At 38.7% G+C, this 144179-nt stretch overlaps 2 protein-coding genes across 9 annotated transcripts in view; one reads left to right on the forward strand and one right to left on the reverse strand.

Annotated features, from left to right (window-relative positions):
* The first annotated feature begins 244 nt into the window (after window positions 1–244).
* On the forward strand, window positions 245–89006 carry CFTR (CF transmembrane conductance regulator). Of its 2 annotated transcripts, none has more exons than XM_057412180.1 (27): window positions 245–498; window positions 14590–14700; window positions 16099–16210; window positions 22578–22793; window positions 23716–23805; window positions 25193–25356; window positions 25829–25954; window positions 29606–29852; window positions 31362–31454; window positions 31974–32150; window positions 34430–34621; window positions 44718–44812; window positions 47509–47595; window positions 48463–49198; window positions 49774–49902; window positions 53158–53195; window positions 54354–54607; window positions 55675–55754; window positions 60493–60643; window positions 61689–61916; window positions 63285–63385; window positions 70802–71044; window positions 74574–74729; window positions 82566–82655; window positions 85681–85853; window positions 86206–86311; window positions 87631–89006. In XM_057412180.1, exons 1-27 carry the CDS (start codon window positions 290–292, stop codon window positions 87835–87837), a joined length of 4611 nt encoding a protein of 1536 aa, XP_057268163.1. In that variant the 5' UTR covers window positions 245–289; the 3' UTR covers window positions 87838–89006. The 2 variants fall into 2 exon arrangements, with proteins under 2 accessions (XP_057268163.1, XP_057268164.1); XM_057412181.1 differs by lacking the exon at window positions 245–498 and adding an exon at window positions 1763–1913 and having other exon boundaries at window positions 87631–89005.
* A 6377-nt stretch (window positions 89007–95383) lies between these two features.
* The window catches only part of CTTNBP2 (cortactin binding protein 2), an 84185-nt gene continuing 35389 nt past the window's right edge, over window positions 95384–144179 (reverse strand). For 3 of the 7 annotated variants that reach the window (XM_057412143.1, XM_057412144.1, XM_057412145.1), the window contains exons 4-23: window positions 141336–142986; window positions 135396–135599; window positions 129909–130008; window positions 126380–126530; window positions 125021–125275; window positions 121809–121926; window positions 119483–119758; window positions 118594–118689; window positions 118098–118177; window positions 116929–117015; window positions 116746–116845; window positions 112966–113118; window positions 112511–112698; window positions 109384–109562; window positions 105271–105476; window positions 104858–105043; window positions 103027–103087; window positions 102062–102194; window positions 100020–100121; window positions 95384–96977 (exon numbers count right to left, since the gene is read on the reverse strand). In XM_057412143.1, coding sequence (XP_057268126.1) covers window positions 96732–96977; window positions 100020–100121; window positions 102062–102194; window positions 103027–103087; window positions 104858–105043; window positions 105271–105476; window positions 109384–109562; window positions 112511–112698; window positions 112966–113118; window positions 116746–116845; window positions 116929–117015; window positions 118098–118177; window positions 118594–118689; window positions 119483–119758; window positions 121809–121926; window positions 125021–125275; window positions 126380–126530; window positions 129909–130008; window positions 135396–135599; window positions 141336–142986 — 4572 coding nt within the window. In that variant the 3' untranslated portion in view covers window positions 95384–96731. Of the gene's footprint in view, window positions 97946–98341; window positions 98577–100019; window positions 100122–102061; window positions 102195–103026; window positions 103088–104857; window positions 105044–105270; window positions 105477–109383; window positions 109563–112510; window positions 112699–112965; window positions 113119–116745; window positions 116846–116928; window positions 117016–118097; window positions 118178–118593; window positions 118690–119482; window positions 119759–121808; window positions 121927–125020; window positions 125276–126379; window positions 126531–129908; window positions 130009–135395; window positions 135600–141335; window positions 142987–144179 lie in introns of those variants that run through there. The other 4 variants (XM_057412147.1, XM_057412146.1, XM_057412148.1 and 1 more) reach the window with 4 other exon arrangements.

Raw genomic sequence — 144179 nt, forward strand, 5'->3', positions numbered from 1 at the left:
CCTACCGCCAGAGAGCTAGCTTCTTTCAGAGGTGGATAGAGCATGTGGGATCACGACCTTGCCCCAGTTCTAGCATAAGGAGGGGTCAGAATCCTGATCCGAGCTCCTTCTTGAGCATCCTGAGCACCAACCAGCAGCGTCAGGGAACGGCGGGAGGTGCCTTCTTGGCGGGACCGGCACCAAACGCCCGAAGGGACTGCTCCCGGCTTCTCCTGAAGGCCAGCGTGCGGTGCGGTGCGCGGTGCGGTGCGGTGCGGGGTGCTCCAGGCCGGGCTCCGCTAGGTGGCGGATGCGGAAGGGCTGCACGCCGCTGCGGTGGAGCGCGGCCGGACTCGGCCCTGCCTCTCCGCGCTGTATTGTCGGAGGGCACGATAGAGCGCGGACAGTTTCCTGGAGTCCTGCCTGCCCCCGTCTCTTGCTGGTTTTGTCATTAATAAAGCAGAATCGGGAAGGATCCGAGGGAGGTCTGAGACACAAAGGACCCGGTGCGGTGACAGGGTAAGAGGGCACTTCTTGGCTATCCACAGTCAGTGAGGGAGGATTGCCAAGGCAGAGAAATTCTTGAGGAAAACACAGCGGGGTGTAGCGGGAGGTGGAGAAATAAAAAACGTCTGCGAAGTTTGCAGAGGACCAGCTGGTTAAATTGTAGCGTGGTCTCTAAGCCCGTAGAGAAGCGCTTTTGCCCCTTTACAGACCAGCTGAGAGGGGACGGCTGCGTGCCCGGGAGACCGTGGCCTTTTCCATCCGTGTTTTTTTTAGGTTGCAAAAGTGAAAGGAAACTGGAGTCTGTAAATATCACAATAAAGCATTAAATAAAATTGTCTTATACAGAATTAAATCACAAGTTCTTTTTCCGGCTTATTGTCGTCTTTGTCTTAAGCATGCTTTCTGCTGTGCGCTCCGAAAGCAGTGATTTTGTTTCTGCAGAGTGTGTATAATGCTTCAGAAACAGCTTTAGTGTTAAACCTGGGTGTTTGGGCTAAACTTCTTAAGGATGCACCTCCAGTCCCAATTTCCCTCGGCCCAGGTAGCTGTGTCTGACAGAAAACTCGCAAAACTGAGGCGGGTGCATTTTGCAGTGAGTATGATGGCCCTTGCCGTGCACATGTGCTCTCCCCCGGGCTCACCGCCCGCCCCTGCCCCGAGGGGCTGCGCACAGGTGTAGGGGCAGCCGGGGAGCATGTGGGGTTCTGGGGCCTCCTGGCTTGGTCCTAGGTGGCCGTTAAATCCGGCTCCGGGCCCCGGAGGTTGCGAGCTGGCTGCCGGTGAACCGGGGGGGGCTCGGCCGTAGGTAACTGCGCGCTCGAGGGGCCGAGGGTGCTCCGTGCCCCAGCGGGGCTCCTCGGCTCTCGGCGCTGCGCTGTCCCCTTGCCCCGCAGCGGTGGCGGGTGGCGCGTCTGGAGCGGCGGCTTCTGCCCCACGGCCCCCGTTCGGGCGAGGGGCTCAGTGCTGGGGGCACGCTGGGGGCACGCTGGTGACCCACCGCGAGGTGCCTCGCTGAGCGGAGTCGGCAGGTGGAGTTAACGGGCTGGCCGAGAGCCGGCGGGGAGCTAGGGCGGAGAGGGCGGCAGCGAGGGGAAGCGGGGGGAGCCACGGGGCGCGCCCGGGGCGCGGTGCCGGGGGTGCAGCGGCGGAGGCGGCAGCGCGCGGCCGGGTCCCCAGCCCTCCCGCTTTTGAACCTGGGCAACGCAGAGGCGTGGAGAGGGGCAGGGGCAGCGGCAGGCGGGGACAGCGGAGCGGGCCGAGCGGATAAGGTGGGAGAGCCGCGGGAGCGGAGCGGGTGAACGAGCAAGGTGTCAGCGACTAGCGGCTGCCGCTGGTCCCCTGCGCTCCGCACCGCCCCGCACCGCACCAGGCACCATGCAGAGGTCCCCCCTGGAGAAGGCGAACATCTTCTCCAAACTTTTCTTCAGGTGGGAGCCCCGGCCACGGCGGGACACGTGCTGCCTGGGGCAGCGGGCAGGGCGGGCAGCGGCCGGGCAGGGGGTTCTGTCGGGCTTTGGGGGCCTGGCGCTGGGCGCCAGTCAGCTCTGGGAAGGTCCGAGGGCAGCGCGGTGCCGAATGAGGAGATCTCGCTTCTTTTGTTGTTGTTGTTGCTGGCTTTTCAGCACCCGGATTGGGCTCTGTCTGTCAGGTGTCATAAACCCTCGCTGGACCTGGACAGATGTGTTTATGACAGAATTTGAGCAACCTTTGGTAAATTGCTCAAGTAGTTAATCTGTTATTTCACTGTAAACTGAGAAAACACAGCGGGGTGGTGGGGAGCTGAGGGGAAATGCTCTCGGAGCAAGGATTCTTTCTGTTTGGCTTTTTGGGTGTTCAGCATTTGCTCAGTGTGTGAGTGTACTGGAAACAGTTCCTTGTAAGCCTTTCCTAACAAGCAAAGTCTCTGTCGCTTTTTCTTTCTCACAACTTCAAATAAAAAGGGAAGAAGGAGCCAATACCAACGCCTGGGCACAGTGTGCTCTATTAGACAATATAGAAGCCTGAACATGTTTTATGTGACAATGCTAGACATAACACTGCCACCTGGAAAGAGCAAATAATTTTTCTGGCTTTGGCTCACATGCCACAGGTTTTTCCTGGGTGCTGGTTCCCCTCTTTGTTGCTGGAGGGTCTTTTGCATTGCAGGGAGGGGAGGAAACCTGTGAGTAGTGAACATAGTGACTGAAATGGGAGCAGGTGATGTAAAACCATAACATTGGCACGAGGTCTCTGCCTGAACAACTGGGGGCTTTTAGCTCACTTCAGTCCATTTGGGATAGCTTCCCTTTCCAGGTTGGCCTGGACCCTTTTTTAAAGTTTCTTAAGGAAGTGGGTCTGCATGGATCGCTCTCTGCCTGCCTCTCCCACTTGGGCTCATTTTAGCCAGATGTGATAGTGGAGAATGATCCCAAATGTAACCTGTTCCTAAAGTTTTATAAACATCCAGGTAAAGGTGAGGTCCCTCGAGGTGTCCCCCAGTGGTGCTGCAGTGGGAAAGAAGCTGCAACTGCTCTCAAATGCTGCTAGAGCCAGGGAGTGTGGATGATGGGAGTGCAAGCCTTCACAGATTCTCCGCAGAAGTTTCAGTCAGTGCTTTTCTCAAGTACAAGACACAAATCTGTAGAAAATAAGTCTGTATATTAGCCCCTTAATATTACATAAGGCTGTATATTAGCCCCTTTTTCTATTTAATTTTATTTATTTGTAAAGCTTCTATCAGAGTAGTGCTCCCTTAGAACCTGTGATGCTGAAGGTGTCAAGAAAAACACCCCTGTAAGATAAAGCAAATATACTTCTGATTCCTGCCTTACTTAAACTTCCTGTGGCTGAAACCAGATGTGGTTCATGCTTATTAAGTACATACTTAACCATCCTTGGGCCTGACTAACCTGGTCTTTTAAAATCGTAGTCTTTAGGTCAATTAAGTGATGTTTGAATCATCTTATCATGCATGATACATTATATTTTACCAGGTATCTGAGTGTATATAAAAAGAGGTTTATGATGAATATTGACTAGAGCAGAGAAATTTCTTTACAAAACTTTACAGAAACATTGTTTTGTAGAAGAATCAGGCTGTTAAAGTAAACCTTCAGTTCACAGGGTAAGAACAACCAAAATTACATGTGTACATCTGTGAAGTATCTAATGTGGTTCTAATACCTTTGCAATGATGTTTCTGTGAATGACAAAGTCTCTGTTTACATGCGTACTACCACATACACTGTGAATGTCTTTGTTTCTTCACAAATATTATATGAAATAAAAAGGTCACAAAAGTGAAAGCCCCAAAAGAATAACATGAATTACATCCAGTTTGGCAGCAAAGTTGTCTTTCTCTTATAAACAAACAAATAAATAAACAAACATTTGGAAAACATACATTACAGTGATGAAACACGTTAGCTTGTTTTAAAATATATCTCTTCAGTCTTCAAGGACTCCATCAGTTTCTGTCTCATCAAAAGTAGATCAGGATCAGTGCTAAAGATTATTAAAAGGTATGTTATCACATTGTAAATATTCTTCAAGGTATAATTTTTCATGACACTGAAGTATATTATTTGTGATGAGCTTTACAAAGCTGGAAGCACTTGCTATGTATCAGTAGCAAGAGATCTGTCCACTCAACTGGAAACATCCACAAAGTAGTGATTAATGACTGAGATTGGAACAAGGTTTTCTAAGATGTCAGAATATTCTGTTAGTGTTTTAACTGAATCTGTACACATCATTGGTTTCTGATACTGATTGTTTTCAGTAAGGTACTCCAGGACATGCCTACATTTAGTTCTATGAAAAGGGTGTGAGGCAGAACTCAAGGGCATTATATCTGAAACAAGTAGTCAATTCTTTCTTAAAACAAAACAAAACAAAACAAAAAAAGCCCCAAAAGGCATGTATGGAAAAAGGTTGGTTTTTTCCAGTGATGATGAAATAGTTGCTTTCAAGTGCAACATTGCAGAATGCTGCAGTGAAGTAACTTTTATAGAAGGCTCCTGTGCAATTATGTGTGAAGTGCCTATCTGAATATAGGGCAATAAGCTGAAGGTCATGTTAGCAGAAGTGATACTGAAGTATTAGTTGTTATTATTCAGGAACCTTTGCTGACATCAACTGTCATCCTAAAATTTCAACAATTTCTTCTTAGAAATGGAGTTTTGGTGGTTATGAAATGAGGTGTGGAGACACGTGGTGTGAGATCTTTGATTAGGATGCCAATTGGAAAACACTAGTTACTAAGTGTTTGGGGTTTCAGGGTTTCTTTTGTGTTTTGTTGTAATTTCCTTATTACATTTTCAGAGTTGATGTCTTTTGTTCCAAACCACAAGCAAGGCATTTAGCTGTGCACTGGCAACTTTCTGTCTCATTTAAAGGAAATAGAGTTTTATGCAGAAGCAGTAGTTTGCTTAATTTTGTGTTCATTGTGAAACTTCACTTCTGTCTTTACAACAGTTACTTACATTCTTGGAGTTTTGTAGGGTCAAGGCCATACCTTTTGCGACAAACAACATCAGAGTGCTTTGCAATCAGCTAGTTTTTATTGTAGATTAACTGAGATAAGGAAGTATCATTAATTAATCAATTTTTAACTGGGTACCGGAACACAGAGTTAATGCTGGAGTTTCAGAAACAGCTGCAACTTCGTGAAAATCCTGGTGGTGGTTTTTTAGTTTGTTTTTTTTTTTTTTGTTTTGTTTTTTTTTTTGTTGTTGTTGTTGTTTTTTTTTTTTTTTGGTCTTTGCTTTTTTGATTTTGTAATGTGCAAATTTAGATATTTAAATACAAGTTCAGAAAAGGCAATTCTTGTGCTCCTGTCCAACTCTCTAAGCATATAGAATCATAGAATGGTTTGAGTTAGAAGGGACCTTAAAGATCATCTGGTTCCAACTCCCCTGCCACGGGCAGAGACACCTTCCACTAGACCAGGTTGCTCAAAGCCCCATCCAGCCTGGCCTTGGACGCTGCCAGGGATGGGACAGCCACAGCTTCTCTGGGCATATGCTTTTGCTTTGGTATATAACAAATGTGACATCTCTTTTGGCAGGACTGAGTAGTTTAGTGCCTGATTCATCTAAATTCAAATGAAAAATGCAAACTAAGTCAGCTTTTGTGTCATGTTTTTTATGGGCTCAGTCAGACTTGCTCTAGTTGCTTCTGTTTTTACAAACCAGAAAAATAGTAACCTGCCGCCTTTTTATACAGCTGTCCAGTGGTTCCAAGAACAATTTAGCATGTAGGGGATAAATGTTGGATTCCTTCCTTTGCTATGTGTGTGTTGGGAGGGGTAGGAAAAGGAATTCAATTCTCCACCTCACCTCTTCTGGGAAGTAGGATCAGTGTTACCAGTGTATGGTAGTGCAGGTGTTTTAATTCTCTATCTCTGGCTCAGCTATTCTTTTTAAGCATAAGAGTGGCAATGTAGTCCAGTGGATAAGAAACCTGTTTGCAAGTCCAACTTGTTTTCTGTTCTGAGTGCACTTGTTGCGAAGTCTGTTAATAGTCTTCAGGGTAGATAACAGAATTCAGGACTTAAGTTTTGAAAGTACCTAGCCCATGAGCTACAGTCACGGCTATTCTTTCTCTTTTTCTAAATTAATTCAGTTGTAATTGTAGGTTTGAGAGTGCCTTGACCAAGACAGTTCCTGGTCTGAAAAGGCATTCTCATGATAATTAGTTTGAATCTCTTTGGAGAAACAAACTAAAGCCAGACCTGCCCTAGCCAGTCCTTGCTCTATCCTTGAACTATGCACCTAAAGGTTTAATACCAAGAAGGTACTTAGTATTTTGATTCCTGAATAAAGAAGGTCTTATGTGTCTATTTTCCTGGAGAACTTTGGGATTTAATGTGTACATTTGTAGTCAGAACTTCCTGTGAACCTGTCTCAAGTTCCTAGAAATCCTGGGTATTTTATAGGAAGCTTAAGGGCCTAAATCATGTCTATACATTTCACTCCAGAGGGCAGTTGTCTGGAAATTATCATATCCAACATGTATTTGGAGCATCCCCTGTCAATACCTAGCTGTAGCATCTTGCTTGTCTTTCCTATCTGAGTAGGGAGACTCTGTGTATATTGCCAGTGATGAGCAGGTACATTTAATTGCACGGTGTGATGGCTCAGTTGCTGGGACAGCTGGCTTAGATACTTACATAAGGCAAATTTCTCACAGTATTTTCTTAAGGCCCTTTATGGGTCTAGTCCTGAGGACCCGTCTTCCTGTGATCCCAGATAATGATAAATCCTGGCTGTTAGTGATAACCAAGCACAGTTGCAGCTGCAGCACAGATTATGTCCTCATTAGACTGCCTGGTCAATTTATCTGTTGCCGCAAATGGTCCTTGGAGACCTGCTGGTCTACCAGCACCTCAGACGTGTTTGAAACAGCAAGCTTTCTGTACTTTTGAAAGTCAGCCCCCAGATGGTTCAGAGATGTGTGTGCAAGTTTTGGACTCCTTTTGAAATTTGACTTCTATTAATATTTTCAAAGTAAAATATGAAACTTGAAGTGAGCCAGAGAAATGATGCCGAGTCTCCTACTCTGAAATAATTTTAGCCGCAGCCACTCTAATAGTGAGACCTAATTGTCTCCTGATACTGCATCTTTGGTCTAATGAGCAGAAGTGTAAACCCTGCATAGCACAATGACCTTCTCTGGCTGCTCTGTATCTCTAAAGCACAGTTGCCTGTATTACGTTGCATCTGAGTTTCAGAAATACATGTAAAGCTGCTTTTCCTCCTGCAGGAGGAAGACCTACCATCTTGATATTCAAAATTAAATGATTAAGCATTTAAAATATTTGTAGACCTTTTTATTCTCCTCCATGCTTATTTGATTTTGGTGGGATAGAAAATAATCCATCCCATTCTTGAATTCTTTTCTAAACACTGTAGGCAATGACAGGGAAAGTAGTATTATCTGTATTATAGAGCCTTCTAAATGCCCTAGCAGAAATTTGAAGTCTGTTGTACTAAGCACTGGAAAACATTTGATAAGGAAGTCTGTTTTGAAGGTCTTAAAGTCTAAGTAGATAGCTCAAAGGATGGGCTAAAAAGAATTTTACTAATTGTGTAGAGAAGAAAGTGGGGTGGTACAAGGATCCTGGGGACATGTGGTGGGCTCAGTGCAGACTGCCTGAGATCTACTGTCTAGGACACTAATAGCACGGGTATTTCTGGTGTGAGGGAATTACTTCAGCATGTTTCTACTGTGAACAATTATCACCTCTTCCACACAGAAGAGTCTCAGTTTCTGAATATCTGAATGTTTTTAATATGCTAATTGTCAAACTGGTGAGAATAGCAAGAGTTACTGCAGAGGAGTTCTGCAGGTTGCTGTTATCTTGTTTGTTTGTTTTCAATTCACACTCCTTTCCCTCCCTTCTGTTCTGCAGCATGTATGTACAGGTATATTGGTTGTGGGGGCAGGATGGTACCTGACATCTAGGTAATAACATGTCCCATTATGTCCTCTAAAATAAATGTCAAAAGTCAAATTAAGCTGTAGCATATAAGAAGACTTCAGTGATACATGTTGCAAAATTTTGCTGTGTAAACTTTCAGATGCAGTTCAACTGCCTTCCATGAGAGAGAGGGTATGCCTGGGCGAGATTAGCAAGAACTCACAGGCTGTGTTTGTGTATCACTCCCTCTCATACAAGCAAAAGGATCTGCATGAACATTTTTACAGTTGGCAAGTAACTAAAGAAAGGCTGCATTTTCATGAAACTCCCAAAAGGAGGAAAGAAGTAGGCTTTTAGGACATATTTTGAAGCAGCATTGTTTTCCCCTTGAAACTAGAACCCTCCTGGCTGTCAGATATGGGTAAACATCCTTCCTTCAGGAGAGGGTAGGCAGGAGAGGGGATTGATCCTAGAAAGGCAGTGCTTGGCATGGCCTGCTACAATACTAATGCCTTGACTCTATGGGCAAGGGCGTGCCATAGGAGAAAATCTTAAGTGACAGCTTGGAAAGGACCTTGATTTCTGGTATATCCCAATGTTTTAATGTTGGCACTTTTCTTTTTATACCCTGTTTTCTTTCTTTCTTTATTTTTTTAACTTTTAAATAAAGGACGTGAACCTTTATTGTATTGGAGTCAATCTGATATTTCACTTTTATCTTGTTTTGGCTTAAGTCAGTTTAAGGTTAATCTGTAAAATCTGGAATGCTTTTATTTCTCTAGAGGTAACAAATACAAAGAAAAGAGAACAAACAATCAAAAAAAACCCAACATATCAGTCACTGGGGCTGGAACAAATTACAGATTTGTAGAGGGCCATTGCACCTGATGTGCAACTGTATGCTAACCTGTTATGAAACGTAGCTATAAATGCATGGCTAAGTCAGTGGAGTACTAAATTGGGTGAAATTTGTTGCTGTCACTTTAGTGACAATCTGGGAGATTTTAAAATTCAGTTTAATCATGAATAGCACAGCTCTGCAATTGTGTTGCTGATGCAAACTTTCTGCAATGTTCCTTGGTCTTGCAAAGGACTAGGAAAAAGAAATCTCTCTTATTCTTGCTATAGGATATATAAATGAGAAAAAAAGTGAAGATGAAGAAACATCCTCTCCTAGCCAGTCTCACTGTAGGTATGTGCTGGAACAGCCTTGCAAACCCTGTTCATAGCACATCATCACTACTATGTTATTTTGATAGCTTTGTTAAAGAAATATTTGAGGCATATATTACACTTGACTTGCGTATCTAAACAGCTGACAGATTTTAATACATTGAATGTATTCTGTCTTTGTATCTTACCCAAATATCTTTGTACCCCTAATATGTTTTGTTTTCTCTCAAAAAGAGCTCTTGGTACTTCTGCAAACCAAAATACTTCGACGATCTTACTAACTGTAAGGAGAAAGTATTGAATTTCTGCTAAAAATCTAATCTCAAAAAGTATTTAGAGATTAGATAATAATCTAAGGAGTGCCACTTTGCAAAAACTAGACAGAAAAAGGCAAGCCTTCCTGAAGAATTGCTGTGGTGTAATCCTAATTAAGATTCGCTATTGAAATCCTGGGGTTTCAGCAGAACATTGATTATTCTTAAAATGGTGCTGCTCACAGCTAGTGGCAGAGTCAATGATATTGCAGCTAAATATTTTCCATGTTAAATAACAGCTCATGTGGAAGAATTATTAGTGAAGAAATTTACATTTTAATTTTTGTGATCTGAGAAAAAGCAACAAACAAGCAGACATTAGTAGGGTCTGCATTTACCTTCCATTGTTGAAGCCCTGTAATAAGTATGTGTAAAATATAAGCTCAGAGTGTTGCATTTGCTTTTAAAGGGGAAAATACTAAGGGTTTGATATAATTTTCAGAATATAGGGCATGCTATTTCAGCAGGTTACAATTCGAAACACAGTACCTCCAATACTACTCAAGGGTAACCAAGGTGCAGGAATTAGGCTGTAGTGCCTGGCAGTTGTGCTCTGTGGGTGCGATGGCTTGTCCCGTCTATTAGCAAGGATCATGCAGAGTTAGTGTCACCCGTTACAGCTGCATTGCAGGATGCTCAGAGGGCTGGTAGTGCAGAGAGTCTCCTGGAGGTACATTTCTGAGTGTAGTAGAGCTGCCACTTCCAGTACAAAGTAAGCAACAATTTACAGTTTGTTCTGCCAGCAGAGTGATGGGTATCTTTTGGGAGAGCATGAGAATGCAGAGCCTCTGACAGAAGCTGGTTTGACCCTTTGAGTGTCTACTTAGTACCTCAGTCTTTGCCTGCAGTCAGTAGGCTTTTGTGGCTCTACAACACCTTGTAAAACAGGCAAATCATGGGTTGATTATGTTCCCCCAAACTGTTAAAAGAAGTGATAAGATAAAGCCAGAGGCATCTTTCTTGCTCTGTCTCCTTCAAGATTTAGGTCCAGTTCCTTAGTTGCTGCAGGCACTATGCCTAACTATATTGAGCGCAGGTATCAGTGCTTTGTAAGAGAAGGACGTGAAGTCAATAGTCACCTTCACACCTCTCAGTATATATTGCTATGTTGTGCACAGGACACATGCTGAAATGGGACCAGCCTGATCAGGGACCCTTGTGGGAGAGCTGCTCTGCTTTGCAGGTCTTGGATAGTCCAGCCTTGCTGCTCTGTCATGGTCCCAACACCTCATGCTTCTTGACCTGACAGGCCTATTTGAGCTGGGGAATCCCTGTGCCCAGGAGGAAGATCTGCGCAGTTGGCTTAGCAGCACAGAGGCTCTTTCTCTCTTCAGTGGTATGCAAAGTAGCCTTAAGGGAGAGTCAAATCCCATTGACAAGCTGACAGTTTGTGTTAATACTCCCTGGAAAGGCAAAGACATCTGTCATAGCGGTACAATTTGTTTGAGTGAAATGAGATTGAATGTGCTGGAGAAAAAGATATCTGTAGTAAGAAATCTATTACATACTGCTAAAGTGAATGACAAAGAAATGGTCATTAGAAATCTGCCAAAAGAGAAGTTAAAACAGTATGTTATGGAAATGAAAGTTACCCACTAAGCTCATAAGGTATTTTTTGCTAGAGACAATCAATAATAGAGGTGCAACTTGTTTTCCTTCTTTTCTTTCCTACTGTATACCCTTGAAACTTGTCTCCTGCTGGGTTTCATGTGTGTGTACCCATAGTAACATTCCTAGTTAGTGGCAAAACTGACAGCACTACAGGTTTCTCTGTGAAAGAGTTCATTAAATGCCAGCCAGTAATCCGGTGGCATTTGCTAACGTAATGCTGTAAAGCCAATCTGTTTCCTTTCCTTCTTGCTCTCTTTCTTTCAAAATAAATTTCTCATTTTCAGTGACCACAAGAAGAAAAAAATCAGAATTAATGCTGACAAATTGTTTCTATTAAGCCAAAAAAGAGAAGAGCCATATTCACTGACAAACTCTGACTGAGCTGTGTTACCTGGTGATAAGGAAACATCCATAACTACAGATGATCTTGACAGTTTAATGTATAACCATTTTGCACTTCAAAACTTTGCAAAGAATCCCGAGCATAATGCTAAACTGGATGCTATTGGAATCTGGCAAAAGGTTCATTTTAGGAGATATTTATGTATTCTAGGTCTAATACATTCCTTTTAATAAAATACATACTGTTTACCGCAGTTCTTGACAACACAACCCAAGCAGGTGTTGAAAATGTCCCTTGAGACAAGCAGCATGTGACAGGCCAGCTCCTCCCACCATTACCACTCCAACCCAAAGCCACTTGGCACAGCTCACAAATTGGCCAGATCTAGTTAGGGTGCGACTTCTGAGCAAGGCCAGGGCAGCTGGGAGGTGAACATCTTTGTGCAAGCCCTGCCAGCATCCTGTGGTAGGAACCTGACTGCAGAACAGAAGGACCCTGGGCGAAGGTGTCAGCACCACTCCTGAGATGGCTGGAGGAGTCATCTACCATAGTTGCAGCTACTTGCTGAGCAGAGAGATGAGGACAAGGGCTGCACTAGCTTTGTGTCAAATTTGTTGACTTGGGAGAGGACAATAGCTTAGGGACCACATAATTTAGGTGGCACTAAGGAGTGCACCTGGTTAAGCACCAAGTAGAACAAGAGACATTTCTACGAGTACAGTAGATCTGCTAAGAATGATGCCTTTCCCAAATAATAAAAGAGCTACTCTGCTTACTTTCTAAATGCAGTCATGTTTTGTTACTTCTAACAGTGGCAAAATGCCAGGGTAAGTGCTAATCAGAAGTATAAATAAAATCAAATGTGTAGTGGAAACATGTTTTCCAAAAACATACGAAGTCTGAAACTGTAAAGCATTTCTCTTTTGTCAAGACAAGCTGGGGATTACTTGTTGCAGTCTCAAAGCATTATTAAGAGGCTCAGCAAGGTTATTACTTAGCTATGGTATTGGGGATTAAAGAGGTTGCTTAGGAAGTCCTGTTACTTATTTGCATTTGCTGCAGTAGTTGTTTAGTGTCTCATAACTTGTATTCATTTTATCATTGCCAGAATATCTGTTTACAGAACTTTTGTTGAAGTCAGTCCATGAAAGTTTCTGTTCTCGAAAGACAAGGATTAGCTATTTCTCCCCAAGATGTGCACAAAGCCAATAGCAATTGGTCCTTTCTGCCATCAGGAGCTGGGAAAATAGAAATCAGTGTTTTATCATTTGCAGTGGCCATGAAAAACTTTCACATAACAGTATTATCTTAAATTAAACAGTTTTCTCCTAATCCATCTTGTTACAGACCTGAAAACATTGGCCCTTCCTGGAAGTAAAGTTTATGGATACTTTGCCAATGACTCTCCAAAGTAGACTCTCTTGGCTTGTTGTTTGCCTTGTTGTAGCATACTGCGAAGCATGTATTACTTCTCAGCCACTGGAGTGTCAAAGACTGTGCTAAAGCCCATATGGTTCGTCTGAAGCCGTAGTATGATTGCAGAAATGAAGGATAATGTTCTAATTTCGAAGAACATGATCTGTTTGCAGTGGGTGTGATGTAACTGCTCACTTGGGAAATATCCTTGTGCTTTACTGAATTACAGGGGTTATAGACTGATGTCTCGTATGATTCATAACTTCATTAAAGTAAGTGTTAGCGTGTGTGTGTATGTGTGCACAGTTGCACACAGGCTTTGACTGTTGTGCTAAGGTCTTTTTGCACTCATGTAGTGTCTAATTTCAGAGGCAGTTGAGCAACTGAGAATATGGATTACTTTGTGTGCGATACATGTTCTTATCGGTGTATGGGTAAGCATCTCTAATTAGATGTTTGCATTTTTTAGTGACCATGTGAAACATTATTGCACTTCTTTTTCAGTTTTGTTAACTTTTGTCTATGTTGACACTTTAAAACAATAAATTCTGAAATGATTGAGGTTTTGCAGATCATAACTTTTATCATAAACGTAAATAATGTGTTTGGGTTCTTTTACAAACTGTTTACATATGGAAGTATGACAGCAATCAACCACAAGCTACTTCATTTGCAGATTTTTCATTCTTTTAAGGAAATATTTTTGACAATGGCAGTAAAACAGAAACTCCAATAGTTTTAAAATATTCCGTTAGTTCTTTAGTTGCTTGTTTGTGTTTTGTTTTAGTCCTGTGCTTTCAAAATGATTTTCAAACAGAAGCTGCTGCAAAACTTCGTACAAGTTGGCAGCTGGGGATTCATAGGGCTTTCAGGAGCTGAATTGTTTGATAAAATTGAGGAGGAAGATTTGGGGGTGTTGGTTGCCGAGAAGCTCAACGTGACCCAGCAGTGTGTCCTTCTAGCCCAGAAAGCCAACTGTGTGCTGGGCTGCATCAAAAAGAGTGTGACCAGCAGGTCAAAGGAGGTGATCCTGCCCCTCTACTCTGCTCTCGAGAGACCCCACCTGGAGTACTGCTTTTAGCTCTGGGGCCCCCAACACAATGGGAAATTGTCCCTGCCTGTGGCACTGCAGGTGGAATTAGATGATCTTTAAGGTCTCTTCCAACCCAAATTGTTCTATGATTCAATGAAAATTAGTAATAGCTTATAAATATTTTTTCTACAGAGTAGCCATTCTAGAGGTTTTTTCCTGCTCTGGTTTAGTTCAGCATGCTCTTTAAATTTGCATTAATTTTTTAAACACGAAATTTGAAAAAAGAAATGTGAAATGTGAATATGATGGATGAAATGAAGATTTTGCGAGGAGTCCCGTGAAAGTCCTGGTGTGTTGTTAAGCGTATACTGCAATGTAAGCTGTCAAAGGAACAGTCAAGCTATATTGAGATTTTCTATCTTACAGGAATGAAACTTCTACATGCAATTTACTATAGTTCTTGTATATTATTCATTTATATGGACATAGCACCTATTCATAAATACAGTACAAAGGTTGCAATCCCCTGTTCGTTTGCCTGCTGCTGACTGAACAGAAAGTCTGGGGCATGATCCTGCTCCAAAACTGATGAAATGCAACAGTTTTGCAATTACTGCTTTAATGTTATGTTTGTCAATATGGTTTTGTAAATGTAATGCAGAGCTGCAGTGTATTATGCCATATTCTGTGTGTATGTGTGTGTGTGCACATAGACATACTTGGGTGCTGTGGACAAAATATTCAGTCTGAGACAATGAAACTCCAGAATTAACCTCAAAAAATGGTGATTTTTTTTTCTTTTCCCCCTTAGATGGACAAAACCAATTTTGAAAAAGGGTTACAGACGACGGTTAGAGCTGTCAGATATTTACCAAATCCCGTCTGCGGACTCTGCTGATAATCTTTCTGAAAAACTAGAAAGGTATGACAGCTTTAGTGAAATAACTTTGTTTCAGGAATCACTGCAATTTTCATTAAAAAGATGTTGGAAAAAAGGTTTAAATAGCATTGGGTACATGCACTGAGCAGCTTAAATATGTTCTCATTCAGCACACAGTTGTCATTTGGAGCTGGTTGGGATCACTGGTGTAGATGTAACACCTGGATTCTCTAAATTGCTATATACTGGTACCTGTCTCTTCCAGACACAGGTGGCTGAATCCAGTCCCTCTCCCTAGCCACTGGTGTTGCTTTCCCTGGTGTTCTGGGTCAGCTTATGTCTGCCCTGCTGTGCCAAGCCCCCCACTCCCCACCCTGCCCCCACTTCTTCCTTCTGCTCCTAGAGAGATGGGGAGGAGAATCAAAAGAATGTAACTCCCATGGGTTGAGATAAGAACAGTCCAGTAACTAAGGTATAACACAAACCACTACTGCTACCACCAATAATAATAATGATAAGGGAAATAACAAGGGAAGAGAATACAACCACTCATCACCCGCCGACCGATACCCAGCCTGACCTGAGCAGTGATCTTGCCCTTCTGGGTAACTGCCCCCAGTTTATACACTGGGCAGACATGCTGTGGTATGGAATACCCCTTTGGTCAGTTTGGGTCAGGTGTCCTGTCTCTGCTTCCTCCTGGCTTCCCCTCCTCCCTGGCAGAGCATGAGACTCACAAAGTCCTTGGTCAGAGTAAACATTACTGAGCAGTAACTAAAACCATTGGTATTATGAGCGCTGTTCCCAGGCCGAAAGTCAAAACCACAGCACTGCACCAGCTACTAAGAAGGAGGACTGCTACTGCTGAGCCCAGGACAGTATGCTTAATGTATTTTGATAGTTTATAAATTGAACATTCTGATGGTTTAGCATTCTGTTGAAAAATGAAGAAGAGAGCTGTATGAAACACTGCTTCTGGTCAGCAATTTATTATTGAATAGAAAATGGTGGTCACAGCAACACAGATTAAAAATAATGCTGTGCAGTAGAAGAGTCACATATTTGATGCTTTGTTGGTGGTTTCTTTTTTACAGACTGGAAGAGCTCCAAAACGTTTATTTGCCTATTATTTGTGCTTTGGTCTTAAGTACAGCAGGTTTCTTTAAAACATACAATGTGGCCTTTTCATGAATTAATTCCCTGCAGGGTGATGTATGGCTGAGTATTTAAAACTGCCAAATATGTGACTGAACTAGGTTTGAACTTCTATTGATCTACCAAGTCAATGAAGGCCAGGTCTTTGGGGTCTCTGCAAAGCTTTCTTTCATTAGTCACCTTAGCTAAATCTCCTTGGATATACTTGAGTGAAGTATGTCAGAGCCATAGACCCATGTATTTGCTCATGCAACTTAATGGTCTTATTTTCTGGTTCCTTTTCAGAGAGTGGGACAGAGAACTAGCAACTTCAAAGAAAAAACCCAAACTTATTAATGCTCTTCGACGATGCTTTTTCTGGAAATTTATGTTCTATGGAATTATGTTATATTTAGGGGTAAGATTTGATCTTCTCTTTAGTAAACTTTTAGTGTTCCATAAATAGATCCAAGTCTTAGGGACTGCTGAATTAATTACAGAATCCTGTGAATAGCTACAAATTTTGCTCTAGGTATTGGTTATAAAGATAATAAATACAGAGATATTCAGGGACCTTCATTAAAAAACAAGTATGTTCTGCTAATGTCTTATCATCTTTAAAACATACATATTAATGATTCTGAAATGTATGTAGTGCCAGGTGCTGGCATATGCCTCTCCAAGTACAGGTAAGAGCACTTGAATTTTTGTATCACTGCTGAACTAAAGTAATTATTTTCTTCTGTTATGGGTTAAGAAGTTTCTAAATCTTTTTCAACACTTACATTAAAAAAATTACAGTGCAGTTTCACACAATTAGGTCAATTTTATCAAAGTGACTATCAGCAACTTCATAGCTAAATGATTTATTCAGATGTATGCAATAAACAAGTCTTCCTCAGTGGTAACAATTCTGCATAAATAACCATGTGAAATATGTGATCTTGCTGCTGTTAGTGCTGCAATGTTTATGATCAGGAACTTCATGTGAAAGTCTGAGCTGATTGTATAATCACCTTTCCAACATATTAGTTAGGATTACCCTGACTTAAAAATGCCACCAATTTGACAATCCTAGCTCTAGGGTTAGGAGCTGTGAAAATAGTTTATTATTAATGGTGTCTCATTAGGTGTGTTGGATAGCCAGCCTGTAAATCTGAAAATTGCTGTTTGATAATACGCACACTAAATATCGGTGTTATTTTCAAGTTTCTGCAATTTAGTATTAAAAGTGGAAGATTACCCTCCGCACTTCTTTGTTCAAAATGCTGCAGTCTTTTTATTTTGAATCCGTGAAGCAGCCTGACATACTGAGATATATCCTAAAATTTTTATAGACTAAAAAGAATGTGAATGCTGCATTTTAAGGGAAGCAGTTTCCTTAAAATGGCCTGAAGTGATCTGATGCACTCAGTGTTTTCAGTGTGAGACAGATCTCTAGGCCAGATTTTTAATTTCAGAAGGTTGTTGCAGAAAGGAGCTAATTCCACTGGCATTAGTGTTAAATGTGAGTGTAGCTGTACTTTCAAGACCATGTATTGGGCAGAGCATAAGGGGAATTTAAGGCAAATAGCCCACAGATGTCTATGAAGTTCATATTGCTTGCTATAAAACCAGACTTCTCTTTTCTGCTGGCTTTTTATTGAGTACCCAAGGAACTAGTGTAAGAGAATAGGAGCATTATAAAAAGCCAAACCTTCATCCCCATTAGAATGACTCCCCCCTCCCAGGTAGGAAGGGGAGAATAGTGTTGAGAGTTCTTATCACACCCATAAACTTGTTAGTGACTCCTCTGTAGAAGAGGAATGTCAAGCTGGATAGATCTAGTAGGCAGATGAAGAAGGATTGTAATCTGCTGTATGGCAGCCATGACATATATATGCTAAGTGAAAGCACACCAGCACCTGTATCCTCAAGTGTTAATAATTTTGTATACAACACTTCAAACATAAATAAGAATATCCTGAGAACTAAAATGCAAGTCCTTGACGCAGACTTTTCAGCATTCAAAGGAAACTTTTTAAGGGTGAAAATTTTTAGTGCATCAGGCAATGTTTCAGGTGAAAGAGCATTTTTTGGGTTAAGCATCGAATTTGGAGACTGACGTCAGTTTTGTGCTGGAATGGTTCCACCCCAATAAACTTCCATGGAGTTCCTCCTGTTTACATGGCTGTGTGAAAGAGAGGCTGATCTTGCACGTTACAGAATAAGTTTATTTAGGGTCCTGGGATGAAAGTCCTGTAAAATATTTGCAAGTGTATTAATTAGGACTGCTAGTGATGCAAATCTTCAGGTTTGGATCACTGTTGATTTGATTTGCTTAGTTAATAACGAAATATCTTTTCACTTCAGATTGGACTTTCCCCTACGTATTATGAAAAACCGACTGCTGCTTTCTCTTCTAACACCATGTCCAGGGAAAATGAGTTTCAGTAATAAAATCAGAAAGTCACAAAGTAAAATGGTCTAAAGAAAAAGGAAAAAGTTATTTAAAAAAAAATGGAAATTGCTTCCCTTTAAAGTGCAGCATTCACATTCTTTTTAGTCTTTAAAAAAATTAGGATGTACCTCAGCATGTCATGCTGCTTTATGGATTTAGAATGAAAAGATCCTTGTAGGCCTTAATCTTTTGCGATCACGTTTAGACTGTCCCCCAGATGTGGCTCATAAAGAGCAATTCTGCAATTTCTCAGCAGCAAGGTTTGATTTTGGAAATAAAACTTAAGAGTGAAAAAGTTCTTTACATTTTATCTTTTTGCTTCATTCTCATGGATAGCTACAGTCATGTGTGTGCACACAGATTCTGATTAAAAATAGAGGAATTAAGAAATTAGCTCCCAAGCCAAATTTATTCTCTCCCGGTGTTTATCTCTCCAACTTGCTGGACTTTTGTCACTAGCGAAGACCTTCAGATCTCCTCTCACTGCCATTCACCTCAGTATAAAGTCACCACTGCTGCAGATCTGTTTCGAAGAGATATGACATGCTCGCCTTCTCCACACACAAGGGCTGTGAATGGAGCAGGGGGAGGAGATGATGGTTACAGTCATGTCTGTGCTCATTTGGAGGGCTTTTCTGCGTCAAACCCTGGGTTGCCTTCTGGCTGTTGTGCAGGGCTGGCAGGAGGCAGTGTGGCTGGAATGGAAGTTGATGAGTCACTTTTTGTCTTTGTGCAGGAAGGGCAGTTAACCATACAGGACAGGACCTCTTGCTATCTAAGGGGCTGTAATAATCCTTCTTTCTATACTCTTTTACCTTGGTTGGTGACTCTTCTCTGGGATGAGACCCTTTTATTGTGACCTCCTACCCAACTCTGTCTCTTATGTGCTCCTGCGATCTTACTGCTGCCTTTATTTTTTTAGCCTTCTTCCTCACCAAGCCAGCAACTCCTTATTCATGTCAGGTTTGCATTTAACACCCCCTCCCCTTACCAGCAGTTCTACAAATTTAGCCTACTATACACTGTAACAGGTGCTCCTGTAGAGTCTGCCAGCCAAAACTTTCTCAGTAATTCACTCCTGTTAAAAGTTAAGCAGTGTCTGAGGGCTCTTGCAGGCAGTTTTGAAGATAACTTCATTTCCAAGACTACAGGCAAGTGAAGTCTGTGTGGGCATGCACGTGTGGAACTGTGCTGGGTTGATTTCTCTGTGAGGACTTTTTAAATGGAGCACAATTTTAGACCAGGTGAGGACAGAAAGGGACTGCAGGATTTTTGAGTCATATTCTTTGTTTGTTTGTGTTTTTTTCCCATTTCTTTAAGAAATCTCAGACATGTGCAATTCAGCACATAGGAAACAAAACCTGCGCCTTTCACAATGAATATGGAAAGAGTAAGTCTCAGTTTAAATTTGTTTGATGATTCAATTATTATTCATCTTCATTTTGTTGAAAGCTGTAAGAGGAAGAAATCACTGCCTAAGCTGCTGGTGTTCTTTTCAGGCCCTGCTCACGGAAATTAATGGGAGCTTTGCCATTGATTTGAATGGGGACAGGATGTTGTGCCGTATTGGCATAGGTGCAATCAAGTTGCGTGTGCTTTTGAACTTCACTTTCCTTTCAGCTCTTCTCTTGTCTGATCCCTGAGCTGTTTTCACAGCACCTTTCTTGAAGTGTGGTTTAAACTCTGCTGACATTCCTGCTGTCTGTGTAGTTGTCATTGCAACTGGCATCACAGCTTTGCTCTCATTAGGTCTAGTAGTTTTTCCATTTCTCTCTTTCCCCTCACGCGCTGTAGGTAATGATGTTGTTGCAGGGTGGACACATGCGCTCTGGCCCCCTAGAGTACTACAGCTCCCCCTCATAAACCGTGTTGTGTTAAGCACGTTGAGTTACTGCATTTAATGTATCTGCTCCCCTGCTGTTTGAAACAGCTTCCACACTTCATCTCATCAGCAGACGTGTCTTGCAATTTAAAGCAAAGGTGGTATTCTGGTAAAACAAAGATCTTGCTTCTTAGCATGATACTGGCTACCAAACCAGATGCTTTGCTGTGAGGATCAGTTTGATTCTACCTATATTTTTCTCTTATATTCATCTCTGTGAAATATATATTTCCACTCAGGCACAGCTGCTGCTAACATTAACTTAGAAGTAGTTTTAGTGTCATATCCCTAATGAGGATTTCCTGAAGTTCTTCCATATAGGTCACGGGTGTAAGTGAGGAGGCAGAGAGGGATATGAAAGTCCTGAAGCACTTCTTGGACACATGCCAAACCAGAGATATGCATTATTGTCTTCAAATCCAGAGTGATAGAGCATATGGGGGAATACACGTAATGTGAAAGTTCTCCTTGCGTAAGAGTAGCCATACCAGGTCAGATTAGCACCATATCCTGTGTCAAACTCTCCTTTCACTTTGGATCTTTGCTCTTTTAATTAAGATTTCTGTGAGAGGGATGTTTCTGAGTTTCTTAATGGCCTGTGGCAAATGCAGAGGGAAGAGCAAGGACAGAAGAAGATAAAACATGACTCTTGAAAACTGGATTTTATGATAGGTACCCAGATCTCACTGCTTTTTTTTGTCAGGTCATTCTAATCAGTTTATTTATCCATATTTATATCTGTGCTTAATTTTGAGGTTACAAGAGGAAAAATAAAACCCAGGTAGTTCTGCTTTCATTTGTATATAGACAAAATAATAATATCTTTGGTAAGTAAGATGATAAATCTCCACTGTAAACTAGTAGATTTTTATGCCCCATGAGATAGCAAATGATTTGGCTTATTGCCAGCTATTATTCTACCCTTAGTCTGTAAATCACTTTTTTTTCCAGTGAGCTAGGCATGTATGCAATACCTTTATAGTCACAACAAACACAGCAGCAGAGCATGGCATTTTCACTGGAATAAGAGTAAATACAGAAAAAAGAAATCTTGCTATTTTAAGCCTATATATAAAAGCTTATCTTGGAATCTCTTAGAGTATGAAAGCACCTCATTGTCCTTGAGAGGTGACTGTTTGTATTTTGTGAGTTTTGGGGAGTTTTGGTTTGCCTCTTCGGGATGCATATGGTCTAAGCACAGCTGCCTTGGGTCATGTGTGTTTTAATAAACACTCCTCCCTTTGCCTGCTAATAACACCAAGTCTTTGACAAAGTTGGCTCCAGATTTACAGTATTTGTGTTGGGGCAGAGAGGTGTTTTAATTTGGAAAATGTAGTGAGCAGAACAGGTATGCTATTTGAGATGTAAAATTTCATTTCTTCTGTGAAAGAAGTGACTGGTTACTATCCGTTCCACTAAGAGTGATGTTCAAAAGGGGTTACAGTAAAGACTATTGCTCTTATATAAGAGACTAAAAGGAACCAAAAGGAGAAGGAAACAAATTAAAGGGGATCTTCCCATCTATTTATCACCGTAAAGTATTAATTACAGCTGAACTTCACTAGTTCTCTCTGCATCTCTGTATGGGGTTTAATTGCAACAGCGCAGGAGGCTGAGGACAAATGTAATATTGGGCTAAGGTAAAGTCAGGGCTATAGCAGATAACTTGGATGCCTTGCCATTTAGCAGTTTAATATTGCCTCTTTTTCCTCTCCTGCTCTGGTTCTCTACTAGGTTGCTCATCTCAGGATGGGAAGTGCTGAGGCTTATAATGCAGAAAGGGTGGTTTCCCTCTGCAACTTCTATTGAACTTGCTGCCTCCTCTACTATTTAGACCCTCTCATCCTGCTTTTGCTACAATCCTAAATACAGTGTCTAGAACTGAGTAGGATGATACAAATTGTTTGGTTTGGTGGTTTTTTTTTGGTTGTTGTTTTTTTTTTTGTGTTTGTTTTTTGTTGTTTGGTTTTTTTGTGTGTCTGTTGCCATTTCTATTTACTTTCTGGTTTAGCTGCATCCTCATTGTGTTCTACAGGTGCTCATTTCAGGAGCTCTGGGTCTTCGTGTGTCCTATAAGTCTGGTAAAGTGCAGTGAGAACTGTTCCCTAAGGGCCAAAACAGAGATCCAGCCTGCTAAACTGGATTCAGTTGTGTGTCTAATCCATCAGAACTCCAGAAAGTAAATGTGGAAGCTGATCTCAGTTGTCACTTTCATAGGAAATGTTCAAACAAAATTTACAAACTAGATTTGCTCTGATGGAGTTGCAGGAGCATCCCAGATAAGAGCAGTGAGTTGTCTGTTCTTCTGTGTAATTACTGCAGCTTTTCATGGTATGCACAGCAAACAGACCTGGCTTCCACATTTAAACTGTAAATCTCAGTTGGCTGAAATAAAAATGTTAACCATTTTGAAAAAGTGAACAAACTACTGACAAAAAACATCTTTCTCATTTCCATCTGCAGGAAGTCACCAAATCTGTGCAACCCCTTCTGCTGGGACGAATAATAGCTTCCTATGATCCAGATAACTCCAGTGAAAGATCCATCGCATACTACCTGGGCATTGGCTTGTGCCTTCTCTTCCTTGTGAGAACACTACTCATCCACCCTGCTATATTTGGTCTTCATCATATAGGAATGCAAATGAGGATAGCTATGTTTAGCTTGATCTATAAGAAGGTAATTGTTTCATTTACACTCAAAGCCAAACCTCTGACTGTAGCCTATGTAACTTTTAGGCCAGTTTGTTGAAAGAAAGATTGATGGGTTTGCTAGTCAAGGTACACAAAGTACACGAAAGAATAATGTGACTAACAGCAGTTTCTGACAGCTCTCCATTTCCTAAGTCCAAAGAATTAAATACTTGTCTACAGCTGGTTTGACTGAAGTCAGCCTCTGTGTGAGTTCAGACTTGCTGGATATGTGGTAAGATGCCTTAATTGTTATACCACTGTGCTCCTGTTATGCACGTGTATTGCAAAGGAGGAATAACATACTTTGTGGTGGCCAACGAATATTTTCAAAAGAGGATTAGAGGTGAAGATTTAAACAGTAAATATTACATAGAAGGAATTGGGTTTGAATGATACTGTGTGAGATCTCTATAGCGTGAAGAATCAACAGATATTGATGGATCACATGTCACAAATCCAAATATTTAAAAAGGTATTTGGTTTTATCAATACCAAAAGCAGATAATTTAGACAAACATATTAGTTACTCTAGTATAAAGCTTACTGTGAAAACATCTTTCAAAGGTAATTGTCAAGATAGGCACAGTAGGAGATTTTTGAGGATGCACAGCAGCACACAGCATGCATGCTTAATTAAAACTTGCATTTGCATATATATCTGTATGCATAAAATATTCAACAGAAAGCAAGGACTAAGTCGATAGATCAATGTTTGTAAAAGAATTTAATAGCTATATTAAATCTAAGTGACATAAATAACAAGTTTAATGAGACTTTCTTTACAGCATAAGTAGATAAGTGAATTGTTATTTATACTACTGTACCACTGCTTATCATTTTTATCTGTATTCTGTTTTATGGGGACAAGTTACATGGCCATTTTTCTATGGTTTTGTTTTCTTTTACAGATCTTAAAACTGTCAAGCAGAGTTCTAGATAAAATAAGTACTGGACAATTGGTCAGTCTTCTTTCCAACAATCTGAACAAATTTGATGAGGTACGTCATTGGTTGTTTAATCCGCTTGATGAGCCATCAAATAAATACAAATTCAATACTTCAAGTTGTTCATGGCAAATATTAAGGAAGGAAGGAGCATAAATGACAAACTGCACTGAGTACTTATTGTAGATATAAAATGAATCACTACCTTAACCTTAAAAAAATATGTTGGCATGTGGTCCTGGAAGTGCTCGTTCTCATACTTACGATGTCCTTTACCTCCTATGCTGATTAGTAGAGGAAACCTAAAAAACAGATATACCTTAAAAAAATGCTTGTTCTACAGTCTAGTGGGAACCTCACAGGGAAACTCTTGGTTATGCATTTGATTTCATAGAGGTCATCACTTGCTGGTTCAATCCTTCCATTCTCTTTTCTTGATGACTGTGCCTTTTTACTAAGGTGATCCAGTCCATTCCTGCTGTTGAACAAGTGATGATGTTCAGCATCCTGTTGCTACTATTACTCACTCTTCTAAAAGTGATTAACCGTTGATGTAAGATCTTATTAGGAATCATTCCCAACACATCCATGTTCGACAATACTCCAAGAGTTTCCTGTAGAAGTTCTCTTTTGTTAAAAGACACAGAGGTAGATCCTGGCTAATGGCTTTTGGAACTGGAAACTCTGTCTCGTTCGGCATGTGGGTTTGATTGGCCCATTGGTAGTACAAGGTTTGCTTCCTATTAAAAGAATCAAGATCAGAGAGACTGTAGACTCATGGCTGAAAATGCAGGGTGCATTTACTTTACGCATCATATTCCTATATAGAGCAATGTCAGCTAGCACTGAACAAGCTAGGACAGCAGTGTAGCTGCAGTAACACGGACGCCTCTGCAGCCTGATCACAGGATTCAGTCCAAAATCTCCCCAGTGTGAAGGAATATGACTGAAGTGGGCAGCAATCTATTTTGGATTAGTTGTGTTCACATGACAGTCATCACTTCTCCAAAGTAATATTCACCTCCTATGTCAGATGAAATAACTCTCAGAAGATTCTTCTGTGTATTTTTCTCATCGTTCAGTGGTTGAAAAAGGCGGCATCGATGGCAAATTCTGTTTACTTTTACAAAGCTGGGATTTTTCCTTGTGCATATGCATAGCTCAGAGACAATTGCAGACTGAACTTTGCCTTACAAAAATCAAAGTTTAGGTGTGGCATGTGTATGTATTGCTGCACTGTCATCATAATTAACACCCAGAATGCTATGTGCTCAGGATCACAAATCTTCCTTTATAAACTTGTTTTACTACTGGAAATATTTGTACCATACTTTGTTACATTTTTTTAAGTGTCACCTTAATGACTTCTTCCTTTTCATCTAGTTTTGAGGGCACATCTGTAACTTGTATTGTTATTATTTTCTGCTGTGGGCTTCCACAGGGTCTTGCTCTAGCTCATTTTGTATGGATTGCACCTTTACAAGTGGCACTGCTGATGGGACTGCTCTGGGATATGTTAGAAGCTTCTGCATTTTCTGGACTTGCTTTTCTAATAGTCGTGGCCTTTTTCCAAGCCTGGCTGGGACAAATGATGATGAAATACAGGTGACAAGACTGTTTTAAAATATTTCAGTATATTTTTCTGAACCACATTGGTTTAAGAAGTTTATACCACTTGATTAAGTCTCTAGGTATGCCATTGTTACAAAAGAGGAGTCCAAAGAATGTTTGCTGTGTCGGGAAAGTCATGGACAAGCAGTTACTTATTTAGCTGTAGTTGTCTAAACTTAGCAAAATGAAAGGTCTAACATGTAATAAACAGTGATAATGCTTTGTAGAATTAAAACTCCTTGTTAGTGATTTGATTTATTCTTTTTAGAGCTTTTGTTTTCTCCTTAGTAAAACAATTACTAGATTTCTGATAATTCCTTTCACATTCTTCATAATAATTCTGTTAAAATGAACATTTTAAGCATAGGCATATAGGGAAAGTGTTTCCGTAAGATATAATGGGATATGAACTAAGTATACAGCATGAAAAAGATGAAGATTAACGTACTGCCTTTTTACATTGTAGGAATAAGAGAGCAGGAAAGATCAATGAGAGACTTGTCATCACCTCAGAAATAATTGAAAACATACAATCAGTTAAAGCCTATTGTTGGGAAGATGCAATGGAAAAAATGATTGAAAGTATCCGTGAGTAAGTGTTCTCATTTGTTAGTCAAATTTTTTATGTGCTTGGAAAAAAATAAAAGGTGGCTATTAACATCATCTGTGGTCTTGTTAGTTAAGAAGGAAAGCACACAAACATTAATCCTCCATAAGCTAACTGTGAATTCCCACACTGCAGCCTGGGTTTTTTTCACAATTCATCAAGCTCACTATGGAGGTGAGATTTTTATTATTTTTTTTTGTTTTGTTTACTTCCTCGTTTGTTATAATGATATTTCAATGATTAGTTTGCGGACGTAAAACAATTGTGGCATCTGTGTTTGTTTCTGGCCAACCCCAGCTTCATCTTACAATAAAAAGACCTTTTGTGGTGGTTACCTAAGGCTTTACAGACCTTCCTATTCTGCGGTGAAGGAAACAGTATGAGTCCTCTGCAGCCAGTTTTCTGAGAAATGCAATAAAGCTGGTTTTAAATGGTGCATGCAACCTGTGAGAGGATTAAAGCAGTGCAGATTCATCTATTGATCCTGCACATTTGCATTAGCTGTTATTGTCAGTAGATAGCCTTGTATAATGCTTATCTCCTCAATTAATACCAAGGTTGAACTGGAACTACCAGACCCGAAACAGAAAGGAAGTAAAGGAGCTAACCTAGTTAGCTGAGAGCTATGAGGAGTCCTGGGGGAAGGGAGGAGAGGTGACACATTGATTGATGTATGATGCTTCACTAAAGCTGTCCTGTGTGTTTGTTTAGTCCTTTACAGAGAATTAAAATTCTGTGCCAGTTGTGTGATTGGGAAAATAAAAGAAAATAAAAGAAATACAAGGCTCATATTATCATGTAAATAAAAGAGAGGAAATTATATTTTTACACAAACACCTTCTTGTTCAGCTGCTTTCTGAAAGACAGTCCAGGGAAAGTGATGTTCTTTACCTTTAGAATAAGGAAGATCTTAAAATTTGTAATGATTTAATGATCAGAGAAAACTCAGTCTGAATCCATGCTGGGAATTCTGGCTCGAAGATGGGACTGGGTTAGGATTCGCTCGGTGTCACTTAGTCACGTGCATTGCTTTTAGGAAATTTGGGACCACATCTTGTGAACAAATCCTGTTGAAATCAATTTTAAAATTATAGTCCACAAAGTGGTTAAGGGAACCTGCAAAAAGGACTGTTATTATATGATCTGTATATTCTGCAGTAATCTGTAGCACATTTTGTAATGCTGGAATTCAGTTTTTATTATTTTCTACATGAATTTTTAAAAGTTAGGGATGCTAGCAGTATTACAAGGTCAAAGTATCTCTTTTCTACTTCTCTGCACCAAAATACTGTAGTTTTTTGAGTGATCCAGCAGGTCACTTGGTGAAGACATCACCAGAGCAGATCAACCCAGGAATGTCAAGAGTTTCAGCCGAAGTCTGCTTGCTGAGCTAGCTTTGCAGGGTCTCCCAGTCAGTTGCCTTGTTAATCTGGTAGGAAATGAGGCCTTGTGCTTGAAGCCATGATTGCGTTTTAGCAGCAATGCATTATAACTTAGTCATTACCAAACTGCTTCTGCATGATGCCATTTTCTGATGCAACAAACCTGTGCCCTTTACTTGGGTAGACCTGAGCTACCAGATGGAGCTGGCCATCCTGCAAGTGTAACCCTGCTGCAGGTTAACTCCCCTGTGGAACTGTGACACTTCAGAGGCACCAGTATAGGCTGTCTCCTGTGTGTCCTCTTAAGTCTATACTGATAATAACTGTTTGTAACTGGTGTCTGAATATACGTACCTGCACTTCTATTGGCTATACAAGGTATTCAGAGAAGTAAAAAATCACACCTAACTCTTCCCCTGAACCATAAGCATAGCACTGGAGAAGGTGAAGTCCAAGGCTGGAAGTGTCATACTTTGTCAGCAGAAGATACAACTTTATGTAAAACAAATAATCTCAAACTCATGTATTTGAAGTGATTTCTACAGCATCACCTAAAAAACAGGCATATGCTGGACTGTGCTCTATACATGCACAAGGCTCATAGTGTCCCTTCCGTTTTTCTCCAAATGCGTGTGTTGCATCAGCAAGACCTGTCCCAAATTCATGCCTAATTTACAGAGCTCTCAAGCCTACATCACAGACAGATCAACCCATGGAAAACTTTTGTGCGCCAGTCAGCTTGTGGCTGGTGCTTGAGAGCATACTGAAAAGGGTTAGTGCTTTGATTCTCCCTCTTTGGAGTGCCAGCTGAGTGCTTCAGCACTGGGGGGCTTTTTGATAGCTTCTACCCAGGCATTTGTGTGGGACTGGACAAGAATCAAGTGCAAAAATATCTGTTATCCTTGTTCAGCGCTGCCACCCACACTCTCATACAAGCTCTGGAGGGGATTACAAGGCCCTTTCTCCAGTGCAGTGGCTACTGCTGTGGTGGTGACCTGCATGCCTGTCTACTTTCTTCAGGCCTCTCTTGTGAAATAAAGACTTAACAAGTAGTGCTAGGCACTCTGCTCCAAAACTGGCTGAGCTGAGCTCAGATTTTCTGTCAGCGAGTTTTAGGGACGCTTTGGCTGACAAAAGTTTGTAAGGTGTTAGATGCATGTGGAAGTCTCATGCATGCATAGTGTGGGGCTGAAAGAGGGTTCCTCACAGCTCCAGAATCCTGGATGGACTTTGCATGCAGAAACTGGTTCAACACCAGAAGGCACATAGAGGTTATGGTGCTCAACTTTGCATCAGCAGGTGTTACCAGAACCAGCGTGACTGTGAACCCAGTGGCTAGAGCACTCACCCAGTGAATGGGCACCTTGAGGTCTAGCTGCGTCTCTAGCCCCAGTTAATTGCTCTTTGCAGTAGAGCAATTGCTCTTTCACTGTGGCAGTGGTGCTTTTGTTCAGGCAAAGCTGTGTTGTGAGGCACCTGGGGAATGTGAACAGGGCAGCAGTTGATGGAAAGCTTCAGCACTGTGAGGCAGGGCTATCAGCTCAGAAAATGAATTACTCTCCTGGATTAGTTCTCATTTTATTTAATATCTTGCAGTAAGATACATAGACATTTTGGAAGCAGTCCAGATAATCACCAGTTGCATTCCCGTCTCTACAGCAGTCAGTAAGCTACTCTGAAGACTGAGCTTCTACAGAAAAAGGAAGGTGGAGAGCAGACTCGCTGCTTTCCACCTCTTCAGGCTGAGGTCAAGTGATACCTTACTTCATGGGTGAAGCTGTTAGTAGGGTGGTCTGCAAAAAGCCATTATAATCAGACTGTGGATTGTTCTTAGTTTTTTTTATGGTCTTGTATAGCAAATCTGGCATCTCGAAGTATGTTACTTCCAGGGGAATTGCATAGCTACATGACTGGATGGATATGGGATGATGTTTCTGGGGGTGTATCAGATACCACAGCATTAGATGCTTAAGGATGATTGTGCTAGGAATTGTAGAGGCTTGTGGTTTATGAGGTATCCAAATTATAACATAAATTATTGTAATTTTGTTTGACATCTCTGAACATTGGTGCCTAATTATTGTTTAGGTCCAAAATTGTTTGGAATCTTGCTTTTTAACTGCAATGCTAGAAAATAAGAAGAATGAATGAGCTTTTGAGTTAATTGTTTACCACCAGGTGCATCCAAAATATTTGTAAGATGTTAACTGTGGAATCCTGTACTAATTATTTGTATTTGTTTTTTTTTTAACAGAACTGAACTGAAGCTCACCCGAAAAGCTGCTTATGTGAGATATTTGAACAGCTCAGCCTTCTTCTTTTCAGGCTTTTTTGTGGTGTTTTTAGCTGTGCTTCCATATGCTGTGATTAAAGGAATTATTCTCCGAAAAATATTTACCACCATTTCCTTCTGCATTGTTCTTCGAATGACAGTGACCAGGCAGTTTCCTGGGTCTGTGCAGACCTGGTATGACTCTATTGGAGCAATAAACAAAATACAGGTAGGTTATATGCACTAAAATCTTCCCAAGTACGTAAGCTCATTCTTCATAGCACGTTATCTTGTCAATCGATCAACAAAAGAGCACAGCATTTATGCAGACTTTCCAAATATACTATGTGTTGCTTTGACTACATACCATGAAATGTCATTATAAATCTTGATATTGTTATATGGTTCCCCAGGCAGCATAACCACAGGACTCCCATGCTACCTGCATGCTGCCTTTTTTGAAACGGTGGCATTTACTTATTTCTTCTCATTGCAGAACAAGGAACTTAATAAAAGATATTTCATGAGTTGTGGTTCTTAAGAGATGTTTTTCCTTCAGAAAAGGAAGTACAAAATTAGGAAATGTTTTATATAGCACAGCTTCTAGTAGTTGCAGTCACAGATCTGCTGTTTTCCTAGCTATTAGTTGCAAGAACAGCAGGAAATTGTGCATCTTATGCAAATACGCATCTCATTTATTATGAGTAGTAAACATAATTAAGGTACCAGTCAAATAATTATTAACTACCTTGTCTACTGAGATGAATTGCTCATATACCAGGATGAGAGGCTTATTTACAGAGTCAAATCAAGATGAATTCTCATTAACACTATTTTATCTGCTGTTTTGAAATCACGCCTCAGGAAAAAGAATTTTTATTCAATTTTCAGGATGAAATTTGGGCTTTTTTTATATATTTGCAAATAGATTTTTTTTCTTTTTAAAACATACAATTTATTTTTTTTTTTTTAGCTTAATGAAAATATCTACTATGGAATTTAAAGATCCTAATCAGAGATGCTAGTGTAGAATAAGAGGCAGGTATTGGATTTTTATGATTTTCAGCTGGCAGAAGGTTTGAGAAGTCAAATCATAAACTTTTCTGTTCAACATTAGAAGGCGTTATTGAGTCCCAGTGTAGGCAGTCCATTTGCTCTCAGATTCCCTAGGCATTAATGGAGGTATTTTGTCATCATCCCCGATGGTAACACAAGTGTCAAGTTGCTGACTTGTGCTATTTGAAATTACACTACTTCAGTGCTGTACTGGCTGGGATCATTATCTGCCATTTTTTTGTTTTGTTGGTAGAGACATCATTGTAACACTTTTAAAGTCTTGCAGTTTTGGAGTAGGAAGATACCAGTGTGCAACCTTCCACATCCTACTCCAAAACGAAAGCTTTATTTGAAAGCAATTAAGGTCAGAGGAGGTGATGTTGCCTGATACAAGTCCTGAAAGCAAAGGAAATGCCAAATTTTGATATTCTTTATAAATCAGAACTGAATATCTTTATGGTTATGTTTTCACTAGCAGTGAAAAAATTGGTAGCTTCAAAAGCGTTTCCTTCTGCATCCAAAAGATGTTGATGAGCTATATTTATGCCTCCCTCTAAGACAGGACAATGCACTAGCACTGTAAGAAACCTTTGTGCTCAGTGTTGGCAAGTATGTACTCCTTTGTGTTAAATGGCCATCCTTTCTTACTGCTTCCTCTCATCTGCTTTCATGGTGTTTCTAGGATTTCTTGCTGAAAAAGGAATATAAAGCCCTGGAGTATAATCTAACCACCACTGGTGTTGAGCTGGACAAAGTAACAGCTTTTTGGGATGAGGTTAGTACTTTTACCCAAACTAAATAAAAACACAGAATGTATTTTTTTTCACTGATATTTGCCATGGTGTTCTCTAAAATAGGCAGCCTATGCTCCTTCATTTTAACTTCACCTTAGATTCAGCTATCAGCAGGCAAGGAATATATGGCAAGTAATGAATGTATAATATCAAATTATCTGTGATTGAGAAACTTTGTAAGAGACCTTTTAATAAGTGTTAAGGTCTATAATAAGTAGTTATTTCTGATTTAAACCAGCCTGAAAACAGAATCAGGCTGTGGCATGTGTAAACATTGGAAACTAGTTCTATAAGAGGCAAATTCTGTTTGTGTCCACAGATTTAGGAGCAAGTTCATGAATATATATGTATATTTAAGAATATAATAAATATGGTATAGATAGGCAAAGTAACATCAGAAAAGTAAGTTCATGTGTTTTCCTAAGTATGTAGTATGATATACATGTCTGCATATGCTTTATTTTTACGTAAATACAAATACACATCTGTGTATGTTGCAGGGAATTGGAGAGCTGTTTTTAAAAGCAAGCCAGGAAAACAACAGCAATTCTAGCACTGACAACAATCTCTTCTTCAGTAATTTTCCACTTCATGCATCCCCTGTTCTTCAGGATATAAATTTCAAGATTGAGAAGGGACAGTTATTAGCTGTTTCTGGATCTACTGGAGCAGGCAAGGTATTTCTATTTCTGGGTTTTTTTCAACAAAATCCTAATAATTTCAAGAAATGATACTGTGTTGTTAGCTGTAATAATACCTGTATCGGTACTGTTTTCTTGCTGTCTTCTGCTCACTGTAAACATGATGGCTGTAGGAAAAAGTATAAAAAGTATATTCGCACAGTGTTTCACTCAGACAGGCTCCCCGAGTCCCATGCAAAACCTGGGGGAGGTGCTGTGGAAACTGTGGTTTTCTAGGAAAAGTTGTGGTTTAGATCAGTCGTCTCTTTAGAATCCCCAAATGTTAGCAATACGTTGAGTTTGCAGATAATTTTAGCAATACATTTAGTTTGCAGATAACACATCTGATTAACCTCATTAATATAAAATGAGTTGAACTGTGATACTCTTATTAACTTCAAAAAGCAAGTAATTAGATGTATCTGTCATCTTCACTGCATTTTCTGAGGAGATGTGAAAGTCAAAACAAACATTCATTATGTATTTGGCAACTTTTGGGTTGAACAAATTATTGGTGAACATATTCTGATTTCCTTGCATGGAGTAAAATATTTCTTCTGTTGTAGTCAATGGTAAAAGACCCATCAATTTCAATATAGTATGATCAAAGCTTCTATATTGTTTTTCAGTGATGATACCAGTAGGAAAGAGCAAAGGGCACAGCACATGAGGTTATCATCAAGCCAACATGTTGTGGTGCATTTTACTGTGATACTTCTAAATTTACAGACTAATTTTGCTATGTTGCTGATATTTTGCTAAGATATCACCAAAAATCAGTTTTGTCTTGTTGCTAAAGGTGATACTTGTAATACAAAAATATCAACTAGAAAGTGCTGAAGGACATACGTATATCTCCTTTATTCAGCTACTTAGGAAACTGAGGAAAAATCAGGTTACAGTGAGCAGTTTGAGTATATGCATACAACAGATTTGCACTTTTCAATGCAATAATGACAGAAGACTTGTAATATTATCTGAAAGATTTTTAAAAACCCCAAGCTGGATCCCCCCACCCCAAAAATAAATAAAATCCTCCTTTCCATGCATCCTCTTAGTTTATGGCTTCCTTCATGTTGCTTAAGGCTGTTACTGTATATTCCAGGAACTGTCAGGCCTATGAAACAGACTGCACACTTATTTTATCTGTAACAGGTGTGAAGCCTGACATCAGTTCTTTAATACTGCTTCAGTATCAGATAGGGTTGGGTTTGGTGGTTTTGTTTAGTTTTGTTTTTTTTTTTTTCCATCTATGCTATATGGCATCAGATACAGTAGTTTAACACTAAGTGTCTGTCCTTTGCAAGATCAGAAACTTCTTACTCAGCATTTTGGAAAAGTTAGATTCTGATATGAATGGAAAGAATCTTGTGAGGCTCTCCCTGCATATTGCATAACTTGTCAAAGGATCCTTGGGCTTGACAGCATTAAACTGTGACTTAGACAGATATTTAGATCTTTGGCTGTTACGTCCCAGCTTTGCTGACTGTTTATTAGTGATAAGAACACCACTGTAATGGCTCTGTAACATATTTTTCCTTGTATTTCTCAATTCTATTCTTTGATCCAGTAGCCAGTTATGTGTGACAAGGTTACTACAAGCTACTGATTAACTTTGAAATTGTAACATGTCAGTACTGAAATTGCAATCAATTCTTTTATGAAGGGAAATAGTAAATACACTTAGGTCATGTATTCACGTAAATGAGTTAAAAGATACAGAGGAAAATTCAGATCACACTGAGTAGTTTGTGAGTAATTGCATAGACATATATGAAGAAATTGTATTTTTCAAGGCAATGCAGATAAAAGGCTTATGAACACTAGTAAAATTGTAAACGTTAATTATCTTGTACAAAGAACAAACAAAATAGCTACTCATAACATTAAAAATCAAATAATATTCTCCATAAATACTAATAACTTATGTCTGTATATGTCTCACATTTTTACCTTGTAAAATTACTAGAAGGTTAATAAAAATATATCATTGCATATAATAATATATACTTTTGCAGCAGCATGCCTTTTTTTCAAGATATTACACAATTGTTATTGTTCACTGAATGAAGTTTCTCTCACTTCAGAGGCCTTTCAGAACCATACATATCATGAAAATCCCCACTAATTGCAGCCTGCACTACATAAGTACCTACAGGGACACTATCTACAAGACAAATGTACCATTTAAGTAACTTAGCAAGAGTGATTCTCGCTTTGTTTAACATTTCTTCTGGTTGTACAGATCTATTAACCAAGTGTTAATGAATTTTCAGACTTCTCTTCTGATGCTGATAATGGGAGAATTGGAGCCTTCACAGGGTAAAATCAAACACAGTGGAAGGATATCTTTTTCGCCTCAAGTCTCCTGGATCATGCCTGGAACAATAAAAGAAAACATAATTTTTGGTGTATCCTATGATGAATACCGATACAAGAGTGTCATCAAAGCTTGCCAACTGGAAGAGGTCAGTCATCTAGGACTCTTAAGACCTGTGACCCAACCAAAGTGAAAAACCCCAAAGAAAAAGAGTGGAGCTTTAAGTAAGCGAGACATTTCTGAGATTTAAGGAACTCAGCCTTGCATCCCAGATTTTTGGAATCGCAAGTGAACCTGTTGCCAGCTCCTTGGGAGATAGATTGACCATGCCAGTTCTGGTAGTTTATGCAACAGGAGCTAAATAAGCTGGCTCAGATATTATAAGGTGTCTGCCTTCTCAGTCTTCCTTGATAGTTAAAAACCTGGGTAAACATATTAACGTTGAAGAAATGATGTAAAAAGTACTCCTACAAAACTTTTTTCACATTCTTCTCCATAAAGAAACTTTTCCTTACAATCTTGGAAATTAACCTGTTTCCATCTTTTCTTTTGCAATTCATAAATAGCCCAGGGGTAATTAGAACTCTGTGTCTGAAACCTGCGTTATTTAGAGGAAAATCTTGACTAAAACTGGGGTTTTCTGTGTGAGCATTGAAAATTTTCACACTAGAAATTAGTGCAGGATTGATTTTCATGTGATATGTAGCCCACAATTAGTACGATGACGTGGAAATGTCCTTGTGTGTGATGTTGCCAGGATAGGAAAAGATACCTTTTGACATTGTAAGATACAAAAGGAGCCAGCTTTTTAGACCTTTGCACCCTTATTGCTGTGCCTTAAGATCAGGCATTTTGTGTGTAACATGTAGATGAAAACAATAAATATTTAACTGTGCTGAATAGGATCTGCCTTTAGGTCGCACAGTAAAACATATTTTCTTTTAGTGCCAGTTAAGCAGAAAAACAATAGCAAGTCTGTTTAAAAATGAGATGAGGTTAGTGTGCTTTATCTCAGAGCAGGCTATAGTTAAGCAGTAAATTAATCTTTTCTTATATGTTTATGGCCATTTGAGCTTGTGTTTGGATTGCGGTTTGCTGGAAATCTTTGAAAGCTTCTGAAGACAGGAGAATTAACAACTTCTGTGTCAGGCTTTCTGAAGTCCTTAACCCCCATCATAAAAGTTGTAGTTAGTGCCAAAGCTCTCAGAAACAACTGGCTTCAACAGTTCAAGACAGCTTGGTGTCCTGGTGTTGGTGGGACGGCTTGGTGACATGGTGGTGGTGGCATGGCTTGGTGTCTCAGTAGGCTGTGGCTCCTTTGTTCTCCAAACAGGCTTAGTCAGGCCAGCTTTGATCTGTGTTGGTGTGGAATGATATGCTTCACCTCCTAGCAGGGCTTATTATATGAGATCAAGCTTGATACTTATAAGGATGTTTTCTTCTGGACTGAAGCTGTATAAATTGGGCTTGCCTGAAGAGAAGGCATAATGGTCTGGAAGGAAGCCAAATGCATTACCTTATTGCTATTATTATGCTTTCTAGTCTTGTTAGCTTTAACATCTTAATTACTGAACAGGACTTACTACAGCAGATTGAAGGACGGATTTCCAATATTAATTCCCTGTTTATTCGCCAGTGTGACCTTTTAAGGGTTTATTATGACAAGGGTTAGTGCTTTGGTGGCTTGGGGTTGTGTGTGTTCTCATACATCAGATAGGAGAGTTACCAGAAGGTTTTTGCCTAAGGGAGTTCACTTTGCCCCCTTCTCTGCAACTTTCCTAGATATTAGTTATATATTCCAGTAGTTATATATTTCACCTGAATATAGGTCTGTTGCTGAATCTAGTTGTTATACAGGCTCTTCAAGGAGTAGTCCCACTTGATGGCATGCTTGCAGCAGCAGTATCGTGCCATGAGTTTAATTCATGGTTCTTGGTCCTCACAGCTCTGCTCTTTAGCTTTCTGCCAAGGGTAAGGGATACCACAGTGCAACCCTGTAACAAGTGTATGAGATCTGAGTTGTTGAAAGGATCCACAATGGAAGACAGTTGTGTGTCAAAGGTTCAGTGAGGGAAGTTTGTCAGGTCTAAGTACCACTGCTTGTCACTATTGCAGGAGGTTACTATGTAGGCATATGATACAGAAGAAGCGTGAGAAGGGTTCTCATATACATCTCTATGTGCATCAGTAAAGCATGCCTAAGGTACTTCTTAAACTTCATAGATTACTTGGTTGGAAAGGACATCAAGGATCATCTGGTCCAACCTTTCTTGGCAAGCATGACCTAGACTAGATGTCCCAGCAATCTGGTTGGGTGTCCCAGCTAGGACACCCAACACTGGGGTGTCCACCACTTCTCTGAAGAGATTACTCCAATGGCTGGTTGTTTGTACAGCTTACATGTGTATCTTTGTGGTAATGTAGCCTGCTGTATCTATGTAAAATGATTCAGAATTTAATTATAATTCCATTTCTTGATTATATACTTTCAAGGTGAGGCTGGATGTGGTTCTAGGCAACCCGATCTAGTTAAAGATTCTCTGCTCATTACAGGAGGTTTGGATTAGATGACCTTTGAATGTCCTTTCCAACCCAAACTATTCTATGATTCTATGATATTTTTCCTTTGGGAGTAAGTAGGCCATCACGGGAGGTAAAATCATGTTTTACAACATTGTTCTAGTTACTGGAATTTGGAAATGGGCAGAGGTTAAGAGCAGTAGAGGGTAATAGAACAAAAGAGAGACTGCTTTGGAGTTAAGATAAAGGGACTGTGATTAAAAGCTACTTTGACGTTCTTGATATCCAATAGAAACAGCCTTACTGGCAAAAACTATTTCTGAAAACTCATCACAAACTAAACATGGCTGCAGTAAGATATAAGTGATGCATAGACACTGCCCTTGTTCTTGTGTGATGATGAACTCAAGGGAAGGCTGGTACATTTCAGTGACATGATACATTCTGTGAAACATTATAGTGCTAAAAGTTTTACAAAAAGGCATAGAAAAAAGGCTGCTTGTTCCTTTTCCACTGCCGTCTTCTGCTTTTTTCCTTTCCTCCAGGAACAGTGTTTTACCAAGCAAGCAGGGTGAGCACCCGATTTAACATGTCTTCTAAAATGAAGATCGCAGTTAGCACTTATGGAGGTGAAGGCTTTCAACTTCTAGATCAAACCATTCCAACACTGATCAGTAGTCCTTACCATTTTCCTTTATCCAGAATCTTTTCTGAAATAAATTGTTTCAATGGGTTCAATTTTGAATATGCAGGTATTACCACAGGGGTATTGCCTTTAAAATCTTATACTGGGATGCTGTGATAGAAGCCAAGGTATAATTGGTTCTGAACTCATTTCCTATACACAGTCCCCATAGGCAAGCTTAAAGGTAGTCAAAAAGTAAGATAAAATGAATTGGTAGCTTATGCTACCTTCTTTTTGTTGTTTTTGATAAGGTGTTTTACCCTTTTTATCAAGTACTTTTTCTCACATTCATGATAAAAATCTGTTAGCAAGAGAAGATGAACTTTTGCCTACCACTTTAAATTAAGGACCAAGTATGAACAAATTGAACACCAAAAAAACCATCCTGCATAATTGATTGAGTTTTATTCTCATTGCTCAATAGCAGAAGCCATAGGGAGATGCAAACTGGATGAGTTTATATGTCTATGGAAACCTGCTATTAAATTTGAAGTAATTCCACAGGTATAACTTCCCTGGAGAGTGAAGGATTGTATTAATGTCATGAAAGGGATAACAAGAATAGAAATGAGAAATTGTAGGAGTAGCCAGTTGGGCTTGCAAAATCCTTATTACTGCTATAATTAAAAATGACAAAGGAATGTGGCTTGATTTTCAGAATTTCACAGTGCAAAATCAGTATTAATAAGCCTACTATACACAGGGTGTGAGATTTTTGTTTGGTTTTAGCACTTGCTCAGTTAAAAAGGCAAACCCTTTGGGCAGTTGAAACTGTGTCTGAAGCTGTTAACATTGAACAAAATCATCCTAAGAAAATGCATTCCTCCAGTCAAGACTGCAGAAGCGGGTCTGTTATAGTTATTCCTGTAAAAAAATCAACAAACATCATATCCTATCCTATTTATTTATTCATCTGTTTTGAAGCCATACTTCCATGACTTCCATTTTTACCTTTTTGCAATGTAAGATAGATATTTTTCCACCTTGTTAGTTCATTTGATCCTTCAATAGTTACCTAAGAGGCCATAAATGTATAATGGCAAACTACCCTTAAGAGATTACCACTCTTAAAGTAAACACATGTTCTGATTTGAGAGCCACCAGCTGCTCGTAAATATAATGTTTAACATGGCATGCAAATAGAGGAAGTGTTACCATGTGAAATCACATCATATAATAGTACTAAAGAAATTTTGGGCCAGATCCTATGTTTTCTTGAGGTGGTTTTACAGGGAGTGCAGGAGATTCGTTTTCATCTAAGAAATTAAGTTCTAGAGAAAATAGTTAGAGACAGTCAATATGCCAAGCCGTGGTTTGTGTTCCTACATGTTCGATGTGTTCGCTGCAATGTCAAGGATGCTCTGAAATAAGAACACATATCCTTTCATCCCACTGTACTGCTCCACCCTTTTTTATTTGTGCTGGCTTGGCAGTTGTCTGATTTTGGTTGGTTGGTTGGTTGGTTGATTGGGCAGGTTTTTTTTTCAGATAACTAAATCAGTAGGAGTTGAGAGGTTATGATGTCTGTGAATGAAATATTTCATACCCTGATCTTGTGCCTGTTTTTGACAAGGGATTGCAAACTGCAGATTACAGAGTGTGCAGAAGAGGGGAATAATAAGGATTTGAGTCTAGAACTGAGTGGTCTTTGGTAGGTAATTCTCTCCAAGAGGATATTAAGAGGTAGCTTGGTTACCTAATCATGCATGTCTACAGTGTAAACTAAGTGAGAGAAAGTTACTTGGCCTCTCTTAGCTGAGGAGAGCAACAGGCATGTCAAGGTGAAGTTCATCTCATCCTAATGTAAACAGCTAAAATAGCATAAATGCCTCTTGCAGACAGAAAGTCCACATAATATTTCAAGCCTCTCACTACAGCCACTGCATCTCATACACGTGGGCCCAAAAGCCCTTTATACTTTTTCCGCCTTGCACTGGTATGATCCACTGGCATGAGCAGACTCCTCTAACTGAAATTCTTGTCTGTGGCCCAAAATCATGGTCAGGTCAGCAGTGAAACTGCTGACACAGTGAGTTCCCTGGGGAACTAGAAGTAAATAAGCCAGCACAGTTTCTCTATAGCAGCAGAGCATCTCAATTAGAGAAAAAAGTGGACTCAAACTCCCAAATACACTGATTTTAAGAAGTTTATCAATAGTCAAGTAAATTTGTTTAACAGAGCCCCTCTGCAATGTTCTGTTTTGATATCGTTTAGTTAAAAACCTGTTTCAATCAAGACAATTCTCCCCACCCCTTTCTCTGTCTTAGGTACAGGGCTCTGGACCGATTACCTTGGATGTTGTCCTATTTCTGTGTCGCTTCTGGAATTGTATTTAATTCCCTTACCCTGTGTTTAATCCACCCACAAACAGCATACTGACTACTTCATGTTTCAGAAATCTCTTCCACAAGAATGTTTCACCATAGAGAAAGCAAGTTTTGCCGGCATTCGTGTGAGGTTTGGGTGAGCCTGAAACTCTGCTCAAGGTCACAAACTCTTACAAAAACAAAGCGTGTGCTTTTGTGTCATGAAGCCTTCATAAATGGTTCAGCTGAAATCTAACAAAAGCCTCAGCTTCAGGAATCACAGGCAGAGAGAGGAGACTTTCCTAAATAAAGTAAAATTTTTTAAAGTAACTTCTGATTTGATATACCTTAAAGAGATCTGGTTTTCTGACTTCTGGCCCATGAAAATGAGGACTCAGGTATGTTCAAGCTGGTTACCTAAAAGCCATCATATAAAAAAATACTGAAAATTCTTCATCTTTTAAAAATTAACAGAAATGTTCACTTGTAGGTATAAGTCTGAAACACAAGCTTTGATTTCAGAACTTGAAAACTTGAAATTTTGCAGTGTAGTTTATATCTGTCTTACTTCCAAGATTTATTTTTCTTTTCCCTGAAAATCAGGACAAACTGAAAGTTACACTTCCTACAAAATGAAATTTCAAATTCTTTATCTAAAGATTTTTAGTAATCACTGAATTGAAATCTGGAGGTTTGTTTCAGTTCTCTTTCTCCTTATGGGTGTATTAGAATTGGATATGATGGCTTGGAAGCACAGCAATAATTATGTTAATATGTTAATGTCAAAGCAGGTAACAGTAAATTTTCGTCTTAGAACTCAAGACAAAAATTATCAAATAGAGTGTAAGAGTATTACCGCTGCTGCTTGAAACCCTTGGTGCTGCTTCTGTTTAACTTCTGTTGAGCTTTGCTTGGCATTTTATACAAGAAGGGATTCATTATTTTTCTTCTAATTTATTGCAAGTAGTCCATACTATAGAAGGGGAATTGCAAAGTATGTACAGAGGCAGTTTCTTTAAAGCAAAGAGAGAAAGAAGATGAAAAAGGGAGTATTTTGGTAGGTGAGAAAGGAGGTAGCAATGTGAATGGGGAGACTTTTCTGGGAACTAAGAAAATAAACATGGGGAATGTTAATGGCAATGAAGAAAGGGAAGGGGATAGAGATTGTAAAGAAACTGTGACTGTAGAAAAAACAGAATTGAAACAGGGGAAAGGGTCAGTGAAGATGAAATGGAGAGATTCAAGACTGCTGCTCTGTTCCATTTAGTTTCAGGACTGTTTTATCTTTTTGGAGGGAAGGCAGGGGAGGGAAGGCAGGAGAGGGAAGATCAAAGGCTACATTATTAAGGATATATTTAAGGAAGAGGAGCCCTCATAAGTAAAATATATATGTTCTATCATTAGAACTGCTTGAGTATTTTGAATAGCCTTGGATATATAAAGCAACTGCTTGCTGAAAAGCGTGTTTCTTAGAAAATTATTTCTTATCATGCTTTATTATCTTAATTGTTGCTAATGATTTATCAAATTATTTTGCTAACAAAAAATCTCTACAGAAAAGACTTGGAGTGTGAAGTTCATTTTGAGTTTTTGTTTTTTTTATAACCAGACCATATTTCCTCTTCACCCTGAAAAGAGATATTACCTTAAACCCTCTTGGCTGTTTTCTTCCATACAAAGCATAGAGGTATTATAACAGTCATCCCTTTGCTGCTGAGGTAGATGAATATGACATTTACACTGTTTTAAAACCAAAGAGATGTTAAGAGGGGTGCTTTCTTCTTGGGTGTGCAACTTGAGATTCGTTAGCTCCTGATATTAGAAGCACCCACAAAAGTAATTAATGTTTGTGAGAACTGTGGGGGGTTTCTTCTCTGAATATTTACCAATAGGTTTCTCTATGTAAGCATTTAGAAATAGAAATGTTAAAGAAAATCCAGCGGCTACTTTATTAATGTGCTGGGTTTTGTGCCGTTCAGCATCATTACATGGGTTTTGTCCCTGGCTTGATTTCACTTCCTGCATAAAATGACAGCAAGGATGTATTTGGACCAGCCCTATGTACTTTTTTACAATAGGTAATGCATGTTCCAACAAATAGCATTGTGTGTCTACTGAACTTCATCACTCTGTTTACGCCTTTGAAAGAAATTACTAAACATTTTTTTAATTATGATGATTACAGCCTGAAAAGTTCTTTGTCTGTTCCATGTCATATATTATCCTGAGGTGAAGGGTAGAAAAGAGCAGAAGGGGAACTCATTAGAAGTCTGATTAAAATTCCGTGTTGACGCACCTGCAGAGAAATATATCTGACGAAATACCACCACCATTTAAAACAATAGGAGCCCTGGCATTAATTTCAGCAGGGCTAGGATTTTACCCTGTTTTCAGGGGAGGACACACTGGGCCCAGTTCTTCACCTGGGCTTTTCTGGAAGAAGCAGAATTAGGGAACAGCTGTAGCACCAGCATCATTACTGGCAGCAATACTGGTAGAAATGGGAAACAGTGGAAATCAGCTTAGATACCTAGATAATTAACCAAGCAAATCCCAATGTTCAGGTGAAGACACTGGGTAAATGTCAAAGTAACATGAATAACATGGCTCCTGCATGCATCGTGAAACCACAGGTATCTGAGCAGGTTGTCTCAAATAGATGCCAGAAAAGCTTTTGTGCCAGAATTTCACATGTTCACTCTAAATACTTGATGACCTATTACAGCACAATGATTTTGTTAGAAAATTCTCTTTTAAAAATGTTGCTGGCATTGTTTGTCACATCCCTCTTTCTTCAAATACCTGAGCTGTTCTGTTAGTACCAGGGATTTGCTTGAGTGGCTCTCATTTTACAAGAGGGAAATAACTAGTTAACATGAGAAGAATTTAAAAATCACCTGCAATAGATTTTCCATGCATAAGAGCATCTTGATTTTAAGGTCAGAATCCTCTAAGTCAGGAAGTAAACGCTATTATCAAATTAAAGGGGAGAATCTCCCATTTCCTGACTGACCAGGCAGTCAATTTCTAGTCCTTGAGTGGCTGGACCTTTTGTCTGTCAGTGATCCAGGGGTGAACAGCATTGTTCACTCTGTTCCTGAGGTCAGGGCAATTTGCAGGGGAGGAAGAAGGAAACATTTATCTGGAAGGGGTTTTATTTATTTATTTACTCTGCAAAACCTCAGAGGCTTGGATTGCCAAAAGGCTGCCCAACAGAGTGATTAACCATCAACATCACAACAGGGGTGGTCAAAACTGGATTATATCTGACTTCATATGAAATGCAAACTTCTAGAGAGCAGTTCAACTTACAATCCGAAGGTTGGATTGCACTGGAAGTGCTTCACATGTCTTCTGGTATTTTTCCCAGATGTCGCAGGGTTTCTGTGGGTGCTGTGGAGTGCATGCAGACTGCAGAGTTCCTGTATGTCTCTCGGCTGCCTGGGGGAAGAGAGACCACAAATCAGGCTGCCTTTTCCACACCATTCCCTAAAGCCTGCTCCCAGCAGCTCACTTTCCGGGGAATTTTGCATACCACTTTTTTTCCTCCAGAAGTTGCACATCTTTGTAAGGCATGAGAACACTGGAGCTGATTTTGTCTGGTATCAGATGCCTTGGACAGCTTCCTTGGCTGTGGGGGATCCCTGTCTTTGGAGTGGGAGGACGTGCATAGGCAGCAAGAGCAGCAGTCCTGTGCTGCCGAGTGGGGAGCACAGGCACTGGGAGCTTCTAGGATGCTCAGGACTCCCAGCTTTGCACAAGGCAAACTACCCTGGTGTCACACCTGCTGGAAACTTTGGTTTCCTGGGGCACAGGGGAGTCATCAGCCCATATTTCTGGGAGGAGTGCCCTGAATCTACCACAGTTACAGTGGTATCACTATAGTAGCTTAAAGACGTAGGCCAGCGAAGACTAGAAGGCAGAATTTAGAGCAACTGTAGGAGTATTAAAACTAGGCAGCCTTCAAGCACGCAAGCCATTTTCCATGTCCCAACTTCCATGAATTATTGTGGTTTGCAAGGATTGTCAATTTTGGTGCTAAATACTCCCCTCAAAAAGTTTCTGGCCACCTCTGCCAGTGGGGCACAAGGATGTCCTTTACTCCTTTCTCTGTCTCACATGAGAAGGAAATGGAATTTTCTATTTTTTTTCCACTGGCTAAAGATTAATTTTTAGCATGGTCATGAGCTGTAAGTAACACACAGCCCAAGCAGTGGAACTTGGCTCCCAGACCTTTTGCAAACCTTGAGTATTCCTGGCATTCCTGGCTAGGAATTTTATGCAAGCCTTTTTTAATGAACATACTTGAGGTATTAAATTCTCTGGGCTCTGAAGAACTCAGATCCCGAGTTAGCTTCTTGTTCTCCCTAACTTCAGTGGTAAATGCATTTGCCATTGTTACTTGACAGAAAACACAACCAGTTAACATCTTGGTTTGATATTGTATGAAGGTACATTCTCTGCTTTTATAGAGATCTAGCAATCAAGACAAATATTTATTCTTGAGATCTTGCAGCTTGTGATTGCTCTCTGCAGTAGAATTACACATTTTCTTTTATAACCATTTCTGATTACATAAACAACTTAAAGAAATAAACCTCTGTGGGAGGGTTTTTTTACCACTTCTGTCTAACCTGTCTGTACACTGTTGTGCATTGTGATTCTATCCAGTCTAACTTGAGTTTCTTGGATATGGAAAATACATGTCTAATTCTTTAAAACAATGTTAACAGGATATTTCCAAGTTCCCAGACAAAGATTATACAGTGCTGGGTGAAGGTGGAATCATTCTGAGTGGAGGCCAGCGAGCACGAATCTCACTAGCAAGGTATTTTACTCTCCAAGTAATGTACTGTTTCTTGTATAAGGAAATTATTACGACTGAGCACTTAAATATATGTGAACCAGGTCCTGCTAAATAAATATCCACCAGCTTGCACTTCATTTTACTCTCAGAAATCTGAGTTTTGCTATGTAACTGTGTTTGTGATACACCTGCATATTTCTTTATTAGATTTTGAAAGTTTGATGTTAGATGCATGCCATGGCTTAGCTGAAGATAAATCTTTCACTCCCTGATGCAAGATGTCTATGGAGATTTAGTCCTGTAAGTGTAGCTTTCCAAGTACCAAAGAAACGTGTACAAAAGATTCCAGATGAAAAAATTCCATGTTTCAAAAAATGTTGCTAATAGTTTTGGTTTTTCTGTTTAAAAAAAAAAAAAAAAAAAAAAAGAAGTGAAATCATAGACTCATAGAATGGTTAAGAAAGGAATGGCTAGCCAGTACCTATGAATAACGATCTGGCCTTGTCTGTTTGACCTTCCCATGTTAGCAATTTTGAAGATCTACAGAGCAATAACGTAGGTGTTTGTCTAACAAATTTGCAATGTGTGTCAGTGGAATCACTTAGCTGTCATCAGAGTTTTAGTAATGACAGCTCTGATGTGTAAATGGCCCCACTTGTTTCTGTGCCAAGTACAAACTGTGGTGGTTCCCATGCTCAGAAACTCTGGGTAGAAGTTAAAGCACATTATGATGATCCACACTGGCAACCCATGAAAGATATGCATGTCTGTGTGAGGCTAAAAGATGGGTTCATTAACACAGAGAGTCTTTTAGTGTGGATCTTTCTAGCAAATTTGTGAGAGGGAAAAGACATATGGATGGTTCTGATTTATGTGGTAAGAGAGAACAGGAGGATCTGGCAAAGCTTTCAGAGCAAAAAAACCCAACCAACCCTGGCAGTGTTCAAGGCTCGGTTGGACAGAGCCTTGGGTGATGTGATTTAGTGTGAGGTGTCCCTGCCCATGGCAGGGGCTTGGAACTTGGTGATCTTAAGGTCCTTTCCAACCCTAACTATTCTATGATTCTGAAACCCACTTAGATTTTCATTTGGAATTCAACATTTAAGGAAATATTTCGTAGATTCTGTGGATAATCACATCTGTTATTTTTCAGATAGTCACAGTTCATTTACTGGAGGGTCACATAACTGATATAGTATATTTATTGTCAGCTACATAATTATTATTAAAAAAAACAAATGTCCCAAAGTCAGTGGCTATATCTGCTTTACATTTTGTTTGGGCTCCACTCTAAACTCGGCATGCTGCAAGGTGTGCAGGTGGTTGAGGTGTGGGCTGCAGATAAAGTTCTAAGAAAGCTAGAGGAGAAAATTTAGGTTTACAGCCCCATCTGCACTGCTTATAAGCTGGATGTTATTTGCTTGACTGTCTTCATGCACATTTCTGGTGTACTCTGTGCAAAGTCATGTGAAATGAGACTTCCAGCTGAAAGTGCCATCAACCAGCCATCATGAGAAGCTGATAGAGATTGCCCAAGTCCATCTTTCTTCTAGAGCTTTGTCAATGCCTTCCAGCTATAACAGGGGGAAAGAAAAGATCAAGGGAAAAAAAACAGCCCCTGCCCTGGCTTTGAGCTGCCTCACTGGCCTGGTACCCTAAAGGCGGTCATGTATAGCTACTAAGCCCAACATACCAATTATAGCAATAATTTGAGTGCTACCATTATTCCAGGAAAAAAAAAAATGCAAACTTTTTGCTGATAGAAGTGCCAAGAACAGTATGAACTTTTGTTGTTGTGCAGCCACTACATCATAATGTATGGTCAGTGAAATCCATCGTGACAGAGGATTTTTCAATGAAGTTGCTTGGTTCATGAACATAATATGCTATTATTGAGGGCTTTTTCTCCTGGTGGTTAAATATTCTCACATTGTTTAACATAATGATTTTAAAACTCATTTTAGAGTACTTTAAAAAGTACCGAAATGCAGCTGTCGAAATTTTCCTTGCTAATTACACCCTGATTCATATCACTTCATGATTTTCATATTCACAGAGGTAGATAAGGGGCCTTTTTGAATCGATTTGAAATAAAAAACCTTCTTAACTCCAGCTTTAGATCTCAGTGATCCATGTCCAGTCACATAAAGCTTAAGGTCCTAATGCTACAAATAGTTTTTCATGTCCTGACCACAAACTATTGTACATCTCCATTTCAGATATCGTTTGCTAGATCACGGCTCACTAATACACTTGTCTTTGCTCACAGTTACTTTGAAGTACTTTAAAACTAAGTGCTAAGACCTAATCTTTTCACACAATTACATTTATGTAGCATTCCCTCAGGTATCGGTAGGCATTACAGTAGGTAGCAAATTCCCATTTAAGTGGTCATTATACACTGATGGCGCCTGTCAGATTCAGGCCATAAACAGGTCTTTAGAGTAACCTATGTAAAGGCAGCTGTATAGCTTGCTTTGATTGCACAGAAATTAAGAGAAAACCCAGTTGGTTTGTAATGTGGTCTGCAGCAAGGAAAGGCTTTACTGAAAGGTGTCTTGCAAGTGTATTTAAAACTGAACTCCAGCTCCACATTGATGCTGTCATAAAGTCTACCAGTTATGAGTTTCTGAGACAAAGGCATTGTCTTTAAGTTATATTTACGTAAATTTATAAGACTTGTGAAAGTTAATGTAATTTCTGTTTTCTCTGTTTAGAGCAGTGTACAAAGATGCTGATTTGTATCTCATGGATTCTCCTTTTGGGCATTTAGACATTTTTACAGAAAAAGAGATATTTGAAAGGTACTGTATATTTTGATAGATTGTATTTAAGAATCCCACAAAGCAGCACAAAGTAAAACCAAGAACAGGAATTCAGTAAAACAATACTGAAATGATCAAAATTGTATGTTTTAGGGCTGTTTATTTTAAGGCATTCTTGTGGCTGAGTATTTTGTGTTAGCAGTAGGACACAGGATACTTTGCTGGGGACAAGCCTGAGCCAGGTGTGTGCATTAATGCTCCCTCTTCCATTGCAACATATTGAGCCTGCTATAATCTATTCCTCCCAGAGAGCATGGCTTTATATCTGGTATATCTGTGTACTAGAAAGGCTTTAATTTTAAAACACCTGCTTTGTAAGTATAAATTTTTACAAAAAGCTGTATTTTCTCTTATTTTTCTAATGACTGAAAAACTGGTCACCTGAAAGTGCCCACTGACCAGGAGATTGGCAGCAGGCAGGACAGGGACATAGACTTTTTACTTGTCCTGGAGGTGGAGCTTGAAAGAGTAAGGACATACACACTGTTATGCATGAGCTTTTCAGTCATCATAAGTTTGATGTTTTGAAATCAAGCTAATACTTGTTTGGCAGCAAAAGATCTAAGAAACCGTAAGATGAAAAGAAGTATTTAATTTTCATGTTGAACTGTGCCTTTTGGATTGAAAATGATTAAATTTTCTCCTCTTCATTTGGTTCCTGCGGTAAAGTACTCACCCTTTACACATCTCAGCCTTACTGCTTCCTTTGTAGTTTGAGGGAGTGCGCAAGGCTGCACATCCTGGGAGGGGGGAGGTAAAAGGGAATAGATTGAAAGTGAAAGGGATGTAAGCAATATTTAATAACGAAGGAAAAAATCTTGCTTTTAACACTTTCATCTTTTATAGCTGTGTATGCAAGCTGATGGCGAATAAAACTAGGATCTTAGTTACTTCAAAACTGGAACATTTAAAGATTGCTGACAAAATACTAATTTTACATGAAGGGAGCTGCTATTTTTATGGGACATTTTCTGAACTTCAGGGTCAACGGCCTGACTTCAGTTCAGAGCTGATGGGATTTGATTCTTTTGATCAGTTCAGTGCAGAGAGAAGAAATTCTATACTAACCGAGACTCTCCGACGATTTTCCATTGAAGGAGAAGGCATGGGATCACGAAATGAAACCAAGAAGCAATCTTTTAAACAGACATCAGATTTTAATGACAAAAGGAAGAACTCCGTAATTATTAACCCTCTTAATGCAGGTAGAAAGTTCTCAGTAGTGCAAAAGAATGGAATGCAAGTCAATGGGATAGAAGATGGCCACAACGACCCACCAGAAAGGAGGCTGTCACTGGTGCCTGACTTGGAACAGGGAGATGTAGGTCTGCTTCGGAGTCATGTGCTGAACACTGACCATATGCTGCTGCAAGGTCGGAGGAGGCAGTCTGTGTTAAATCTGATGACGGGCACCTCTGTGAACCTCGGACCAAACTTTTCCAAAAAGGGAAGTACAACATTTAGGAAAATGTCAGTGGTGCCTCAGACGAACCTGTCTTCTGAGATAGATATCTACACCAGGCGCTTGTCTCGGGACAGTGTCTTAGACATAACTGATGAAATCAACGAAGAGGATTTGAAGGTATGTGTTGATTTACATTCATCCTGAGTTTTGACATGGTGATATATTCAGTGCAGTATATTCCTTACTTATTTTTCTGCTTGACTATGTCATTCCTAATGCAATTCTTCCCTATGGAATATCCTTTTGGAATATCTGTGAAAATTTTAACTCAAATTTCATCTTGAAATTGTTGAAATCCTAAAAAAAAAATTTTGCCTGATTTTTCACAGTTTTTTGAATGCTATTTGTAGAGGACTTCAATGCAGAATTTTAATCTACCTTTAAGATTATGCTAAAATGAAATTTGAAACCATGACATGGGAAAGCATTGTTTTAAAACAATTATTAAAATTGACATTTGAAATGTTAAGGCCCACAAAAATTTGTCTGAAAATTGCAGATTATCTCTAAACTGTTTTTTTCTATCAAAGATGACTTAACCTGCCAGTACCTTCCTCTGTAGCCATTATCAGACAGTTTGAATGATGCAGTTTAATTATTTGGACTGAGTTAGCAGAACAGCATTCATGTGTCATAAATTCTCATATATAGATAATATCATTCTTAGTATGGTCTTGTGAACTCTTTGACAGGAATGCTTCACTGATGATGCTGAAAGCATGGGTACTGTTACCACATGGAATACCTATTTTAGATATGTTACCGTCCACAAAAACTTGATTTTTGTTCTAATTTTGTGTGTGACTGTCTTCTTAATTGAGGTAAGAAAATCTGCACTTGATGTCATGTTACTACAAAGGATTTTTGTTCAGACTTTGTGATAAAAAGGATGAAGCATCAGATTCTTATTAGCATTAGCTCATGTATGTATTACTTATTGGCAACTGCTTTAAGTGATATTGCAATGACTTTTCTACTGTTTAGATGAGCATTTCTCACCAAAAATAGTGATTAGTGCATGGCAGCAGAAGACCCACTTTCTCAAATTATCACACTTACTTTCTGCTGTGTGGTACCATAGATAAGAATTGTTATCCTATGCAGGTCTCTTGTTCACAGGTGAATAATCTTCCATTTTCCATTCTAAGATACTGTTCAGAGCCTTGAGGGCTCAACAGCAACACAGCAACTATTACTTTTCTTTTTTTTTTTTTTTCCTCTGAGCACATACATAAATTCTGGAGAATTGCTTTAAAAAGGAAGTTAGAAGCTTTGCTCCTAGTGAAAGAAGAGTGGTAAGGCAGAGGGCTGAATGCCTGTGACAGCATTTAAGGATGAATGGGGTGGGTCTGCAGCATGCAGGGAAGACTTTTTCCAAGTACAGTGGGAAACACTGTCAGAAAAAGTGCTGAGGAACCTATCTGATGATGCAAGTCTGACTATTTTTATTGTAACAGAAATTTCCTGCATTTGACTTGTCTCCCAATTTAGGAAAGACATTTAGCATATGTACAGTATCTCGCAGTGTCCTCTTTTACACCTAGTATTCTAAATCAAGTGTTTTTCTGAGGGAAGAAACATGTTTCAGGGAGAAGACTGGGAGATTAATGAACCTGTATTCATATGTCAACTTATAATATATGGTACCAACTTCTCTTGGCATTTTTCAACATGAAATGAAAGAAGAGAAAAATCCATTAGGAGTTCCATTAGAACTAGTTCTGGGCTGACTGTGTCAATGAAAGGTTTGTAACAGTTCTATGGTGGTATTCAAACTTCTAGTACCATCAAACCTGGAGAAAGATATGATTGATGTTATCCTGAATCTACACTAATGTTATGTTGCAGGTGATTTAAATTAGTTCTTTTGGACTAGGAATAAAGCCTGGAAGCTTAGATCGTTTGATATCCCAAATTTTTAAACCAACTCCAGAAGCAAGACAGTATTTAGATGCATAGCTGTTCTTATGTAAGTTTTTGTTTTCATGCTAGTGGGAAATGCCTCTATAAACTTACAATAGCAAAGCTAAATGTGCATTTTAGGGAAGAGGGAAATTTTGAGGTATATCAGATTTATCCCTGTATATTCGGCATACATGTCTAATCTTGATTACCAATTTTTTCTTTTAAATTTGACTGAAACCTTTTTAAATAATTCAAAAGCCTTATCTTCTAATTGAAGAATAAATCCTATGACAAAGAATGTATCCATCTAAGTTAAACTTTCCAGTATGACTGTTGCTTAAGTAAAAGCCTATTGATAAGTTAATGGGCTGGAAGATATTCAGCCATAGTACAGACTATATAACCTTTAGCAGATCTTTGAGCATGAGATGAAATACCATGCCAAGTGGTTATGTGGCCTGTGCTAACAGTTTGTACCCTACACAGAATCACAGAATCACAGAATCCTAAGGGTTGGAAGGGACCTCAAAAGATCATCTAGTCCAACCCTCCTGCAAGAGCAGGGTAACCTAGAGTACATCACACGGGAACTTGTCCAGGCAGGCCTTGAATATCTCCAACGTAGGAGACTCCACAACCCCCCTGGGCAACCTGTTCCAGTGATCCGTCACTCTCACAGTAAAGAAATTTTTCCTGATGTTCACATGGAACCTCCTATGCTCCAGTTTACACCCATTGCCCCTTGTCCTATCACTGGACATCACTGAAAAAAACCTAGCTCCATCATCCTGACACTCACCACACTGTGACCCCTAGACAATGCAGAGAGGTTAGGGATGAGCGTCCAAGAGCTGAACTGGGAGAGTAGTGACACATAAATGGAAAGTGAAGTTGTGACACCTTTCAGAGCTGGGTGGGAGTGTTGTGGAAATGCTGGAGATACTATCTTAGGTTTAGAATGGATTGCTTTGTATTGCAGATTCCAGGGTGAGTCCACACAGATCACCATAAATAGTGCATCAGTTGTACATTCTTCGTAGATTTGTGGGGTTGTGTGTGTTTGTAGCTCTTTTAAGTGGCTCAGAACTGTATTTCCTAGATGTAATTTGCAGAGACTAGGATTGCTGAACCGGGAGAAGAGCAGTTACGATTGGAAACGTATAGAAAGGCTTTGTGAAGTTATTCTGTCACTGTATTATCTACCTTCATCTTCACAGGTGAAAAGCTCCTCTGTTGTGAGGATGAGAAAAGAATTCTGGTGAGAGATGTGAAAATATTATTGTGAAGGAAGCCTGATCCTCACAAATGTTTAAATTCAGGGCATCATGGTCAATCTTGAGTTATTTACTGTAAGACCTCCAAAAGTTAGTGGTTCCTAAGGAGAAGAATTAATTAGATAGCGGAGTATTATGGCAATACATTCCTGTACCAGTGCCATAAAAATATATGGGAAGAGTATTGTAGAAACTATGTCAACCTTTAGAAAAAAGATTCTAGGCAGAAGTATAGTAGACTGAAATGTGGTGGACTGCATGAAGATCTCCAGTGCTTCACTGGACAGACAAGAAATAGTGTTCCAGAGTAAGCTTCTGTTGAGCATTGAAGCATCTCACAATAAGAATGGTTCAATTCCACATTTTAAAAGTATTAAAATAGATTATGTAGAGAATTATGTAAATATCAGATGAGTTGATATATCAAATGTAGGTATCAGCTACCAAAAACAACAATGCAAAAATAACAGTGTTAAAGGTTTGACATTTGTATTTGAATAGCTGCCTTTGAAGATACTGAGAGTCTCTTTTAGGAAGAAATCTTAGTCTTTAAAACTTAAAATATGTTAAAGCGTACAGTGAATATTCCTTGTCATTAGGAATGCATTAGCAAGCCTTTGTTAATACTAGGGTAAAAAACAATAAAAGAATATTTAGGCACTTGAGAGCCTGATTGTAATACAAGTCTAAATGTAGCTTTCCTGGTGGGATGCACTAATAGTTTCTGTGGAAAGAGGAGCCGTTATGACAAAATTTTCTGCTTCAGGGAAGTTTGACTTCCATTCATTTATAATGCTCTCTCTAAAAACAGTTATAAAGTCAGTAGAAGAAGATAAGTAAGAAAAAGTGCATAATGTGACAAGACAAAAAAATTGACTTTGTTTTCTTTGGTCACAGGTAGCTGCTTCTCTTGCTGGATTGTGGTTTCTTAAAAAGTAAGTAGTGAGAACCTGTGGTCTCCATTGTATTGATTTTTGCTATAAATAATGCATTCAGCCAGAATTCTATATGGATAGGCACTAGCTTATATTCCATAAAATGGTTCAGAGGTGGATGGTCTAAATCTCTCATGTAGGTGGTATCTTAAGCTGGTACTTCTTTAAGTGCTGACAATCAAACAGTTTGTGCCTTGTTATTGAGCACATAACAAGGCATGCAAGACTTTTTCTGGCCCAGCTGACTCTAGAGATGCATGGACTTATCCCGAATACACTGTGGTTCATCACTTTCAGAGCACGGCAGGTGAGACATTTTCTAGGGAACATTTTAAGGGAGAAGTTTCCGTTCATTTGTACTGTTTCCTCTGCTCACCTGTGAAAAATTCCAATAAGTGACAGGGTCAGGCAGATGAAGGTTAAAACATAGAGAGCAACAGTGTGGCTTTTCCTGGGCTAATGCTTTTGATCCCTGTTTTTGTCCTGAAGCGCTAAGCCTGAAAACATATGGTGACATAGGTCTGATGAGGAGGAGGGATTTATTTTGATGTCCCCTTACAGTAGGTCACTAAGGTGTTTGATTTTTACAGTACACCTAAAGCATTTTACTTCCAGAATAATTCTTTTCAACACTTAAATGTTTTTCTTTTCTTATTAAAAGAGGTGGATGTGTTTTCTATGATTAGACGAGTTTTGTCAGTGATTTAACAGGCAGTAGATCTGCAAGAGACTACCAAAGCAGGACGTTTTCATAGTAGTTTAGGGAAAATTATTGGAGGGGCTGTGGTTATACCATGAGCTTAATTTCCATCTTGGCAAAACCCCCTTCATTGCACAATTGCAATTAATTTCAGAAATTGCTACAAATGCCAGTAGGTTCCTGAATTACCAAAGGTAGCTGAGTAGATGAGTAAGTCATTTATTGCCTTGACCGCTGAACACACACAGGGTTACTTTGCCTCAGTGGATTGTGGGGTAGTTCGTAATTTACATTTCAGACATACAGGACAATATTTAAAAGTGACTGGAAATACATATAACTAACCATTAACATAGTTTTTAAATAAATGAACATTGAAGTACTCTTCAGTAGAGAAAATAAGAGAAAAAAATGCTATTTCCAGTAATGCATTTTTTTTTTTAATTTCCATCAAATAGGATAGCCTTGAAAGCAAATGCAACACAATCAGAAAACAGTACCTCTGACAAACCTCCTGTGATTGTCACTGACACTAGCACCTACTACATCATTTATATCTACGTGGGAGTGGCAGATACCCTGCTTGCCATGGGAATCTTCAGAGGTTTGCCCCTTGTGCATACGCTTATCACAGTGTCTAAAACTCTTCATCAAAAGATGGTGCATGCAGTTCTTCATGCACCTATGTCAACATTCAACTCTTGGAAAGCAGGTAACTGAGATGGGAACTGATTGACTCATGTATGGATTTCATTTCAATTAAACAGTTTTCATTCTGTTGAAGGATACTGTTGGTTTCCATTTATATTTTCAATCAAGTTGAATGTTAGAAGTTTGCCACATTAAGTAACTTGTGAATCTTTTAATGAATCTTGAGTGCACTTTAAGTGTGACATATTTCAGTTATCAATTCCATTTCTGAAATATCACCTTTTAAGTTAGAGAAAATGAACTGTTAACTGTTTGAGGCAATAAAACTAGAATAGCTTCTAATGAATAGACCTTGTCTAAAACTGTAATAGAAAAGCTGTAGTCAGCTCTGTGGTGAGTGACAAGGAGTCAGATGTGGATGATAAATAGTGCTTGATTTCGTGAGTAGTGCTACTAAAATGGCATAAACCTCAGCTAGTGTGAATAATGGTATGCGTGTTCAAATTTGGCTCTGGAGTTGATACAGAGTTCATTACATAACTGGTGCAACAAGTTCTATCTCCCGCTGTACATAAAATTCCTACCCTCTACCCTTCTTACTGCTGCTTACTAAATTACAGGAAATGCTGGTAAATGTCAATACAGCATAGGGTTTCGCCTTCATTTTTCCATTAAATTCTTAATTCTGTTGTTACCTGGTGATTAATACAGTAATTCTGCTCAGAAGCTAGGAAACTGTTGTGCAAACTCATGCAAATGCTGCTGTGCAAACTGTCTGTATATCAGCAGAGCCTGCTGCATAAGGGGTACAGACCTTATGCTTTGTGTCTCTGTCTCTGTCCTGCTTAATTGTTTGTTTTTATTACATTTTCTTGTTGTTGGCTTTTTTTTTTTTCAAAATTCCAAAAGTTGGAACAGAAGTTGTGGAGCCAGATTCCTCCATGGGGAAGGAAGCTGTAGCTGAACTAAACTGTAGTGTAGTGGAATTACATGTAATAGAAAAAATCTTGTACTCAATATTTTGTATTCAGAAACAGTTGTTCTTTTTATTAAAGTAATAAATGTAGGATTTTTGGGGTGTTAAATGTTTGACTTTCTTTTTCTTTTTTTTTTTTCCTCAATTCATAGGTGGCATGCTTAACAGATTTTCCAAAGATACGGCAATACTGGATGACTTACTTCCACTTACAGTATTTGACTTCATACAGGTTTGTAGAATAAAAGTTCTAAACTTTGCTGTCTTATGGCGCTGTAGAGTTTCAGCTGTACATCATGCAAAAGAAATCTTACTAAGAAGAAGAAATAGCAATTGGAATAAAATGCCTCTTTTTTTCAGTCTGTATACCTATTTGCATAGGTCCTTATGTTGTGTGTGGCCTTCATCGCTTCTTTTTTGAGTACTTAGCTATGTGTGTATGTTTGTCCAAACCACTTAGTACTCAGGCTCAGAAACACTTTTGCCCTGCAGACCCCTCCAGTACAAGTATCCCTGCTTCTGCCTGCATTCAACTTCAGAAGTGTAAAGGACATTCATTAGTTTCTTTTGTTTATCTTGGCTCGAGATTAGTATTTTCTTTTTCATGCTATCCGTTGAGTGCATTCACTCATTTTCATTACTTTACATCCTTAGCCTCTTCTGTTACCAGTTTGCTAGCATCACCCCTAATGTAGTTCTTCTCTTTTCTTGAATACATTTTTGGTTTTCTGTTCTCTTATCTTCTGGGGAAATTCTTCCAGGACTGCCTTTTGAGGCAGTTTGAACCATGATGTTTTGTGTTCTGATCTCAGTTGGGCAGTTCTGTGCTTCCCCCCCCCCCCCCTTTTTTTCCCCCCTTAACAAGTTTGACTGCATAATTTTGTCTTTTTATCCTTTGCATCTTTATGGCTTCCCCTGAGTCTCTGGGATTTAAGCTGTCAGGAACTGGAGAACTATTTATGATGGAGAAAAGCTTTAGATGACTCTGTTATTTGAAGGAATTTTACATTCCTGGGTTGTAGAATCATAGAATAGTTAGGGTTGGAAATGACCTTAAGATCATCAAGTTCCACCCCCCCTGCCATGGGCAGTGACACCTCACACTAAACCATATCACCCAAGGCTCTGTCCAACCTGGCCTTGAACACTGCCAAGGATGGAGCATTTGTCATTTCTTTGGGCAACCTTTTCCAGTGCCTCACCACTCTCACAGTAAAGAAATTTTTCCTTATATCTAGCCTGAATCTCCCCTGTTGAAGTTGGAGCCTGTTACCTCTTGTCCTATCGCTATAGTATCTGATGAAGAGTCTCCCTCTAGCACCCTTGTAGGACCCCTTCAGATACTGGAAGGCTGCTATGAGGTCTCCAAGCAGCCTTCTCTTTTCCAGGCTGAACAGCCCCAATTTTCTCAGTCTGTCTCTAGCCCTTTTTAATTGTAGAATTGCAAACTTTTTGGGTTTTGGATGGAAAGGCTTGTTTCCAGCATACGTCCTGGGAAACTCCATGTATTGCAAAATCTTCAGTTTTGAATGACCTTCCAATTCATCCACACTGAAGAGAACATTGAAGAAATACAGAAATAAAGGCAATTCCAGTGTTTCTCAAGCAGGATGTCTTTGTTTGCTTCCCGTCCTGCCTATTCTGAGACTTTGCGGCTTTGTGGATCCCATCACTCCTCATTAGTGTCCCACCACTAATGCTGCAATGCCAGCTTTTCCTCAGGTAGAGCTGATTCCCAGAAACATTTAAAAAATAAAATAAAATCTCCCCTGGCCCTCGTGTTCCTCTCTACCTTTATTTAGGAGATGGGCAGGCTTGGCAATCAACCTAAACGCTCTGCTGCACAGATTGCCTGTCTCCATCTGTGAGTTTGCTTTGCTTTACCACCCCTATCAACATGATGGTCTGATCAAAGCCAAATTGCTTTCCCTGTATCTTTGTTAGTAATTGGTAACTTAGGCTTATGACTTTAGAGAGGCCAATGCAAGTTCACATGAAGAGATTCAATGACATTACACTCTACTTCATATCCCGCTGACATCATGAAGATTTGCTGAAGGAGTAAACATGGACACTAGGGCCTTCTCTGAATCATTAGTGTTATCTTTGGTATGATCAGGATTCACTACTGTCTTTTCTGATGTGGCCATTTTGTTTCTAGTATTTGGATCTGCCATGAGGATTTTATTCCAAAATCATTTTAGTTAGCCTGTCTCTATATTTCAGACTCTCTACACTGGTTTCTCATATTTTCAACAGTAAGGAAAAATCCCTAAATTTAGCTTTTCTGTTGTGATGCCTTTCAGAGGCTAACCTATGCTCTGGTGTCCTATAGGTTCACCTCTGTCTCCTCAGTCTCAACTGCAGAGGCTCCTGAACATACATGATAAGCTGCCCTGTCTTTTCAGGTTCTTCTGGTGAAGATCATTGAACCTACTTGAATGCTGTCTTGAATGCTTTTCACTGGTCATCCATTCATAAAAACAATCCTTCTGATCTTCTATAGATTCAGTCTTGTTTGGAAGCCTTAAAATTCCATGGACCATGCTTATGAACAAACTCAGATTCCTCTGAAAGAGGAAACCCGCTGATTATTGCAGAATGTGGGAGTGATCTCTGGACTTAGGACCTGGGACCTCTCCAACCCCTCTGCTTAAAGCAGGTTCAGCTAGGGCAGGTTGCTCAGGGCCATTGGATTTGGATATCTCCAAGGGTGGACTCTCCACAAGTTCTCTGAATAACCCTTTCCAGTGTTTGACCATCCTCACAATAAGATGTGGGGATGGTCAAAATAAATTTTTTCTTACGTTTAAATGGAATTTTGTGCATTTCAGCTTGTGTTCATTGCCTCTTATCTTCCCATAGGGTACCACTGATGCATCTTATCTGCACCAACTATCTAGTGGTATTCATGTAAACAGAATATAATTGTTAAATATACATAATTTATAAAAATATTTGCACATATACACAAAATAATATATAACAAATACCATAAGGTAAGATCCCCTAAGCCTTCTCTTAAGGCTAAACAATCCCAGCTCTATCAACCTGAGATGTTCCAGTCCCTTTATCATCTTCAAGATGAAGATGATTAGCTTTTCTTAGGACTTTTATGGGCAGTAGACTTATCGGTGGGCCTTCCCATTCAGGGACAAGGGCTTTTCATCCAGGATGAATGAAACTTAAGGTTGAAAGAGGCCAGGGTTACTCTGCAATCACTGGGATGTACCCAGCTGCCCATAAAGGAAACAGTGGTATCAGCCTCCATATCAATGACAAGAGATGGCATCTGTGATGCTTTCTCTGACAGCAGTCTGGCCTGCTCCATACATCTTGGGTATGAACTGTAACCAGGTTATGACTGCAGTAGCATTACCACTAGTTTTAACATCTATCTTGGTCTTCTACCAGTGCTTACAGTGGGGCCATCATTCCCTGGAGATCCTTCATGAGATGGCATATACTGGTTGTCCTTCAGGTTTAATGTAGTCACACTCAAAAAGTCATGGTGAACTCACTGGACATTTATACCTGTGGTCATGACTGGTTTTCCCTAAATAATAAACCCCCATTGTTTAACCAGATTGGCTGCTGCAGTCATCACCACCCTGAACCCTTACTAAATCGCTATGTCTACCACTGGCTGCATTTCCAAACCGGTGACACAGAGGAAGGTTAGAACATGTCTCCCCATCTGACCTCTGTCCCAGGCCTGAAAGCTCAGCACCTGGGGCACGGCAGTGCAGCACTGTGGCTCTTAACTGGGCTATGTGAGCCCTCTGCTGCCATTCCCTGACCATATGCCAACGTCGCTGGCTTGTGTGTTGATTTTTGCTACTGCCTTGTAGAGAAGGTATCATCTTCTGGTTACCTTTACACTTACTTTTCTATTGCATTGCTCAGATTTCTGATTTAAAAAAAAAAAAAAAGTAACCTGGAACATGCTTACCTGTTCCTGAAAGACTCTGACTTCGAGTACTGGCAATTTCAATCCTTCCTGGAATTTATGTAGATGTAGTAGCAAGGGCACCACCAGCAGGTTTCTTCCTAATGTGAAATTAGCTTTGCTTTCCATCTATTTCTTTGCTGAGCGGTCATTTCAAATGATGTTTCAATGTGATGTTCGTAATTTTGTCCAAATTGTCCATTTGCAGCTGCTTTGTGCAGATGATTTTGCAGTCTGAAGTAGTTGCTCAGTGTGAAAGGTAACACCCTGATGCAAAGCAGAACTTGGTATTCTGTGTACGCTGGTATACTTGATTTTCATTAGATTTAGGTATGAGACAAAACCAGTCTAAGTGCTTAAGGTGCTTCTAGAGTAAAGATCAAAGCCTGATTTAACTAAATCTGCCTGGAGCTACCAAGGATGAGGTTTTATGAGACCATGGTGGGTTTATTGGATTAACTCTAGAATGAATTTGTTCCCTTTGAGTCGTCCGTCTCCTTAAACCATCTTTGTTTCTCCTGAAACTGCTAATTTTTCATACCACACATCATCTTATGACTTATTTCCTGTCTTGTCCTGATCAGGACAAGTAGTAGTCAGCTCCTGACAGTCTGGCATCCGTAGTCCAGACAAGACAGGGACACCACCACTATGTTTGGGAGGTGGTTGCAGATACTGCAAGTGGTGTTTTTGCAATTTTAACTAGACAGTGAATGCCTAGCTGCCATTGTTTTTGTGTGGCTTTGTGATTTAGAAGCCTGCAGTTCTGGTTGTACAATAGGAAACACTTCTTCCATCTATTAAAAAAGATGGCAGATATTCCAAGAGGTTATGGATCTGATCTGAATTATTCATGACCTTTTCATTGAGGTTTGTTCTCAGCTGCAAATCCTACTTAGGTTAGCACTTTATGTTTGTTGAAGCAATACATAGTTGCCATGGGAAGGAGATTCATCACCAATCTCTAGCCTATAAAATGACAAGTTTACTATATCAATAGTATTTTTCTTTCATTCTACAGTTAATACTGATTGTGATTGGCGCTATAACAGTAGTCTCAATATTACAACCCTACATCTTCCTGGCATCAGTGCCTGTGATAGCAGCCTTTATTGTGTTAAGGGCATACTTCCTCCACACTTCTCAGCAGCTGAAACAACTGGAGTCTGAAGGTAGGAGCAGCAAAATTGGTAGAATTCTAAATCCACAACAAATCAATTGAGAAGTGATTCACCCTTTCACCTCTTCTTTGCCTTTTCTCTTGCAAGATGCTATTGTCTCTGGGAGCAGAACACTTATCTCCTTAAAGCCAGTGCTGTTACTGATCCAGCCAACACTGAGTGCTCTGCTGCCAAAGAGCAATGGAGAAGATCTTTTTAAAGCTGGGCTTTACCACCACTGCAGCTGAAAACAAATAAAGTCTTGACATACAGTTTTCTTCAGAGTAAATGTAACTTGAAAAATTGTGGTTAGTCTTGGTATGTGCCCTATGGGTTTGTTTCTTTTTAAGAAATAATTGGAATTGATATATTTTTATTCCAAAGAATTCTTATTTTTAAATAAGTTATTTGACTAAGTTTCTTTCCTCTCCTCCCATTAAGAGACTAACATGTTTCAAATAAAATGGAAAACCTCATTCTGAGTTTGCAGATCAGGCACTGTGGTCTGGCTTTACAACTGGCAGATCCTCAGCAAATCAGTCCTGAGTCTTAAACGCTGATGACCATCTTTCCTTTACTGCAGTGTAATTCTGTAGTTCCTCAAATCTAAATCTAAATTTCTTTGATGTTCACAGGGATCCAGCACTGGCTCACCACTTTCAAAATTACAATGTCAGTACAGCTGAATCCAGAGCATTACTCTGTGCTAAAAAAACTTCACTTGATGGAGTTGTCAGAATTACAGAAATTCATTTTGGCTGGGGAGGAGCCATCTTTCTCTGCAGGAGCTTCCCCAAGTAGTATGCTAACTATGAAGAATTAATGTGACCCCTTCCTGGCACTACACTATATGGAATTTCAACCCATTCATGCAAAGTCTGTTGTTTTATATCCTGGTCTGGGGTTACTTTGGTCATGTACTCCAATAACATATGTAAATTAAACACTGACAACAATTATACTGCTGTGAGTTAGAGCATAAATCTGTGTATTTGTGTTATTTCAAAGGTATTTGCTTATGAATGTTTATGATGTTTCTAATTGAAACACTTTACAGCTCGGAGTCCAATATTCACCCATCTTGTTACAAGTTTAAAAGGCCTGTGGACACTGAGAGCTTTTGGGCGGCAGCCGTATTTTGAGACCTTATTTCACAAAGCCCTGAATCTACACACGGCAAACTGGTTCCTCTACCTGTCAACACTGCGCTGGTTCCAGATGAGGATAGAAATGATATTTGTTGTCTTTTTTGTTGCTGTGGCATTCATCTCTATTATAACTACAGGTACAGTAATTTTACTGCAGTGCTGAAATGGACTTCCAAGGAAAATAAACTATTGCAAACATGTTTAGCATAGATTGGACTCACTGATTTTAGTATGTCATAATAATAAACATGATTTAATTAAAATAGAAATTACACATTATTATCTGCAATCTGATGTTGTAGAGGACTCATTAAAGAGATTAGTCTGAAAACAATATCTGAAGGGACAGAACTTTTAGTGACAATAATTGCTGTAAACAATTTCATGTGTTTGAAACCACATTAATCTAACCCTGTTAGTGTACTGAAAAGCTTGGATGTTGATTATCATCTCTATAGCTCAGACTTTTTTAATAAATAGATGTTAATGTTTCTTTTATTTGCAAATGGCCAAGACATGCAAAGTTTTAGTGATTTTTTAAGGTCAAACCAATAGTAGAAATAGTCATGCACTGTCCCCTGCTGCCCTTCTCATTTTTTTTATTTCATGTGCTCAGTAGTTTTGACTTTTTTTTACAAAAACTGTTTCTTGTGTTACTGTTTTTCTGGATATTTGGGAAAAGGGATTCGAAGCACTTTTAAAAAACTTGAAAATTTGTCATCTTGCCACCACTGTATAAAAGGTCCTTGGAGCAATACTAAATTCCTTTTCTTAATCTTCCAGCTTTCAGGAGGAATATTTTACTTGTCTTATTTACTTCTATAATTGTTCTGATAACAAGATATATATGAGCAAAACAGGAGGAAGTTTGTCAAAGAAAGCCATAGAAGAGGTGGAGAAATCATACAAAGGCATTTGGCTTAAATTCGCAGTTCCATTTAACACATAATGAGATTAAAACCAACAGTGGGGTAGTTTAAATGCTTATATTATACTGTATGAACTCATAAAGGAAAATCCCTGGAAAACCCCTTGCTTTTTACAACAGACAATAAAAGCAAAAAAAATTAGTATCTGCGTCTTTGTGGAACAGTAAATAGAACATGTCCTCTATTTGTCTGAGAAATGAAAAAGTAAACCAGCACAACTATCTTGAATTTTGAAGTTGTCAGCTGTGGTGTTTTAGTTAGATAAAAGTAATTTCATAGATTATATGCTTTGTAAAAAGCACATGGAAACCAAGATTTGCAGAGGCCTGATTCTCTTTACAGCTGAAGTACCAAGATTTAATTTTTTGTTCTGCCAAAGCAAGAACAGGGTCTCTAATGAATTCAACGGCAAAGCCAGGTGTTTAGCTGATGATTAAGCTCTCAGACCTTTGTATAAGTAGCAAATCTGTGTTTTCTCCATGAAATAAAAGAGGAGAGAACGTGAATACATATTTTAAGATATACATGTTAATTTTTTGATTTATTTGCAAATAAATTGTGTTTTTCTCTCCACAGGTGATGGACCAGGTAGAGTTGGCATTATTCTTACTTTAGCTATGAACATCATGGGAACCTTGCAGTGGGCAGTAAATTCAAGCATAGATGTGGATAGTTTGGTAAGCATAAATACACTGTACTGTGCTTTCTGTTGAGGAATTGCCTTATTTTGTTGATTATGGGTGTTCAGTGAGTTGTTTTCTGAGCTGGGTAACAGGCAGATCTATCAGAAAAATTCCCCTCATACCTTTCATAGCAACCTACTGGCTTTGGCACAGCACAAACTGAGTTTTTTAAGATCAATAATTTTCATGGACTAGGATAGGCAGCAGCAAATAATTGAATTTGAGGATTCAGATTGCAGATGTGAAAACTTCAAAAAGGGTTGGAATTGTTTTGTTATAATTATATACTTTACCAAGGTATAAAATATACATTACTTGGTCTACTTAAGGGCTTTGCACAGCAGATCACTATGCATGTTTTTGAGCTCCCTCCATGCAAAATCAGCAGTGATTTAAAAAATCTGTTGTAGACTTCCCTGAGGGTCTGTTTCTCTGACATAAGGCTCTGGAGTGGTCCATGTTTACCCCTTGAATTTGTGTAGCTAGTCCGTTAAGTTAGGATTGGCTTTAAAACAGAATATTTCACAAGGTTAACTCATCATCAGCTGTCTGTTGAGATATGAGAAGCAGGCAGAATACTCATAAAAGAATATGTTTGTTCTTACAGTTTTTGTCATACCTTAGCTTGAATGTGTGAAAGTTTTAGATGTTATTTTTAAATATAATAGCTAGTTTTCTCTTTACACTTCTGGCATTTTAGGATCTATTTCAGACAGAATTCTTGTTGTAAAATACAGTAGCTTTATAAATAAAAAAAGAATTCTGAGAAATTAAAACCTCCCACATCCAGTTGTAACCTCTCTGAACCCTAAATTAGCTTTGTGAGACAACCATGTCAGTGTTGAAAAACAAGCAGCTTTTACAGCAGATCTTGGAGACAGTTCTGCAGTCCTGATTAGCTTAAAAGGGTTGTTGGTAAAAAAAGGAAGTAATTGGGGCAAACAATGACAGTGCAGGAATATTTTCCAGTTCAATGTATTTTTTTTTAAATGTGATTTAACCAGCCTTATCCTGAAGGAAATCCTTAAGAGCCCCAAACCCGTTAATTAACCACTTACAACAGCTAATCTCGTGTTTACACATGTGACTGGTGATAGTCCAGAAAGCTGACTGCCATTCAGGGACACATTTTTTCCCTATCCACAAGTTGTTTAATGCTGACTCTTTCTTTACTTCTTAGAACAGCCTGTCTTGAAGGCCAAGCACTTTGTAGAAGGCCTTCTTTGCCATAACTGCAAGACATACCAAACAGCAGTTGTGTGACTGATAATGAAGTAAAATGTGCCATTGGTAAGGCACAACAGAGACAGAAACATTTAATCTGCTGTCATTTGTAAACTCCATTTAACCCAGTAAGGCATAATGTGGTCAATTTAAGTATAACAATCTGCATAAGAATTATATAGCTTAATGCAAACTGAAGGTGTTTCACAAGAGTAATAGAATGTCTTACTGTAGGATTCAGAGGGTGCTGGACACATCAGGGTTTCAATAAAGAACTTAGCCTTTTTCATAATACATCAATGTTAAAATGTCATCTATTAGTAGCAATAAGGAAGTAACTCCCTTTCCCCTGAAAAGAAAATCTCAAGTTGCTTTAGATGTTTGTGAGTACTTTTCTCTATATTAAGACAAACTACTGTAGTGGAGCACCGGTCATATTCTATTAATGATAGCCTTCTAAGGTGCATCAGCGTATAGGTGGATCCTCTGGACTTCTTTCGGCAGTAGATAGCTGCCCACCCCCATCTCATGGATGTTTAGGTATCCCAGATGACAAACTAATAGATACTGCTGGCACTGAAAAGCTGCTCCCATACGCAAGCAGATAAGAATAGCTTAATGGTTTCAAGATACTAAAACTGCTTCACTGGGTGATGCAGATGTACTATTTCCCATTCTGTATTCTCTACATTTAGCACTTCCCTCTTTAAAGTCTTTTACGTTTATTTGGTGACAGATGTCCTGCAAAGGCTTACATGTGTGCCTTAGTAGTCTATTTGGTTACACTCTATTTTTCTCTCAGGGGGTCCTTTGAAGCTCCTCAGAGGACCAGATTGACTAGAAGTGACACATCTCCATATGTCTCTTGTTACAGACACGCACGCACCACTCTAGGTAGCATCATTCTTGCTCTTCCTTGAGCAGCTGTGACATCCATGTTTAAAAGCCTGCACAAAGGCACATCTGAATGTATAACACATTTGTAGGTAGCAGTTTTTGGTTGTCAGATAAGCTGGAGTTTTCTGCAAGTGGTTGAAACCCATGTCCACAGGCATAGCTCCTCTAATTAGTGCATAACATTAAGCTCGTATTGAGTTGTTTTACAAGATATGCAAGGGATGGGACATCAGTAAAATAAATGCAAAAAATGCAAAAAGGACAGGAAGGCAGGAGAACAGAGGAGCAGGATCATGTGAAGAAGGAAAAAAGAACCAGAAGGAATACTGGCCAAACAGATGGGTAGGTGGCAAATGTGACTTTATTCCAGACAATGTCCTTCCTGAGCTTTCCGTGACACTGAAATATATATTGAAGAATTCCAAGTTTCTATTTTGGATTTTTTTATATACACAGATACCCTCTTTGAAGCAATTTCTGTTGAACTGGTTTGGCTTTAACTGAAAAATCCCCATTGTCTTTTAATACCCCATAATGGTTTTGGCATTTCATTCTCTACATCCTGAGCCTTGATACTTTATCTACTCTGCTTTTTTTAATTTTTTTTTATTTTCTTAACATATGTGGTCACTCTGACAGCTCTCCATTGTTTCATTTCAAGCTACCGGTTAGGCTGGCTTTATCTTTTCACTTTGATCGTTTCTGCTAATATCCCTTTAGCTGGTTTTCAGTCTTATCCCTCCAGGCAGCCTTGTAGTATTTTTAATCTTTTTCCTTCATAAGGAAATAATAGAAAATAAGTTTTCCAGTAAGTGCTGCTTTCACAGATAAGCATTGGCTTGTCCCAGTGGACTGTTTTAATGTCTAATAACCTTCTTGTTCACTGATGTGTATTCTGTAGTAGCCATGCTGTAACTGGGAAGGACAATTCATTTTATCAGGGACAGAGAAAATGCCATGCTTTTACTGTTGCTAAGATTACTTATGTAAGGAGATACTAAAAGAATCCCCCAAAGAGATATTGAAACCACATTTGCTAAACCTCACAGTGTCCAATCCTGTATATCAGGGATGCTGAAGAATTAAAGTAGAGGAGAGGACCAAAGGAAAATTAGGACTTAGAAAAAATGATGGTGCTTGTTTTTACTAATGTCAGCATAAAACCTGAGACCACTGTTAATTTATAGAGTTTAAGTAGACCAAATACTTGACTGTAAAATCTGCATCAGAATGACAATTCTCAAAGTGAGGTATTGGTCATCTGGAAGGAAACAGAACCATGAAAGATCTGTTGGAACATTTCCTTTTCTGCCTGCAAAGCACTGTGAGAAAGAACAAAAAATTCAGTACAAGTTTTAAATGAATTAATTATTTCATTTTTGCAGTATGGAACAGGAACATATGCCCTGTGAGTGCGCCCAAAATGTAACAGCAGAAGGTGTGAAACCTCAGTAAAACCTTATGGTCTGTCGGCATTGACCCTGTTTTTTTTTCAGTGGCTTAATGCACTGGGGGTTTTTACAGCATGAGCCAATTGGACCAACCTCTCACGGAACCTCTGAGTTGCACACTGCCCTGTCCAGCCAGCATGTTTTTGGGGAGGTGGTGTCTTGCAACATGATCGTTAAGTAGTATGCATGTCTGGTTTGAAGAGGATAACTGCTCTCTTTTAGCAGAAGAGGACATAGGACCTGATGAAATTAATTGTATTAGATTAGCTGTAAAAGAATTACTTCTTCCACTTTCAGGAAATATACATTATATAATTATATTATGACTTCTCCTTCAACATTAAGAAGAATTTAAGTGATATTAATGAGAAAGTAAATTAAGGAATGTGCAGTGTTAGTAAAATCTCAATAAAATACAATTAGGTAAGGCTAAAAATAGTGCATTATGCTCTAGACTTTTTTAGTTGAAGTAGTAAATATACTCCTTTATTCTAAAGCATTAACTAGTGAATGTGAATATAGCAGGCACATTGTTGATGGAAGTAATGGAAAGAAACTTGCTGTCAGCTACACTATACCTGTCATTATGAATGGTAGAAGATTTCTATCTATGAAAGGAAGAATGGGTATTTTTGTAAAATGTGAGTGACATTTATGCTGCATTCTGTCCAGATCTAAATCATAATTCAAATTACAGAACCAGGAAAGCATCCTTTTGAATTTCTTTAAAGTATTAAGCTGTATAAAATATTTGCATATGTGATGTGACTGATAAATTAGTCAGGAGAGCTGGGGCATAGAGGTGAAATTTTCTGCTGTAAGAGAAGGCTCTTTGTCCAGCTGGCTTCATAGCTACTGATAAACTGATAGATTTTAGCTACTGTGTAATGGTAGGATCTCTTGGGCAAATGTAGGGAATCCCTGCCTGTACAAATGTTCATAGGTCTTTATGAAGCCAAGAAAGACCTTCATTTCTGAATTTTTTCTGTATAGATAAGATTTCTAAAACAAATGTACCGTCAAACACTGACTAAACAAATGCATGGTGCTCATCCATGCATGTATTATATTTACTAGAGACAGACAGGAAGCAAATTGTCAGCCTTGTCCAAGATCTTCCTGTACGTATCACCAAATGAGATGACATTCATATATCAGCATGATGATGAACATGCCTTTCTATCTTGCACAGTGGTTGAGATGGAAATTGTAATCGATATGCTCAGGTGTTAGCATGTTTTTCATACTTTGTGTCACAATAGTGTTTCAAGATTTTAATGTAAGCTATGATCCTACTATTTCCTTGCATTGTATATAAATGTGCTTCCACATGGAAAATCCACCTAACAATATTTCAATCTTGATCGAAGAATGGGAGGGAATGGTAATATATCAAGTGGAATCACTTTGCAGAAGGAATATATAAGCAACTAAACAAGGTCAAAGATGCACAAAGGCTTTTCCATAATGCCACTACAGAGAGATACTACTGGGAATACAGATTAAAGAATAAATGCTAATAATAAGGCCCACATATTCCTGGATGCAGTAGCTAAGCAAGTATCTATCTATTTATTAATTTGGTTTGCTAAGTAATGTCTGACCAATAAGCATGGAGACTATCTTATAATTTACTCTTGTTGCTTACAAGGACAAATTTTGATAAAATGAGGAATCTAGTTAAGTTGCACTAGCACTTAGGAACCTGAATGTAAAGTCAAGTCACATTTTCTTCAAGTAAGGAGCTGAAATTTGTTTCCTGAATACAGAAGAAAAACAATAGGAATTTTGGGGGACTTTAGGACTATGAGCATGAACAACATTCTATAAAAGCATATTAGAAATTGCAGCCTCTACAGAATGGATTAGTTAACCCAAACAAACTGTGCTAGAGATCAAGAAGCAGATAGAAGGGAGAGACTTGACATTTGAAGAATAACTGGTTGGGAAGCTGGAGACCTGATAATGGCCACATCAAATGAACCCACCAAGATGGCAGTGGTTGTGGCATGTGATAGAATAACAACTGTCACTTTTGGTTAAGAAAGAGAAATCAAAGTCATTGGTGCCCCCATCAGTTTGTTAGTCTGATGACAGGAGTCTTTAGAAACAATTTTGAAAAATGTAATAAAAGATGCAATGTTTACAGAGTGAATTCACTGAGGTTTGCTGACATTAAGGTTGCATCAGACTAACCTGATAACTGTACTGGATGATAAATTTTTCAGACAAAAGTAATGTAGTAGATCTCATTTGTCTTCAGGAAAGCACTGGCTGTGGCTCTGTTTCAGAAATTATATAAATGAAGGAGATCAGGATTATTACAAGAACTGTAAACTAGTTAATGAGTTGGACAGAAAGGAAATGGCATTAAGCTGTAAGCATTAAGCTGTAGGGAGGCTACTCAACAAAGATTAGATTTGTGACTGAGCTCATTTTAATCTTTTTTTTTAATGGTCTCAAAAGAAAAAAAAAGTGTTGAAGAAATCTGACAAAGGCGCAAAGCTGAAAGGCAATGTTAGCATGAAGGATGCTGGGAATTGAAAGGTATTAAGTGACCTCAAATGGCAGATACAAAATAGATTTCAGTAACTGAAGTTTGAAGACTTGAATTTAGGGACTACTAAGAATAACCTCTAAGGTAAGTCAGGATCTTCTTAGAAATGGCTAAGATGGAGGAAAGGTTGGCTGAGCACTGCTCAGTCAGAGGGTGGCTCAAAGACGTAGCTGTGAAGAAAAGGTGTGTTAATCAAGATATTCCTAATATACATAGGAAAGTATCAATGCCTTTGTACAATGTCTTTGTGAAATGTCATCCAAAATGCTGTGTACATTCTGGTCAGACAAGAAAGAGTAATTTGAACTGTGATGTTCAGAGAAGGAGAACATATGTTAAGAAAGAAGCTTAAACCTGGACTTTTCTCTTGTCCTGGAGAACAAAAGGTGACTGGTCTAAGGTAGCTTTCCATAAATTGAGGAAAGCAGCTAGGAAAAAGAGCTGTTAGCTGTTTACAATTTGAAATTAATAAACTTACAAGAATAAACTGGTCCATAGACTCAAAAATACATTTTCTGACTACCTGAGCAGTGAAGTTCTAGTGAAGGAGGTAAATAAACTATTTATTAAATGACCCTTGACCCATTAAAAAGACAGTCAAGGGGAACACTTCAAGTCCCATGCTCCTGTAAAAATTCAGCAAGACTTCTACTACAGCTTCTGTCTGAAGTTCATGAATTACAGGATTTGATTATTTTACTGAATTCATATAATAACAGATATAGTATTAGTTGTCATGGAACTTACTACTAATTATTTGCTAAAAGATATATATATAATTTCTCATAGAAACTCAGACATTAATGTCTGATGAGTGTTCCTCCGTATTTGATGCTACAGCTTTACATCTTTCCATTTCCACATAATCTGCTGATCTTTGGACATCAATCATTATTCAAGGTACTTCAGCTTTTTGGTTGCGCAACCCTTTCAGATAGAGGGAGATGAAGACTCCAAGATTGCTTTCATGATCATACTTTGTTTTTAGAAATACAGGTCATCAGCAATTTTCAAAATACATTTTTAGGGCTGGAAAGACCTACTGTGTCCATTTATAAAGGAAGCAAATGGAATCACATGTTGGACTACTGTCAGCAGTAAAAAAGCAAGAGAATCTTGAGCTCTATACAGGAAGTATCCTGCCTTTTAAAATTATGTCATGGCATAACTTACACAGAAAAAAGACTCGCTGTTCTGGCTAGGCATTAGGAATAACTTGATTGCATTTGTTTTGACACCTAAGTATTAATTAAAATTAGAATACTCTGTTTTGATTCATAGATGCGGTCTGTTGGACGAATATTTAAATTCATTGACATGCCAACAGAAGAGATGAAAAACATGAAGCCACAGAAGAATAACCAGCTTTCAGATGCCCTTGTAATTGAAAACAGGCATGCGAAGGAAGGGAAGAAATGGCCATCTGGGGGACAAATGACTGTGAAGGACCTTACAGCCAAATACGGCGAAGGAGGAGCTGCTGTGTTAGAAAACATTTCTTTTTCAATAAGTTCAGGGCAGAGGGTGAGACACTTCTTTGTGTGTTTGATCTGACTTCTATTAAGCTTAACTGTAGACATGTCTTTATAAACCTATTCGTTGACTAAAGAGTAGTTCAGTTCAGTAAAGTTTTGTAAATTAAATTGTCACAAAACAAAGTAATCATCTAAAGCACTTGAAGAACAGAAATATCTTGTGTCTCCTTTTAAAAAGAGCTTGTCTGTAGGATTACTGACTACAGACAAAAAAGGGCAAGGAAAATCTGCCTCAGTTATCCTAGAAATCTTGAGGCTATTTACTCCTCAGTGGAGCACAGTGGGGATGGTTGCTGGCCATGAGGAACAGCATACCCCGATAAAATATGTATGCAGCAGTTCCCCAAGCTGTATTCCTGTGCTTAAACTCTTCCGCCTCCTCCTGGGAGAGGGAAGCTTGCTGGTGAGAGCGGATGCTGGGGGCAGCCTGACCCTGATGGAGCAGGGCATGAAAGAATACTGGCTCCTGTGCCAAGGGTAATGCACTGCTGGCTCCGGCGGCCAGAGGGTGGAGGTGCCGTCTCGCCTGTTCGATGAGGGCTCTGCACCACCCCAAATTATTATATAGCAAGCCATAAACAGCTCTATTCTTCAGAGAATTGACAGACCTCTAATTAATCTTCCTGTATGTTTGGGGTTGCATTCAAGAAAGAGCGTTAGTTTCAGTACAGCAGTTAGGCAGAGGTTTAACGCTCTTCTTTAAGTTCATGCTGAAGGATCATCCTCGGTGGGGTGGGAAGACAGGCTCACGTGACTTCCTGAGTAGCAGCCACGCAGATGAAGAGCAGATTGTAACTCTCCCACATAGATGAGAAAAAAAGGTTCAGTGATAGCAACCTGGCTTCACCAGAAGGAAGCTCTGCTCCTAGTTTGGATATCACCAGTCTCTGCTAGGTTTGGTAGGTCTGTCTTGGTTTACATGAACTGAATGTTTCCTCTACAAAGTTGGAGGGCACCAAAATTTTGAAACCGGGAGTTTGACCTCTGTAATGCTATCCTGAAACTGCTCTGCCTTCGGAAGAGAAGCACCTGTGATTCCTGGAGCGTGGAGGTGCAGGTGCCACTGCAGTCTAGTGGATTTACTTCCTGGAAAATCCCTTGGAGAATGAAAAATGAAAGATGCTTTTGTACTGTACAGAGAGTGGGCAAAGCAATTAAAAAAAAGCTCTTTTTTTTCAATGGCTAAGATTTAGGAACTCAGTACAATTTTGGTGATGAATCCTGGCCTCAGAGGAACTATTTCCGTAACTGGAGCATGCTTCTTAAACTGGAGAGGATTTGTCTCTGCCCCATAGGGAAGCAGAGACAATAAAAGTAAAACAAGCAGGGAAGGGGAGAACTCTTCTCTGCTGAGGGGGTAGAATAGCACAGCACAAGAATGAAACAGAGTAGAATAAAATAAAATGGAATGAACTAGAATAGAATAGTATGCGATTGATAGGACAGGATAGGGTAGGACAAGGCAGGGCAGGGCTGCCCTCTTGATAATGTTTCCTAATGTCCAGTCTAAACCTCCCCTGGTGCAGTGTTCAACCATTCCCACGTGTCCTATTACTGGATACCAGGAAGAAGAGCTCAGCACTTTCCTCTCCCCTTCCCCTCCTCGGGAATCTGTATAGAGCAATGAGGTTGCCCCTCAGGTTCCTTTTCTCCAAACCAAAGTCCTCAGCCTCTCCTCGTAAGGCATTCCTTACAGCCTTTTCACCAGCTTCACTGCCGTCCTCTGGACACATTCAAGGACCTTCACATCTTTCTTAAACTGTGGGGTCCAGAACTGTACACAGTTCAAGGTGAGGCTGTGCCAATGCTGAATATAGCAGGATAATTGCGATTTTCAACTGGCTGGTCATGCTGGTCACGCTGTGTTTGATGGACCCCAGGAAGCAGTTTGCCTTTTGGCTGCCAGGGCACACCGCTGCTGACTGCTATTGAGTCTGCTGCCAGCCAGCACCCCCAGATCCCTTTCTGCAGGGCTGCTTCCCAGTCACTCCAGTCTATACTCGTGCCCGTCATTACTCCATGCCAGGTGCAGAATCTGGCATTTCAGCTTGTTAAATTTCATCCCATTAATCATTGTCCAATGGTCCAATCCATCTAGATCCCTCTGCAAAGCCTCTTGGCCCTCCAGAGAGTCAACAGCACCTCCTAGTCTGGTGTCATGGGCAAATTTGCCACTAGTGCATTCAACTCCTACGTTGTTGATGAATATATTCAACAGAACTGGCCCTAGAATTGAACCCTGAGGAACCCCACTGGTGACTGGTTGCCAGCCAGATGTAGCCCCATTCACTGCACTGCTTTGAGCTCTGCTCTTTAGCTAGTACTTCACCAAGTGCACTGTGAACCCACTCATCGCACATCTGGAGACCTTGTCCAGAAGGATGCTGTGAGATACAGTAACAAGAGCCTTACTAAAATGCAGAAAAACTACATCCACCACCTTCTCTTCATCCACCTTATCATAGAAGGGCATCAAATTAGTTAAACACGACTTTCACTTTGTGAACCCATGTTGACTCTCCATGATGAGGCCATCATTCTTTAAATACCTTTCAATATTATGCAGTATCACCTCCATAATTTTTCCAGGAGCTGAGGTTAAATTAACAGGTCTTTAGTTCCATGGGTCTTCCCTCATGCCTTTTATGTTGATTGGAATCAATAGATTCCGTAGATTGCAGTGCAACACAGTGCAGACTGCTCATATGGCTCAGAGGCCTGAGGCACTGTTATGGAAAGGATGCCAGGCAGCAGGAAGAATCTCTTTCTTCACCTTCACCATATATATTGTCACCCTACAAAAGCAGCTCATGCTGTGTAAAACCCAGCTGTTGGAAAAGGCAGTATCTTGGCATTTGCTTGTGGATTCTGCAGATACTGCTCATTCCAGCAATTGGTCAGTGGAATCCCATAAGGGAAACAGAACATTTTAGAAAAACCCTGTGTATTATTTTTCTTTACACCCTAAGAGGTAGGGAAAGGCAGCACTAGCTGGGCAGGTTGAGGACTTAACATTGCTGTTTGGGGCAGGGCAACAGCATCGTGTGTGCTGTGACCACTGCCTCAGACCAAAGCTACCCCACTACAGTCATGGTCTGATCAGAATTAGGCCCTCTGATTTCAATTTTATGGAAATGGAGTAGCTTAGTAGTGTGATTCAGGTGCTCTTCCTACTTGGTTTTTGTCTGCTGGATGGGGTTTTGTTTAAGAGGGCTTCATAGCAAAAGAAAGGGAAAGGCCAAAACAGCTGGACTAATAAGTACAAGGTAATATAGAAGCAAATTTCTTCAGCTAACAGATTTCTTCATCTTAGTTAATTATAATAAAATAAAGAAGAGTCTGACCTAGTGTTTTGTTTAGTTCTTGCCGTAGGCTTTTATCATTCTCAAATGAGTGACATTGAGAATCCCATTGAGAATCATTAAAATTTTTCTCCACTGCTGAGATCCTTGAGTGTTTCTGCCTTTGACTGTGGTTAATGTGAGCAGTACTGAATGCTTTTATGGTTTGCATTGCAGGTAGGCCTTTTAGGAAGAACTGGTTCAGGAAAAAGCACTTTACTTTTTGCATTTTTAAGACTGCTGAATACAGAAGGGGATATCCAGATTGATGGAGTCTCCTGGAACACGGTTGGTGTGCAACAATGGAGAAAGGCATTTGGAGTGATTCCTCAGGTAATGAGATTACTGTGTATTTGTGTGTCTTTATTTTCTTTGGTTCTACATATGCTTCAAGCTGGAAGTTAATTGTTTTGTGCTAATGAACAGAAACAAGACACAAAAATTTTGTTAAAAGGGGAGATGGATGGATGGGTGGAGGGATGGACCGATGGAGGGATGGATGGATGGCCGAACTGATAGATGCAATGATTCACAACAAACTACTTTCTGAGGGTTTCTGTGCCACTCACACAAGAATTCTAGAAATCAGAAGGTACAGCACACTCAAACAGAAGTGTTCATAACCTTTTCTCTGTTCATAATGCTTTTCTCTGCACCTCTGAAACAGTTTGAATGTTGATTCAAAATAAGATAGTGCCACCTGAAATAAAAAATACCGTCAGTGGTGTTCTCAGCTACTGTTTTCTAAAGCGCTACATCACATATTGTGGTTAACGTGTGAATTCTATACATTGCCTGTTTTCCATGACAGGTTAGTACCATAATTATTGCTTTTCTCATATTCTACTAGACCACTAGCTGATTCTCAGCATGGAATCATCACTTTTTTTAGCTGTCACCTCTCATGACTATGTCATAATGCATGCATAAAGGAGCACTTCATGTTATTTATGCTTGCAGCAGTGCTGGCAAAGTAATGCCATTTCAGAGATGAAAGAGAAAACAGCTCCTCACATGGGTTTAGGCACCCTGTTTTTTTTAAATAACTGGAACAAGAGAAATAGTCTAAGGGGGAGAAAAGAACTAAACCTAGGACTTCCCCGTCTATTGTCTTAAAAGGCAGTTACTGTCTGAGCAAGCTGGTAAGCTGCAGTGTGGTGCAAAGCTGTGTGCACTGACAGCTTGAGTTGCTTTAAAATAGTTGGAAAGACTCTTGGACAGCCAGCTGATTGAACTAAAAAATATGCTGTCAGGTTTGCATTTTCAAAACAGTGTTTTTTTCTGCAGCCATCATAGCAGAGCAGAGGTGTGTCATCACTTTCACCCTTTCTTGGGTATGTAGGCTAAAATCTGCTTTCTACCATAATGCAGCAAACCAGCCTAATTGTAGTAAAGTCACTTCTGATCTATTTCAGTGTCATGGAGGCGGGATTTAACTCTAACCAAGGTGTTCCTTATGGCACTGTTTTGGCTTTGGTATCTGTTAAAAGACGCTGAAATGCTCATGCTGGAAACACTATGTTTGCAAGCACAAGAGGAACTAAAAAATTATTCTTTCTACTTCATGATCAGCTTTGAGTTGTGATAACCTCCCTTTCAAAACTGTTTTCCCACAGCAGCCTGAGTGGCATTTATTTAGTGTAGGGCATTCAAAGAAGACACAGCTCTTTCCTCTCTCAGCATTTCTACAAAGATGCTCTGAAATTTCCTTAAAGACAGCAAATTTTCAGTACTTTGACCTTGCCAGAACAGACCCTTTCTTCACTGCCAAGTTACAAACTCAAAAAACCAGAACCAAGGGAGCAGTAGTAAGTGCCCTGGTTGGATTAGTTTCTTGTCTGGACTCCACTGACAGCCTGGTTGGTCATATGCTGCCTGCTTTGCTGAGGCTTGCTTGGCAAGCTGCCCTTTGATAGCTGACCTGTTGTCATTCTTTCTGTCTTCTCTTCAACATTTTCATGTCTATCTATCCTTTAAATTTCTTTTTCTTTATTATTGCTGGCTCAGTTCTGCAGCATGATTGTGGTTTGCAAGTATGAAAAAAAGTCACCCCTTCAGATTGAGGCAGCTGTGCAGTGAACTGCAAGTGCAGCTACATCAGATGAGTTTGGAGGACAAGTATGGTATACAGCTGTCCTCCTGTCCTGGGTTCAGCAGTAGCAGTCATTTTTCCCCTTCTTAGTCACTGGTGCAGTGCTGTGATTTTGACTTTAGCCTGGGAACAGCACTGATAACACTGATGTGTTTAGTTGTTGCTCAGTAATGTTTACTCTGACCAAGGACTTTGTGAGTCTCATGCTCTGCCAGGGAGGAGGGGAAGCCAGGAGGAAGCAGAGACAGGACACCTGACCCAAACTAGCCAAAGAGGTATTCCATACCACAGCACGTCATGCCCACTATATAAACTGGGGGCAGTTACCCGGAAGGGTTAGGTCACTGCTCAGGTCGGTCTGGGTATCGGTTGGTGGGTGGTGAGTGGTTGTATTCTCTTCCCGTGTTATTTCCCTTATCATTATTATTATTGTGGCAGCAGTAGTGGTTTGTGTTATACCTTAGTTACTGGACTGTTCTTATCTCAACCCGTGGGAGTTACATTCTTTCGATTCTCCTCCCCATTCCTCCTTGAGCTGGAGGAGGAGTGGGTGGGGAGTGAGTGAGTGGCTGCATGGTTCTGGGTTGCCGTCTGGGCTTAAACCACGTCAGCTCCAAAGGATGGATGTATAAGATGAAGGGTGCTTTCATAGTATAAACTGTGTCTCCATTGTGAAATTTTCCTATACAGCCAAGTATAACTTCCTGTGTTGGAAGGGGCTTCCTTATCTTTCCCATAGTCATCCTTCTGCTCTCAGCCATTTCTTCCTTTGGGCTGTGGTTGCCCAGCAGTGTTTCTGCATTCCATGTCAGGCTGTCCTTGGGAACACATGGAATGAGAAGAAAACTGAATGCTTAGTAACAAGTAGCCTTCTTGTCCCAGTGAAAAAATATGATTAATAATTCTCATAGCTGAGTACTCACTATAGGTCACTAATGGTATAGAAAACATCATTCTGCAGCCATCAGCAAAATGTGAGAGGCATTTATTGCATGAGCAGTGTAACTTGCCCTTCTAGTAATGAGGCACATTGTCAGTTCATTGTTAAAATTGCACATTTAGTTCACTTTGGAAGTCCCTGATAATGCATCAACACCAAAAAAGTCCTGGCCCTCCATTCTCTGGAAGGTCATGAGAGTTGCCAGCCTGTTTGCTTGCTTCAGCTCGCAGCTCCTGTCCCAAAGCCTTGCCAAGAAAATGTACATTATACCTCAAAAGTTCCCACATTCAGAATGAAATGAAGTTTTCACCAGCACTCTCCCAGCAGGGAAGAGAAATTGCATATGCCACCCTGCTTTCCCCAGCAGAACAAAGGGAGCCTTTTGTTCTTTGACCTTAGCCTACGGCTTCAGAATGGAAGAGAAAAAATAGTTACCTCTCCTTTCCTGGGAGGCTGGCCTACATCAACACCTGGATATTCACTGTCTCTAGGAGAGGCTTTGCTAACAAAAGGAGAACGGAGCTCTACTTTCCTCGTGAAAACTTTCCAAACCTCTCCTTCTCTTTCTTTATCCCTAAATTTCCCAGTGTAGAAGAAAAGAAGTTATTTTCTTCTGCCAGGACCTCACTGATGCCTGCACAGCCCACACAGCGTCAGCCTGCAGCGCGGTCAGGGATCAGCTGAGCTAGAGCAAAGGCAAACCTCCTGTCTTTCAGTATCTGAAATCCAGCATTACAGTGGCATGAAGGGGTGAATCATATAAAACATGTTTCCTGGAGCACCCGACAAGGAAGGTCCTTCCTGTTGCTCACACGTCTGCACTGCTGAAGCACAGCTGGACCACAGTCCTACAGGACTCCTACAGGAGCTCCTACAGGATGTTTGTCATTCTCATGCAAAGCAATTACTGCAGCGATAACAGGCTGTTTGAAGTAGAATTGCAGCCCATCATCCCTTCTTTTTGGGCAGACCTTTCTGATGTTTCTTCTGCAAGAGTTTTCCAGAGTGAGGACATCCAGCTGCATCTGGTTTCAACACTGAAGCTCTTTAGTGTACAGGGCCTCATGAAGATTGCATCCTGAAGTATTTAATTGAGTCAAGTTGAGAAAATACCTTCAGAAATTTGGCTTCAAATGGAGGAGACCTGCAGCAAATGTTCCATTAAAATCAATGAGAAGAATCCTAAGATCCATAAGGTGCTGCTAGCTCAGAGGAAAGAAATTACTTCTGAAGTCTTCTTGTTATTCCACTGTATCCTAGTGGATCTCATGCTGTTTTTATGAGTAAATACTCCATACAGAATTAACATCAAGCTTAGCATGGAGAATGAGGTTGCTACAATTTGTGGGACTGCCAGCTATCAAGTAAAAATAATCAAATCAGTTTTGCTCCTTTATTTTACTTGAAAAGTGGAATTTCACAACTTTTATCTTTGTAGTTCCAATTTTTCAGTGGTTATCTCATTTTCTTCATTGTAGCTGCCTATCTCTCTGCCTGTCTCATCACTTCTCATACCCTTCAGGGCTGTTCACTTCGTAGGTTGCATGAGGCGTGGCTGTTCTGTAGCATGCCAGAGCACTCCTGCATAGGGCAGTGCTGCTCTCCAGAGGGGTCCCACAGAGGCTGGGCTCCTTCAGGGCAGGGGAGCCCAGATACCAGGGAGCATCTGCTGCACCAGACCCATGCACAGAGCAGCTGGGGACATTCATTAACAACCCCACATGCTCATTTAGAGCAGTAGATAGATAGGTTGTTTTCTGCATTGTGGATGCAGTGTTGCCAGGAGCACAGCACTTGGGTTTACCAGTAAACTCTATGGGAGGCAGAGGTTTTAGCATCTTCAGGGGAGAAGCTTACAGAGCTGGTCCCAAAAAACCTGCAGAAGGACTTCACTGCTCCCATGTTCTTATTCTTGTCTGGAAACATTTTAATGTCAATGTAAAGTCCCCACAGGAACACTTATGAAAACAAACCCTTTAACTTTGCTCTTAATACTAAAGCATTCACATAGCAATTTGATTGTCTCTCATGTTGATGTTCTTGCCATAATGTTATGAAGCAGAGGAGGCTACATGGAGGTCATATTGTTGTTACTCTAACTTCTCTGTGTGTGGATCTGGTGTCTGGTTCTAGCTGATGTCACATTTGTTCTCCAGCCCTGGAGTGTATAGGGACAAGGGTCCATGGGTCTCACAGAGGACCTGCACATGGGTTGTGTTTCCATTGCAACAGCAGCTACTCAAAACCAGGATAATCCCTCTCATTGGCAGTTTCTTGTCAACTGATCTTTTACTCTTCTGTATGGGTTTTCTTAGGGACTCCAGGGTCTTAGTTCTTCACCTAACACTTAAATCACTTAGGAAGCCTATTGCCACAAGCTCAGTGTATCCCACACCATAGTCATAATCAGTATGCAGAAGCTCTAGCTGCCCTTCAGAGGGGTTGTTTTACAGTATTTGCGGTGGTCAGAACATAAGCATTACCGTATCTATATTCCCGAGTGTTTTGCTTGTGGGTGGATGTCATGTCTGAGAAACTATTTGTTGCATGATCACACCCATTAACATCCTGGGTGAATCTAAACAAGTGACCAAGAAGAAAAAACGGTTCCAGATTTGCTGCCAGCCTCCCCAGCCATCCGGTCCCCCTTCCAATGCTTTCCTTATTTCTACTTCTGCCATATTTATAAACAACACAGAAGTCCATGGCATTCACTTTTGGGTTTGGCTTTCTTTTTTACTTTAGAGTTCAAGCTTTTTAAGAATTTTGTTGGTTTTTTTTTTTCCCTGATTATCTTTAAGTGGACTCTAAACTGGCCATGTGACTAACATGGTATTTACTCAAGTGAACCCTGTATGGTTTCTAATGAGCTGGGAAGAAGGTGGTGTTGAAATGGAGAGAGAAGTACCAGAATTCAGGACAATGAAATGTTTACCTTGTGGGGAAAAAAAAAGTACATTTGAGAATAGCTTGCTTTTAGTGACCTGCTTCTTGAAAGCATGGTTATTAGGAATAACAGCAGTTTCTGAAGAAACTAGTTTCCTTTATTTCTCTGCCTGCTGCACTTCAGCAGGAATGTTATTCAGCCCTATCTTCTTTAAAACTGGTTTGTTCAGTTAACTATTCTTTACCACTGAGAAATGAAAATACCGATTCCATTAGTTAGATGTATGGTGCTCCAAGTGTGAAGAAACCCACGTCTGATGCTGTTTCCGCAGCATTATTATTCCACCACACCCACTGCTTGGAAGAATCTAATCCTGCTGCAAATATGTTGCCCTGTTCACGCCACCTAACCAGTGTGGGGCATGGGAAAAGGACTTCGCTGTACTTCACCAGAGCATTCATTGTTATTGACAATAATGATCACAAAGGAAAGGGTCTACTCTTACCCATTGATCTCTGCCAAAAGTACTACTTCAGTGATTTTTAGCTATGTGTGCTGCTGCCTCTGCTGCAGCTCCACTGGGGTGTTGCTGGCAGGGCAGCAAAAGTACCATCACACTTAAATCCATTCCACTGACCACAGGGTACCACGGTGCAGCTGCTTTTCTTCTGGTCTCTTGATTCTGGTCTCTTGAATCAGGTACTTCCTTCTCTCTTGCACCAGATAAGTTATTGGCAATGGCCTACGTGTCTTTATTAAGCAAATTAATTAATGTAATTTATTTGCCACTGCCACGTTTAGACTTTTCATTAATCTATTTAAAGGATTAATGTAAATGTGTGTGTAAATCACTTTGAAATCTGATGAAAGAATGCAGTGTTCCCAGGTTAGATCAGATGAAAATTGTGGTAGACTGGCCAAACTATGGACAAGCACTTGCTAAGAATATTTTTCTGGTACAGCTACTCCTTTACTGCTTTGTGTAGTCTTTGACTACCAAGACTCCAAGAAATTCTGCGGCTGTGAGTTGCTGGCATTTCAGCACGTTTTCTTCAAATACATATTTTCTTTAGGAAGACAGAAGAAAGTAATTGTCTCAAATCTTTTCTTTTGGTATTTGCTCTCTACGTACAAGGAAAGAGCAAGCGGTTGTATTTCTCAACAAGGCACTTACATTCTTTGACAGAAAGTTCTCCCTGCTACAAACAGCAGGTGTATCTTGCAGCATAGAACACAACAGTTTGGTTGTGTTCTATGAAACGTTGTGCAACCCCAGTGTCCCTTGAAGAACCTCATTTCCACCAGAACCTGACACACCCACCCCATGTAAAAAGAGATTAAACAAATATTTAGTTTTGTCTGAGTCACAGCTTTTTGAGATACAAAAGGTGTTTCTGAGGGATGTTCGCTCAAATCTGCGTGCCTAAAAGCAGAACTGAGTAGTAAACTTCAGCGTGAGAAGGATGCATCTCAGTGCCAGGAAATGTGCATCCTCTTCATTTTGTGTAATGGAAGGAAGGGATGGGACAGAGCGTGAAGAGAGCAGGGTCTGCAGCACTGATTAGGAGAGCCACATATGAGAGCAGGTTGTGGCTGCTACAGTCATGAATCAGGTCTTGCTGAGTCATTTCTCAGTGATGTGACAGTGAGGAAGTGAGGAAACAAAAAAGCTCTTTTGAGCTAGGACTGGGACATGATGAAATGTCAGGTAACAGAATTATGCTGATACATATTTGGCTATAATCAATTAGCAAAAAGAGAAATTAATTGATGAAAACCAATTTAGGACAGTGTCCCTGAATACTGACAAATACCTAACAAATTTTCTCTCTCAAAACACAATTGTGAAAGCATGTAATTTGGTTTAGGGATTTTTATTTTTTTTTTTTAATATATTTTAATTATGTTCCACATAATTAAAAAATAAAAAATAGTTTTTAAAAGGCTTATTCCAAAGTAGAAATATCGGAAAACTTTGATTCTGAAAACTGCTGAAATTTGATTTTTGATGTTTTTCAAACAAGTTTGGCTAAGTCTTGATTAAGACAACTGCCAAAAAAATGAACGTAAGGATTTTTAAAGTAACCTTTTTTGGAACAATGTTTTGAAAAATCTTAGTAATCTGCAAGAAGCTCCATCTGGTGATTGCAGAAGGTTATTCTTTCGACTGTATGCTTTACAATTTACAATGTTTTATACAATGTTCAGGGTATCTGCCTACCTGTGTTTGTATATCCTTTTTTCTTGCAGAAAGTGTTCATATTTTCTGGAACTTTTCGGATGAATTTGGATCCTTATGGGCATTGGAGTGATGAAGAAATATGGAAAGTTGCAGAGGAGGTAAAACTGTTCAAAGTTACTTGTATCACTCTGGTGAAGTAGTTACGGCAGAATGCAGTGTAGGTCAAGTGATCGTCGTATGTTACATTTATAGAGTCTTAGGAAATAAAGTGCTGAGGAAAGGTGTCTTTTATAAACCAGATTTCCTTATTTCCTAATAAAAAGGTGCCTTTGTCAGAGATTAAGGAAAAAAACGCCAAGATGGACTTCCACACAGAACAGTCTGGGTAGCTCCTGCAGTGATTTAGCATAGGGGATGTTTTATGTTTGGCTCTGCTGGGTGACCCTGAGAGAAAAAGCAGTGGAGGAAGCTGATACAGCAGAAAGTCCTGTAACATTTTCTCATTTTAATGCTTTGCCAAATACATGAGATCTCTGCAAGGCATTTTTCTATCAAAATGTGTAAAGATGACTAGTAAACATTTTGGAGGCCAAGAAAAGTGAAATGTCTGTGGTCTGCCCTAGAAATAACACTGGTGTTATTGCAATAGGGAATATTTATATTCAGCTTAGAAAAATCTTTCCTCAAGATATTTTCCAGTTATTGCAATTCTCAGGCCAGCATAAAGTCAGCTGAGAAAGAGCACTTCCTGACACCGCAATCAGGTTTACACACTGCTCTGTCATGGAAAGTAAGAATCATGGGATATTAGATTTTATGAACCTAAAGGTTTTCTTCCAATTTCATGTTGAGATATTTTGGTTTAAAATTCCCCAAGTTTAGGGACCTAATGTTTACAATTCTGTTCCACAATGAGCTGAAGCCCACGCATTACGGTTGTCAGATGCCACCTATTGGCTCTGGTAGTGCTTGGTAGGTGGCACAGGTAACATAAGGCCCAGAGAAAAGGCAGATGAGAGTTAGGGGAGGGAAAGGGCTGTAGCCTAGAGAACACATGCCTTTTCCCAAGGTACAGATGTCCTAATTAATATAGACTCAGAAATGATCTGGTGCCATTTTCATTGTTGATTTTAAGTTTCAAGGGTCAGAAAATGCATACAACTGTGGCACTTAATCTGAAATCTTCCTCCTTTCCCATCCAGTTTAACCCTATCTCTGCTTGCTGTCTTGGGTTTATTTCTCTCCCATGTTTGGAAAAGAGGAAAGTAGACACTTCCGATGAGTAATTTACTGTTGAATAAAAACATCATGACGTTTTTGGTTAAATGATGTGACAGAAGCTTTTCAGTTGGTCCTAGAAGAGGCAGTTGGGTACTCGGTGCTGTGCTGCTCCACTTCTCTGAGGCTGGGGGGAAAATAGAGTGTGGATTAGTACCCTTTTTCTTGAGAAAGACAAGCTCTCCTTCTGCTTTTAAGGACTGTTTTGACTGTGCATGTGAATTGAGCCTGGGGTTTTAAAAGAGCCAAACCTCATTTACAACAGCGTGAAAGAAAAAAAAGTATTTTGAAGTGTTTATCATTAAGGAGTTTGGCAAATCCATATGTGATAGAGGTTTTCACTGCACAGGCAAGAGTGCAAAGCAAACAGAGAAGAAAAAAAGCTGTAATGCTTTTTAGTAGGAGTGATTGGATTGTTTACAAAGTTCATGCTCTTGAGAGCTTGCTTGTTAGTGACAGTGAGGCAGTTAACTCTGGGACCATGGTGCAGCAAGAAGGTTAACTGTCAGCATAGCCCTGACCCACAATTGCTGCTGAGCGTTTAGAAGATCATCATGAGATCACCACCAGCTTTTTATGCTCCTCGCAACCAGCTGCAGAGAGCAAGGCTTTGGCTGAACACATCAGGTGTTTCACTTTTTATTGCCCCCATATTTCAGCACCTGAGTCTGTCAAACTTGTGTCAGCTTCTGGGGCTGAGTTTTACTCTTGCTGCTTGGACCTACAGGTACCCGGAGAAACCTTGTGCAGTTTTTCCAGCCCTTAGATGCAAAACTGTATTGAAGGACACAATGTGTGTTCAGAGGAGGAGCAAGAAACAAAGCTCTGGCCTTAATTTACTTACAAATAAAATCATGAACACTACAGGAACACAATGTGCATACCCAGACACCACAGTTTAGCATGGTTCCATGTAAAACAGAAACACAAAGGAGGAATTCCAGTAATTTTTCCCCTCCTTCAACCCCCCCCCAATGCAAACAAATTGCAGATTGGTAACACTTAAAAAATCCAGTGAGGGCTCTTCATTAACGTTTTTTGGAGCCATGTAACTCATGTGTTTCCTAGTTCTTTTATTTTACAAACATTTTTTTTCTGTAAACGCTGCTGATTAAGCCAGCAAGCACCATCAGGTTGGACCTGTGGAAGATGCAAAGCTTTGCTTTAAGGTGTACAAAATGCTTCTCCCCGTGAGAGCAAAAAAGGAGTACTGGAAGAAACAGTCAGAAAACATCTCCTGGGCTGGATTCCAGTTTCTGACCCAAGGGAAGCAGCTTCATTTGGCATGGGCACTCCTCTAAGCATTGTATCACCAGTGCAGAGGGAAGACCCTGAGGCCATTAGTATGAACAAAGCTCACAAGACCCTTAGGGCAGAAAAAGAAACAGATGGAAATGCTCTCAGAGCTATAGAGACAATGGCCACAGTGACCTGGGTTGCCTTTTCTGTTGCTATAATGTCGCATATGAATTTTGGTCATTTCTTTTTACCCTCCTAATAGCCAAAGAGGGTTGGTTTCCTTTCAAAAATCACTTTCCTCAGTATTTGCAATGATGTACATCACCACTGAATAAGAAGTTACAAATATATTGCTTTCTATAGCTTGCTAACTCAGAATGTTTTGATCAAAATGCCAGAACTCATCGTACGTGACAAACAAATAAAGCATTAATTCAGCTTCCAAACATAAATCCTAGCATGTCATAGGATTCAAATATTTCAGTGCTTTTCACATCATTCAGCTACTTAGCTTGTAGTCTTTATAGAACAGATTCTCCTTTTCATCAATTTATGTTTTTGCTGTCAGAAATGAAAAGCAAGGAAATTAAAGGCTCTGGTTGCTGTACCCACAGTCAGCATTAGCTGTATCTCACTGATTTCTCCTGTCCTTTTTCTTTCCGTCAGGTTGGGCTGAAGTCTGTAATTGAGCAATTTCCAGGCCAGCTTGATTTCGTTCTTGTGGATGGCGGCTGTGTCCTCAGTCACGGCCATAGGCAGCTGATGTGCCTTGCCCGGTCAGTTCTCAGCAAAGCTAAGATCTTGCTGCTCGATGAACCAAGTGCTCACCTGGACCCTGTGTATGTTTCATTAATTTGTTCTATCTTCTAATATGAAATAGGAAAATTAGTGAGGCAGCACCATCTAAAAAGCCCCTCTGTAATTTGTCTGGCCTGTTACTAAGCCTGATTTCAGTGATATGTCAGCAGTTCTGCCTGGGGGGTCAGGAAAGCCTAGTTACAACCTTAGCTTTATGGCCGATATGTACTTTCACAGCACAAATGCAGCAAGCTGAGATGATGATGCAGGGTGTTGGTGTCCATGCGCCTGAGCCTTCCAGCACGCAGCCAGACTTAAATATCATCAGTAAAGTTACTGGCAGCACCAGCATGTTCACTGCAGACTGAACGCCAACACTTATTTGCCTTTCAGAACTTCCCAAGTGATCCGGAAGACCCTGAAGCATGCATTTGCCAACTGCACGGTGATACTGTCTGAACACAGGCTGGAGGCGATGCTGGAGTGCCAGCGATTCTTGGTGAGTGTTTCTCATAGTCTCACATACTCTCCTTTAATTACATCTGATGAATGTGCAACAATGCACCAAGCAGAAATGATGAAATTGGCTGGGTTGGTGGGGGTCATTCAGAGCAACCTAGTCACCAGAAGAGCAGCATGCTCCTGTTTGCTCTTTCACCTGAGCTGTGGCACCTGTGTTCAGATGAGCTTTATGGAAGAGCTGGATTCCTTCTTTCATCCAGGAGGAAAGCTGTGTGGGCTATTCAACTGCTGATCCAGGTGCCTTATGTTGTCAATTGGCTCAGGAACTCCAGAAAAATACCAGCATCTCACAGAGCTTTATCATTGCAAATGCAGAGACGGCTGCACTTGCAGTAGGAGGCTGCATGGGGAAGAAGGGTTTCCTAAGAAAACATCTAGTGACCAGAATTACTGATTTCTTTCGTCAAGCCGCTTGAATATTCGTTTCTTGTTTAATTAAGGTGACAAAGTACTGAAGTCCTGGGGTATTTCCTTTGTTATATAAAAATCATTAGTAAAGGAAATAAAAGGCAAGTTATGTAATTGTTCTTAAAATTGAGGTTCCTTCCTCTGTATTTTCTTGACCCTTCCATAAGAGGGGACCTTATTCTTATTGCCTCCAGCCCACAGCTCAGGCTGTGTCGGCCCACGCAGGCAGGCAGCAGGCAGCAGGCAGCCTCTGCCCGGAGCAGGGGTGCCATCCTCCAAACAACATTTTAGCAACAGAGCTGCTAACAGCTCTTCCCAGTCAGACTGAGACGCGCTGCCACCACAGTGCCAGCGCAGGAGCCTCATTTTAACCTGTCTCCTGCCTGACAGGAGGCTGGCACAGCCTGACAGGGCAAACCTGTTGTCTCCTTCAAACAGGGGTGAGCAGCACTTCCTTGTTTGGCAAGAGGAAAGCAAAGAAGGCCTGGCACTGTGCTGGCAGCCTTCCCCTGCTTGTGATACAACTTTATTTTCTGCAGTTAACACTTTCTTAACGGGGCACTTTAGCTGTGCCACAGTACCTAGAGGCTTCAACAAACCATCTCAGAGGTAAAAAGCAAGTCGCAAGGAGAAACCAGCAAGCCCAGTGGCACTTTGTAACTTGAACAACAGGCAGCTTATCTACGTTAAAATTGTAATGTCTGTTTTTATGGTTGCAGTTTGAAATTGCAAGCTAGAAGTTAGAAATAGCCATTGTAAACCTGGCTTTTCCTGTTAGAGTAAGTTTTCTGTTATGCCTTCATGTCTCTTCCCTGCTGTGTTAGTCGTGTTAGCTGAATTCTCACAGCACCACCATTGCCCATCTAAGAGAGTGGTATGTTTCTCTAGGTAATAGAGGACAATAAATTGCGTCAGTATGAATCCATTCAGAAGCTGCTGAACGAAAAGAGCTCCTTCAGGCAAGCCATCAGCCACGCTGATCGCCTGAAGCTACTCCCAGTACACCACAGAAACTCCAGCAAGCGCAAACCTCGACCCAAAATCACTGCCTTGCAGGAGGAGACGGAGGAAGAAGTGCAGGAGACAAGGCTGTGAGGTGCAGTGTGGGCACCTTCTTAGTGGAGCAAATCGCCAGCAGTGCCCCACGAGGACAGCACCAGCGCTTCTGACCCTGCAGAGCTGGGCACAAATCAAACCTTGCATGAGGTGTTCACTGCAGCGACTACATGTGCATTGGGGAATTGCTTCCCTTCCATGGTTAATTGTGTGCAAGTTAGTACAGTCTTTGAAGTTTTGCCACTTGTAATGGTAAAACCAGACTTCCTTTGAAGAGCTGCTCTAATTCGGTACAAAAGACATGGCAAGCAGAATTAACCTAACTGGCCTGACGTAATCATTTCAGTCAACTTTTAGAAATGTTCTTGCTGGGGTGACAGCAGGCAGAATGTGAGAAAAATAATCAAACCTGAGTGGAAAATAGAAAAATCAGAATGTAAAAAGCTTCTTTGGATTCATTTCCTTCAAACAAATTACAGGACAATATCAATGAGGCACACAGAAAACTTCCTCCTCTTTGTTTTCCATGCAGCAACTGCGATTCCAACTTAGCCCAAGAGGCCAAATGCCCTTTCATAACAGCGCACTGCTCCATGGGCATAGGTGAGAATGAGGGAAGAGAAGACACTGACTTGCAAGTCAGTCAACATCTGTCACCTCTCCATGGGTAAGGGAGAACTGGTGTTTTCTCTTAGAACCTAGGAGACTGCCAGCCCAACCCTGCGCAGTGGGATGCGTGCAGGCTGACACAAGCAGCCAGTGACAGATAGGGCTCCTGGCAGCGGAACTGTGACAGTCTGCTTATGTGTGGCACCTTGACATGCCTTTTACTCTGGCCTACAAAAAAAACAAAACAGGGGAAACCTCTCAGAAGTAGACTTTAATAATGAAATTAATTTTTATACTCTTCTGGTTTGCAGTTTTATGATGAAACTGAACTTTCTCTAGGATATTTTATTTATTTCAATATTGTTGCAAACATTTACTAAGGAAATGATGTATTTTAAGAGTGATTATGTACTATAAAGAAAAATATATTTGTACAAAAGGTTTTATATTTGGATTGTTGGGGTGGTTTTGCTACTACTTTGATGTCACATCATGATAGAGCTGTTAGAAAAACGAGGACAGCCCCAGAGTTAGGCGAAGTACTGTCCGACGCTGTGTTTGTGCACTATTCTAGTGATACAGACATTTTGAATAGATTATATTTTTTCTTTAAATAAAAAAATAAAAATAAACTGCCTGTATGACATGACATGTTACACCCCCCTCATGGTGCAGAACTCGCAGACCTGCTTTGCTACTTCCACTTCAGCCATTGCAGCCTCGCCAAGCGGGTGCATGATGCTTAACGAATACATTCTGTTTATTACAGAGCCGCTCGGGAAGATCTCACCGCTGCGCCTGGCCCTGAGCGGGGCGGGCTGCAGGGCCGGGCGGTGAGGGCGGCACTAGGTGGCGCTGCGGCGCTCGGACCGCCGCTGCCGGGCCGTGCCGTGTCGGCCCACGTCCCGTCCTCCTGCCGCAGCACCGCGCCGCTGCAGGCTGAAGCAGCCGCGTTCCTCAGCCTCCCGTATTCCCGTGGTGGTGGTGGTGGTTTGGCAAAGGAAGGGCTCCAGAAAGAGCCGTTTTAAGGCACTGCTACCGCTACAACTGCTAGTCAGCAGCACCGCCACTCAAATGCTTTACAACGGTGAAGCACTCGCAGGTGAGCTTTTTATCTCACAGTGCTTGGGCCCTAAACCTGCAAAGAGCAATACATGGGAAGCTTGAAAATAAATAAACGCTTTTAGGTATCAGGTGGGAACTGCGGCTCTGCCCCAGCCTGTGACAGTGTCCCACGATACTGGGCACCAAGCATTACAGCTGGGCTCTGAACAAGAGCCACCAAGGTCACAGGCTAAGCCTGCAGGCACTCCAGAGCTCACTCTGGAGCAGCTGCTCACCCTCTCCCACCCGGGTTTTTCCTCTAGTTCTGTCCCACATTACACAGTTTCTGCGTATTTCCTCTGCAAATACAAGTTTTCTTTCTGTCTTATTTCCCCCCCCCCCCCCCCCCCCCCCCATCCAGTCCTGTATACTGTAGTGCTGTTCTTGCTATCTTCTAGCACTTACCTGGCTCTCTCCTTTCTGTCTGCATGAACATCTTGCTGTTATGTTTTCCATGAAGTGATGCCTCTTGCTCACAGAGTGCTCTGCATACCTTTGGGTCTCAGTTTTGCCATATCACTGTTTCTCTGCCACTAAGCTCTGCATGCTTTGGCCTTTGTAACAACTGGAAACAAACTGTATACTGAAGTAGCATCACTTTTGAACCCCATCTCCATTCTCCCTACACCCAAACGGTTCACCTCATGCTGTGTATGGCTTTCCTCACACAGCCAGCTCTCCGTTTGTACAAGTCTTTACAGCACACATGGCCACGCCTGGTGGGGAGGCCGGGGCAGTTGCGCCATGGCCAAGCTGCAGGAGGAATGCCAAGGATCTCTCCTTTTTCAGGATATTACTCAGAGCTGCAGACATACCATGTGGGAGAGTTTATTATCCAAGTAAACAAGATGATACATAAAGATCAGCAGAAGAGAACCACGGTGGCATGAGGCTCAGTGCGCACTTCAAAACTTGCACAGTCAGTAGCGTTAATTTGGGGGTTCTTTGTTAAAGAGAGTGAGGAGGTGGACACTTGGACCAAGCGGACCAGGAGACATTTCAAGGAGGGAAGAGGTAAATACAGCAGGAACACGCAATAGGCAGGATGTGTGGAAGCTGCTGATGTGAACACTCAAAGGAGTGCTTTGAAGGCAAAAATAAGTCAGTGAGATCATGGTCCCTGCCCTGCAGCACAGCGCACATCACAGCGGCTCCTGCCGTCAGCATCCTCCTGCCAACACCCTGCTGCCTGTCCCAAAGGGCTCAGGCAAGGGCTGCAGGAAGTCCTCTCTCTGCCCTCTAAGTGGGAAAAGGCAGAAGAGGAACATGCTGTTTCTTTCAGGCCAGAAATGCCACTTCAGCTACTTCAGCATTCAGGCTGGAACAGGGGCAAGTTGGTACCAGCCTCCATAACTAGGAGGAGGAGAGCATCTGCTTCCCAACCAGGGTCAAGAGGAGCGCGTTACCTTTTAGCACAAGTGTTCTTGTACTTGCTGTTGGTGGGATAACAGCTCCGAGGGCTGTTAACCTAAAGTTAACTGGGAGGTTGCACATGCTGTTCATGGTGGAAAATGGAGCGCGAGGGGGCAAAAGGGAAAAACAAAAGAAAATGAGGCTATAACCCAGGCACAGTGGAAGGAACAAACAATGACCTTCATGAACACAGGATGAGCATTACTCAAGAGATTTTTTCTTTTCATGAGCTTCACTTCAAATACATTTGATTGAAAAAAAAACCTGTATGTAAAAAAAATCCTTCTCACAAAGGACTTTGTTATTAAAAAAAAATACTGCTATTATTGGAAGGTGTGTGTGTACAATATATGGCTGAAGAAAAGAGCATGATGACTCTAGTACTACATATGATTTCATTTTCAGCCTGATAGGAAGAAACCAAAAAAACCCGTAGAGTGAAATTACTCTACAGAGGATCTGTAGAGTGAAATTACTCTACAGAGGATCTGTAGCTCTCCTTCAGTACAGAGACGGGACAAGGGTGCAAACGGCAAATGCAGCACTGAGAAGCTCTTTGGGCAGCAAGGCCGAGAGCCACACCTGAGCTGTGCACACTTGGCTGTCTTCGTAAAATTCACATACAAAGTGACTGCACAAAGCAGCTCAATTATCAGCACTAGCAGGAACTGCTCCAGATCTTACTGGGGGCAAACAAGTCTGCTCTTCTAAAAACCAATTTTGCTTTCACAGTTGCTTGACTGTCATCTTACCCATTTCAGTATTTTACTCATTTAATATCTGTTTCCCCGGTCTTTCCTAAGATCTGTGTCCTCCATTTCCACAAGCCTCAGCCTGTTACCCAGCATCGGAGCTGCTGAACACCTGATGGTCGCCACAGTTCTGGAATTCTGCCCTGTCTAAGCAGCTGGTTTGAGTTACTTCTCTGAAATGTGGCAGCTCCTTGAAAAGGTGCCTTATAAACATTTCCTCACCTTCATTCTGAATTGGCATAGCTGTTGTAGGTCAGAACTATGTAATTTGTTCTGCATTTTATTTACTTCATCTAAAAAAGTATTCTGGCAATTTTTGTCTCCTCTTTGTTATACAGATTTGGTATTTTAGAGCTACCATCACTTGGCTATGATTTAACGTTTGGGGAAAAAAACCCCAACACTTTATAACTGAACAGCTGTTCATTAACGGACAATAAATTGCTGCTTAAAAATCCTGCAAATTAAACAATGTGCATTGCAATACAGTAACACATTTCCTTTGCAAACCCTTGTGCTCTCCAAAACCAATTTCCTATTCTAAGGATAAACAATATTACTACTAATTTTATTCACCAGGACGTACTTCAGTCTCAAAACACAACCCCTGTAAATGTAGATGAGGTTTTCAAGTGATGTCGAACTTTCTTGCCTGTTATTTTCTCTTCTTTCTCAACAGGTTGTTTCTCACGGGACTGAAGTTTAATGTACAGATGGGTTTTCTTTGTTTCTTCTCCACAGACCTTTTAAACATTGTAAAACTGAATTTCTGTCACTCTGGTATGTTCAGGGGCCTACAACTGCTGCTGATGTGTCTGTGATGAGGTGGTGAGCTCACTGCAGCCTCTGTATCCTGAAAAGGAAGGTGCCACCAACTGGACCTGGCAGTTGCTGGAGCAGTGCTTTCTCCTAAGCCTTGGCTGCATGGCAGGACACAGGGGAACGCACCCCAGCTCCTTTTGAGCTAGTATCAGCCAAACTACAGTTGGACCACCACTGTGTGGAGGAAGTCTTTCCTCTCTTCTAGACTTTCTTCTGTTCCTCGAAATCCTTAGAATCTTTCCAATACCTTAACTACACAAAAGCAAACCTCTGCCACTGCATCTGCTTTTGCTACAGCCCAGTACAAGCACACCTTGTACTGCCACCAACAGTTGTTTTGACTTCCAGTTTTTGAAGGCAGTCCACTTTGTAATCCTGGTCTCTTAATTATGGTTTGCACATTGTAAACATCACTTTAGCCAGAGTTAGCACCAAGAAAGTGGTCCCTCATCCTTTCTCCTAATTGGGTGCTTCCACAAGTTATCCTCCACCTATGGAGACTCTTCTGCTGCTCTGGTTTTATATGGAAACTGGAGGGTTTTGATTTGTTTTGCATATCTGTTGAATGGTTTTATGGGAAGGAACGTGCTCCAGCAATTCAGGCCTTCTGAGGTTGTCTTTGTTGAATGATGGAGCAGGCTTCTTCACCCTTTTTATTGTAGAGCTGATGCTCAGCAACTCAGTAATGAAGGCAAATATTGTCTGATGGACTCATTCTTTTAAGGAATATATTCCATGTTCTGTGCCATGAAATAAGAACCCTAAGGAGATGTGCTGAAAACTTTTATTTTCAGGACTTTGAGGGCTCAAATGCTTAGGATTTGTCAAGGTCACTGGTGGATGAGAATGACCTTTCATGTTTGGCTGAGGGGATTGAGCTGTGTGTAAGGAGTGTACTGTAGTTACTGTCTTTCACTGACCTAGTGGCCTGTGGAATGAGTGCAACCTTAGAAGCTTCCCTACACTTCCTGAAGTGGTACTCCACGTAGGCAGGGTATCTCCCACTTCACTTACCTCACCCCTTTTAAAGATATGGGAAGAGGGTTATAGATGGGAGTGGAGTGCAGTGTGGAGCAGCATGACTCACCATAGAGAGCTCATTTAAAACCTCTCTGCTGACAACACAAGAAGGAACGAAGAAGAAAGGTTTTCATAGACCGTAGAATGGTTTGGGTTGGAAGGAACCTTAAAGATCATACACTTCCAACCCCCCCCAGCCATGGACAGGGACATCTTCCACTAGACCACGTTGCTCAAAGCCCCATCCAACCTGACCTTGAACACTTCCAGGGATGGGACAGCCACAGCTTCTCTGGGCAACCTGTGCCAGTGCCTTGCCACCCTCATACTAAAGAATTTCTTTCTAATATCTAATGTAAATCCTCCCTCTTTCAGTTTAAAGCCATCCCCACTTGTCCTATCCCTACATGACCTTGTAAAAAGTCCCTCTCCAGCTTTATTGTAGGCCCCTTTTGGTACTAGAAGGTGTTCTGTGTCTCCTCAGAGCCTTCTCTGCTCGAGGCTGAACAAGGCCAACTCTCTCAGCCTGTCTTCATAGGAGAGGTGTCACAGACCTTTGAGCATCTTTCTGTCCCTCCTCTGGACTCACTCCAACAGGTCTATGTCCTTATGTTGGGGGCCCCAGAGCCAGATGAGCTATATGCAGTACTCCAAAATGAGTAAGTCAGTATTGCAAGCCATGTATGAGGAGCACTGTCTGTGGCATTGCAGAAAGAACCTGAAGATGCAGTGAAACCCTGAGTGCACGACCAGAGCCTTGCCTCACTTCTGCATGATCTGTCACAATCCAAATGATAAACAAGCAGAGAAGCCAGTGTGTTCAGATGCAAACTACCGTATGGCTATATGCATTCACCTTTCGAGGGCAGGAACTGATACCATGTAAGAAGAGAGCTTCACAGTTACTACAGAAGATTAGATTCAGTTAGGTGACTGAAAAATAGCATGTGATTGAAGATGCATGAAGATCACAGATGTGCTGAACAGACAGACATGTTAGCAGATAAAGGTTAACCAAGTAAAAGATGCAGATGGAGGGAGACTGGGACAGCGGACTAAAAAGCAAGGCTAATGGGGGTATTGAAAGGCAATGCTAAATGTAGTGAGAGACCTAACTTTAAAGCATGAACAGAGTTACTCTGTCCTCTGCAGATTTCACTCAAAGTACAGCAAAGATGACTTTTGATTCTCACAGACAATATGCATAGTCTTAAAATACATCTCAAAATGTGCTTTAGGACACTGTGCCCAAGATCCTCCCACACAGGAACACACTGCTAAGTTGTGATTTAAATGAGGTCTGCCATCCCCAAGGTGTATTTTCAATGTAGGACAAACCTAGCTTAGATGCATGCCAGGATTTTTCTTTATGGCCTTATTAAAAAAAAAAAAAAAAAGAATTATTGTTATTACAAATACTGATGTTGCAGTTGCATGATCCCTACAAAATATGTTTTCTGTGTTGCTCCTCACCAGGGAATTCATGCCTGATGATCTCACACAAGCTACTGCGCCACTGCTCACACTGGTTCAGGGATCCTGGTTGCTGAGATCCATTGCTCTGCTCTGACCTGCAGCGGTTTGCAGCTGACTTATTCTGCTGAGAACCAACTGCAACTAATTTTTCAGCACTAAATTACTGGGAAAAAAAAAAGAAAAAGAAAAAAATCAACCTCTAGAGAAATCACCAGTATTTGTCTTTCTTACTATCACAAAACAAACGGCAGTTTTAATAAAACAGTGGTTACTGAATGATAAGGTACTTTATAAATATATTGTGTGGGAAATGATTACAGAAATAAGCTACTAATACTCTATACATATAGAGATAACACACATCCAAACTAACGGACAGAAAGACAATATGCAGTACAAAAATTTTATTTCCATGAGCTTGGGGTGACTGTTCTACATACAAAGGTGAAGCGTCAGGTAACAGTTCAGTAATCCTTCCCTCTTCCAGGCTTAATTTGAGAAAAATGCTACTTTGGAAGTTATAGGCATGACCATGTCCACAGCTCTTAAAACCATCCCTGGGTGGCCCATCAGCAGGCACCCAAGTCTGATCTTTGGAAAACTCTACACTTTCCTCTGCCAACCATAAACCAGGACCTACACACGTGTGTTTCCACATCACTACCATTCACAAGTATGCAACTAGCGACTGTAAAGAGAGACTGGGGAAATACACCCTTCATAGAAATTCTCCCTCCTGGGAACACGAGCTACCTCTGTAGTGGGGGGAAAATGATAAAGACTTTAATTTTAACTGCAACTCAAGTATAATTAATTCCACAGCAATTACATCTTAAATCCACAATAGAAATTGATAATTACATAGTAACTCGTTATCGCTACTACATTATCTCTGATAATACCGTAGTTAAGCTTGCGCTCAAATTCCGTTTCAGTAAAGTCTGTTTCTGTAAAACACTATTATTTCTCAGATATTTTTAAAACACTAATGAAGTATATAAAAGTTTACAGTATACAAGAAAAGTTAAAATAAGAAATGATCACATTGTCTTCAGTTTTATCAAAGAATAAGAGTCTGAGAAAAATAACTTATTGCATTTTAATTTCTCAATCTCTTTCCTTTTTTAAAGGATAAAAGTTATAACGGAAATCCATGACATTTTAGATGAAGAAAAGATTGGGAGAAACAAAATCACAATTTAGCAGGCAGAGGATGGGGAAAATCAAAGTATTCAGTATGGCTTGTAGCTGAAAGTAATTGATCTGCATTTCTAATCATTTTAGTTATTGCCACATTCCATTAAGTTTTCAATAAGTGAAGATAAAACCACGTCTTTAAAATGCATGTACAATAGCATTAAGCCATTGCTGTACATATTGTGCAACTCATCTGAATGCAGTTTAACACGTGAACTTAATAGAATATATTTATGTACAGTATATACACAAACAGAATCCTCTGGTAATACCCCTGAATATTATCAGTTAAATGAGTAATTTTCATAATAAAGAAAAAAAAAACAAACCCCAAACATATTTGAAGGTGGCAAAACTGCCCATTTCTGAAGTTTAAATCAATATAATTTCTAGCTGATTTACACAGAAATAAAACTGTGGTCCTGTACAAACTTTACATTACAGGGAAACAGTTTATTTTAAAAAATATTTACATATTTGAGTACTTCATTCTTTGCAATAGCGATTATATGAACACAGAAAATAGTATGGTAGGCAGGTTTATTTATTAGATTTTTCTATTGGTTCTTTTTTGTGCAAATTCCAGATCTCTCGTTTTGTCGTGTTATCTGCCTCTATTTGCCTTGTATTACTGCTGCTGCTTTTTTTAGTATTCTGAGAAGGCTGGGTGACTTTACTTCTAGGAACAGGAAGAAAAGATTTAACTCTTGAAACACCCAACTCTGTCTTTGATTTACTGTTGCTGCTTTCCACAGTTCGACTGCTGCTGAGAGGACACGTTCCATCCTGTGAACAAAAAAAAACATTTTCTGTATAAATAATTATTGCCATTTGGGCTGAAAAACAACCAACCAACCCTACCAGCCCTATAGAACCCATGTTATTTACAACCTTTTGCAGTTTAATATGACAGCATCTTACTACCTGGTGAAGAAACTATGTCGCTTTTTTGCTTCTTTGACTGAAAGGAACTATCATCAACACCTTCAAATACCAAAATAGGTCAATGGGGTGTTTGCCACTGAGAAAAAAAACTTAGATTTCCTTCTCAGCTGTTTCAGTTTTAGGAGCGCCCAAATAAAAAATGCATGTACTTTCTTCCATTAGTGTGGAAAAAATGACAGGTGCAGACACAGCTAAAAGGGAAAAATGGAAATTTAGGTAGTTCTGAGGAAAAAATTCAGCATTACAGCTTGAATAAAGATACTCATTTTTGTACCAGCAAGGCCATAAATAACAACAAAATAATTATGACAAAGGCCAACATTTCAAGAATGGAAGTTGAAAGGGTAGTTACATTTTAATTATTTGTGCTAAGTAGCTACAGTCTTAACAATGGGACCATATTCACCCTGCCCAAATTTAAATACCTGAAAATGCCAAAGTCAGGTACATTGTTACTGTTTGTTCCTTTATTGTCAAAGAGAAAAAGGTTAGTTAAGCCATTTTATGATGGTCACTAACATATCTTTTATGAGAGATGCCTAACTTTCCACTGACAGGAAAGGGGAATTGGGACTGTTGGCATCAGCTGAATCCCGATCACCTTCTCCGCAGCAATATTAAAAAGTTCATTTTCACCATTACCATCAGCTACTGATCTTCACGTAAAGGTTGCTGTCATGAGAACAGGCTACTCATTGCCACATATTCCTTATTAATTCCTGATTCCATCATTTTTTTTGTATCCTGGATCAAAGATTTTGCATCTCTTAACAGTTTTCTCTTTCCCCTTCACATCCTTGAAAGCATTTCTTCTTCCAGCCAATTGAAAAAAAAATAATTATGGGTGTGTTGCCGTTTGAAGTCATTTGTCTCTTTGTTGTTGGTAAGATCTCTGCTCCTGCAGTATTGCTTTTGTTGCCTGCAGAACTCCATTTACTTTCAGAAAAGAAGGCTTTTCTAATTGCAAACTTTTTCAGACAGCAGTTTTTGCAGCTGAGTGTTCATCATTGTTACAAACTGCCTCTAAAAAGTTTTCACTTTTGCTTGCAAACTGAGACTGTGCTCTTCCAGATTTCTGAGAAATTTGTTGTAGTAATGACTAAATCTAGAACAGATCTAAATCAGATCTACTAGATCTCTTTCCCTCTAACAAAAAGTTGGGTTGTCTTTCCTTCATTTTGGCCAACATTTGTGCACAAAGATACGGGAAATTATGTTTTTTTATTCGGTATGAAATATTTTGACTAATTTCTTCAAAAAACTCAAAGGTAGCCAAGCCTGTCTGCCTCCAAAGTCAACAGTTATGCCTTACACTCTTAAAAGGCATTTTAAAAGAAAAAGAAAAATCACTGGGAAAAATTTACGGTAGGAATGGATAGGTCAGCTGGCTTAACAAATGATCTAGGCATGACCACTATGTGGAGCTCTGATTTAGAATGTCTAAAGTTAATGTTTAAAGAAATATTCAAAACCAGTATATCTAAACGTGGATCTGCAATGTTAAAACTTTTTCTGTTACCAGAGACTGTTCCCTGGATTTTAAATAAAATTACAAAAAATATCCCAACATTTTGAATACATGTGTATGAAAAAATACAATGGTGAGGGTGGTGGGATATCTCATCCAACTTTAGCTTTTTTAATGCTTAGGTCTGCAAGTTAAGCTGTTTTCAGGGCTACTTCACTGTACCTGCAGAAAAAATAGAATATCTCTAGGAAACAATGTGTCAGTAAGATAAAAGTGTCTGGACTGGACTCTAGAGAACCCCTTTCAAGGGAACATAGAGGGCCTAGTGAGGGAACACAGGCAACAGCTTCTGCTCTGGCTGAGGTCAATTGAGCCATGCACAGAGGCTCTCTTAATGCTCAAAACCACAGGCAGCCAGAAAGAAAAGAAAAAGAAAATGTAACAGAGAAAGTGTAATTTTTGCTTTATTATCCAAAGAATGAAAACTAAATAGGATGTAATTTCATCTTCAGATTTAGCAGGGATGTTAGTACCCACGGTTAATTATTTCAGTTTCTGAAAAGACAATGCCAGTGGACCTGTTAGGCCTTCCAGTAGTATTCAGCTTATCTTCCCACTCTGAAACTGCTCTGAAGTTGAAGTTTGTTTACATTTAGTTTGTTTAGATTGCCAGTATCACCCAACTTACAACAAAGTTTCTTGTTTGGTTCTCATAAATAAGATGGCAAAATAAATAAATATACTACAAGTATATTACAACAAATAGCCAGGTAGAAAAAGAAACTGAATACCCTTAAAAAAAAAAAGAAATGCTACTCTTCACAAACTCTGGTAATACCATCTCTTCTCAAAATTTCTGCCTCTGAGATCAGAGCTTTTACACCAGAGCAGCTCAATTCTACTTAGATAACAACACTTAGGAAAACAGTGGTTTGAAATAATAAATATTTGGGTAACCACTACAAAATAAATAAATAAAGGTACAAAAATGAACCATGAGCCAGCAATTTTGCATGAAGAATTTTGAAGTTTTACGCTTTTGCAAACTGTATAACATTAACTGTGGGTGCTGGAGGGTGAACAATGAACCCAGGTTTTATTTCTCTTAAAATCTGATCCAAGTAACATACAATGTCAAAGTAATGTCAACAATACTTGGCCTAGGGAGATGGCTTTATGTAAACATGAAAACTGGAGCAAATACATCCATTGTTTAATGAATCTTTAGTTTCTATTAAGACACATGGAATAGACTTGGCATGGTATGTCTAGCAAGTTTCCTAAGAATCATGACAGTTTATTCTTGCAAGAAACAGGGCCCTGGAACACAAATTCTTTGGATCCAATCAGGAATCCAAATTTTGAAGAAACTAAAGACACCTTCTCTATCCAACTACAAAAATCATTACACTTACCTTTTGTGCTGTTGTTTTATTTGGATTAGTACCACTTGCTGAAAACACGGGATTGTTCTGGGAGTTACTGAACATCAATAGCTCATCCTTAGAATCTGCAATCTAAAAAAGATAGGAAAATGGTGATTTTTTTTTTAGTTATTCACAGCAGAGATTAAGTTTCAATTTGCCAAATTTGGGAGTCTTTATTTTATTTTTTATATAGTTTCTGTGCAATACAATGCATAAACATCCAAAGAACATGTTAAATATTTTCCCTTTACTCGTGAGTGCATTTGTAAGAAATAACGGGAGAGATTTCACATCAACCGTTATCAGAGGAAAGTGAAACATACATTTCCAGAGCAGTACTACTCAGCAGAGCTTGAGGGTAGTTTCCCATTGAATTTTATCTAGCCCCAGGAACATCACAGAAAGGAATGATCCTCTTCTATTCCTCCTGCTATGTGTCTTGCCTATTTTTTTCCATCAGCCCTTGTGACCATCAACACAGAAAGTCTTATCAGCCTTCTGTCTTCACTGAAAATTGGGTATTTTCTCCTGGGGCAAGATGATCCGATTCAACTCAGCAATTGCAAAAGTTCTCAATCCAAACATAACAGAGGCAGCAGAAACATATTTGAGTGAAAGGGCAAATCAGAGAGTAGAAGTACTTACTTTGATGGCAGCCTGAAATTACATCACACAAAGAAAACATGCAACAGCACCCTCACTTCTGTAAGACTCTACTAGGCAGCTGGCGAATTAACAACAGAAATTCCAGCCATGGATGGTTCCACCCATGATGAGGAAACTGAACAAAAGACAGTGACATCTATCTCCTTCCTTATCTAACCCATATTTCCTTGAATTGTAAACAACAAGCAATTACATTTTAAATGTTATTAAACACAATTTTCAATTGGTTACAATTTCTTTAAGCACATCCCATTCTTTCAAGGATAGCTATGGTAAATCCCTGCTAACTGACTAGAGAGTAGCTTGCCAGCTTGGCACATGTGACTCATTCAAGTCCTGTAAATACTTTAAACAACCAACCTCAAACAAAACACTATAATAAAGGATCTTATTAAATAGGTTGAAAAATCTTCCCAAATACAGTATTTCTTTTTTTTAAATAAAAACTTGGTTGACTTCTAGGGATAAACAGAATACTTAATAAAGTAAAACTAATGAAACTGCTGTTCAGGGAGATCCTAGAGGATGTAATTCACAGTCTAACTGGACAGTAGCTGAAGACTGACTCCATCTGTGCTTCAAAAGATACAGAACAGCTGCACTGGTGTGCACACAACCGGCTGTCACAGCCATCTACTTCTGCTTTGCTAGGAGATAAAAAGGAAAAGAAGAAATAGCTGCACCTACAGGGAGAGCTGGATGCTTTTAGTGTAGAAGGAAAAATGAGAGAGATCCACGACTTCACCCTCTGCTCCAACAGGCTTTCCATAACCACCCACAATACATTCCAGTGTGGAACACAGCCCCAGACCTGAGTTTTGCAAGCATCCCTCACCTTCTTCTGCCACTGTTAAAAGAAAATGAATTAGGCCAATCCATTCTTTCTTGCTTGGGGAAGCAAAACGGCATTTTGCCTACACAGCAGAGGAGCTTTGAGCCGGTTCTGTGATGGCTATTGGGATTACATCAAACAAACCAAATGTGCAATGCATATTAGGAAAAACTTCCTATGTCCTTAAGGCTACAAAATAGTTTCCCAGTGGAAGCAACGATAGCATGAAAGATAACATGGGGAGCAATAACGCAGCTATTGTCACCTGCATTTACGAACTTCTCAATTTCAGCCTCCACTGAAAAAGTCTTCACACGAAAAAATAGTGAAGGTGTAATTTAAAATAATGTACAATAAACTAGAGCACTTACTCTCAAATGTATAATTTATTAGTTGACTTTGGCTTATTCCCAAATAATTTAATTATTTTCTTCAGTTCAAGCAGTGCTTGTAAATTAAAAATTAATTTTAAACACATAGCAAACAACTGCATATGGTAATGTAGTAGATTATTTAAAAGCCTTGTGTTTACCTTGCTTATATCAGGCTCAGATTTGCTGGAACACATACTCTGAAGTTCCTGCACAAGATCTACTTCATCATCAGAACCAAGGGACAGTCTCTGCTCCAGATTTAATGTTTTCAATTGATCCTTCTCTGAAGATCTGGTTAAAAAAGAAAAAAAAGAAACAGAGAGAACAATTAAAATTAAGCTATGATACAGAATCTAAGAATAAATATTATACACGCCTGAAAATAGTAATTCCTTTCCAAATCACCTTTACTACCACAAATTATTCTCTTCATTCTTGTTGTGGTTTAAGCTAAACCCAGGACAATTCTGAAATTTAAAAAAGGATTCTTCTGCCTACTCTGTCCAAAGATTCTCCTCTTTTTAAGGTAAAGCAATCAATTTTATCCCACTCTCCTTTTTGAACTTCATTCTAAACACTTAAAAAAACCCTGGCATACTGGAAGCATAAATATTCTATGCTCTCTGTGCCTGAATATCCAAGGCTTCATATTGAAGCTTCAAATGCAGTTCCCTCTGGCTAATTCGTACACTTCCTTAGAGAAACTCTGTATCATTTAGACTAAAATGCATGCACTATACCATTGTGAATTGCCATTCAATAAACTGAAAGAGCCAGAGGAGTTTTTAAAATATAATGCCAGGTGAGAAAGGCATATGGGTGGCTTTTCATGGCACAGTAACTGTTACATAATGTTCTCAAGTCACAGACTATTCTGTTATATAAAAAAAAAAAAAAAGGCAGTGCTGCAAGGTTTGGGTTACAGAAATAGATTCTAAAATGATATCAAATTTTTTTTCTCTCCGAAGTTAAAATTAAAAAGGATTCCTTTCTTCAGATTTGGAACCAAAACATTAACAAACACAAATTCTTCATATATTCATTATAATATGCAGGTTTACAACATAATTTTATCATCTTTCTTGTTTGCTAAATGTTATAAATACCAGAAACTAAAACTTACTTGGTGGTGAGAGAAGCTCTTTTCTTACGGTTTGGTTGCGATATAGTCTTGGATTTTATACCTGCACAAAAGAGAGATTGACTTATTTGTGTGTTATCATGTACACTGATTTCTTTATCCTAAAATCTGCAATAAACTGGAAAAATGGGTTACTATTTACTGCCTAATTATATCAATAGAGTCTGTCAAAGATCAGAATACATCCCCTGAAACTGCTCAGAATAGCATTAGGAACTGCTCAAATGGCAAATGGGGCATGAGTTGCCAAAGCTTTTTTAGAAGACTGACCATTAAGTTTCTGTGTGAGGCAGCTGTACCACCTTTACTGGCTCTCTCAAAGAGAAATCACTTGTCAACAGGAAAAGATTTACATTTGCTTCATTTATGTAAAATCAAACAACTTGCCTTTGGAAACAGGAACAACATTTGATTCTGACAGTCAGAAATGGAAGGCTACTGAAATTAAATTCACCTTTTTTTTTTTTACTTATATTCACATATATTAACTGAACTCCAAAAACACTTTCAGGAACAATATACTGTATCAAACATCCTACTTCAGGTTGTGTTCATCTGATATCTTAAATCCTCTTAGTGAGATTAGATAAATTCACAATTCAGAGAACCAGCAAGCAAAATCAGGACATTAAACTGCATTTCAGAAAAAGCAGACTTCTTTCTGAACAAGAGCCAAAGAAATGAATAGCTCAATTTAACATTACAAAGTACCAGGCATCAAGTATTTCAGTCTTTTATATATGAAGTAATTGAGGCTAGAATCGCTGTTTCTAAAGTGTATGTGAGGAAGCCTCTTTCTAAATCCTGTCCTAACTCTCCTCTCTGAAGGAGTTACCTTGATTTTCTGAAAGCAAAAAAAGTAACTTGTTTTTGTCCTCTAGAAGTTTTTTTCCGGTTTATGTTGCATTCAGTTATGGTATTCCTATGTTGTTCTTCTAGACATATGTGTACTTCTAGAATAATGATATGCTGCTTCTGTACATACCCAGACATTATCCCAGTGTGGTAAACTGCTTATTAGATGGCGTATGATCTTGAGTTGAAAAGACATTTCAAAAGTGTCAGTGACAAAGTAACTTGCAAAGCCATACACACGCATAGACTGAGTCACATAAAGCCTTCTTTATCAAGCAGCATACTGAAAATGACATAGGAACTTCCTGAAGGCGTTACAGTACCTGTGACTACAGAGTTTTTTTGCAATTAAAGTGAAAATCAAGCATAAATCTTTCATTTAAAACCAAAAATCTCCTCCTTCCACTACAGGGCTTCTGGATTATTCAACTCAGTTTATCTAGTAAGATTGAACAAGGGAAGCATGATCTGAAGATGCATGTATTCATTTACTTTTACATGGATTCAGACAATAGTTATAATTGTAGTAAAGCTAAAAGCACATGTAAAAACAACCCCAAATGTAGGCACATACTGCAAACTAGGTGCAGAACTAAGGAGAAGCTTTCTCTCATCAGGTGTTGGGGAAAAGACTGATAGAGAAACGTTCCACGCAGTATGAGATGGAACCAGTCCTTGCTCTTCCACCATATTAGCCAAAGCCTACCTCAGTATCAGACAACAGGAAGGGCATTAGAACAAACAAACAAACAAAAATAAATTAATTAGGATACCTCATAGCCACAAAGAAATAATTTTTTTTTGAGGAAAAAGTAAACAGTTTTTTACTGGTAAACATAAACATGAGTGTCATTTAATTGAGAATTTTTAATTCACAATATAGAAGAAAAGTTAGATTCGTATCTATGCAGCTTAATGCCCCACACTTCCTTTCAGAATTGAAAATATAAGGCTTTACCTTCAGTATGTGTCTCCTGCTTATTCCATGACTGAGAGGATAAATGGCCTGACTTTTTGCGAGGACTTGTGCTCACTTTTCTCCAAGAAGTATTCTCGCCTCTTTTCTTAGTACAATTTTTGTAGCTTGAAACAACGGATAAAGGAAAATTTCCTCCCTTAAAATCTGCTATATAATTATCTAGCTCTGAAACAAAAGTATAACAATGTTAAGAAGAATTGACTGTTGAATATGGTTCTTCCTTAACTACCTTATCCAACTACTTAGTTTAGCAACTGGAAATGCTTCTAACCACATGCCTCCCATCATTACTACAGTCATGTTTTGCGCAAGTTTTGAAAAAGGAATTGAAAAGTTAAAAGCCCCACTTTGGCCATGTACAACTACTTGCCTTTTAGACAGTTCATTGTTACCTGTTCTGGGTAGAGGACAGCCATGCAGGACAGCTTTATTTAGCAAGATACTGAGAGCAGCTTTAACAACAGCCTGTTGACCTTGGCTGGGATTTTTTTTGGCCATTACTTGTCCTGGTACAGATGGTCTTTTCACAGAGGCTCTGGAGAGTATTGCTTCTTGAACTCTGGGAGCTATCACAGCATTCCACAATTTGGACATCCACCTGTAGGCACACAAACAATCCCTCAGCTTCAGAGACAATTATCAAACCCCAAGATTTTATACTTTGGGTAACATAGCAGATTTTGCATTTTCACAAAGCACATATATTTTGGACTTAATAATGTACCTTATGTCAGAGAGGAACTGATTTTATTTAAGGTAGAGTTTATTGTTTCTTTTATATTAAATTATTTGACCTAACTTTCTTCAGGTTGTTTTGGCAAACTATTTACCATCTGAGGTTTGCCTCCTTCAGATAAGGACTATAAAACACCCTTTTCATTTTAAGGCTAACAGAAAGGATGTCCCCAAAAGATGTGTGTTTATGTATATACAATAAAAGCCCCTTTCACCTTTGCCAGTGCATGGAGAAGTTTCCATGCCTGCAGGTGTTCATTCATAGCCTACTTGCTGCCAGTGTGAGAAAAAGGAGGTATTCAGTTATGACTGCACCCTTTCCAGTCTCCTCCATTTCAAAACTTGTCCAGTTTACAGGACTTTTCTATTCATACAGCTGCCTTGCTCTCACTCTCCTTTTGTTTATTTGATCTATGGTGAACTCTGTTTCCAGGATGCCGTGGGTTTTCCAGATAGTCTGGTTTAGAGAGTGGGTCTGATTACAAGAATTTGATTCAAAAGGACATGGTTCTTCTGGGACTTTTGCTTTTCTAAGAGAGAAATATTACACTGTTTTTAGCACAGAAGTGAAAAATTTGTGTTAGATAATAAATAAATGCTATTTCTTACAGCTTATAGTACTCAAAGGATAAAGGCTACGAGTTTCAGACTTAGGGCTCGGCTCACATCTATAACAGACACTGAAGCAATCTTTTTTAGATCAAATCCAACTTTTTTTTTTGTTATAGCCTCTTATGGGAGGTAGATGGTAAGACTGAGAGTCAGAGGGTTTATTTATAAGAAAGAGCTGTGCTTCAGCTCTGCAGAAATCCATTAGAAAAAGTCAAGGCTAAACTGTCAGTTTGACTTAAATGAACCATTTTGTTGTATACACTGATACACAGAAACCATCTATTATCCAACAGATTATGTTGACCTGCTTTGGATTTTTTTTATTTTTTAGTTAGAATGCATAAATTATTTGATAGATGTATTTCTGGTTGGTTATGAAGCATAAGATTGAGCTTCTATGGTGTATAAACATAGTGCTACAAAGTGCTGGTATAAGCTTGATAAAAGTTACATTACTTAAAAAAAAATACAGTTGTTAAAACAAGATGCAAAATGTATATTGGAGATGGTCCTTGAGGCTTTCTTAGCATAATACTATAGATACCATTTCATATAGATACAGCCTGCATCTGCTAGCAGAGTTAAGCTACCAAAATAAACGATTGCTTTAGTTTTAGTAACAAAGAACTCTCTCTGTTTCTGCTTGTGTAAGCTTTTGACATTTTGCAGTACTATTCTATTTGCAGTACTATTTCTATTTTGCAACAGAAATGGTCAGAAATGAATGCTGCAAAAATAAAATTGATTGAGCCCATTCTAAGCTAACAGTTAATAACTGATGGACTGTACAGTGCCATCTTGTCTAAATAAAATTCCAACCAGGGTTGGGCTCATCTCGATCAAGTCCCCTTGCGAAAGGTAGTATCACACACTCCTGCCCCTGGAAAAGAGCTGTAAAGTGAAACTTTTCCTGTTGGAACATCATCTTTAATTCCCTAGATCAAAACCGAGAAAAAAATGGAGCTAAAATTTTCCTCATTTATTCACTCTACTCTCCAAACCATGGGAAGCTACATGAAACAGCACACAGCAGGAAACAATTTCCTGTCATGCCTTCTCTCCCCCTTCCCAGCCGCCTGCTTCTGCCACTTGCCTCATGCTAACGCTTAGCCCAGAACAAACCCTGACTGTAGATAGCTGTTTACTGTCTTAATGAATTAAGCTGGCTCAGAGAAGCTTTAACAAATGCCAAAACCAGCAGAATAGCACAGTGGAGAGAAGGGGCAAGAGGACAGGAGTGGTTAATTACACTGAAATATTAGCAACCAGTGAGCTGCTAATTAAAGCTATTTATTGCTAGTTATGTGACCACACTGTTAGTCATCATGCTGTTAAACTAAAAGTGTCCAGTAAGTGCTCACTGGAGCTGTGCTTTCTAATTGTTTATTAGTGGACAAAAAAAATCAGATTAAAATGAGAAGTCAGATGGCATACCACTACCGTAGAAGACATTTTGGGGTTGTCCCCAAAATAAAGCATTGTGAATACAGTCAAAGTTACAAAGTTAGGAGAAATCCAAACTCAAAATGCATTATTAAGGTGTCTAAGGAACAGTTTTTCTGTCCTCTACTAATGCTACTGCAATAAATAAATGATTAAGACATTTCAGAGGACATGATTCAAAAGGGAGGAACAAGATAGATGCATGGTATAATTTATTCTTTTTTATTTCACAGCAGCCACAAAATTTCAAGTCAATGTTACATCCACTTTAGATGGATTAGATTAGATTTAGTCTTTGATAATTACTCTGGATATTAGATAATCTGCCTTTAAAAAAAATACATAAAATGAACAATCAAAATGTTCCAACATCTGTAGACAGAACAAAAGATAAAAAACCCACTGCGTATGCTAAGCAAAGGACCCTGTAAGAAAGTCAGCAGAAACCAGTACAAGAGAGAGAAGTCAGAGAAGGAAGAGAAGTGGCAATTCAGGAGAAAGCTACGAAGCAGGATGAGAAAAGTAATGTCTCATCTCTAGAAACCAATGTTATTATCGGAATTCTGAATAATTTTGAATCTTGGGGGCTCATTAGAATCATAGAAACATAGACTAGTTAGGGTTGGAAAGGACCTTAAGATCATCTAATTCCAACCCCCCTGCCATGGGCAGGGATACCTCACACTAAACCATGTCACCCAAGGCTCCGTCCAACCTGGCCTTGAACACTGCCAGGGATAGAGCATTCACAACCTCCCTGGGCAATGCATTCCAGTGCCTCACCACCCTAACAGGAAAGAATTTCCTCCTTATATCCAATCTAAACTTCCCCTGTTTAAGTTTGAACCCGTTACCCCTTGTCCTATCACTACAGTCTTTAATGAAGTGTCCCTCCCCAGCATCCCTATAGGCCCTCTTTAGATACTGAAAGGCTGCTATGAGGTCTCCATGCAGCCTTCTCTTCTCCAAGCTGAACAGCCCCAACTTTCCAATATAGCTAAGCAACATCTTAGCATGCAATTAATCTATTTTAAAATTCTGTAACTATTTCTTATATCACTTGCTAGCATTTGCAGAAAAGTTGGAATGTGAGCAGATGCTTGTGTAACCGTAGGCAAGAAGAGACAAAATTTTCATCATTCTTCTTTTATTCTACTGGACATTTAACCATGTGTATATATCTGCCTTATTTACTAAGCTAATACACCTGTAAAATTGCACGTATGTTTAAAAATGATACCAATATTAAAAAGAGTTAGAAATCATTCTCTGAATTTCCCACATGTGCAACTTTAAAAGGAAAGGTTATCAAATTCTGAAGCTCAGAATTCTAGAATTTTATTTTGGTCTGTTCACTAATGAACAGCTTTCTTTACAATGCTCTCTTGAAATGAAGAACAAAACCTTTAAAGGGTTGAGGAATATTAGCCATTGCAATACAAGTAATACTGAGCAACCTCTGTGTCAGAAAATAACTGAAAGATCACAACAGGACTGACTTTTAACCAGTGTTAAACACCCAGTTCACACTTGTGCCCTTCCAAATTACCCTTCCAGTAATTAAATATGAAACAAAATTTTAGAACTTTCAATCTCCACTAAAATACTTTCAAGATTGTTCAGTCAGGTGGAGTTTGGGAGAAATATAACTACTACATTTGTAATAAGTATTTAGTTGGCATTGAACAGTGTCAAACAGGAAACAGCAATCTTACTTCACTGTTACTTGGCCATGCCCTGGCACCACTGGACAAGAGAAGAAATGTTTTGGCCCCATAAGTGCTTCAGGTGCTCCTAGACGTGATAAGCAAGAGTTCAGCTGGTGCCAAACAGCAAGAATCCAGTCTATGATCTTGCACACAGGATCACATGGAGGAGGTACTTTGCCTCTGAACTGCAGGGAGAAAAGATGTTTGACATAAGGCCTCTGCTGCAAACACTTTTCCTTGAAACTCCAGGAAGGCTTATTTGTTTTTCCTTTTCCTCCTATATTGCCATTAGATAAATCAGGAACAGTCAAAAGCTGGCCAGACCTTTTTATAGAGTATACTGAAGTTTTGTTGTATTAAAACTTATTTCCCCAACTAGACTTTAAAAGATACCTCCTTATGCATAAACGGACATGCCTCTACTTTTTGTGGGAAACTGAGGCACAAATTTGTCAGCAGTGCTTTTTCTATGGTGTTTAAGATTAGGATTACAAGAGATACCTACCATATCCTCAGCAATGTATGTGATATATAATTAAGGCGTATAAAAGAACATACAACCACACTGAACAGGAAGGTCTGATCCAGGCATGACCTCAGTGGATTTCCATATTGGTTTTAGATTTAGCAGCAATGAAGGAAGATGCCTTCCTCTAAGACTCACATTTTTCAGTATGCCTTGTTAAATGCAAATTATTTTGTGCCAGAAAAATCTTCTATTTCATCTGACTCCAAATTACAGTCTTCATCATCCTAATCCTAGGATTATCCTCTGGAACAGTTTGAATTAAAGAAAGCATTAAAAGATTCACTAGAGATAGTATTTGCTAGCACTAAAGCCAGAGCTTCTTGACAAGAGTCTACACATAAACAAGGTAAAGTTCATATGGAAAAAAACATTTAAATTGTTCCAACATATCCTAATAATTCAAAATAAGGGCAAAAGAGCTTTTCAGCTGAAAACAATATTAAGGCACAAACAAGGTATCAGAATACAGAGCAAGGATCTTTGAAGTAGTCTTCTTGTGTTAACACAATAAATAAGCTTTTACTTTCTTTTAGATTTTTATAAGAGATTAATCTTCCTTTTATTTTCAACTTTGGAACCCATTATTTCAAGCCCCACACCAACCCACATTTGAATTTGCATTTAGGCCATGTTTGTATTTAGAAAAAAAATAAATCTACTGGCACACTGGGCATTTTTATTCCTTATTTAATTGGGGAAGACAGAGGAAGAAGCATGCTTTTGTTTGTTTTTTTGTGGGTGTTTTTTTTTCTCCAAATGGCTACCATCTGCATATATGCTTTAGCAGTAATACATTAAAGGAGATTACCACCCAAATTTGTTCAACTTCAGTCAGAGGTAGCAACCTATTACGTTGTTAAACTCTAACCTGTGAGACTAAGGAGTGCTTTTAAGCCTAAATAAAACAGCCTGAAAATGACATCTGTTACCTGGTGCTGCAAGTCCTGGTAGGCAAAGCAGTTTGGCAGAATAAATTTGACCCAGCCTTTGTCTGTGAACAAGTCAGAATACCACTGCTTCTAGGATTGTCTGCATTGCTGTATTTCTTGGCTTTGTGGTCAGCTGAAGACAGTCCTTCTCTTTGATCTTGAATGATCTATGATCAAAGTTTTTCTGTCCTTTTATAAAGGGGCTTAGATCATGATATTCTCAAGTGTTGGCTTGAGGATACGATCTCTTTCCTTACAAGGATGGAGGAGAAATCTGCTACGTGCTATTATTGCACTGTTCTATGGCTTATACCTCATTCCAGCACTATAGTGTATCTGCAAGATACCAGCTTCTACCACTTGTCTATAGACAACTGCGACCCTCCCCATCCTTTCCAGGGATTTTGGAAACTATTCATACACTCAACCAGACAACCATTCATAGCAGTTCCAGCTTACTATGTCTGTAGGGATCCAAAGATTTAAAGTGAACATGGAAAGAAGGAAACATTCTGTCACACAGAAAAAAGTACTTATAATAACTATGCACCTGAAAAAAAGTAACCCAAGTAATCTATTAAGAGTTTCATTGATATATTTCACAATTCTTCTTTTTATATTCTGTATTCATGTTCTTGCTATTAAAGAGTACCTAGGTTTCTAAATTTCCTCATTGAAATGTTCAGTTACTGCACATTTCCTCTTCAGGATCTCTTTGAAACAGTAAGCTTTCATAGATGAGAACTGTGGCATAGGATACAGGAGATGACATTCCCAAGGATAAGCAAGACCCATGCAGCTGAACACTCAAAACCAACAGTAGGTCTGTTGTCTCAGACTGAGACTCTTTAATACTGATAGCTTTTTCTATTCCTAGATCAATCTCCCATTTTAAGCCTGTTCAAAACTCTGCTGCCAAAATTATTTTCCTTTGCAGCTGTTTCAATTAAATTCCCCCTCCCAGCATCTAACACTGCCTGACTGTCTGCAGTAGCTGATATCACACCGGAAAGGTTTTATTCCGACTAACTTTCAGAATTCCACAATTCTGCTTTTGCCCACATCTCTGCTTTCATTTCGCATCCTCCATTTATTTATTTATTCATGTTAAAAACAGACTTCCCATCTTGATTCTTGTTTGGACTTTTGTTCCAGCTTCAGCAGGCCTTTTAGCTCAAAACAACTTCCCTACTGATATATTCTTAATGCCTCTTTCCTCTTTAATTTGAAAATCATAAAACCTCTTCTTTCTGTTTAAAATTTAGACAATACACACAGTACATAAACTATCTTATTTTACATATATAAAATAAATTTCTCAAGAAAGGAATTTAATGTTTGCTGAGCAGATTCTTGTTATCTGAATAGATTCTTACTATCATGCTCACACAGGAGATAAAAGAATTACTGAAGGATGTTTTCATACAGTGGATAAACAAGTATCCACTGTGCCATTATTTGCAGCCAACTTGAGTGTTTATGCTAATCAGCCATGGCCACACACTTTAAATGAGGCCAAGCACAACATTTACAGATACACAGACTCTATCTTCCCAGAAATGAGTATTTTTTTCTGAAACAACTTGGTTATCTGCTCAGCTTTTGACATTACCACTGTACATACTTCACAGACCTAGTGATGAACAAAATTGCTAAAACAGATTCAAATTCTTACCTTGTTTATAACTTTTCTTCTTAAAAACCTTTGAAGCAAACCACGCATTGGTTCCCCATCCCACCTAAGTTGAACCCAACGGAAATGCTGCTGAACCAGCAGGTCAGAGCCATGAAGATGACACTTTGCGATTGTCCCCAGTAAAAAGCAGTTCTTATGAAAGTAAAAGGCACCAGAAACTCCATTTGCTAAAAAAGAACCATAAACCATTTTACTGAAATACTCAAAGCTTTAATACGATTCCATAGAAAAGCAAGAAGCAGTGACATAGTTAGAAAGAGAAAAGCCACCATAAATTAGCCTTAAAACTTGCTATATTTGGTTAAGAACAGCTATTTGCTATAAAATTAAAACCTGAATTAATTATATTTTTCTGTTTTTCCCCTGTTTTCCATGTATTATAATACAGCTGTACTGTAGTAAAAACATTTCTCCATCTGAAATTCTTTAAATACCTCTTTGAATAGTGCAAGGATTTTCCGAACTCCGATTCTCAAGAGGTGCCAGAAAATCTCCTAGCAATTCAGACAAAGAAGCTCTCTCCAAATTTTCTAAAATCACAATGGTTGTCTTGCTTACAGGAGGCTGTTTAACTGGGACCAGACAAGCTGAAATATAAAAATCCCATTAATGTCTACTTATGAAAATTGACTTTTATTTATATATACAGCTTTTACTGCTACTAATGCAACACAGGATTTTTATTTTATTTTTTGCCTTTTAACTTGTTCACAGATGCAAACAGACTGCATAAGATGTTCAAAACCAGAAGCATAAAAATTGAACAATGGAAAGAATATCATACTGTACATTAAGAAAAGAATTGAAAGCTAATATTAAAATATATTCCTGAAATGGCTTTCATGGGATCTTCATAGACAGGAAGTATTTCAGCACATTAAAAATAAATATAACACAAAAGATAGCAAAGACCTCTGAAAACATTTATTTAATTTGCTGTAAGACATCTTAAACTTTTAACATGTACTCTTTAAACTATATAGTGATGAAAGGGTTCAGAATATTCCACATTTGTAAGAAACTTAATCAAATAGTATCCTGGGATGCACTAGGAGGAGCCTGCTGGCTGAGGGAGGTAATCCTCCCCCTCTACTCAACCCTGCTGAGGCCACATCTAGAGTATTGTGTCCAGTTCGGCTCCTCAGTACAAGAAAGATAAGCAGCTACTGGAAAAGGTCCACAGAGGGCCACAAGGATGATCAGGGGTCTGGAGAATCTTTCATATGAGAGATTATGGCAGCTGGGCCTGTTTAGTCAAGAGAAGAGAAGACTGAGAGGGGATCTTATTAATGCATATAAATATCTGAAAGGCAGGTGCCAGGAGGATGGTGCCAGACTCTTTTCAGTGGTGCCCAGTGACAGGACAAGGAGCAGTGGCCATAAACTAAAACACAAGAAGTTTCACCTAAACTTGAAGAACCTCTTTACATGGGTAGAGCAATGAACAAGCTGTCCAGGGAGGCTGTGGAGCCTCTCTCTGGAGACACTCGAAACCTGCTCGGATATGTTCCTGTGTAACCTGCTCTAGGTGGCCCTGCCTTGGAAGGGGGGTTGGACTGGATGATCTCCAGAGGTCCCTTCCAGCCCTAATGATTCTGTGATTCTATGAGATTGCTTCTTTTTTTGCTACTATCCTCTCTTCAAAAATTCTTGCAATATCTTTAAGAATCACCCAAGTAATCAGAGCTAGTTTGAGGCACAAACAGCAGTGCCTGAACTTAACAGGCATAAAAATTTTTTATATATTTATATGTGTGTATATATATATGTATACATGCATATCTATACACATAATTTTTTCACATTTCAGGTATTTTCCTTTATTTTTCCTGATTTTAACATCTTCTTGCCTAAGAATACAGCCTTTGCAAGTCGTCCTGTAAAACTAAATCCCAGATGAATGCTTCTGTAGTACAAGTATTAAACAAAACACTGGTTGTGAGTATATTGTGTCTTGCATTGTTTCAGAACTTTTTGAGGGTGGTACTAAAGATGGTCATTAAGTAAAATGATAAGTAATAAGGAAAAACTTAGAGAAACTCACTGTAGCTGGTGACTGCTATGTATTTGCTTATTATTGCTAATTATTACTGCAGATTCCTGAATGTTACTGCCCTGCTTTACTAAGAGGATATAGCTGGATGGCAGGATGGATGGAACCATTTAGAGAGAGGAGGGTGCTCTCCTAGGAGAGAAGTTGTGGCAGAAAAATGGGGCAAAAAGCAGGCAAAAAAATGAGAGACTCTACCAGTAGCACAATGCTGAAATGCAAGCACAGACTATTAAGAGAAGTGTGTGGTTGACACAAAGTAAAGCATCCAAAAGAAGCTTTCATAAGTGGCTAGTAAACAAACCAGACTAGGAATGCTTTTCTTGCCTGCAGGCCAGACACCAAAGCCTGTAACTGACTTCTGACTAAATATTCTCTTCTCCTCTCCCAGCAATGTGATGGCACTGAAAGTGACATGTGGAATAATCACTGACACAAGCTACACTCCAAACTGTGACCAGGATTTCCTGGGAAAAAAAAATGACCTAGACTGAGGTTACACTGGGAAGTATGCTAACAAACAGAACATAGCACTGCACATGGCTGTACAAGCCCATGGAGTGGCTCTGCTTTTGTTCAAGAGCACAGATTTTGTCGAGGTTGCAACCAAGAAAGCCAATGAAAGCTCCAGGATGAAAGCATACTTGAAAAATATGCCCCACACTGCAAATGCACAGCAGGTAGAAATCAGCATTCAGTCTCACTCACTGAATTGTATTTTTTCTATTAAAAAGTTGGCAATTCTAGTTTGTTTGAATAAAACATTTGCTTATGAGACTGGTAACCCTCTTGGTATTCCTGATCTGCCCATACTGAGAAGGAAAAATGTAGGGGCTGATTCTGACAAAGCTCTGGCTGTCTCAAAGTTTCATCGTGGCAGCACATGAGAATGCATCCAGCGCTGTACTGGTATAATCAAAACTGGTCTCATTTCAAATGCCTAAAGCCCACCTTCTTTCAATACAGACAGTGAAACATGCGAATTACAGAGCCTGGAACAGCAGGCTATCCCAAGCAATAATGACATTTATCCCTTTTCTTTTTAATGTGAATGACCATATTGGGTAAGTAAAGTTAAAATCATAGAGCTGTAGAAGAGGCCATAGTAATAAAAAGAAAATTCCCAGATTTTTGGGTGAAAATGAGGTCTTGCTACCAAGCTTAGATTCAAACTACATTGCTAATTTTTGTCAACAAAAATCCCCCAAACTAAACACTCATTAAAAAAAAAAAAAAAAGAAGAAAGCTGTAAAGGGATGAAAGCAACTACATATCTGAGAACTGTTTGCAAAGCAAAACTGTATTTGAGCCAAATTAATTTAAACAATACCAGAGAAAAGGAAGCATATTACACAACTGACCCATGTGCCCCCATTTTTCTGATTCTACATTTAATTTGCTCATTTTCAATGTCATTCATCTTCGGCTACATTGTCCTTTTTTTCCCCTCTTCCCAATCAGTCATCATGAATTTACACAGGTACAGCCTACTGACCACTCCGAGAATGCTTTATGGTGGAGCACCCAAGTAACAGGACTTTAATCTACATGTAGCTATTCACATCTATTAAGAGAAAACTCTTTATTTCAACAGAAATTCAACTTCATCCTATAGTAATGGTCAGAATACTCATACACAGTAAAATTTGTTCAGGTGACAAAATTTGGCTCAGATCCACCCATAAATATCCAGTAAACAAGCATATATCAAAAGCAAGTGGTCTGACTTTTAAATAACTCCTTCACTCCTTCTTTTATTTCCAGAAAGGTAATAATTATAGCTTACCTTTTCATATCTTTTTCTTAAAAAATGTAACAGCTATAGTAAAAGGCAACAATAGACCTTTATTTCTGATTCAGTAGATCTGAACCACAGCACATAGCATTTAAAGGCTCACAAACAAAGGGAAAAAGAAATGAGCAAAAAATATTAAGAGCTATTCATTTTACTTAAATGTCATGAACTTTCGACAGAGCTCCCTATTGGACTGTCACACTTACTTCTACCTCAGTTTAGACTCTGATTATTCTGCATTATTATCCAAGCACCTGGAAAACTGTTAAGACATGCCACCCTGCAAAAGATTTTAATGTTTTTCTTTACTTTGTACCATTAAAAACTTTCCTAAAATTACCAAAATCAGTCCTGCTGAAATAACCTTACCACTGCTGATGAACAGTTCTGCAAGCTGCTCCTTAGAGAAACCAGCATCCACTTCAACTTTAACGATTTCACATGTGGATCCTGCAGCCACTTGCTTTTGCTGTGTTGAAAATTTATAGATTTGGTGAAATGGTGCAAACTCTAATTTATGAACTAATTTAATGCATTTGCTTGTGTTAATACCTTCATGCAGGCTGCTATCTGATGTGCTATATAGTCTTGCAAACTTCCTTCTGGACCATGGAAAATGACATTACGATATTGTTCAACCTACGGACAGAAAATAAATTATTCTGGAAAGTTCAGGTTTGGTTTGTTTTTTTTTTTTACCTACATAAGAAAATCAGAATCTAACAGACAAAATTCTTTGGTTTGCACTACTGGAGTTAATAATCCTTGCTATATTAGTTCCAAAATAGGCGATATTTTCATACATCTTGGAAATATATTGATAAATTTAGATCCTTATTTGTAAAACTACAAGAAAAGGTAATTTTTCATTATAACAATCATTAAATCTTGAAACATTCGTGTAGGAAGGATGACTTTTGAAATCACTGAATTAAAATAGATAAACCAGAATGATGTTAAAATCAGAGTAGATTAATTTGCTGCTAAGTTAAGGACTTACACTATGGACTTTATTTCCAATTCAAATGGGATCATGTTATCAATACTGCAGAGTAAAAATGATTTAATCTATCTTAACTGTAAAATTATCACTAAAAAGTCAGTAACAGCATAAAATCGTATCATTGTGCAATATTAGTGAATGCAGCAGCAATCTGTTGCACGTAACTGTTCTAACAACATGAAATACTAACCAAGGACACTGCAGAAATTATGCTGATTTAAAATGAATTCTGATTTGACTAGGAATGTTAAACAAATGAGCTATGAAAGTTAACTCATATTATCCAATCATCCTTACATTTTTAGGAATTAAATAAATTGTAAGAGTTACAGGAGATATATATAAGTTAGTAATAAAATTCAAGTCTCAAATAATTGTTTACACAAATCTGATTCTAATTTACTTTCCCCTCAAAAAGAGAAATAAAATAATTTTAGAAAGAAGTAAGATACCTCAGAGCTTTTAATACATTTTCTTAAGCAGTTCAATTAATTAGATGGTAGCTATTTGAAGAAGAAAGTTAACACCCTCACATGACTAAAGTTATTGGGGTAAGATTTAGGGGGATCTTTATTTTAAAATAAAAGCTTTCATCCCATTCATTTTTTAGAAGTCTTGACATTTTTTTCACAGAGTAGACAACTTTTTTAGTCAACAGTATTACAGAAGTGTTTTCATGTACAACTAGTGTGCAGAGAGAGGATAGCCTAGCACTTACCAGGCGGAGGTAATTCTGAAGTGTCTGAAGATGGATCATAGATGCATAAGTCACACTATTTAGGCAGCCTTCTTGAGGTCCTTTATAAAGAGACATACAAGTAACTTCTACAAATCTCTCATGTTTATAAGCACGTATGATGGATACATATGCTTTTCATGCAGTATGCTACAGTGATGTCCTAAAACTGCATGCTCTGCAAATTAAAATGATTTATCTAGCAACACAGATTCATGAGTATCCATGACATAAGTAAAATGGACACTACTACACAACTGAAAAAGGTCGTAGGGCATATACGTGTCAGCATATTTTCTAAATGTTATAGACCTTTTCGAATCTACTTAAACAGTTAATTGGACATCATATTTCTGAGGATCAAGCAAGAGGATCAAACAACACTGAAAAACAAACCCAGTAGTGAATGCTTCTCAAATTACATATTTCATATGGAGTGCCTTGACATCAAACCTGAAAATTATTAATTGACAATTACCAAGTAAAAACACTGTGATATGCTCAGCTCTGTTGTTCTTCAAAAAGTCCCATGGTGGTTGGGAAAAAATCTGACCTGTTGACCATGAAATGTTTCCTGTTAAAAAGAAAAAAAGAGAGATATTCCTTGTATCTATATGTAGTGTCTTATGCTCAGGCATATTCACTTGCTTACAAAGAGTTCCATGCACTAAAACATACTATTATTTGATACAACTGAGGATAGTATTTTCTGCCAACTGAGACCCAAGTCTAATAGTTAGCCTGTCTTTACATCTTTACATGCAAATTCAAGTAAAATAAGATTATTTGCCCAGTCTAATATGAACAGGGTTTTTTTTTAGGGTGATAGGTAGAGGGGGGAAGAGGATTCAAGATGAAGCACATGAATTTTCAGAATCCTACACAGCTACTACTATTACTGCCATGTTTTGGCTAATTTCTTATTATTTTAAAGATTTGTCTGTTTTACCTTGATAAGTGAAGTTAAATAAAGCACAAGCAGTTCTGTTCTACCTATGCTGAGGATTTACAGTCTGGATTTACTGTACATCCTGCATGTACTGTAAAGACGTAGTATGGGCTTTGCTTTGAATTGCTTTGTTTCATGATCTCTCTTCTGGACTACTAAATTGAGTAAAGGACAAGGTAACATAGGGCCTCATTGTACCCAAGATGATACTAAAATGCTTAATGAATTGTATCAGACACTACTAAAAGTAAAGAATGATTTCATGCCAGCACTGTTCAAACTTTCATAACTAGTATTGGTATTTCTTAGTCTAAGCTTTAAAACATCCAGAAATCTAAAGATATTTTTATCTTATTTACAAGATCCCACAAATTCAAGAAAACCCCCAATTTTTTTCTTATTATACCAATATTGATACCTAGTTTGACAGATAATATACTGCTTGCACTGAGGCCAATGTTCGATTCTGCAGCACTACTGAATGACAGGTCATCTAGGCTCCTCCATCCATCAGAAGCAATTACTTGGAAATGGTTTGTCACTGCCTGACTCACTGCCTTTGAAAAATCATCCCATGATGTCTGTTTGCGGATATTTAAAGCACATATTGTGTTTTCTGTATCAAATTCTTCTGCACCACAATGGGCTGGTTCAATGCCACTGACTGAAATCCTTACAGGTACGTTAAGAGCATCTGTTGAAAAACAAAAAACCAAGAATGTAAAATTCAATTAGAAAAAAATCCTATTATTAAAGACCAATAGCATCTAATATTGCAAATAAAAGCTACAAAATAACTCCTTCTACAGAAAAGCAAATGGTAAAGAGCAGCACACATCACCACCATAAAATCAGAGCAGTGATGACAAACAAATAGAGGTATCCATCTTTTTTTACATTACAAAAAAATCAGTATTATGCTTAAATAACAGGAAGCAAGACATAACTTAATCTTTTATTTCCCTTTTACAGACTAATTTCTTTACTATAAATAAAGACATATGGCAGATAGTCTTAATGATTCAGTTTATTGTAGTTGTGCACATTTTTATTATCAATGCAGAAAGGAAATTACTGGCACTGGTGCACAAGTGGAAAACAGCTGAGCCAAATGTCTTTAAATAAAGAGCTAAGAGCTAAGACAGAAAATTCACTTGGAAGTATATATTTGATTTGCTATAAGGTAAATTGATAAAATATTAAAAAAGTACAAAATTTACATGAACATTCTAGAAAAAAAAACGTTTTCTTAAATCTTGCTTTTTTGAAAAATGGAACACAACTCAACAGAAGCAACAGTCTGAATCATTTAGATGACTGAAAGTCAGAAAGGAAACTATCTTCTAACTTTAGTGCCAAAACAGTACCTTTCAGAGATTTTCCAATATTAAAAATAAGTGCATCACAAAAAGTTATCAGCTCATTATGAAATCTTGCAACATGAGCTTTGCTTTTGAGTTCAGAAGTCAAGTCTTTTGCTGATAACAAACCAATGAAGCATTTCTGATGTCAGAAAAGCTCTGATTTAAACCCACTAGCCTACCATAGGGAAAAGATTACTCAAAGGCACCCTTCTGGATGTGGGACTGTGAGGAATGTATCAAAGGCTTGCCCTTCTAAGAGCTGGATCTCAGGGAAATGAGCAACGGCTATAGGAATTACATTGACTTCTTCACAAGGAAACGGGACCCTAGGACAGAGGAGCAGTGTATGCCTAAATTTCACTGTATGGGTCCTCTGTGGCACAGCTGGCAAACTTGGCCCACCCTGCCCCATCTTTCACATTTGTTGGAGCACATTCTCCTGTCCTACATGCGTATAATTCCTTACAATGGAAACCTTACTGGGTTGTGAGGAAGGTAGAGGATGGTACACACACAGTTACCAAAATTCAGTCTTGGCTTACTGAGGAGTATACACAAATAAAAGTGGTGTTTCCAAGCTTCCACAGATCAAATCTTCTTGGAGCAAAAAAGCTAATTATGGTGGCACTGATGTTAACTACAGGCTTAACAAATGAGAGAAGAGAAATTGAGTCCAAATACTTTTGGCTATATAGAGCAAACACAAAATGTGTGGATGGACTAAGTTCTAACTCAAGAAATAGAGAGGTCATCCTGCTCTGCCGAATTTTGAGAAAACTTATGGAGAAGGAAGACAGTAACAGGTTCCAACAGAAGAACAATCTCCTGAAAGAACTTACCGATGTTGGAAAAAGGACATTGTCTGACGTTGTCCCCATGGCTTTTTTTTTGAAGACTAGAACAAAGAATCCCCTCAACAGTAAAGAAGTGACAAAGAAATTCTGCTTTAAGAAGAAATTCAGATGAAACTAGATGATTGTTTTAACCTGAGCAAATTTGACAGCTATCAGCAACTAAGTGTTTGGATTTTTTTCTGGAAGAATTTGAAGAAAAATAAGAAGGGGATAATAGCTCTGGAAAAAGTAGTTACTAATGTTAAATTCAGAAATTTTAGAGATTATGGATGCTTGCACATGTATAATATATAACATCTTTTCAAATGGTTTAAAAAAAAAGGAAATAAGTAATTTAGTCACCTCCAACAGAATTTTATCATATGAATTTTTTTATTTTATTTGGAGAATAGAAACTTGCCAGGTTAAGAAAACTTAGTTTTATGGTGCCAAAAAAGTGACAACCTACCCTTTTCAAATTTCTCTTTTTGTCCCACAAGCTCTTTACTAAAAACATTTTTATGTCATGCTGATAACATTTACTTACTTAAGTTTTCTAGGAGATGCTTGCAATCATCAGTAGCAACATCATGTAATGTTCGATTACACCTATCTTTTCTCTCAGCCTCTAGTCCACCATGGCTGCAAAGGATTTCTAGACAGTTCTGCAAAGGTAAGAAGTGTAATACTGACTTGTCCATTTGCTGCAATATAGAGTTCTACCAATACGCAGTTAGACTCCTAATTGAAATTCTTACACACGCATTTCCAAAGATGGCCAGCAGCAGGGTTTCTGAGTGTCCAGATGATGTTCCTCACAGACTTGAAAGCCAGGAGTAAAAACATTTTAAGGCAGACAGACTTGAAAATCTCAAACCAAGATTTTGAAAAAGCAGACTGTACACAGCCAGGCTTCAACAGTCTCCAAACATCATGTGCTAAGTTGAATTGAGAAGTTCTTAACACCTGGCACTAGTTCAGATATTCACATGAAGAAATAAAAGCCCAAGTATGCATCATATTTTGAACATCTTGGCCTCAACATTCAAGCAAAATTAAAAGCAATTCTAAAGCTTAGTGCAGATTAATTAATGAATCTGTTCAGATGGCAATCAATAAAAACAGTTTTCACTTTGTGATTCACCAAACAGGAGTTTCCATTGTGCCTGATATCTGAGTGGGATGCAGCAAAAGAAAACCAATAATTTTAAAAACACTTTGCAAGCCTCTTCTTTGGCAAGTAAACTTTTTTATTAAAGTCAGAGTACAAACACTTTGTGCATGCCAACAACATGATGACCTCTTATAATTCAAGGACTCCAAAAAAAGTCATATGTTTCACAAAAGCAAAAAGTTATTACAAATCATTAGAAACAAGCTAGTAGCAGATAAATTTAAATTGGTACAATCATACTATTACATTAAGAAAATATTAATTATATAGATTGTTCCAAACTAGGTGGGGGAGGGAGAGGGGAAAAAGAGGGAAGGGGGAAAGCACAGGACACGACCCTTTCAAAACTGCATTCAGTTATTGATCAGTGCTCAGAAGACACTTATTTCTAATGATCATCCATTCAGCAACAACACAGGTGGCCTTCATGAAAGCTTTGTCATTCTCAGACATGCCTTTCAAGGACAGATATCCATATTAAAAAAAAACACCATCAGAAATTATACTAGTTAATACTTGCTGCAGGTTTGGCTACTGTTACCTATTTTGTACCTGTCCTAACAGAAAGATCTTTGTCAGTATATCTGATACTCTGACAGCTTTCACAAACATAACAGTCATTCAAGCTATGTTTCTATGTGAAGATTAAATTTTACCAGATTGCTGTTCCAGCACTTGTAAGAACCTTTTTTTTTTTAAAAAAAACCAAACAACAAAAAAACCCACTTTAAAAAAACAAACAAACAACAAAACAACAATTAGCTCACTAACTTTACCAAAAGAAAACTGATTAGGAGAAAAACAAAAAAGCCTATTTTTTTGCCAGGTTAGTAAGTTAATTCCGTCTCACAAATGGGTGCAATGAATGGCAAGGACAGCAGAAAGCAGAGAACTGAACTGTGAAGCTAAAAGTGGGATGTAGAGAAGAAAGAAGTAGGAGACAATAAAGAAATGAGGCTTATTTCCTTAGTAAAATGAGAAGTTCTGTTGGCTCTGTTGCCTATGAAATAACAGTTAATATGGCCTAGCATAATTCATCTGTAAAGAATGGCAACTACCAATCTCAAAAGGGTGTAAGTGCCAGCGCTGTTTATATGCAACTGTCATGTAGCGTCATGAATGACATGTAATGTAGATAAAGGATTAGAAAATGGAGTGGAAATGTTAACAGTACTTGAAGATGGCTATTAAGCTTTCTTTAGCTTCTTAATATTGCAGACCTCTCTCAAGTCAATAAATGCATTCAAATACAATTGTGGAAAGTCTCTGCAACATCAAAACCAGGAATCTTACTGACAGCTATATATTGCCCTCATTGCAATACCATCAACCCCTAATGGAGATATTATTAAACAATTGATTAGGAATGCACTCAAATACTCAAAATCACAAGTTATTAATTAAAAGTCTATGCAAAGACTTCTGTTGTCACAGCCTTGAGAGAGAACACCTAGCCAAAGCCTCTTTCATGCAGCAAATTAAATCTAGTTTCCAAGTTCCTGAGTTTTATGTTACTGCAGAAAGAATTACCATATTGCACACTATTTAGGTATTTGCAGACTATAACAACACCTGAAAAACCATCTAAATTCAGAAGAGCAGAAACTGAAATAAGGTTCTGAACCTGCCTAACATACAGTGATAATGGAACATTGGCACTGTAGGGAATGTAAAATGTGGAATAAGCAGCTGCTGGTTCCTAAAAACTGTAATTTAATAAACTGAATCTTAAATCTGTGCCTATTTTGAATTTATCAGGAAAAAAGCAAATATAGTGGTCACTATTTAATTAGGCATGTAATCATAAGCTGATTTTCAAAGTCTTGGACTATATTTACCAAAAAATCACTCTCTTCTGTGTTTAGTATTCTCTATTTTCTCCCTTGGTTAAAGTTTCACAGTAAGATCTGACTGACAGCCACCACTAAAAAAAAAATAAAAAAAATCCTTAAAACAGTGCTGGAAATGTGAAGTTTCTGATGTCAAATCCTTCAAGTAATAATTTCCATAAATCTTCCTGTTTATCATCAGTAAGACATGTCACGTTATTTTCCATGTTATCATTTATCCCAACATTCGAAAAACTTATTCACTGCATGCTAAAAAGGCTGCCCAGAATAACAAATTAAACTATGTATTACTGCACAAATCTGATTCTCATCTCTCTTATTCTCCCCTCCTTCCCTCAGGGAAAACTGTTCACAGTTAAATCATCCCTAATGGTATCTGGGAACGATGTCCATTTAATATCTAGAAGTGCAGAACAGCAAATGAATTGGCATTTAGGATGGATTCACCTCACCTTAACTTTGAAAATACGAATCCAAGTAATCATGTTTTCTCTTTCAGTTGTTTTCCCAAATACATAGGCATTTAAATACAATTCACTTCATTTGACACCTAGCTTCTAGGATAAATTTTCCAGTGAGAAGTATTTCACTATCTCTGTTAAATTAAGTATGACAATAAGCTAGACAACAAACTCAGATTTGACACATAAGTTTTAGTTCTTTAAACATAAAAAAAGAAGGACTTATCTTGCCTAAATTCTATCAGGTTACAGTAACTTGTTCAAACAGACTGACCTTAAAGCCTTTTGATGCTGCTACATGCGCAGCAGTCCAGCCCTCTTTGTCAGCATGGTTGATGAGATCTGCAGAAATAACAGGCTTTACTCTAGTGCTATAGTCGTCTTCTCTCTTGTATAACTCATAGTAGTCTAAATTAGGCTCTGGATCAATCAAAGAGTTCCCATTGTCTGGCTCACTGTAGTACATAAGGAGCTTGAGACTGTCAACATTACCAGAATCCACTGCTGCGTGAATTGGGGACCAACCATCCTACAAAAGCAAAAGCAAAAAAAGCACACTCCCACCAAACACATAGAAAAATGTTTGCAGAACTTGTATTAGCAATGAATCTGAATTGAAGGCAATGTTTGGAAATTAAAAAGATAAGCAAGAGTGACATAATAATCCTTTGGGAAAACAGTGTTGCTTGCATATATTTGGGTTGGAAGAAAAAGAGGGGATAAAATGTAGCAGAAAGGAAATTTTACAGCTTTCTCCAAGAACAGTCCAAGAGACAAAGTCTTCAAAATTTTCAGTGGAGTCTAAGTGATACAGGACTTACATGCTGTTAATAAACCGTTTCCTTATCATGTATCAAACTAACACGATTCTAACAATAATCTCTTTCATACTGCATTAACCAACTTATCAGTCTGATATTTTCATGCTTTTGCCATCATAAGTTCCTCTCATTTCAAACAAAATAGATTTACTTTCCAAATAAAAAAAAATAAAAATAAGTATCTATGTAAAAGTGGAGTAGAATGTATTGTGAAGCTAATATTCTTTGTACTGTTTCTCCACAGCCCGTATCCCCCATTTATAGTCATGTTTTCATCAAGTCTTAAGAAAAACTTCAGGAAAGCACCCAAAAAAGGCAATACCTACATGTTAGTTTTGAGACAGTCTTCCCCTTTTTCCTCTATAGATACATTGATTTTGGTCACCTGTGATATATCAGACTTTACAATCCTGGCTGACAAATTTGGGGGTGGAGGTCCCCTTAAAGACAGCAATAAAGCCCCCTATATAAAAGGTGGAAGCATAATCTGTATCTCCACTTCTCCACCTTAAAAATAAGTCAAAATAAAGGATTTCTGTTTTGCAAATCCAGTGCAAAATGCAGATGGAATCTGAAATACGTAAAATGATATGGAAGTCACAGAATTTACAGGATTTTAGACAATACACAGCTTCAAAAACCCCAAGAAGTATGATGAAAAGAAGAAAATATTAATTTCAAATTACGTTGTTTATTCCACCTTTAAAAAACCCACCCTTTAAATAAATATTTTAATGTAAATATTTCGTAGTTGTTTGCAGATATTCAGTACTATACAAGGTACTTTAACTTTACGAACTATTTCAACTTACACTGGTTTTTACTGTTCGATCTGCTCCACCTTCCAACAATAGCTTAATACAATCATTATTTCCATTTTTACAGGCCAGGTACAAAGGTGTCTGTCCTCTTTCAGCAGCATGGTTAATATCAGCCTGATACATAATTAATAATTCTGCACACCTAGACCAAACAGTAAGGTAGTAAAATGATCTTATATTTTACATCCAAAACATCTTTATAACTTACAACATTTAAATATTTTTAATAAAGTACTGATTTTACAGATAATTTTATCCATCATATATACACAAGTATAAGGTACAATTTTATATGTAAGCATAAAGACAGAAAATCAGATTACTTTAAACCTGTAAATCCTCATAGAATACCATAACTTAAACTATTTGAATCTTAAAATACTGTAGATGAATTCAAAATATGGGAATGTAAAACATTTAATTTCACAAGGCTACTAAAATCTGATGACAGATTCTTAAGAAAAACCTTCAACTGAGAAAAAAACCTATTTTTTTTCCTGACTGATACTTAAAATCTGATTTAATACTGATATTTAAAATACTTTTTAAAAGAAGGGAAAAAAAAAAAAAAGGACTAGGACTAGCTTTAGATACCAACAAAAGGGCCACTTGCCTAGAAGAATAACTTGGTGGGGACAGCAAAACAGCAATGGCACTATCTACCTTTCACATCCCTGAACGGAAGCTACTCTGGAAGGATGGCTTAGGGTGTGTGGTACTGGAGCCAAGATCCCATACTTCCTCATAACCCTGTAGCAGTAGGTCATTTTCTTCCCAGTTCTTGTGCCAGGGATGGGTCCCTTTCCCTTCCCAAACCCAGATTTTCAACAGCTCTCAAGATTTTAGAAAAATATTAATGCCAGTCTAGTCCTTCTGCAGCTCAAACAAGGGCTATAAACAAAGTTAATCCCCCATCTCTGGGTGAATATTTATCAGTCCATGAATAGAATGATATTAACAATAAAGCCTCAAAGCAATTAATGCAATGCCAACTAACTACTGAAGAGGAGACCATACTATGAGAAAGAAGATGACAAACTATTTAAAATAATGTAAGACATATATAGAATGTATGTGTGTAAGAAATTACAGATTTAACGCAAAAAAAAAAAAACAAACCCCCAATAAAAAAAAAGTATTTTTAAAAAAATCTTTCAAGTTTTTGTGTAGTAAGAAAAAAAAAAAAAATCAATCAAGTTCAAGACAAAATGCACAATTTTAGAAAAGAGCAAACCATATAAAATTAATATGAATTACGTAGCAGAGCTTACTGAAAATGCTTAAATGAACAGAAAATCCACAAATATAAGTAATGTTCTATCTTAGCAATGTTGAACATGTATCCTAATCATATAGTCATAAACATCATCTTAAGATAGGCTCATAACAAGACACCTCCATAAAGCAATTCAGATTGAGTTTTAAGTCTGCTATATAAAAATATCTGATTTGTTATTTTGCACTGTATTAAATGATTCTGGAAATGCTACATGGACTTTCCACCTGAAGAGCACGTAAAGTCAGCCTAGCCTGGACCACATGGGAAATGATTTTGACAGTTTCTCCTAAAAGCATTTTCTGAATTGGTGATATTACTGAACATCCTCAAAAAAAAAAATTATTTTTTTTTCCTGAGTATGTAACTAGGGCTGGAACAATAGTATTGTCTCAGTTCAGGAATAAGGTTAATGAACATGTCACAGGGGACTGGCTAGCAAATCTATCACAGGCAAGTACTGTGTAATTGATAGTAGTTTAGTGCTGTTATTAACCCCAGATTCTTAGTGCTGTAGTACAAGTAACATGGACTATGCAACACAACATTTGAAAGAGGAGAGACAATACTATTGCCCAAAATTCTGCCTATTACTCATTTTTTTCTGAGATAGAACTTTAAAGTGATCAAACAATCAAACAGCCTGAAGCATTCTTAGTCTCTCTGATATTTTTGGCTGGCCCTATTATTCCATGCTCACTTTTACAATTTGATTCACATTTGGAATCTAGAAAAAGTGAAAGCAAGGAAAGCATTTAGAGATATCATACTTTTACATAACTCTAAAGGAAAAAAATATAAAATCTGCAATATCATAACAGCAGATGATATACAGCAAAGTGTTGTGAGGGTAAGAGAGAAATATATAGCTTCCTATTTAAAAAACATCTAAAACATTTATTTTAGTAAGAAAATGTGAAGAGTGTATTTTTTGGTTTGTCTTGTGAAGTCACGTGTAATTTTTACAGATTTTATGTGAAACAACAGACATTTAATGAGATGTATTTCTGTGCTCAGAATGTGCTACTAAGAATCTGCTACCTCTGGATTAAAAATTCCAGTAAAAGATGTCCATTGTTGATAAGCTTAAAGTCCTCCAAGAATTGGCAAGAAACTCTGAGAATCCTTATACATTCACGGAAGATTATGAGGAGGACAGGGATGCCACTCTTCCTCGCTGTTGGGTCAGGACTTATTACAGTATAACACTCAAGGACTCGGACCCCTACATGTTACTATATCAGAGTAAAATCCTTAAAAATAGTAAAGTGAAACATTAAAAGAATAAAAACCTGAAAGATAAGTGTTACCAAAGATACATAAACCAAAGGTAAAGTATGTAATAAAGATTCCTAGACATGCTGTCTGAGACTTGCATTTGTAAAGTGGTTTTATCTGGACAAGGATGCTCTGGAAGAGATTACCTAATGGTCGATTCCAACTTTCACTTCTATTTCGTATGAGTCTATGATAGACAGTAAAGCTGCAGAGCAGAAATGCATCAGCCTTCAGCCCCTCTGATGAAGAGAGGGAAAGTAAGGAAAAAAACAATCATCTGGATAAATTGTTGAATATTGGTTCTCAGTAGAAAAAGAGTATCTTCTAATCATGTGTCATAAAACACCAATCTGTAAAATCAGCTTCAAAAAAATAAAAGGAAATTATTATAACTACATTTTGAAGAATGTTCTTAGAAATATTCTTTGGCTCATACATAATTTTCAGGCTTTCAAAGTTACTGATGCAAAAAAAAAAGCCTTAAACCTTAAAAGACCTGTTTTGTTGTTGAAAGCATTTGACTCTTTGCAACTCAGGAGAATACTCAGATTAATGTTCTTTTGTCTCTGAGTATGATATTCACAGTTCTCTATTCTTCAAAACAATCAGCGCAAAATAATTTATTTTCTTCTTCCTTTGTTTATCCTGTATTATGGCGGATAACTCAAAGAAAAATAAGAAATTCAAAGGTATGACACCCATGCAGACCAGTATCATATTGTGGTTACTAAGAAAACATGTTCAGCAATCTGAAGAGCTGCAATTGGAAACAAACCAAATGAAACATATTAAAACCAGAATGGCACTTAAATATGAGTTTCAGTAGATATTTTCAGTAAATGATAGTTAAATACACAATTACCTAAGAATGCAACAGTAATGTAATGAAAAAAGCATATAATAGAATGTAAAGAGAACATAAAAATGAGTAACAGCTGACAGCCAAAACCTTAAGACTTCACTTACTTGACATGTCCCTGAGCAACTGCTGAACACAAGGGTGTAAAGCCATTTTTATCAGCAGCATCAACTTGTGCTTCTGCAGTCAGCAGCAATCTCACACAATCTATAAATTGAGCAGAAACATAGAGTGATGCAACAAAAACAAGTGGTTAAAACTACCAGAAGTTAAAATCTGCTCGAGGGGCAACAGCAGCAAATCTTTTTGACTATATATTACATACCTTAGCGAACCCAAGTAAAAGCTCTGGAAGTAGTCTGCAGGAGAGAGTTGAGAACTGATTCCCTGGGGGCATCACCACTCCTTTGCAAAAGGAGCCTGGGTTGGGTTCTACTGGGGTCCAAATATGTGCCCATTGCTGGGAGCTCCCACAGTGTTACCCAATTTACCTCTGAAGTGGGGATTTGAGTTATCTAGCAGTCCCTAAAGGCAGCACAGTGCCTTTGGCAGTCACATGACACAGCCCGAATATGACAGCCACAGGGGAGATGCACACAAGCTACACGTAAGTTAAGCAACACACTGACCAATCTTGTTTTAGGACACTGGGGCTTAGGACTGAAATGACAAATAAGACAAACTGACAAACTCAAACCTTCCCCCAGTTGTTCCCATTCATAGATTTCCAAAACAGCATGCTAAAAATAGCACCAGCCTCATTCCACCATCCTAAAGCCAAGTTAAGATAATTAATTACACAGTAATTAAACTGCTTTCCATCCGTAAATTGGAATATCATTTGATGCAACTACGTCTGAAGAAAACACTTAATCCGCTCTATATTCTTGATAGTGGTTCTAGACCAAAATAAAACAAGTCTTCTGTAGTTAAAACTATGACTTTGAAAAGAAGCTCCACTAGAACACCAATTATAAACTCCTGCTTGATTTCTGAGCAAGCTTAATGTGCTCCATCCCAGCACTGAGATCCTGAAGCCAAGCTTTGCTTGTGAAGCTTATCTCTAGATATCAGAAAAATGTACTTAAAAATCTGACTAAGCCAAACTATTTCCTGAATGCATTTACTCCTGTTACAAATCTTCCAAATATTAATACAGATGTTATGGAGTTGATTAAATAAATATTTAACATTAAGGAATAAATTTTAAACCTCTGTGAATTCTTGTAAATTAAGATTCATACGTTCTTAAATAAGTAATCTGATCTGACATGAATTTTTTTTTTCTTTTAGAAAAGGTTGATTGCCAGGATAAGCTACCAGGACTTGTTTTTTAAGTAATAAAGAAGCTCTCAATTAACTAAGTTACCCAGTATTTCCTAACTTGCCACTTGTAAGATAATACCAATTAAAATAAAATTATATTTTCAATCATTTTGTAACAGAAAAAATACTCTGCTAACCACAACATGGGGTTTTTTCCTCTCTCCATCCTCAGTCCCAGTCTTACATTAAACAATTAACTCCAAAATACAGATTCCTGCTTGATATTCTAAAATACCTTTGAAGTTTATGAAGGATGTTGAAAACACTTTCTTCTAGCAGTTATGCATATTTGGCTAGAATATTCATTGGTTTCTTCATAAAGCATATGGTTGCCATGCAAAAGCTATGAAGAACACACAGAACAAGACCACCTTTCTAGAAAGGTATGGTTAACTCACAATTACTGACTGGCAGATCATTTAGGTTGTAGGTTATCTATGTGAAAATACTGTTTCTGATGAAGGTCATTGAAAAGGGCTGTTTATTCTTAGGGACAGGTGCAAGCACGAGGAAATACAGCTACTTTCATAAGGTATACGATGTGAGCTAGTAAGCTGTACACAAGCCTTTTCTGGTGGCATATCAAGTCAGTGAACAACAATCTCCAAGAAGCTTGGGTCCTCTGGATGGATTCTGGATTGGGATTTGGAGAAGTGTGACTTGAGTAAGTCCAGGGTTATTAAAGCCAGTTCACTGCCATCTGCCACAGAGTAACCAGCAGTGCAGATGACTGAGTAGAATGACAGGCACAGGACAAGACATTGATGTTGTCACTCAGTTTTAGGCTTTGGTCAGAGCAAAAACAAAACATGGAAGAATATTAACACAAACACCTGGAGACTTTATTGGTTTCCACCACAGCTGGGTAGTTAGTTCTTCCAGAGTGCTGGCAAACACCATGTAGATACATCCAGCGGCTTGGCAGAGCTGACTCCATGTAGCTGTATATCTCTGCACCTCATTCCTTTCTACTTCTCACATCATTCCAGTTTTTCCTATCAATGAGGGTGCCACAGCCTCCAAATACTCAGGATAGAAGAGAATCAATTATACCATAAATGCATATGATTAACGCACAGCTGAGTCCAAAGGATATTATTATTACTCTCTTTACATCTCTCAGACTCATGAACTCTTATTTTATTCTATCCTCCTCAACCACCTTGTGTGCGGCAGAGAACGGTCAAGACTGGCAACACAATACAGATATACAGGTATATTAGCTAAGCGAACTACTGTACATGTTATCAAGTGCGCAACAGCCTGAAGTGGCTCCTGCTTTGTTAATGGATCAAACCAAGATGGCCTGACAAAACTATCTGTTCAGCTATCCCAATCTAGTGGTTAAATCATAAAATTAACAGCTTCCCGATGTCCACTCAAACACAAAGGAAGTGTTCGGTGTCTGCTTTTATGGTGAAGTTCCATCTCTCAGACCTACAGATTTGGGAACAGTGCGTGCAGGAAACAAAGCAGCTGTTAAGAGCTTCATGTGCTGGAACAACCCTCAGCTGCAGCTCTCAAAAGGCAACTGTTTCTGAACAGGAAGGCTACACATTTTGCAATTAGGATAGATTAGGAAAGAAAATTTGAGTGTTCTCTTGGTAACTCAATTTTCTCTACACACTGGGCTGAAAGCACATAACAGTTGCTGACACCATGCTGGTTACAACGTGCTCTACTACCATTCTCTAGTTATGGACACTTCTCAAATCCTGTATTTCTTCACTAAAAATGTGTGGCAATCATTTGCTTTCCACTCTTCCCAGACTCTCTGCAACAGAGTGTCTGTTTCTGAAGGGAGGTACTCACTATGCTGGCTTTTAACAAGTGCAGAGCTACTCTTTTCTTCTGGCCAACTATTTCCTAGGAGAAATCAGAAAATCTGTCTAGTTGACTTAGTAAAAACAAGGGGTCCTGGAATCCTGTGCATCTATTCAGTCACTAACTCCAGGTTAAAAGTATTCTCAATAAATTAAATCATGGTGTGATCACCCACCAGGGTAAAATTTTGAGTTCAGTCTTACAGCTGGACTCAATGATCTTAAGGGTATTTTCCAACCTAAATGATTCTATGATTCTAAGGAAAAATAAAACCAGCCAAAAGAGAGTAACTTACTATTGCAAATCCTACTGAACATAATGAAAAAAATCTGTACAATGAGCTGTGTTATCCTTCTTAAAATGTCATTAGTGTCATTTCTTCCCACCAGGTTAAAAAAACGATTAGAAAGTATTTTTCTAAATAAGAGATTTATTCCTATGCTTCCTTTCTTAAGCCTATATATTTTTATGTAAATCTGTTTTTCAAAATCTCCATTTTGAAGAGCTGCACCTATCCATGAATTTGGGAACAAACTGCAAGTAACAAAAAAAGGATTACGTATGAAAAACTAAACCCCTTTCTCCAAAAATATTACATCTAATGCTGAAAATTTTCATATACTGCATTAAGGAGACAACAGTACTGCTGCTGTGCGATTCTCTCATTCAAAATTCATACAGTCCATTCAGTCACTAAAAAGCAATGATGTTTACAACAAAGTGTTTTTCACATCCTGTCAATGATAAATAGAAGAGCAACACTAAAATACTTGTAATACGTGTTTTAGCTTAAAAAGACACTAAACAACTACAGGACGAATATGCATGGTTTGTTTTTATTATTGTGTTCTCATACTTCTGTCAAATGCCTCTCTTACTTGTAATTTTGACAATAAAACAGGAAACCTAATTGCCTCTGGTGTCAGTAAGAGCTGCTTAGTAATTGTAATTGAAAATCAGGGCATTTGCTTTGAAACATGTTAGGAACACAAGAAGAGTAAAGAAGAGCTGGGCCAGTTACAGTTTCTCACAAAAACCAGCAATGAGAAACGGATGTAAGCCTAGCATAACCCGCAGAACATTCATTCAGTGGGGGTGGTGGGGAAATAAATCCAAACAATATAATAAATTTGGACTTAATACTGAAGATAAAAAGTTGAGAAAATGTGCCAAATAATAAAATAAAATAAAGTACTTTTAAAATACTTTACAGGTCTTGGCAACAGGAAAGAATCTGTCAGATGAAAAGGTCCAGATGTTTCTACAAAGTAAACCATAGCACCTAGAAAGCAAAGTCAAAATATACCATTCCAAATAAAGGGAAAATCACTTCTAGCCCTATGTCTGGTAGTAAAATTAACCCTGAACATGTCAGAAAAATGTACACTATCTCCCTAGCTATGGATTTGGGAACCTAATTTTACTTATTTTTAAAATACTTGAGAACAATAAATAGAATAGTCTCTCTAAATACTGTTTTGAACACTGGATTGAGTTTTTCTAATTGTGTCACCAACAAAGATATTGTTAAAAAAACACAAAATACTCTTGAAAGCAGCAGCATTAAAGGGATATGTTCCACCTTCTACTGTGAAATAAAATCTTGACCTTACTAAAAATAAATGGATTTTGTTTTTGTCATTGGGGTTGGTGGATTTAAACTTTGATGTCCAAAACAGCATAATGGTATTATTTGCAATGTAAGAGTCTAGGAGATTTCTACATAAGTAGAAAAAACTACAGTAATGTGTGCTGGAATTTTAAAAAAAGATGCTGTTTGAGAGCCTTACGAGTCTAAAATTATCACTTGACATTTGTATCCATGAAATTTGTATCTGTTACTAACATATTTGCCTTATTTCATAAATATATTCATAAAATATGAAGACTGACTGTTAAAAGGTTCAAATATCCTGCCTCATCAAGATGGAGGATTGGGGTAGCGGGGAAAGAAAAACGTTATCCCAGTAGAGCTGCAAGAACAAACTAAGGCTGTTTGATCTATTTCAAAAATAAGACAGTTCATTTTATTTCCCAAGTAACATACTACTCTGAAACCCTCTTCCATCATTTTCACCACTGCTGCAGAAGATCAAAACCCTGGTGATGACCTACTGTTTCCTGCATATTCCATGTAGAAATCTAAAAGACCTTTAGTTTGATACAGAACATGGGGTGATGATATCTGGTGGCTCTTTATGAGAAGGGAGTGGAGAATCACCATGCAGAATGTTACCACTAGCAATAATGCTTTCTTTGTTACAAAATCCTGGAGGCAGAAGCATTGTTTATACATGTATTATGATTGTCATATAATCTTATGTATCTCAATTTCAATTCCACATTTTTAAAACACACATTTGACCAAATTATTAAAAACTCATGAAATAAATATGCTTTCACTATTTCATATGAATGCTGTAACAAAACTTAGTATCAGTTACCTGTATGTCCATTCGTAGCAGCAGAATACAAGGCAGAATAGCCATCTTCACAAGAGTAATTAATGTCCAGTCCTTCTTCATTAAGCAGCATTGATAATAAAGTGACATTTCCCTGGGCAGCAGCTTGGTGAAGAAGGGTGGGCCTGCCACCCAGGGGGACAGGACCACCACTTGTTAACAAAGGGGTTAGGGAGGAAGACCAGCCTGTGAGTTAAAGCAACAGAAGTTAGATGGAAGACATCAGTAAAGCTCTGCATTTTCTGTGTTTTTTTAAAAATTAAAAAGGATCTTCAAAATGACAGAATTTGTTAGCTTAGCACAAGTTTTGTGATGATGCTTTGTCTATACATTAGAAGGTACCCTGAAGAATAAAAACTCTGTACAGGGGTGACAGTTGTTAATGCAAATGAACAGGATTTCATTACAAAAGGTTAATGTGAACCTTGTTATGAACTGCTGTAATAGCTGGATGTCTCAAAAAAATTTACATTATTAAAATTCATAAACTACAAAAGTTTTACACAAATTTTAACTGAATTGTTGGTATGCTGGGATGGTTTTCTAAAGTATCTAAAGAAACGTTTCCAAAACATTTATTTTCATATATTTTCATATGAAATTATTTGCATATGAAATTTCATCTTCCTTTACAGTCTCAGTGCAAACCTCAGTATTTATATCTCACCTGCAGTTATAAACTGCACAGAGCCCTTAGTAGTTGTAAGCAACTTCTAGTAAGTTTGAAAAAAAATGTAGGCATCATTTACACAAATAATACAGAAATAAATATATTTATTATTGAACTGTACCTTACTGTTCCTTTTACTCAGCAATACTTAACCAATGTATTATAAAATGCTCCAGTGTGAATGAATAACAGGTTATATAAAATTTATGAGTGAAAGCTTTCAAGTCACCCCATTAAAGAATAATATTCAATTCCAAGCTTTGAAAGCTTAGGAGTCATCTTGGTTAAATGTTCTGTTCCTTACTTATCAGCTTTAGTAGGGAGCTTGTTAAGAATATGGAATTTGCTGCATATGGCACAGAAAATTTTGTGCATTCTTCCTTGATCAAGGATTGCTAGAGAAAACAGGAGAAAGATTTTACTTTCCTTAGTTTCACTACTACCTGTGGAAAATCCACATTAAGTTAAAAAAAAAAACCAAAAAACAATGTTTCTCTCTTGAATAAATAATTTTGTATCCTGTGGCCACTATTATATGAGCCTGAAATCTGTCAATAAAAAGGAAGTTTAAGCAGCTTTTACTGTGGTTCTGCAAAACCCAAGACTGAAGAGGAGCTACCAGGCATTACCTCCAGCTCCATCAAGCTAACCAAGTACTATTCAATCTCCAACAACCAGAATCAGAAAAAACATACAGCAGCGGCTCTACCATGGTGGGATCATCTGCTGTGTGTTCTGAAAAACCAAAATTAAATATAGAAGTTCCCAACATAATTCTACAGAAATGATAGATTTTGGAACCTTACAAGATCTGGACAAATTTTAATTAAGGGCCAGACTTACACAAGAATCCATCATCTGAGCAGCCCCAGTGAAGAAGCATAGTTTGATCCCAGTTCAAAACAATAGAAAAAGTAAATTATTGGAGTATTTTGTATTTGTTTCTAAAGGAAGCTAAATTTGTCATTTCACATTCAGTTTATTAGCTTAGTATGTAAGGGGAACATTTGCAGTATTTTTACCATGCTAGCTTATTATTCAACTTATTTATTTGATATTGACTATAAGAAGACATCACTACAGCTATGAAGTTACCTGAAAATAAACTGTAGTTAACTCCATCCATTTTCATAAAACTTTAATTCTGAAACCATCTTCTGACTATTAATGCTTACTAATATTTGTTTTTCCAGTATTTTTAATCAGAGTATTTTGATGGTTGTCTGTTGTTTTTTTTTTAAAAAAAGCTATATACAAAGTAAATTGCATCCTTTAAGTGATAAAACCCCCATATTATTTCCAATTGCAATAAACACACTTAACTTTTACTAAATCCCCAAACATCTAAAGAATAACTTTCGTTCATCCTTTCCATTATAAAAGAGGTCTTATTTTTCCAACCTTCTGTTGTTCTTTGAAACAAACTGTGCTGCAGGTGTTGCTATCTATCTATCTATCTAGACGTTTTCAAATGGTACTTAATTAGATTTACTTCTTGCCTTGTTAGTCAACTGATAGTGGACATTGCTTAGGTGGCACTCCAGATTGCTAACATTCTTTGTCCCTGTTATGTAAGTATTTGGGTGAATTTGAGGAGACTGACTCTATGCTTTATGCATGACACTTTCACTTTGTAATAAAAAAAAAATTTATGTGCTCCCTTCCTTATGGAAAACAGGGCAAGTTTTTTGCTGGTGGGTTGGTCATTTTGTTTTGTTTTTTCCTAATAAAAGCATCATTAACAGAAATGTCAAAATAAAAGGATTTCTTCTGGTGCCATTTGTGGTATCTTAACTGTCATTTCAACTCCTTGAAATGAAGACTACATCGTTGCGATTTCAGGGATGAAATTAATGATACTAGCTTATAATTAGATGAAAACCTGCTAAAAAAAAAAAAAAGATACAAAACCCAGATAACATAAATACAACCTTACCTTCTATTACCAGTGTAAAGCACTATAATAAACCTGAATTCATCCAACAAAATACAGCACTGTTAGAAAATACCAATAAATAAGATACACCATTACAGATGCAAAAAGTTCGGAAATGTGAAGCATCTGTGAAAGCTTGTAGGGCATGCAGTGATGAAGGTATAGAGACAAAAACAGCTTCTGGCATCAGCTTCAGAATGTGAGATGGTTAATTTCAGAGCCTTGATCAGTCCCTCACCCCCTGCTTTTATCTTCGAAGCCAATTGTATAGAAGAATAAATCAATCATTACAGAAATGAGCAAAATGAAAAACATATTTCATTGAAGAGGGACACAGAAAGCGCAAAACCAAGAAGAAAGTGAAAGCAGAAATCCCAGGGGTATGAAAATCCAACCGCCTACATTCGTTTTCATTTTGAAGTCTCACAGCCATTGAAATGTAGAAATCCAAACAGAGCAGAAGCATTCTGGCACCAGTTCAAAGGCTGCTGAAGTTAATGAAAACACTGTCACAGATTTTGAATCAGGCCATAAATGTTCATTGTAATTTCTCTGTGTGCAGTCTATTCAACATTAATGGCAAAAGCTGGTGTCTTTTCCTACTAGGCATGGATAGAGCAACATGCAGCACAATTCTCTGTCTCTAAAAGAAGGTATTGTCATGTTAATTTAGCAGAACACATAACTGAAAGAACTGGTACTCATTCTAAGTTTACTTTGATTAGTTGCTTTTCCTATAGCCAAGACCCTCCCTTAATGAACATCAGGCTGTTGATATGTTCTTACAGCAATCTGAGATAACTAGGAACTGTTTTAAAATGAATATACAGTCTACTTTAGTGATTATACTATCATCAATTCCGAGTCCATGGTAAGAAGAAACAAACATGAGTTTGTTCACAAACAAAAAATATAAAAACAAAGGATTCTTTCAAGACTTTTTTTAAATGTTAGATTTGCTCTGCACTGTTGTTTAAAAAATTAACAAATTCTGATTGAAGCTCACTACTTACTATGCAATAAAATATTAATAAGATTTCACCATACTCTGCTTTAACTGGAAGTAAAACTGAAATTCTAAACATTTTCTGGGGTTAAAAAAAAAAAAAAAAATTAAAATTAACCAGAACATTAATAAAACTAACTGTGCCTACAGGGCATGAAAATGCACATATGGGAAGGAGGTTTCAGTAGTACTTGTAGACTGTTAGATGTTCACCTCAAGCAAACTCATACTTAAGAAAGGAATTGGAAAAGTAAGTGACATGAATTCAGGCATTACTGATGACATTATCTTACTGAAAACACTGTTATTAAGCTTGGGTTATCCCTTCTAAAATGAAGTCTATTTCCATATATATTTATAAAATCTATTTTCTTTTTTTCTCAGAATGAAATTTTTAAGGAAATGTCTTTCCACACTTTCATAACATCTGTTGCTTAAAGTTTATTTAGTTCTGCAGTTTTCCAGAACTCTTGGACAAAATAGATTCATTCCCTGGAAAAACATAAATAAAATGGGACTGGAGAGTAAGTGCAATAAAAAATAAGCATTAGTTTGGGCAGAGAAAAAAGAGCTCCTGAATATGTATGTGAATATTGCAGATAAGGTTATTAAAGTGCTGTAAGCCTGCTTATAGTCAGTAGAGGAAAAAATAACATCTCTATATTAATAAAAAATTGCTTAGACCTAACTAGGGTCTAAGCAATTTTTGTGTGCAGACTTCTGATTATGGAATATGTTTCCCATTTGTAATTGCAAAAATTAACAAAAAGCAGTGTCACTTACAAAATATAAAGTGTCAAATGTTCAGAGCAAGGATTATAAGGGGATTAAATGAACCCAAATGTTTCTATCCCTCCCCAAAACAAGTCAATGGAGTGTAAATGAATAAAGGCAATCTTGAGCACATAAACCAGCACAATTAAAAAAAACAAACAAACAAAAACCCTCAAATCGAACTAAAACAACAAACAAAAAAATAAAACAAACAAAAAGCAAACACACACACACAAACCCAAACTACAATTTTTTCACAAAAAATCCTATCTTTGAGAATTGCCTCTGAAAAGAGTCACAAATTTCATGAGAAACACGAACTGGCTATTTGTCCGCAGGCTGACTGTTCTAAGAAGAAAAGTTTATACTTCAAAGTACAAACTAAAGCAGTAACATGGAGTTATGAAGTCAAGTGGTGGTAATCTAGCTTTTAAGAACATTTACTTTAAAAAAAATAATCAAAAACTGTCTTAAATGGTTCCCAAACATCCTCTAGTTAACGTAAGACTAACTGAAATATGCAGCCTAATTCATGCTGATAGGAGTTGTGGAAGACACCCTCTTGCCTACAAAAACTAATCACTCTGAAGATGATTTTGCCAATAATGGTATATGTTAAAAAATATTTTATAAAATGGTATATGTTAAAAAAATTTTTTAAATGAAATTTTATTTCCATTATGGAGCCTAATGAGGTCTGGAGACTATCTGGAATACTGGGAGACTAGATCTATCTGACACGGCAATCAGACTCAGCTAGGAATAAGAACTTAAGATGAAGATTCAGGATCCCATATGAAAAACAACATAGAGGCAGCCATCAAATCCCACAGTTTTTAACTCTGAGAAACAGCAGACAAATGGAAGATTCTGAGCTTATATTTTATGGTACTGTTCAGAAAGCAGTGAGGATTTTGACAGTGTGATGCCACAGCCAAATGTTAAAAGCATGACTGGGTTACTCTAGAAACATGAAGAAAGTCATCATTGAAGCAGAATAGGAACAAAAATTCTTTAACAATGTGAGCCCTAGAATCTCCTATATATACAGATAAAAGTTTGCCACACACTGCTTTTGGAACTGCTTCCCCATTATAAATATTGCATGGAAGATCACCAGCAAAGGTAATTTTCAAAGCATTATTTCAGACTGATAAAACACTCTGAAGTCCAAAGGAACAGCATTCACAAAAACACCAAACAAAAGAAAAAAAACTCAAACAACAACAAAAAGTTTCTTTAATATACCATAAACTGCACCCCATTTCCTTGACACATTAGTCCTCGACCTTTAAAAAAAAAAGGCTTTCAATTTGTAACTTCCTTAAGGAAGCAAACTAATTTATAACATTAAGAAATCAGCAAAAGAATTCCCATACCCATGGAATGTGGAAAAAACATAAACGAAAATTTCAGCTTTTAGAAAGTAAAAAAAGAAAAAGGTACAAAAAGATAAATAAAGCAAACAAGTGATGTATAGGAAAACCGACACATTCTTTTAGAGGGAGACAGTTTGTAGCATATCAGTCCCTTTACCTGATGCTGTTACCAGGAGTCTGTCTGAATCACATGGTCTACAGGATGAAGCACTAACAGGGTTTATGGAGGAGCTACAGGCAATGGTGGTGGGAATGACAAAGGAATTTTCTGAACATGCAGGTTGGTTCAGTCCAGGGAAGTGGGAAGGCCAGGCACCCACCTGAGATGAGGCTATGGCTGGTATGGCACAGCCTGCAGGTGCCACAGATAAATCTATAGCAGGTTTTGGTGGCAGCTGAGGTGAGGACTTAGAAATAATTTCCTCATTTATTACCCTGATTCCTTGTGGTGAACTTGAAAGAGGTGAGGTCACGGTTTTGCTGTCAGTTTTTGCACTTGTATTTGGGGAACGACTACTATCCATTAAAACTTTAAGCTGTGGGTGTGGTGGAGAAGGAGTTTGTGAAAGCCCTGGTTTCTTAGGAGGAATTGGTGGAGGGTTTCCTCTGTCAATTCTTGATACACTGGGAGTCTTTATGCTTGTTCTACCAACTGGGGGGTAAGTGGCAACTTCCATTGAATGTGATGTCCCTGACCGTGACAGAGTGCCGCTCTGAGGGCTTGTAAATCTAGACAGGACTTGGGTAACAGTATTCCGAGCTACCTGCTTGGCAACTAGGTTGTCACGACTAGTAGGAGATACGTCCCTTGAGGGAGGGCTTTGGGTTGTGTTTCCATTTTGGTCTGGGTCATTTGCATTTGTTTGAAATCTAAACCTAGCTGCTTGGATCCGTGGGTTTAGGCCTGAATGCCCAGAAGTGCTGGCAGATGGTGAATGCAAACTGTGCATAGATGAGGAATTCTGAGCTGCAGCAGTCGGTGCTGCAGGGGTGCAAAGGGAAGTACTATTTGAAAAAGGGGAAGTGCTACTTGGTAGATCAGGTGATGAGCCTGTACTTGGTCCATTTTCCTCAATTCTGTTTTGATTCTGCGTAAGAACAGGAGTTGTAGGAGGGATGAGTTCACTAGAAGAAGATTGCCTATCAATGACAGGCTTCACCAATGCTGCATTGGTGCACACATTCATTATAGTATTGCCAGACACTAGTGGGTTCACTGTAGAAGGCTTTACAGATACAGTCAAAGGCATCTTCTTTACATTTTCTGTGCTACTGTCCATCACTACAGTATCTGTTTGGCAGGCAACAGTTCTTGAAATTGGCTCTTCTGTTTCAACAGAAACAGAAACAAGACTCCTATCTTTATTATCTTTATTTTTAAGAGAAAGATTAGCTTTACTTTCATTCTCCTTTTTTAATTGCTCAATCATTTGGATCATTTTATCTCTCTCTTGTCTGAGGTCACTGGTGTGCATTTCCTCTCTATGAAGTTTGGCACGCAACTGCTCTCTCTCTGTGTCAAACTCGGACAGCTGCTTTTCCATTTGAGCTTCCATTTGTGTGCTCCTTTGTTTCTCAGCAGCAAGAGACTCCTCCAATTCAGTAGCCTTTTTCTTTTCCTCTTCAAATTTTGACATCAGTTCTTCCAGTTTCTGGGCTTCCTCTACAATTCGCCCAGATAACTGCTTACACTCTTTCACTAGCATCAATACTATGTGCTTATTCTTTCCACGTTCTTCTTCAAGACGAGCTGATAGCTTTTTGTGCTCCAGCTCAAGATTCTGTAACTGAGATTTTTCCATTTCCAACTGTAAAAAAGCATAAATAAAAACTCTCATTAACAAGATGGAGACTTTCAATATAACTTAGTACTAACCTGACACTGATATTTTAACCTTTGAGAGTATCACATAATAGAGTTGGAAAGGACCTAAAATGAACCTGTCCACTTAGGAAAGTGATTTGTGATATCTAATAGAAGTGCCTATAATCTTATATAAGTAAAAGAAAAGAGACAGGCATCTCTGAAGAACAATTCAGAAACCAAGTAAACCCATCTACTTTCCCCTGTTAACAACACAGACATCCCCTAAAGTGATTAAATTCTTGTGATTCCTAAGTAAGGAGCTACCTGTTCTCCAGAAATTAGCCATAAGATATCAAAGAAAGTCCTCTTGCCAGTAAAGTAACCAGACACAAGCAAGTGATAAGCTATGTACATAAACTTTAAGTCCAGTACTGAAAGGCTTAGGTTTTAGGGCTTTCTCACACTGAAGATTAGGGTTGAAATAAACAGTCCATCATGCCCATAATAGGTGTCTTATATCTTGTTTTAACATTTATAAATAAAACATTCATTTCTGAGGCCAACTTTTTGGCACAGGCACAAATTTCTTCCTTTACTTACTAATAGTGGTAGGTCTCACTGACAGCAGTGTTGTATAAACTATGTTAGAATCAAAAACTACCTACACTGTGCAGACAATGGATAAGAGTATTTTTTCTCCTCATTAATAAAGCCATCACTTCTAATTCATCTTACCTGCTAATTATGCTTTTATTCACAGACCATGCTCTAGAAAAGCACTGGAAAAACACGTTAATGCACCATTTTATAGAATACCTCCTAGTAAAACAACCTAAGTCATTTTCCTGAATGACTGATAAAAACAAAGAAACCAACCAACCCCCATGGAACTGCTGAGCATTCCTTCTCCTGTACTTTTTAAATTGGTTTAGCTTTGTCAGTTCTGCTTCATATTTATGTACAGATCAATACAGAAATACAATTCAGAACTGTACCAATAGTGGGCATTTTTTTTCTGTAAGAACACTTTCAGATATCTACAGAAAAAAAAAATAAAATCAAGTGCTCACAAACATGAAAGGTTAATTTTTACTGCAACAGGAGACTGTTTCATGCTTCTACAATACGACTCATTTTACAATGCTCAAAAAATAATCAAAGAAAAGCTGTGGCAAGTAGTACACTAAAGATCTT

Source organism: Pezoporus wallicus, unplaced genomic scaffold (assembly GCF_028554395.1).
Source record: "Pezoporus wallicus isolate ANWC-B61680 ecotype Strahan unplaced genomic scaffold, APGP_CSIRO_Pwel_v1 contig_3858, whole genome shotgun sequence".
NCBI classification, from domain to species: Eukaryota; Metazoa; Chordata; class Aves; order Psittaciformes; family Psittacidae; genus Pezoporus; species Pezoporus wallicus.

Excerpts from the sequence above, each read along its gene's own strand:
- CFTR (XM_057412180.1), top strand. The coding sequence starts at position 290 with ATGCGGAAGGGCTGCACGCCGCTGCGGTGGAGCGCGGCCGGACTCGGC. Across the intron at positions 25,357-25,828 it reads CAAATGATGATGAAATACAG|GAATAAGAGAGCAGGAAAGA; the intron begins GTGACAAGACTG and ends TTTACATTGTAG. Across the intron at positions 54,608-55,674 it reads ATTCAACTCTTGGAAAGCAG|GTGGCATGCTTAACAGATTT; the intron begins GTAACTGAGATG and ends CTCAATTCATAG.